Genomic DNA, 144179 nt, shown 5'->3' on the forward strand with positions numbered 1-144179 from the left:
ACGGCAGGCCCTTCCGTCCAAAACTCGTCTGCAGGCGGCTTCGGCCGACGCCTAGGGAAAAGCGAGACCGGCTCGGACGTGAAGAGCCGTACTGAGGGGAACCACTTCCGGAGCAGAGGGCCACGCGCCGGAACTGCGCTCTCCTGTGGAATCCAGGTTCTGGAGGTGTTCAAGATGCTCATTTTATTATACTCGTTTGTAGACGTGGCCTGGTTTTGTAAGGACATTCACTTTGTGTCCCAATGTGGGTGGGAGATATGCATATGGAAAAGAACTTGTTGCCTGCCCCAGAGAGTCCTGAATCACAGATTAAATGAGAAGACTGTTGGAACAAACCCAGTGGGGTAGATGACTGGGATCTGACTCAAGGTGTTAGGTGTGGAGCTCGGAAAGAGGGAGCGGAGGCCCAAAGGCAAGGAAAGGATCAGCAATGGCTGGTGATGGACTGGAGAAGGGCCTGGGGCATCAGGATGGGGTCAGAGCTGGTCCTTCCCACAGGAGGAGACAGTATTCTGAGGAGTTGGAAGGAAAGGAAGGACACGCATTTCTGCGACCTCCATTTGCTCTGGGAAATATGAGGTAGGCTCCTGAGTGTGCAAAGCTCCCTGGTCCTGGCAGCCTCCAGGGCTGACTCTACCTGCCTGGGGCTCTGGCCCAGTAGCCCTTGACCCAATGCCACCCACAGCGCCACCCACAGTGGGTGACAAAGGTAGAGGGAGTGGGAGAAAGCTCATGCCTTTGGGTGCACCGTGTGCCATTTCCCGTGCCTGACTGCCTCCCACACACGATCCACCTGCAGCTCCAGGCCCAGCCTACATGTCACCCCAGGGACAATGAATCACCCTACTTTACGCTGCCACGGCACTCAAAGGTGTCAGAGCACACGGCCCCATCCAGACTGGCCGGTGTCACATGGGTCTGCGCTGCCTCGCCCCAGCATCACCGTATCCAAGTGCTGCTTCACCTTTAACACGGTGCCTGGTGGAAGGGACAGTGCTCGACCTGCGACATCGGCAGCACGAACATGCGAGGACACCCTGAAGGAGGGACCAAGAGGCCTGGAAGTCACATGAAGTGGGGTCCACGGGGGCGGAGGTGAATGAGAGCCCGAGGCCACGTGAGTTTGCTTTCCTCTGCCCTCTGACACGTGTATAGTAGCCATCACTTGGAACTTTAAAAGTCCTCCACCCCAAACGTTGCAGAGGCTCCTCGCTAAATGATAAAGAAACTGGCAGCCCATCCGGGGAAAAATTACTCCTGGGTTTCGTCAGCAGCGATCCTTTAAACTCAGCCCCTTAAAGGCTGTAAGAAACTAGGCTGATGCCAATGTGACGGTGAACCGGCGAGTCACCACCTGCGGGCTGCAAAGCTGGGTAATCCTTCAGATCTGGTCCTGACATCACCGGCATGACTGCAGAAAGAGGTGGAATTACCACAGAGCTGGGGACTGAAGCCCAGTTTCAATGTGGGGCTGCCCACCGCTGGGGTCAGGGGGCCACCAGAACAGCCTGGAGTTTATGGCCCTGTCCATTCTGGGGCACCGGGGCCCCTGATGTAAAGAGCATTTCATGTTTATAGCATCATCTCTGCCCCCACCGTTTCAGCACAAGGAATTATCCCCACAGTCATCAAACCCAAAGACGAGACTCCAGCGCCGAGAGGAAGGGCTGAGAGCCCAGAGGGAGAGGGGAAGAAAAGAGCAGTCTGAAGGGGACAGCTCCATGAGAGGCAGGGACAACCAGGACCATCCTGGGCAAACAGAGATGCTTGTTCAGCCTAGTTGGAAGGGGCCATAGCAATCATTGCCTCACCCTCTTTCACAAACAGTCCCAGAGAGGGCAAGTGACCTGGCCAAGCTCACACAGAGGCCAGTGGCAGGACTGGGACTGGAGCCCAGGTCACCAGCTATCCCTGCAGGCCTTTGCCTCCATGGCGTTCTCTTTCAGCATCCTCTAGATTGCCTTCCTAATTCCAGGGCTACGCTGCCTATCTGGTAGGCTAAGCAGAGGATTTTTCCAGCAGCTGATGAATTGCTAATTGTTAGGCAGGAGGGATGTCTGTGTGGCCCCACACTCCTGTTCCCCTGACAGGAGAGGGGTTCCCTGGGAGAGCCAGTGTGCCCCACCATGCCCTCTGCCTTGCTAGAGGCAGCCGGTGCCTCAGAAATTCTTTGACTTGTTCCCTGGCATCCTTTGTACTTAAAGTAAAGAGATACGCTCTTATCCCAAGCCCCACCAGTGAGTCTGCTCTCCTCTCTCCTGCTTGGGCCCCAAAGTGGACAAAGTCTCAAATATGTAAAATCCTCTTCCTGTACCACCCTAAGCACAGCTGGGCAAGAGGAGAGAGAAAAATACACAGGCACCAAAACCTGGTGAAAAGTGGCACAGAGCTGCCGTGCCCCCCTGCAGGCAGCCCCTCCAGCTACCGTCTCCTCTTGTTCCTGAAAGGGCTGAGTGGTAAAGTCAGCAGGAGAGTCCCCTACCCAGCCCTTTCAGAATCGGAGGTCTGAGAGCGCCTGGCCCTGGGGCCAGGCAGCCCTCGGGCAGGTGACAAGGCATGCCTCCCAGAAGGCAGCGAGCCCCACCCTCACCGGACAGACAGCCACATCCCACAGGCTCCAAATCAAGTATGAAAAGAGAGCAATGTCTTGTCGGGTTCCCCGAAACCTCAGGCTGTCTGTTTACAAATGTGCTTCCTTTTTCTCTCTCCTCATGCCTGAATCTGTTTAGGAATGTCACATACAGCCTCTCTGGGCCCACCACATGTCACGGAGACAGCCGTGTGATACCGCACATCCGGGAACATGGCATTGCAGAGTGAGTCAGGCAGGGAACACAGGATGTTCGAGAGCAAAACCTGCCTCCTCGTGCCGCTTTGCTGGGGGACCCCAGGGCTCAGACGTGAGATGCTGTAGTTCCAGATTCTTAAGGGAATGTGCAGTCTAACTATCCAGTGTGGTGAGTGACAACAGAGTTTTTTACCAAATAAATAATGAGTCGACTTTCATCACTTTCTGACTTTGGAAGTCCTTCCACAGCCCTGCTCTCAACTGATGCTTACAATGTCCCATGAAGAAATCAAGGCTGGTAAAGTTCAGAGAGTGGAAATGCCTCAGGTCAGATGGCTGACAGAGGCCAGGCAGGTCTAGAAGCTGACCTGTTGGACTCTCACCTACTTCAGGGCCTTTCCCACTGTACTATCTGGTGTCTGTCCCCACCCTCCTCCTCCAGAAGTGGATGCACTCATTCATCTGTGATGTGGGCCGGCAAGGTCGCAGGGGCTATTCTGGAAGCTTTGCAGCAAAGCAAATGTGGACTGAAATGAAGATTAAGTAGGAGAAGGTTTGGGAGAAGGCAGAGTGTAGCAGCTGAAGGCCATCGTTTTAGAGTCACTGGCCCTGGACCCAAGCCCCAGGCTGGCCACTTGCCCCAAGCACCAGGTTGTTCACTGTGTGAACTTAGATAAATCTAGTCACCTCCCCGAGTTTCAGTTTCCTCATCTGTGAAGTGTGGATAAAATCAGTATCTGCTTCACAGGTGAGGATTAAGTGCACTAATGTATGCAAAGTAGCCTGGTGGCAGTGCCTGGCACAAAAAAAGGCACTTGATAAATATTTTCTGAATAATGAATTGAAATGATTGGCAAGGCTGGGAGTGAAAGAAGAGCTGGCTGCCTCTGAGGCCAGGCTTCTTAACTTTTATGAAATGTTGCTGCCCAAACATGCCAAGCATCTCCTACCAGACAACTGGGGCAAGAGGCATTCTTGAAATAGCTCAGTGATTCTCCTCCAAGCCCCTTCCGAGCTGCAAATGTCCATGCAGCTCTCCTACTTTCTTGACTATATCCCAAAGGCCTTCAAAGAGGAGGGGCTTGGGAAGGGACTATAAACTAGAAGCCAGAGATATGTCTCTACACCAGAGAAGAAATGGTCTATGCCTGAGATGGGACTCTTCTGTCTTTGGGGCTGAGGTGTGGTGTGCCAGGACAGGAAGAGACCATCAAGAGAAGTTGCTTTATGAGGACACCGAGTCCCAGAGAGATGAAGCAACTTGCACGAGACTGCCCAGCCAGGTAGCGGCAAAGCCACGACTGCCACCCGCATCTCCAGACTCCCAGCCCCAGCCTCCCTGCCACTGCCTCCCTAATTACATGGGCTTTCAAAATCATTACGGAACAGAATTAGTTCAGTACTAAGCTTCTGAAATCCCCTTGGGTCCTCCCACAGTCCCTCTTGAGGACAAAAATCACTCAAGGAGAAAACTGTATTAAAAACTCTTTTGAAATGGCAGCAAAGGGTGCGACCTCAGCCAGGAGCTCCTAAGAGAAACAGAGTTGAAATGCTGATTTGATAAGCAGATCATCTGGGCTCCACATCTTGTGCAATTTTTATCTTTCGAGGTGTTCAGATGGTGAAGTGTCAGGTTCATGAGCCTGATGCTCGCTGATATAAGTGCATTCCATATGTCTCTGCAGCAATGCCAGAGGAGTGGCAGGCTTCAGGCAGCCCTCGCCAGAGGTTTGGGTAAACAGGTTGCTCCAATCCTCAGTCAAGTTTATCGCAAGGCGCTGCTCCCACCCCACCTATGAATTCTGAACAACGGCCCACTCTCACTGTCCTTCACAACTAGGTTACTGGCCTGGCTGGGGAATGGACTCTGGAACCCCAGACTATCAGAGCTGGGTGGCAGCTCAGAAACACTCTGATGAAGCTCCTTACCTAACTGAGGCTCAGGGAGAAAGGGGGCTTTTCCAAGGTCACAACGTGGGCTGAAGGTGAGGGCTGGCTCTATTTGGCTCACAGTCTCGGTTGACCTTAGTAAGGTGGCCTGGACAATTTGGGTAAGAGAGCATCTGATAAAGAAGCACTCCGTGGATCCCAGGTGTGAGAAGAAGCCAGCTGACTGAGCTAGCTGCTGGGAGCTCTTGACAGCCCAGGAGGTCTGTCCCAGACAGCACAGTCCTGGTCCCTGCAGCCAGGTGCTTGCATAACCTGAAGCCACGCCTACTTCCTACACAAAAGAGAAGTAAGTTTGTCCCCCTTCATGCTGTTCTGCAACTCTGAAGCTGGATTTCCTGAACAGATATGTTTCCTGGCTTGGGGATACCATAATCTACATAAGGTACAAGGAAAAACAATCCCAAGTTTCAAAGCGAGCAGCATTACTAAGGAATTTCCCCCTTTTGAAGTAATTTAATTAACATGGTAAGCATGGTTTTCTGAAAACATACAGTTCGGGAATTGAATAACCTATATATTAAATCTGGAAAGCTTGCTTGTACTGAGTCATTTGCTTTTGTTGGGATTTGAGTTTGGGGTGGGAAGTTTTTCCTTATGTCCATTTTCGATTGCCAGGGGTGGGGTACTTCCCAAGTATAGTCCTTTGAAAGACCCAGTGAAGCACACACACACACAGAAAAAAAAACCCTCTGAAAAACTAATACTTGGATGTAGGTAGGAACCATGCACAGAATCACAACAAAACACATGCTGGTTCCTAAAGTCACCTTCAGGAGCTGCTGATAGAGGGAAGCTTTTATCCCAAAGAACAAAGAGAGCACAGGCACCTCTATGAAACTCTAGAAACTTCCTAACCATCCCTTCATGTATCCAGGTACAAAGCCTTCATGAGAAATGTTTAAAACAAATCTCTGAAATTTTAAAAGAAAAAAAGGGGTGTGTTTTCCAGAGAATCAAGTAATGTTCTCAAAACCAAAAAGCAAGAAAATGTTATGTTCCCCTGAGCTGCTAGTGGGGCCAGGCTGACCCTCCTACTAGAGCCTCTCCCCCTCAGATGACAGACCAACCAGGAAGGACGTTGGTAAATAGAAGGCACTCCACAAATGTTTCTTTCACAACTCAAGGAAAGAAGAATTGTTTGTGGAAATTGAAAGTCTAGGAAAAAAGTCATCTTCATCAAAGCTTTGAAGGGCAAGAAAGGAAATCTATTCCACTTAGAACCAATACTGAGGACTAGTGCTGATGTTAGTGACAGTAGTGCAACTAACATTTATTGAGCACCTTCTGTGTGCCAGGCACTGTACCCAGTGTTTAGATCAACATCCTCCTTTAATTGTCATCATAACCCAATTAGCAAGCAGCTGTCATTAGTTCCATTTTACTAGTTGGGTAACAGGATTATGAAAATAAAATAACTTGCTCAATGGATACAGAACTGGCATCAGAACATGGGTCATCTTACTTAAGAGCCTGTTTCTTACACATTAAGTTCTACTGCCTGCCAGTCTAAAGAGCTTCTTATAATTTAGTTAATTAGGGCCCCGGGAAAAGGGTATTTTATTTTCATGAATTCGCAGAAAATAAACACCAATCTCAGCACGTACTACTGAGTGCTGAAGTTTGACTGTTGACCTGGCTCAGGAGGTACTGGGGTTCAGCACACAAAGTCATTCATTCAAATCCTTATCAGCACCTATCAACACCTACAATATGACAGGTTCTGTACTCAGTATGGGAAATGCAGAAGGCAGAGACACAGGGTCTGCCCTCGGGGAGTGCTTGGTCTAGTGAACGGGAGAAGACTTCTGAGTAAGTTACCATAATTCAATTCAGTACATGCTGTACAAGGCGCATGCCAGAGACCCTGTGAATACCAGAGCCCAAGGCACAGTATGACACAGTGGTCATGTGAATTCATGGATTATATAGTAGAAGAGGCTGGAGATTAAATCCTGGCTCTTCCTTTGATGAGTGACATGGACAGGTTCCTTCACTTTCTGGGCTTCAGTTTTTGGCACTTTGAAATGCTGACAGTAATGTAGTCCATTCTTCCTCCCACCGTTATAGGTGGAATGACATAATGTCTGCTCCAGCACATGGCCTAGCACACAGTAAGCACCACATAAATGGAAGCTGTTAGGGAAGGCTGGTCCAGGCAAGCCTTGGGCAAAGACTTGGGCAAGAAGGGAAAGTAGGAAATAGTCTTTTCAGAAAAGACACTGGACTGAAGCAAGAAGGGATGAATGTGCATTGTGTGTTCAGGGTAAAGAGTGGTTTGCTGTGACAGAGGAGAACCAAGGCAGAAGCTAGGGATGCAAGAAGGGCCAAAAATGAAAGTGATCACCAATGTCCTGTACTCTGAGCACAAGTATGCAAAGACGTGTGTACAGGGGATTCATCACACAGCATTGTTTGTAATGGAAATGAACATGTGCATGAATGAATATACAAATACGTAAGTAAATAAACAAGCAACTAGAAACAACCTCAGTATCCAGCAGAAGATTGGTTTAATAAACTATGACATGGCCATATAATGAAACACTGTTTGGGCATTTTTTAAAATAATATACATACGTATATACTTACATGGAAAAACATTAGTAGCAGAGTGTTACATGAAAATGCCAGTTACAAAGATAGCGGCATGAGAGGAGAAACAAAGGCTTCCTCCTAAAACTGGATACAATTAGAAAATTTAATTGGCGCAACTAATCCTGAGAGAGCAACAGGAAAGAGCATGGCATCAGACTACACACACCTGGAGAAAAGAGCAGATCTCACCGAACGGGGTAACGTAACAGAGCTGTGGCTCCGCAGGACCCAAGCCCTTCCCCCACCCCAGCTCACTGGCAGGAGGAAGAGAAATGGAGCAGGGAGGGAGTGGAAGGCTTGGGATTGCTGAATACCTAGCTCCAGAGATATGTGCTGGGAGAACAAACCTACATTTCATGGTGCTTTCATGAGACTCACATGACTACCTGGTCGGAAAGTTAATACAGGCAGAGTTCCTGGGGAGACTGGGATTCTGGCCGCTTGTGGAAAGCAGGGAGCCATATCTGGCTGCTCTGGGACAAAAACTTATACCTGTGTGCCCAGCCCACTAGCTCAGGTAGTGGAGACAGACAGAGCAGCCAGGGCGGGGAACAGCTCTTTCCTCCCCCCAGGCACCAGTACCGCTCCCCTGCGACCCCCGACATTGCTTCAGGGGCTGAGCAGCTCCAAAATAGAGCTTCTGGACACTAGAGGGTGCCATATACAAACATGAAATGCCAAAGGAACCTTGTCCAGAGTAAAATTATTAATACAACTCCTGAGAAAGACTTAAATGACATGGACCTCATGACTCTTCCTGAAAGGGAATTCAAAATAAAAATCTTCAACATTCTAATGGAGGTATGGAAAGACATCCAAGAACTCATGAATGAATTTAGGTCAGAGATCCAATCACTGAATAGCATGATGGAGGGTATTAAAAGCAGGTTGGATACGGTGGAGGAGACAATAAATGAAATAGAAACTAGAGAAGAGGAATACAAAGAAGCTGAGGCACAGAGAGAAAAAAGGATCTCTAGAATGAAAGAATATTGAGAGAACTGTGTGACCAATCCAAGCGGAACAATATTCGCATCATAGGGATACCAGAAGAAGAAGAAGAGAGAGAGAAAGGGATAGAAAGTGTCTTTGAGGAGGTAATTGCCAAAAACTTCCCCAATCTGGGGAAGGACATAGTGCCTCAGGCCATGGAGATCCACAGATCTCCTAACACAAGGGAGCCAAGAAAGACAACACCAAGACACATAGTAATTAAAATGGGAAAGATCAAGGATAAGGACAGACTGCCAAAAGCACCCAGAGAGAGAAATAAGATCACATACAAAGGAAAGCCCATCAAGCTAACATCAGACTTCTCAGCAGAAACCTTACAGGACAGAAGGGAGTGGCATGATGTATTTAATGCCATGAAGCAGAAGGGCGTGGAACCAAGATTACTTTATCCAGCAAGATTATCATTTAAATTTGAAGGAGGGATTAAACAATTTCCAGATAAGCAAAAGCTGAGAGAATTTACCTCCCACAAACCATCTCTACAGTCTATTATGGAGGGACTGCTGTAAATGAAAGTGTTCCTAAGGTTGAATAGCTGTCACCAGAGGTAATAAAACCACACTGAAGAAACTAGAACAGCTAATTACGAAGCAAATGCAAAATTAAATTAACTATCCTCAAAGTCAATCAAGGGATAGACAAAAAGTACAGAATTTGATACCTAATATAGAAAGAATGAAGGAGGAAGAAAAAGGAGGAGAAATAGAAAAGAACCTTTAGATTCTGTTTGTAACAGCATACTAAGTGAGTTAAGTTAAACTCTTAGATAGTAAGGAAAGTAACCTGGAACCTTTGGTAACAACGAATCTAAAGCCTGAAATGGCAATAAGTACATACCTATCGATAATCACCCTAAATGTAAATGGACTGAATGCACCAATCAAAAGACATAGAGTCACTGAATGAATAAAAAAACAAGACCCATCTATATGCTGCTTACAAGAGACTCACCTCAAACCCAAAGACATGCACAGACTAAAACTCAAGGGATGAAAAAAGATATTTCATGCAAACAATAGGGAGAAAAAAGCAGGTGTTGCAGTACTAGTATCAGACAAAATAGACTTCAAAATGAAGTAACAAGAGATAAAGGACATTACATAATGATAAAGGGCTCAGTCCAACAAGAGGATATAACCATTATAAATATATATGCACCCAACACAGGAGCACCAGCATATGTGAAACAAATACTAACAGAACTAAAGGAGGAAATAGAATGCAATACATTCATTTTAGAAGACTTCAACACACCATTCACTCCAAAGGACAGATCCACCAGACAGAAAATAAGTAAGGACACAGAGGCACTGAACAACACAATAGAACAGATGGACCTAATAGACATCTATAGAACTCTACATCCAAAAGAAACAGGATACACATTCTTCTCAAGTGCACATGGAACATTCTCCAGAATAGACCACATACTAGGCCACAAAAAGAGCCTCAGTAAATTCAAAAAGATTGAAATCCTACCAACCTACTTTTCAGACCACAAAGGTATAAAACTAGAAATAAATTGTACAAAGAAAGCAAAAAGGCTCACAGACACATGGAGGCTTAACAACACACTCCTAAATAGTCAATGGATCAACAACCAAATTAAAATGGAGATCCAACAATATATGGAAATAAATGACAACAACAACACAAAGCCCCAACTTCTCTGGGATGCAGCGAAAGCAGTCTCAAGAGGAAAGTATATAGCAATCCAGGTATATTTAAAGAAGGAAGAACAAACCCAAATGAATAGGCTAACATCACAATTATTGAAATTGGAAAAAGAAGAACAAATGAGGCCTAAAGTCAGCAGAAGGAGGGACATAATAAAGATCAGAGAAGAAATAAATAAAATTGAGAACAATAAAACAATAGCAAAAATCAATGAAACCAAGAGCTGGTTCTTTGAGAAAATAAACAAAATAGATAAGCATCTAGCCAGACTTATTAAGAGAAAAAGAGAATCAACACACATCAACAGAATCAGAAACGAGAAAGGAAACATCACAACGGACCCAACAGAAACACAAGGCATTATTAGAGACTACTATGAAAACCTATATGCTAACAAGCTGGAAAACCTGTAAGAAATGGACAACTTCCTAGAAAAATACAACCTTCTAAGACTGACCAAGGAAGAAACACAAAATCTAAACAAACCAATTACCAGCAAAGAAATTGAAGCAGTAATCAAAAAACTACCAAGAAAAAAACCCCTGGGCCAGATGGATTTATCTCAGAATTTTATCAGACATACAGAGAAGATATAATTCCCATTCTCCCTAAAGTTTTCCAAAAAATAGAAGAGGAGGGAATACTCCCAAACTCATTCTATGAAGCCAACATCACCCTAATACCAAAACCAGGCAAAGATCCCACCAAAAAAGAAAATTACAGACCAATATCCCTGATGAACGTAGATGCAAAAATACTCAACAAAATATTAGCAAACCAAATTCAAAAATACATTAAAAGGATCATACACTGTGACCAAGTGGGATTCATCCCAGCGATGAAAGGATGGTACAACATCCAAAAATCCATCAGCATAATCCACCACATCAACAAAAAGAAGGACAAAAACCACGTGAACATCTCCATAGATGCTGAAAAAGCATTCGACAAAATTCAACATCCATTCTTGACAAAAACTCTCAACAATTGGGTATAGAGGGCAGGTACCTCAACATAATAAAGGCCATATATGATAAACCCACAGCCAACATCATACTGAACAGCAAGAAGCTGAAAACTTTTCCTCTGAGATCGGGAACAAAACAGGGATGCCCACTCTCCCCACTGTTTTTCAACATAGTGCTGGAGGCCCTAGCCACGGCAATTAGACAAACAAAGAAATACAAGGAATCCAAATTGGTAAAGAAGAAGTCAAACTGTCACTATTTGCAGATGACATGATATTGTACATAAAAAACCCTAAAGACTCTACTCCAAAACTACTAGGACTGATACCGGAATACAGCAAAGTTGCAGGATACAAAATTAACACACAGAAATCTGTGACTTTCCTATACACTACCAGTGAACTAATAGAAAGAGAAATCAGGAAAACAATTCCATTCACAATAGCATCAAAAAGAATAAAATACTTAGGACTAAACCTTACCAAGGAAGTGAAAGACCTATACCCTGAAAACTATAAGAAACTCTTAAGAGAAATTAAAGAGGACACTAACAAATGGAAATTCATCCCATGCTCTTGGCTAGGAAGAATTAATATCGTCAAAATGGCCATCCTGCCCAAAGCAATATACAGATTTGATGCAATCCCTATCAAATTATCAACAACATTCTTCAATGAACTAGAACGAATAGTTCAAAAATTCATATGGAAACAGCAAAGACCCCGAATAGCCAAAGCAATCCTGAGAAGGAAGAATAAAGCTGGGGGAATCTTGTTCCCCAACTTCAAGCTCTACTACAAAGACACAGTAATCAAGACAGTTTGGTACTGGCACAAGAACAGAGCCACAGACCAGTGGAACAGAATAGAGACACCAGATATTAACCCAAACATTTATGGCCAATTAATATATGATAAAGGAGCCATGGACATACAATGGGGAAATGACAGTCTCTTCAACAGATGGTGCTGGCAAAACTGGACAGCTACATGTAAGAGGATGAAACTGGATCACTGTCTAACCCCATACACAAAAGTAAATTCGAAATGGATCAAAGACCTGAATGTAAGTCATGACACCATAAAACTCTCAGAAAAAAGCATAGCCAAAAATCTCTTGGACATAAACATGAGTGACTTCTACATGAACATATCTCCCCAGGCAAGGGAAACAAAAGCAAAAATGAACAAGTGGGACTATATCAATAGAACAAAAAGGTATCCTACAGTATGGGAGAATATATTCATAAATGGCAGATCCGATAAAGGGTTGACATCCAAAATATATTAAGAGCTCATGCACCTCAACAAACAAAAAGCAAATAATCCAATTAAAAAATGGGCAGAGGAGCTGAACAGACACTTCTCCAAAGAAGAAATTCAGATAGCCAACAGACACATGAAAAGATGCTCCACATCGCTTGTCATCAGAGGAATGCAAATTAAAACCACAATGAGATATCACCTCACACCAGTAAGGATCGCCACCATCCAAAAGACAAACAACAAATGTTGGCGAGGTTGCAGAGAAAGGGGAACCCTCCTACACTGCTGGTGGGAATGCAAACTAGTTCAACCATTGTGGAAAGCAGTATGGAGGTTCCTCAAAAAGCTCAAAATAGAAATACCATGTGACCCAGGAATTCCACTTCCAGGAATTTACCCTAAGAATGCAGCACTCCAGTTTGAAAAAGGCAGGTGCACCCCTATGTTTATCACAGCACTATTTACAACAGCCAAGAAATGGAAGCAACCTAAATGTCCATCAGTAGATGAATGGATAAAGAAGATGTGGTACATATACACAATGGAATATTACTCATCCATAAGAAAAAAACAGATCCTACCATTTGCAACAACATGGATGGATCTAGAGGGTATTATTCTCAGTGAAATAAGCCAGGCAGAGAAAGACAAGTATAAAATGATTTCACTCATCTGTGGAATATAAGAACAAAGAAAAACTGAAGGAACAAAACAGCAGCAGAATCACAGAACACAAAATGGACTAACAGGTACCAAAGGGAAAGGGACTTGGGAGGATGGGTGGGAAAGGAGGGATAAGGGCAGGGAAAAAGAAAGGGGGCCTTAAGATTAGCGTGTATAATGTTGGGGGGTCATGGGGAGGGATGTGCAGCACAGAGAAGACAAGTAGTGAATCTACAGCATCTTACTATGCTGATGGACAGTGACTGTAATGGGGTTTGTGCGGGGGGGGACTTGGTGAAGGGGGGAGTCTAGTAACCATAATGTTCTTCATGTAATTGTAGATTAATGATAATAAAGTGAATTAAAAAAAAAGAAAATGCCAGTTACATGATCTGTGGCTTCTTGCTGCACTGATAGACAGTGACTTCATTGGGTTATGGGTGGGGACTTGATAATATGGGTAATGTAGTAACCACATTGTTTTTTCATGTGAAACCTTCATAAGAGTGTATATCAATCATACCTTAATATAAAATTTTTAAAAAAAGAAAATGCCAGTTACAAAAGGATAGGTTGAAATTATCCCAAATCTGTAAATTCATAAGTAACAGTACAGAGGAATTTTTACCAAACTGTTTAGAGCAGTTACCTACCTTTAGGGAATGGTGTGGTGGGTGAGTGTGGGTAATGTTTCACTTCCTACTCTACCTACTTCTTCAGTGTTTGAATTCTTTACAACAAGAGGTTTTATTTTTTGGTATTTTTTTATAAGAATTTATGTTAAATAATGGCCTGAAGGAGTTGAATATGATAAAAAATGAAAAGAGGCTCTTGGGAGGTCATTGTTTACCCATTCCAACTTGAGGGAAAATATGTTCCTAGCCTGGGGCAAATTACCTTTGAAGCTGAAATCAGTCAAAGGGGGAAGTTAAGTGGGAGAAACCCTATTTATTGCATATAAGCCCTTGTCCACGTTTGCTCGCCCATGTCTCTTGCTACCCGGCTGCAGAAAAAGGGACCCCACCCAACCTCACTGGTCCAGATAGGCCCTCGCTCACCCTTGTAATCACCTATTGACATGGAGATGGACTACTTCTGTCCACCTCTTGGAAACACCTATTACTATAGAGATGCATGAAGGCCAGATGAGAGATTCTGCAAATAGTGCAATTTTACCCACACCCATAAAAAGGCAGGTTAAGCCGCAGAGTGGTGGCCCAGAGGAAATTTGCAAAGGAGTAGGGTGAAAAGTGGGGCCAACACAAGGCTATTCTTTGCCTGTATGTCAGGTGGAGGAGAAGGAGCCAGAAAAGAAAGACATTGAGGGTACTGCAGAAGCCCCAAAGGGAAGGGAAAAGGGATAAATAAGATCAGTATAGTGGAAGGGATACATTTGTGGAGGAGGGAAGGCAAGATGGAGGGGGGAGGGGAACAGTGGCTGACAATCCTGTTACGGGAAAATGGTTGATGGCCTCAGACCTCTCAGTAAGCTGCACAGGAGGGGTTTCCCGATGCAGGTGAGGTGGAATGGGGCAGTGAGCTCAGGTTGGCGGCTGGGGGACCTGGTTTCTGATGGTACCCAGGCAAGATGAGAGGTAGCACCCTCTTCCTCACCCATAGCCAAGGTGCTTCCATCTGGCGGACCAGGCAGCCCCTCCCCCCCCATTCCTGGACTCCCCACTCCAGGTTTCCAGGCTGCCTTGCACCAAGCCACCTTTGGCTCTGTCCAGTCACAGCACTTTGTTTTCTATAGCGTTCCTGGGGATGTGAAGCCGAGGAAGGGCAAAGGGTGGGTGGCCTGTGGCTATAGCTACTAACAATGCTGCTTCCGGGTGTTTTTGTCCCTGGTGGAATACTTTTTTTTGTTCAGGGAGGAGGAATGGTGGAAGCTTTCTGGAGGATACTAGAAGGGCCAAAAGGCTCCCAGAGCTCAAGCCCTTCCTCACACCCTGGTCAGCTGGAGGTTATCAGAACATGTGCTCTGACTTTTCTGTCTGAAACTATAGGCAGTACTCACTCATACTGGTGATTTCATTATTGCTGAAATCATCCTCAGCAAATGGTACTTGGAACGTGGAAGGAGAGAAGGAGGAAAACGAGAAGGAGAAAAGAAATGGGAATAGGGAAGGAGAAGGTGCATCTCCAAATGTTAGAAGGAGGTGAAGAGGGCAAGGGGATAAAGCAGAATGTGTGCCCTGCAGGAAATCGGGAAGATTTAGGACACTGGGTGAAGAATTTTAGTCATTTTCTTCGGGGCACTGAGACGCGCTGGGAGCCTGAGGTTTCCAGGAGGGACACATCCTCTTTCTCTCACGCTCAGAGGCTGGCTCCAGAGAATGAATGCCATGCACACAGTACCTACTCCACTCTAGCCAAATGGCTAAGGAGACCTGTGTTCAGGAACAGCATCCACCCCTGCTCAGGGGAGTGGGACAGGAGAGCCTGCTGGGCTATGCTGAGTCAAGGTCTATGTCTGATGAAGTCCAGTCAAGAGGAGATCAGCTGACAGTCACCTAGCACCCAAAGACAGCAATACTGAATGTCCTCTGCTGCTTCGAGAATCAGAAGGTTCTGGGCCAGCTGCAACAAGAAGAAAAGAGCCTGAAGGCATGATAGCTAAGACTACCAGAGCTGGAAGGGATCTTAAAGATCATCCAGAGAGAATTCATCACTTCCTCCTTTCTTTCTGGAGTACTTTCTGCAAATAGCATGCTGTATTATAACTTATTGTCATGCATCTATTAAAAAAAACTATCCACTGTTGCATTGCCAAAGCATGGCATCCAGCTTCGGGTAGCGCAGTGAATGTTTCTGAGTGGGGCTTTTTTGCACTTACTCTTACCTCCTCATTTTACCAATGTGAAAAAAATGAATCCCCAAAACTGGAAAAAGATTCCAAGCTATTAACTTGCTCAGCCTAATGACGTGCTGGCTGAAGGTTTTACTCCACCCCATAATGTTCAGGCCAAAACATGAAATGCTCTCCATGGTACACAGAGAGATGGAGAGAAATGAATTCCAACTCACAGCGTGTCCTGTCCTGTGCAGGGGCAGCCTGGCAGCTACATCTTGGAAACAGCCTTGTAAACAAACGGGATTTACAAGAGTATCTGGCTCAAGAGGCCAAGTCCCCAGAAGAAGTTCCAACCCTCAGGGAGAGTGTATGAGCTCTTGTCTTTCCCTTGGCAGTAAGTGGCCCCATCTCCTCCTCAAGGGGAGAGAGTGGACCTTTGAATCTTCTCAGGCAGATGCAGAAAGCACCTTTAGTAGATTCAAGTGTCTGGGTGAGTGGCTGAGTTGTGTACCAGGGAGCACAAAGGGTCAGTCTTTGGATTAACCCTTTGTGTAACAGCCTTTGGATTTTGCTTGGACAAAATAGAGGTGAATTCCTTCTGGAGCAATATCTGCTGAAGTGTGTTCTCAGAACCCTGATCCCACATATGTTCTTGGAAAGAAAAACATGGCTCTGTGACCAAGAAGGAAGGATAAGTGCTGCATTCTAAACCTGCTCTCAGGGAGCCACTATATACATTTATACATATTAGTACATCATATATATACATATTCATATAATACACATATATACATATACAGTATACATATTAACACGTTAAGACACTGACAAATCCTGCAGTGAGGAATCAGTTTGAACTTTGTTCAACCCAGTATTACACAAAATTATGTCACCAAGGAACACTTTTTCCATGTCCTGCTTAGGACTATGGCTCTTGGACATTTTTGTTCACTTTCAAATTCTGGAATTTGTGGCAGCACTTGAAATCAATAACATAGGCAATGTGCATAGGCAGGTCTAGTGGGTAACAAGGTCTCTCCATAGGACAGTCAGAAATGCATGGCTCACTCAGTGTTGCTCAGTCGAGCTGAAGGTTGACTTAAACTTGTCGCTACCCTGATCCTGCTTTCTTATAAACTCTCAAAACCAAGTTGCACCTATTCCAGGAAAGTCTTCCTTGAAATGCCTTGACATCACATCATACCTCTTTGCAGCCAGTTGGCCCCACTCTGCAGGACATCACACCACTCACTTAGCTCAGAGTTCTCCCCAACAGTATGGTGTGCAACTGAAGCAAAAATAAATTTTACACACAATGAAGAAGCTTGGCAGCACATCTGTAAATGATTTAAACCACACAGGATGAGAGCATGGGCCCTGGAACTGGTATTCCAAGAAGTAAACTAGGAGGACTGTTGAGAAGAGGCATTAATACAAGGTTATCCTGGGGCTGGCCCTTGCTCCTCAAGATGCATGGAGGCCTAAGGAAGGGAGTGGTGCAGGGCTGCTGACCCCCGGAAGCCAACGTCCGAAGTCCTCTGAAGCATAGAAACAGAAAGTTTCATGCAAATCTCATTTTCCTCTTTCCAATTATTTAAACAACAAATTTCATTGAAAGGGTTTCAGTACTTATTTAATTACATGCCTATGATTTGTTTGTTTTTATAAGCAACCTACCAGAGAAACAGAACCCTTATTTAATCTTCGTAAAGGAAATGATGATTTGTGAAAGGGCATCGGATGAGAAGAGACCCGTGCATTCTCTTCCTGGCTCTGCACACTAGATGAGCAAGTAATTTCACCCCTCTGGGGCTCAGTTTTCTTAGCAATAAAAAGATGGGTTGGATTTGGAAACTTCCAGAATCCTTTCAATGCTGATATTCTGATATCTAAAAAGTGTAAGAAATAGTTCTAAAATTAATACATGAAAGTAAATGAAGGATTGTGAACAAAATAATTATCTGATGATTACCTGTTTACCATTAACATTTATTGGAAAACAATATTCCAGGCATTGTTCTAAATTCCTTGCATGTTATTATCCATTTAGTCTCACAGCATCTCTCTAAGCTAGATGTTATTAGCACCTTGTTTTACAGATACTAAGAAATTAATCTCTTGGAGAGAGTAAGTAGCTTGGCTGGGGAAACATTGGTAGTAAGTAGGAAGGCTGGGATTTGAATCCAGCAGCCTGACTCTAGGTCTACTGTGCTACTGATTTTTCAAAATATCAGGCTTGAAAGTGTAGTAACAGATGCTGGTGTATGTGTCTTTTTATCATATGAAATGTGTGTGAAATTTAAATCTAGGAAAGAAATCACAAATATTTCAAGGGGGGAAGATTTCTAAGAGGACCTGATGAGATAACAAAACTAAATTGTCCAGCCAGAATTCCAACGGGAATCTCTTTCCCACATGCCCCAGCAGCCTGACACACTGGGACTAAGTTGGTAGGGTGCCGCGGGAAGGTTCAGAGCTGGGTTCAGGAAGAAGTGAGGTAAACTGCAGGGTTAGCCACAGTGGGGGGAAGCTGGCAAGTATCCAAGAGAAGGTGGTGACAATGGAAACTTAGAACGTTTCCATTTCTGAGTTACTTGGAAATCGAGAGGTCATCCCATTAAACCTCCTACCCAAAGCAGGCATTCCCTTCACAACACCCCGGTGGGTGTTGATCCAGCCTTCCCTGAGCACTTGCAGAGATAGCATGCCCGCTCTGCTTACCAGACAGTCTTTTCTCTTGCTGGACATCCAAAGATACAAGAAAGCTCTGTTCCTGTTAATGAGATAAAATGGGCCTTATGGAGATTTCTACCACGGGCTCTGGCTCTGCATCCACGGGACCCAGAAATGACATCTGACATCCTTTCCTATGATAAGCTTCAGAAATCAGGAGACCCACTGAGTCTTCTACCACAAGCCCAAGAGACTTGTTCCTATGGACAGCCCTCATGGGAAGGGCTTGTCCTGTCACTGTCTCAGTTACCGTACCTCTGCATAATCAGCTTAGCCAAGGCCCACAGCTGACCAGCCTCGGTGTCCTTCGGCAGACCTCGCCCAGGGCCTGCCACATGGTAGCAGGCACAATATAGTTGATCATTTGAATGGAACTGAACAAAGAAACTACAAGAAAAAAATGGCAAAAAAGTGAGCATCAGGGCACTTGACAGCAGCCCTTAGACAGCATCTAGTTCCATCCCTAGTTTGTGAGCCTCTTTCCAGATGCCCCCCGAGAGGAGTCATTTTCCCCAAATGCTGCCATTGAGGTGCGGGGATCCTAATCCTTACCTGAGACTTGAAAGGGGCGTTTTGGAGGTCAGCATTATGACCCCAGACCCTAGCTAGAGTCTGGCCCACAGTAGCTACCAGATAAACACTAAACCAATGAATGAGCCATAGTACCTTATTGTGCACCTACTATGTGCCAGGTTCTTAAGTGTATTACACATACTGCTTAATTCAAACCTTACAACTCTATGATTAAAATAATAACATACCCATTTTACAGATTAGGAAACTGAGAATCCAAGAGGCTAGGAAAAGTGACTTAACCAGTATGTAGAAAAGCCCTATTTCAAACCCAGACTTGCATATATCTAAATCCCACACTGTCTCCTAAAGGAAAAAAGGAAAGACAAACAGACAAGTGGGCAGATAGAAAGACAAAGAGAAGGGGGAAAGAACATTAAAACAGCTTTCTGAACTGAGAAAGCACAGGGACCAGTGTGAGAGCAGGGCCCTCCCAGACCAGTTATGTCCAGGTATTCTACACCGGAAGTCAGTGGTGGAAAATTCCAAATTTCCAGTGTCCCATTTGGTATGCAGAGACAGTCTGAGTTGGGGTTTTCATAGCTCCAAAGTTCAGGACATATTCACAGGCACTTGAAAACATGTTTCTCTTTCTCTAACTGCAGGTTGGCAGGCTCAGCTTTGCCCCCATCAAAGTCAACAGACCTGGCCACAAACCCAAGGCCAGCCCAGCCTCCAAGGTCCACCAAGTTGCACCCTGACCCCTTGGCATCCCCTCCTCTACCCAAGACATTTCTTTCAGGCCCCGCCAGCTTCCACTATGTCCTTGGAACACCAGCAAGGACACCAGTTTGGCTTTTGCCCCAGTTCAGGCCACAAGAGTTTTAGAGGGCATGTGTCCTGGGCCTTGCTCTATGTTTAACACCTGCCCTAAGAGAAATCATAGCTGGATCCCCTCTCCCAGCTGTGCCTACACTGAGGGTGTGCTGAGTCACTAGGCCAGTCTCCATGTCAGGAGACAGGTCGTCCCCAGCTCATTGCCTTCAATGCAGCCAGAGAGATTTATGTATAAAGCAAACCAAACCCCATCACTTTCCTGTTCTTCTGCTGTAAACTTTCCACTGTGTTTAAAATATGAACTGAACTCCCACCTGCCCCCAGCCCCTCCTCAGGCCCCCCAGCTCCTGCACCTGTGCCACCACACATCTTGAAGACATCCTGGTCGCTCTGCACAGACAAGGCCTCTCCTGTTGCTCCAGGGAACCACCCCTCCTTCCCCTGGAAGCCCCATGCCCTTAAGGCATCCATCCCTGAACTCTAGGCCAAGTTATGCCCCTTGTTAGAAGCCCTCAAAGCCTCTCTATGCCTTCACTGCTCACCTTTAATTATTTGTTTAAAGGCGATCTCCCCTATAGAGTCAAAGCTCCATGAAGCTATGGACTCCATCTGTTGTGGTCACCGCTCTGGGGCCACAAGGTTGGGGAAGCGGCACTGGGGGGTGTGAGGCGTTGGAGTGCAGCCCTGTGCCCTAGTTGGCCACAGGCCTCAGGCAGCTCCCTCTGCATCTCTAGGCCTCAGTTTCACTCACTAAAATGAGGCAAATAGGCTGGGTAACCTGCGAGGCCTCTCGCCATTCTAATGTTCTAGGTTCAACAACTTGAGAACATTTACAGTGTAATACTAGCCTGAAGCAAAATCATTTCAGAGCAACATCAGCACGAAGGAAGACCCTGGGAATGTTCCCTCCTGTGGTTTGGGCTCTGTTTACAAAACAAACCCAAGAAATCATAAATCCTTCCAAGTGGAGCTGCCTGGGTTGAAGCAACAAGACAAAAATACCTTTGGGCACAGCTCCTCCGGGCCCCGCCCTGCGGAGGAGGAGTCGGGCAGCCAGCACTGTGCCCTCTGAACAGACAGTTTTCCTTCCACACTGGACCCCTGTCATGCTGGAGACTTTCCTCCTGCCCTTCAGACCCCTGACCCCTCCCGGCGCTGTCTGTGCTCTGCTGCCCTACAAAGAGGAAATGGCCTGTGAAGACACAGGCTGGGTTCTAGGTCGGTTCCCTCTGGCATGTGTGTGACCCTCCGTGAAGTTCCCCTTTGTTCTGATCCAACTCTTGGCTCTGTCAAGTAGGGGTTATAACACCTGCCCTAATGACCTTGAAAAAACACAAATATTTTGAAAAATGTAAAGGGCTGTGCAAATGCAGGGCTTACTTTCAGCCATTGTTTCTGACTTGTATGCAGACTAAAATGTGGCCACCTGGAGTCTCTGCATGTCAGCTCTAATGGGAATGGAAGGCTTGGTCCCCAGGTCAAAGAATCTCAGGCATCCAAGCAGCAGGTGGCTGAATTACCTAGACTGGCTCAGCTTGACCTAGAGGTAGGTCTAGTGCAACCCTTCCATAGTGTCCCTGAGTCGGGGTGGGGGGCTTTAGCTCTAAGCCAGGGGGCTTTAGCTCTAAGCGAGGCCTTGTCCCATCTTGCTGGATGCAAGAACACCTGAATCCCTGATTCTGGCGGCTTTGAAGTGGTGACATAGCTGAGACGTTCAGAGCATGCACTTTAATGCTTTGGTTGAGTTTCTCTCTGCCCCTTTCAGCTCACTGTGCTTCTGCTTCCTCTTCCAGGACATGGGGAGAGTTGACTGACCTCGATATTAGAAGTGATGATGCATGTAAAGTATTCAGCTTTGTGAACTTGTCACATGTTAGGCATTCAAAAAGTAATGTTATTGTTATGACTGTTGTCATTTTTATTCTAGGACAATAAGTCGTCCTCTTCGCCATATCCCCACCCCTCATACACACACACATACACGCACACACTCACACTCACACTCACACTCGCCCTGGTCAGTTTCAGATCCCCTGAGTGCTCTTTCCACTTCCTGCCTTGTCTAGCCTTGCCTTGTCCTTCCTGTTTTCCTCTAACAACTCCGTGAGACAAATATTTCTAAATTTAATTTATAATTCACCTCATTTTATTCAATATTGCTCAGGACATACCTCTGTAAATCAAAGTTTTAGACAAACAAGTCTCTTGATCAATGAGTGTACCAAATTCAAGTGCCATTATGGAGACATCGGGCGATGTGGCACAGGGAACAAGCTTCTGTGCTGGTCGGGGTCAAGAAGCTTAGAACTGGCTCAGCCACTGGTAATGACTGCCAAGGGTTTTAACATGCCTGAAATCTTAGTTCTCCTTTCTGTAAAACTGTGAAACATCTATGTTTTTGTTTGTTTTCAGAAGCCTGTTCTTCTAGCTAGACAAAACCCTGTTCCTCTAAGAAATCTTTTGCAGAAGCCCAGTGTATAAAATAGTTAACAGCGTAACAGCTCTGGATCTAGGAGGCAGTCAGTTTCTTGCCTAATGGTGTCCCCCCGACTGCACAGGCCTTGCCCCTTCCTCTCCTCTTCAGGGCAGCCTAGAAGCCCTGCACACACCTGTGAGGCTTCACAGAGTCCTGCTCATGTAACTCTCTGCGCCTCAGTTTCCTCTGCTGCTGAATGGAGAAAACTAATCCTCCCCCACAAGGCTGGTTGTAAGAGCTCAATGAGTTCACACAGATAAAGCCCTTAGCACAGTGCGGGGACTAACGTGCCCAATAACTGTTAAGTATAACTAGTATGACTGCTGCCACTGGCTTGTTAAGGTGTCTGTCAACCAGAAATCTTAGGAATGTATGATCAGTCAGATGCATCATGAAAATGTGCCCCTGTATAGACATTGTAAGTTACCCCCAACCACTCACCATCCCACCTCCTCTGTGTTTATGGACACAGGAGGAGATGTGGTATTATTTCACAAGATGGGTAAAATCTGTGGGTATTGAAAGAACTTTTGTAAAACAATATTTCAGTATTTCTTTCACTCCTTGATTCATTTGACAAATATTTACAGAGCTACCATTATGGGTGCCGGGGTGTTGCTAGGAATAAAAATAGATGAGACAACAAAATAGAAATACCATTTGACCCAGGAATTCTACTCCTAGGAATTTACCCTAAGAATGCAGCAGCCCAATTTGAAAAAGACAGATGCAGCCCTATGTTTGTCGCAGCACTATTTACAATAGCCAAGAAATGGAAGCAACCTAAGTGTCCATCAGAAGATGAATGGATAAAGAAGATTTGGTACATATACACAATGGAATATTATTCAGCCATAAGAAGAAAACAAATCCTACCATTTGCAACAACATGGAGCTAGAGGGTATTATGCTCAGTGAAATAAGCCAGGTGGAGAAAGACAAATACCAAACGATTTCACTCATATGTGGAGTATAAGAACAAAGGAAAAACTGAAGGAACAAAACAGCAGCAGAATCACAGAATCCAAGAATGGACTAACAGGTACCAAAGGGAAAGGGACTAGGGAGGATGGGTGGGAATGGAGGGATAAGGTGGGGGGAAAGAAAGGGGGCCTTACGATTAGCATGTATAATGTGTGTGAGGGGCATGGGGAGGGCTGTGCAACACAGAGAAGACAAGTAGTGATTCTACAGCATCTTACTACACTGATGGACAGTGACTGTGATGGGGTTTGTGGGGGGGACTTGGTGAAGGGGGGAGTCTAGTAAACATAATACTCCTCATGTAATTGTAGATTAATGATACAAAAAAACAAATGTTCATAGCTGTAAAAGTTCACTTAATTTGGCTTCAAATGTGACATCTAAGGATTAGGAAGTACAAATACCTTTGTTCAAGGCATAAAGAGAACATTTAGTTTTTGTATAAGTGTACAAAATATAAGTAAGAGGAACAATAATGATGTCTCTTACTCCTGCCTTCCATATGGAAGACCTGTCATTAAAGAAGGCTCCATAGAAAGACTGAAATTCTACCAATCAACTTTTCAGACCACAAATGTATAAAACTAGAAATTAATTGTACAAATCAAGTAAAAAGGCTCACAAACACATTGAGGTTTAACAACATGCTCCTAAATAATCAATGGGTCAATGACCAAATTAAAATAGGGATCAAGCAATATATGGAAACAAAAGACAACAACAACACAAAGCCCCAACTTCTGTGGGACGCAGCGAAAACAGCCTTAAGAGGAAAGTATATAGCAATCCATGCATATTTAAAGAAGGAAGAACAATCCCAAATGAATAGTCTAATGTCACAATTATCGAAATTGGAAAAAGAAGAACAAATGAGGCCTAAAGTCAGCAGAAGGAGGGACATAATAAAGATCAGAGAAGAAATAAATAAAATTGAGAAGAATAAAACAATAGAAAAAAAATCAATGAAACCGAGAGCTGGTTCCTTGAGAAAATAAACAAAATAGATAAGCCTCTAGCCAGACTTATTAAGAGAAAAAGAGAATCTACACACATCAACAGAATCAGAAATGAGAAAGGAAAAATCACAATGGACTCCACAAAATGGGCATAGAGGGCAAGTACCTCAACATAATAAAGGCCATATATGATAAACCCACAGCTAACATCATACTGAATAGAGAGAGGCTGAAAGCTTTTCCTCTGAGATCAGGAACAAAACAGGGATGCCCGCTCTCTCCACTGTTATTCAACATAGTACTAGAGGTTCTAGCCACAGCAATTAGACAAAACAAAGAAATACAAGGAATCCAGACTGGTAAAGAAGAAGTCAAACTGTCACTATTTGCAGATGACATGATATTGTACATAAAAAACCCTAAAGACTCCACTCCAAAACTACTAGAACTACTATCGGAATTCAGCAAAGTTGCAGGATACAAAATTAACACACAGAAATCTGTGGCTTTCCTATACACTAACAATTAACTAATAGAAAGAGAAATCAGGAAAACAATTCCATTCACAATAGCATCAAAAAGAATAAAATACCTAGGAATAAACTTAACCAAGGAAGTGAAAGACCTATACCCTGAAAACTATAAGAAACTCTTAAGAGAAATTAAAGAGGACACTAACAAATGGAAACTCATCCCATGCTCCTGGCTAGGAAGAATTAGTATCATCAAAATGGCCATCCTGCCCAAAGCAATATACAGATTTGATACAATCCCTATCAAATTACCAACAACATTCTTCAACGAACTAGAATGAATAGTTCAAAAATTCATATGGAAACAGCAAAGACCCTGAATAGCCACAGCAATCCTGAGAAGGAAGAATAAAGCTGGGGGAATCTTGCTCCCCAACTTCAAGCTCTATTACAAAGCCACAGTAATCAAGACAGTTTGGTACTGGCACAAGAACAGAGCCACAGAACAGTGGACCAGAATAGAGACACCAGATATTAACCCAAACATTTATGGTCAATTAATATATGATAAAGGAGCCATGGACATACAATGGGGAAATGACAGTCTCTTCAACAGATGGTGCTGGCAAAACTGGACAGCTACATGTAAGAGAATGAAACTGGATCACTGTCTAACCCCATACACAAAAGTAAATTCGAAATGGATCAAAGACCTGAATGTAAGTCATGACACCATAAAACTCTTAGAAAAAAACATAGGCAAAAATCTCTTGGACATAAACATGAGTGACTTCTTCATGAACATATCTCCCTGGGAAAGGGAACCAAAGCAAAATTGAACAAGTGGGACTATATCAAGCTGAAAAGCTTCTGTACAGCAAAGGACACCATCAATAGAACAAAAAGGTATCCTACAGTATGGGAGAATATATTCATAAATGGCAGATCCGATAAAGGGTTGACATCCAACATATATTAAGAGCTCATGCACCTCAACAAACAAAAAGCAAATAATACAATTAAAAAATGGGCAGAGGAGCTGTACAGACACTTCTCCAAAGAAGAAATTCATATGGCCAACAGACCCATGAAAAGATGCTCCACATCGCTAGTCATCAGAGAAATGCAAATTAAAACCACAATGAGATACCACCTCACATCAGTTAGGATCGCCACCATCCAAAATACAAACAACAAATGTTGGCGAGGTTGTGGAGAAAGGGGAATCCTACTACACTGCTGGTGGGAATGAAAACTAGTTCAGCCACTATGGAAAGCAGTATAGAGGTTCCTCAAAAAGCTCAAAATAGAAATACCATTTGATTCAGGAATTCCACTTATAGGAATTCACCCTAAGAATGCAGTTTCCCAGTCTCAAAAAGACATATGCACCCCTATGTTTATCACAGCACTATTTACAGTAGCCAAGAAATGGAAGCAACCTAAGTGTCCATCAGTCGATGAATGGATAAAGAAGATGTGGTACAGATACACAATGGAATATTATTCAGCCATAAGAAGAAAACAAATCCTACCATTTGCAACAACATGGATGGAGCTAGAGGGTATTATGTTCGTGAAATAAGCCAGGCAGAGAAAGACAAGTATCAAATGATTTCACTCATATGTGGAGTATAAGAACAAAGAAAAACTGAAGGAACAAAACAGCAGCAGAATCACAGAACCCAAGAATGGACTAACAGTTACCAAAGGGAAAGGGACTGGGGAGGATGGGTGGGAAAGGAGGGATAAGGGGGGGAAAAAGAAAGGGGGCATTACGATTAGCATGTATAGTTGGGGGGGGGCACGGGGAGGGCTGTGCAACACAGAAGACAAGTAGTGATTCTACAGCATCTTACTATGCTGATGGACAGTGACTGTAATGGGGTTTGTGTGGGGGACTTGGTGAAGGGGGGAGCCTAGTAAACGTAATGTTCTTCATGTAACTGTAGATTAATGATAACAAAATAAAAAAAAAAAATAAGGCTCCATAGGTTTGCAGGTTTAAGCACTGACCTTTGACTCCACCATTCTCAGTCCTTCCTTAGTAGTGTCTGCTCTGTTCATTCTAACTATCACTGCTCCAACTAAGACACCATTCAGAATCACAGGTAGTAGTTCATGGTACTGCCCGTTTCAGTCACCATTGTGCACTGACACCCTACCTGACAGCAGCAGCTCATTGATGACGTCCTTCTGGAGCAGCTGATTAATAAGGACCAGGGGAAAATGGTTCATCATACAAAATGAACACACAGCATTCAATAGGTTTTCAGAAGAGACATGGTAAAGATAAGTAGTCACAGCACTAGCCATAACTTCTAGAAACCTGCAGGGGAACAAAGAAAGGTCAGCTTCCAAACATGAACAGAAGACAAAGTCATGGTAGAGCTAGCGAGATGCCATACAACCAGTAGTTTAAGGAGTTCAAAGGAGGAAGAAAAGTAGGCTTGCAGTAGGTGTGCACACGTCTTTCAGGTGCAGTGTCCTTCTCATAACAGATACACATACTGAGTAAGTGGTAGTACCTCAGTCTTCTCTCATCCCCTCCTCCTGCTGTACCTCATGCTTCAGCAACACCCAGTAGATGCCATTCCCTGCACCTGCTCTGCTGTTTCTTTCCTGCCTCGCTTGAATATAAAGTCCTTCTACTCAGAATGTTCTTTCCTGCTTATCTGCCCACAGTTAACTCCCATCTATCCATCTTTAAGTCTGCTAAGGTACCATTCCTCACAGCAGCACTGTTTGGCATCCACTCTGACCCTCCACTTCTCCTGGCAAGCATCCTGACAATTCCCTCCTCTCCTGCCATATATCCTGTATAAAACTCATCACTCCAATTTTTGTGCTACACTGTATTGCCAGTTTATGTGTCTACCTTACCCATTACACAGAATCTTCTGGCAAAAAGGATGGTTATCTTTTTCATCTTTGTCCTAAGTACCTGACTGCTTGGTACATGTTTTCTGACTAAATAAACAAACTTAGATGAGGAAGACATGATGAGTACAATGTTAGTGGAAAAGGATGTGTCAAGAATGAGCTCAAAACTCACATTGTATATATTAAATATGCATAGCTTTTTAACATGTTGTTATACCTCAATAAAGTGGTTTGAAAAAGAATGAGCTGACTTTCAGAATTTCTCAACGTAAGACACTTGTGGATCTACAGTGGCCACATGCAACCCAAAGGAGTCCCAGAGGTCGGAGGCACACTAATGACTAGGCTGCAAGTCTGGGATTATCTTTAGGTGGTAAATTCAGAACAAGAAAAGAAGAAATCAAAGGACTGAAATGACAAGAAGGACAGGGAACACAAACTGCTTTTTCTATAATCCTCAGAATACCAAATTCAGACAACTACACATTCATGAGCATTCAGGAAACTGACTGATTAATCTTGAGTGATCAGCCAGCCACACTCTCACTGCCCTAATTTCTTTACGGGCAAAATGCTGAAGTGGGAGAGTAAGGGTTAGATCAGGGTTTCTCAGTCTCAGCACTACTGACATGTTGGGCCAGGCAGTTCTTTGCCGGGGAGCTGTCCTGTGCACCAGAAGACGTTTGGGGCCTTTACCTGCTAGGGGACAAGAGAACTCTCCTCTCTTCCCCTTCCCCTGCCATGAACACTAATGCCTCCAGCTATTACCAAATGCCCCCTCGGAGGGAAAATCACCCCCAGTTGAGAACCATGGGATACATGAAAGCATGTCAGACAGAAGTACAATATTCATGATTCCCCTTCTGTATGATTCTGCTCCTCGTGTGTTTTATTCAATTTCTCAACCTTTGTTACTGGTTACGGTTCTTTGTTATACCCCCTCTATTTCAAATATAACAATTTTATTGGACCAAGTTATCTCTTAGGATGCCTATAGCTGAAAAACTCTCTAACCAACCAATCCTAATCCCATGGAATTTGTGGAGCTGTTTCTGGAATATTAGTTACCACCCAGCTTGACATTATTTGTCAAGAAACTATAGGAGGTACATAGGAGCCTCAAAAGAAAACCAAGCCAAGGGAAGAGGGATTCAGTTCATCCTGTTTTTTACAATGCCTATTCTGTGCGAGGCCCTGGACTAAATTCAGAGTAACAGGAAGCTGGGTGTAATTCTAGAGGACTTTCCAAATGAGAAGCAGAGACAGGCTCACTGACAAATAATTAGAGCTCCACCAGAGACGTGTATAAGACACGACAAGCACAGGGGCTCTGAGAGCGACGAGGCAGGGCAGTAGGTGCCGAGTCTTCCAGTACAGTGGAGAGCACAGTGGGCAGCTGCTTCCTAGCAGGGCCAGCATCACTTTTTTGATTACCTGCCTGAGAGGGATGGGCATTTGACCCAAACTCAGTCAACCAGATTTTCTCTTTAGGAAATCTGAATTTTGAGAGAAAACCACAAGGACAGAAAGCAATTGGAGTCAAGCCACATAATGGCAAAGAGATGGTCTGTGAATCTTACTACTGAGACTCTCAGAACTGCCCCAGTTTATTTTTCCAAGGCCTCTGTGACCCACACTCTAAATTTTTTTTTAACCTGTGTACCAGCCGTTTTAAGAACCTGACATAGGTTAACTCATTTAATCCTTATAGCTCACTGCAATTAAAAACAACCCTTATTTTTTAATCCCCATTTTAACAGATGAAGAAACTGAGGCACAGATAAGTAACTTGCCAACAGTGAATGGCAGAGCTGGGATACAAACCTAAACAAGATGTCTCCAGTCTGTGGTTTTAACCACTCTTGTAAAAAATGACATTTTATTTGTGTTTCTGGTTTTTGATGAACCCTAACTGATCTTGAGAGGAAGAAAAGATATTCTGGGTAGAAAGCAGAGGTATTAAAACCTAGTGTAACTGAGGAATTGCTGTATTTAATAGTAGAAGTGCATGGCTGTAGTTAAAATGGAAAGAATAGAAAGCAGTAGTTTGGGGCCAAATGAATAGTTAGGGTCAAAACTGAACTATGAACTCAGGAGCTAAGAGAATAAGCTGGGAGAGTTTGAAATGAGGACTCCTATGCTAAATTAACACATACATCATAAAAAACAAAGAAACAAGCAAGAGAAAGGATAGCAAGAATAAAATAAGATAAAATTGTTGAACTTCATGAATCAGGAGTACTGTTTTATTTCTAGCCATGGATATGTTCACTTGTAATAATTCACTGAGCTTATAATGATTTATAATCATTTCTGTAAGAATGTTATTTGGCAATAAAAAGTTAAAAAGAAAGTACATACTCTCGGGCCTGGCATTCATAGAAGTGATTGAGAGAAGAATACACATGAAGAATAGGAACAATGTTTTTGATGTTTAGGCAGTCAGGTTCATCTATTACTTTCTTTTTAAGTAAGTCCATCAAACCGGTATGTCGAAAGCCAAGGTTTGCAAATAAAATGAGGAGAGAAATAACCTTTAAAAAAAGAGTGAATTGAGGGAAAACTTTTTAGTAACTACAATATGCGAGTAACAATATCTTTAGATCTCAAAAAATTTAAACAGCAGTAAAATTGTCCTGATTGAGAGACTACCCTAAAAACAAAATTAACTTTTCCCCACAAAATCCGTTCCAGTAATTCTTGAATAGGTAGAATAAGCAACCTCTTTTTATTAGCTGAGAACCAGAGCAAACAATGGTTTCTACATTTCCATTTCATTTAAAGATAAATCCTTTCTTATGTGCTTTTCATATAATAGATTTGAACACTCCTTTAAATACACCTTTTCTAAAGTTTGCAAAATGACCAACTCAATTTTGAACTGCTCCACTTCCTCCATTCTAATACATAAGAGATAACTCAAAAATTTCTATATTCAGTACTAATTGCTATAAATGGGAACAGAAATAATATGATTAAAATAAAATTTCCAGTTCACCTCTTGGAATTTCTCACAATTAGCACTTTTTTTTCCAAAATCAATTTCCATAGCAAACTCAATATTCACCTTCTCCTCTAAAGTATACCAAACCTCATGATCTTACATGGTTACCACTGCTTTACTATGAAAACAAGTTTTTACCAACTGCTTCATTTAAATGTTTACATTACTAATATTTCCCCCAAATTTAAAGGCTCTTACTAAGGACACAAGTTAATATCCATAAATAGAAAACAGACAGGATCACTGAAGTAATGACATTTTATTCTTCAAAAACCTGTCACATCAACCATTTTTTATTACTCTAAATCTAACAAAGAAAAAGTAGAAAGACAAAAATGATCCTAATTATACAAAATACCATCCAACCTTTTGAAAAACAAATACAAGGGCAAACTTTAGATAACAAAATTTTTATTTCAGATAGAAAGATGGAGCAAAATATTGAATAGAATATTAACAGGTAACTCCAGATAGAAATGTGAAGAAGCTAGCCGTTCAAGTCAATTTACCATTAGAATATTTTGGTCATAACTGCCATAACCTTGATAGAGAAATAATTAGAATGCTAAACAAAGTAATATGCTTCTTGAAAGTTTAAAGGTTTATTCTAAACTCTCAACATACTTACATGTTTCAACTTCCAGATGTCAAAAGTTGTAGCCACATAATCTGCTATTCCCTTGAAAAGATACAAATTATAGTATCGGAGTTCTTTGCAAGACTGCAGTATGTTGATCAATACTTTTAAAGGACACCCATAGATGTTATCTTTAAAAATGAGTTAAATAAACAAAAATTACTAGTTTTGAAAACTAGATCCAAGATTCTCTATATTAAATACTTTTGTTTCTTTGTAAAAAAAAAAAAAGTACTGTATTTTTTAAAAAATAAAAATCTACAGGCAAATATAACATTTAGATCTAACCATATCATCAGATATTTTTCATGTAACAGCAAAGTTTCTAAAATAAAGCAAATGTAGTCCAAAACAGGTGAGATGCTAAAAATCATGAAAGAAAAATCCTCTTACCTATGACCATCTTACTGCATTCATTCAGAAGTAAAATAGAACGGTGATTCATGGCAGCTAGTACCTCAAACATGTGCTGACTATTCAATGTAGAAAATTTGCCTAAGTCCCTCAAGGCTTTCATCTAAAAAAAAACAAACTTAAATTTATCATTTGTAGCAAAATATGTTAAACTTTTATTTTGAAATGAAAAGTATAAAGTTGAACACAATGACTCAAATATATAAACTATAAAGTAATATGTAGATTAAGTTATTTAAATATATGGACATTAAATACACAAATAAATATAAATCTACTTCTCTTATTTTACTTTAGCAAAGTTTAACCCCAAAGCACAACATCCTCCTAAAACTGACTTCAGAAAGTGATAGCAGGTCACAAGAAATTTTTTCAAATCTCACTCACTAGAGAAAATTCAGAAGGTGTATACCTCCAGTTTCCTTTTAAGAATATCTGGTGCATCCTTTCCAATACATTTCATCACAACTTGTAATGTGAAGACATGTTCTATTTTCCAAAGTTGCTGATCAACTAGTATCCTGTAATCAAACACGATAAATACCACAATCCTAGAATCTTAAAACCAGAAAAGAAATCTTAAAAGTCATTTGGTCCAGCTCCTACGACTAGGCAAGAAATAAGAAGCCCATAGGAATGACCTACCTGCCCAAGAAATTACATATAATTAGTGAAAGATCCAGAACCAGTCTAGCATTGTTTCTTCTCACATTATTCTGCTATCATTACGAACAAAAAATCACATCAGGAGATATACTGCTATCCCAATGCACAATCAATGAAAAAGGGAATTAGTTATTATTCTCACTGACCTATGACATTAGATCAGTTGCACTGATTTTAAAACTCAAGTTCCTTTTTCAAGGTGGGCCAGTGTCATGCAACCTCCACATAGCAGCCAAATAACTCTTATGAATTGAATACATGTCAATTCTCCCACAGCCCACCTCAGTACTACATTTTAAGATCAATTTAAATGTCAATATTACCCACATCTTTCTTCTGGTGCACCCTAAAAGCAGCATTATTTACAACTCTACCTGATACAGAGTCAAGATTTTAAGTTCATTAAGGTATTAGAGGCTATAGGTACTAACAAAGTGTCCTCCTACCCCAATAAAATTCAGCGTTCATCTCAGTTTTTGATTTGAGATGTAAGAGGAGCACAGAATGCCACGTGAAGAAAGCACAGGATAGTCTTCTCACCTCAGTCCTATCCGAAGAGCGTCCACATTCTTGCATGGCTCCATTGCCTCTAAAACAGCTGACAAAACTGAAAGACATTTCTCATCACACTCATTGATACGCTCCTATTGAAATATAATCACAAAAGCACTATTGGTAATGAGCCCATAGTAGAGCATCTTACCCAAGCCAATCTACTGAAATGACGCTTTCCATTAAAGAATTAAGTATCAAACCAGCAATTCATACAGTTAGTCCGCAATAAAAGCACCTTTGGGATGTCATACATAGTGCATTTTCCAAACACCCAATACACACTTTTTTATGCATCAACACTTTTTTACATTCACCATTTTTGCTGAAAATCCATTTGATATTGATTATATTTCTTTGCTTCTGAAGTAACTTTATCTAACATTATTTTTACCTCTTCTAAGGACTCAAGGTCATGAAGATAGCAAGTGTAGCAATATAAGAGCCACTGAGGTATATGGAACAATTTGCCCATCCCTAAAGAACCCTAGATAGCTGTGCCCCTATAAATTCCCTATATCCTCTCCTTGGTATCAAACTGTTAAGTTTAGTTGTGAATTTTCTGATCCATATCTGCTGTCACATTTACCACAACTATCTCAGTCTCAAGAAGAGCCTTAGGGCCCAGATTATTCCTTCAGGCCCCTTGGGTTAGGATACTAATTTAGGTTCCAGAAATAGCAATAAGCATAATCTGGAAAGTGAACAGTAACAACATAGCTTACCAGTGCTCTACAATTTAATCCCAACTAGTCTATACACCTCACAAGAGTAGTTGTGATTACATCTGGGAAATAAGTTAAAAGAGATACACTCTTTTGCTAAAATTACAAGACTAACAAGGCACAAAAATCTCAAGTCAGAACCAGATGAGATGAATAAGGCTGAGAGAAAAAAATAGGTCTCACTTCCTGTAGAAGGGTTTCCGTAACAATTTACAACATTCCATCATTCTCTGCTGTGAAAGGAAAGATCATTTGACTATGTGTTTGAAGGGCAAATTCACTGACAACAGACTAACCTTTCATTTCTAGCTAAAATATCTTCACAACATCCCAACAGGTCAATGAGTTACGATCATATACGCAGATATTCTGACTCCAAATACTTAACTGCTTCAATCTCCCCAATGCAGATACTACACTGATGTAAACACCTATCAAGATCTAGTAAGAGCATCATTGATGAGGTAAAGTGACTTACTATAATCTCTTCTCAGTAACTATATAGGGAACACAGTCCATCAAATAAACATGGAAATTCTGTAGTTTAAACAGACACACACAAATTGAAAATCAGTTCTTGGTTGAGAACATATGGAAATTAGAAATGTAAAAAGTTAAAGTTAAAAACTATCATACACCTATGTACCCAGCTCTCGAGTTTGATAGATTTATGCCAGATAATCCTCAGGAAATTACTGTCTTTTTAAAAATTATTTAATTATGACCAGATACTAATCCTGTATCCTCCTCTCACAACTCTACTTCTCATCATGAAGGCCTTCTCCTGACTAGTTTGGATCCTGTTATACACTCTCACAAGATTCTATTTTTCTTTCATTGCACTAAAAGCTCTATGTGGCCATATTTTATTCGTAATTATATCCCCTTGTGCTCACCATAGTGCTTATAACACAGTAACTGTATGATTCATTAAATGAATGTTGGTTATTTTTGTAGTTCCCTACAAAATACCTGTCTTCCCCTCTAGAATACAAGGGCAGGAATCATGTCTTCTACATCTTTATATCCCTAGTGACAAGTGCAGTAACAAGTTCATACCCAATAAATGTTTACTGCATGCATAAATGATTCCATTAGCTGTGTGACTTTGGCCAAGTTGCTTAACATCACAAGTCTGTCTCTTCATCTGCAACACTGAGGTAACGTTGACCTTGCAGGGCTGTTGAGGATTAAATTGCATTATATAGGTACAAGGTGTAGGTATTCAGTAAATATTATTCCCTTCTCTTCTCTCCTTCCTTCAACTGCCCAACCTTCCCTTGAACATTTTGTATCTCTCTTCATTTTAGCTTATTATTCATTACTCAGCTTTGGAAAAGAAAAATAGAGCAAGTTTTCATAGATTTCCATAGCAAACAGAAGGAAAGACCTCGCTAATTTATGATCTCTAAATCATGTATGTGCAGGAACAAATATAAAGGAAGCTACCATTTCCCAATAGTCTCCTTCAAGGAAGCTACATCTCTATTTCCCTTTCTTTAATGATATGCCAAATTGAGTAAAAGGAGATTTAAGTCTCCTTTAGATTTTACCTGGACCACCCTCAGCAAAGTCTGTACCAGCAGAGTGTTCTGTGGAATTCCAAGCTTCACCACAGCATGAAGACTGAACAGCAACTGGTTAAAGGGCATGACCTTGGCTTCTCGCATTGTTTGTTCACACAGTTGGCTAAATGAAGGGTGGCTAAACATCAGCTGTTTTTCAAAGCGCTTCTGGTCTTCAGACATCCTTTTGGCAATTGACCACATTGCTGAGAGATAGTTATTACTAAGATATCTTGGTACTTCTGAGTATTTATCTAACACATCAACCAGGGAATTACACTCCTGAGACAGTTCTCTGCATTTGTTAGGGGTTGGTTTGGGTTTTTTGATGAGAACATCTTCATAAGTGGCCTCATTCATTTTCTTCAAATCATCATCAGGAACAGGAGAGTGTTTTGAGTCAAAGGACAGTCTTCTAAGACAAAGCAGTCTGTCAACTGCAGGAACTGTTACCGTGCTTATGCCCTTTATTTGAAAGTTGTCATCTCCTGATTTAAAAATTAAGGAATCCTGCACGAGATATCTAATAGATGACTGCACTCCATTATCAAAGTTATTTAAGAGGTTTCTTGGGTTCCAGTGTGAATAAACAATATTTGGTCTGCAAAATCCCAAACTGTACAGCCTCACAGTTCTGATTGTTGTAACTGAAGTATTAAGTTGTCTGAGATTCCATAAAAAGGAACCTGCTCTGTGATTCATTTTGCTATCCACTGAAACACTTTCAAATGGCTTTCAAGTTGTATGACACAAACGTTGCTTCTACTGGTGAATGAGCAAACATGCGGTTGTTTTCCTATAGAGGAAAGGATTACGAAAGGAATAAAAATTAAAGCGACGCTTTTCAAGAAATAAAATGCCTTTAATTAAAAACAGGAACCTATGGAGACAATGAAGATTTACATTAAAACCGTACAACTATTTTTACCAATAAGAGCGTCTCCTACCTCTACCACAACGTGTAAGCTGTCTTAAAGGAGTCAGGATACTTTGGAAGTAGTCGTTATATAAATAAGTTTAAAAAAAAAAAACCCTGGATTTCTGGTCATCAAGTGTTCCCATAAAGCTTCCCCTGAACATATGTTCAATGAAAATTAAGAGTTGAATGTTGATGGATACTTTAAAACATAAAGATGTAGCAACAGCCGAACCCGGACTAGTAAGTATAGAGGCTCAGACAGATCGGGAGGGGAAGGAGCAAACTGAAGGGATGCTTGTATGTGGCCTGCGCTCGTGAAAAAGATGCAACCAGCCAGTCTCACTAGATGTCAGAACCAGTGTCAGAAGCCGGTCCTTCCGGAGCTTGGCCGCGCAGTATTAACCCCCCCGCCCCCAAATTTAATGCCCAGGGAAACTCCTAAAACTTTCACCCGAAAAATAATAAATTAGGGTGAAGTACCACCAACTGTCCCGCCTATGCTCGCCCACCACTCACCTTAGGTCAGAACCCCTTGATCATGCACAGCGCCGCCATGACTGCGTCCCCGGCAGCTGCGCGTATCGCGAATTACGGATCCTTCATAGGTCAAAAAATGTAGGTTCGCGGCGGTTGGAGAAAGTCTACAGAAAAGAAAGTCTACCAAAAAGAATAACAAGTTTTTCGAGCTGCAGGAACAGGAACCAGAGAGATCACAGAGATTCTTAAAGGCAGTGTATGATCGTGTACCCGCAGCACCTAACCCTTCCTGCCCAGCTCCAGACCGCCGCGCTCAGCTTCAAAGAGCGCCTGCGCCATGCCACGGGCGGCATGGTTGCCAGGAAACCGCGGAGCCGGGTTTTCGCGGCGGGGGTCTCGGCTTCACCATGGCCAAATTCGTGCTGGCTGGTGAGTGATTCCCGCGTCCGCCCACAGAGCTCTCAAAACGCCTACCATTTCTCACCCCCTGTGGCCGATTGGCAGTGATCTTAACTGGCTTCTGTTCTGCTAACTCCAACCTCTGTATGGACCACCCCAATGTGCAAAACATTGTTGACCCTGGGGACACAGTAGAGGGAAGACAGATCCCTCCCTTAGAGGGCCTTTCAGTCTGATAGATACAGAAGCATGTGAGCAAGTAGTTTTGAAACAGCGTGATTTATGCAATGAGGGAGACGTACACAGAACTCTAGGTGTTGCAGGAACTGATTTGTGAAGGTTTGGGATAGGAATGCCATTCCAGATGAAAATACAAAGGCTAGAACACCCTATTATCTCTGGATATGGTGAAAATGACGACCTGAGGAGCCAGATCTTTGCACCTCAAGTGCACCAAGCAAACTCTTGTAAAAACTGTATCTTGAAAGCAATGAGGGGTCAGTGAAAGTTTTCAAGGAGAGTATCCTTAATGGGTTTACATTTTAGGAAGCCCACCTTATCAGCAGTGGAGGGAAGGATTGGAAATGTCGGTGGCATCCGAGAAACCACTAAAGAGATTTTTACTACAACAGAATATTGTACCTGCCTCCTTCCTTTCTCAGCAAGTTTCTTGAAAGAGTAGACTGCTCTTCTATCTCTAGGTCCTACTCTAACTCATCTAGCTTCTACCTCCTTCATAAATGGCCCTTACCAGTACTTGTCCTACTTAACCTCTTTGATGCATTACCACAATTGACATCTCCCATCTGTCTGAGAATCTGTTTCCTTTGCTTCTTTAGTCATTCAGAAGAATTTTTTTTTTTGAGCACTGACAGACTGTACGCTGAGAAGATGGTGGTAAATAAACTTACAGACAAGGTTGCATGTGTGGCAGTGTTCGGGCAGAACTCTATAGGAGCCATGACAGGGGACTTTATTTAGTCAGGCAAAGACTTGCCAGAGGGAGTGAATTTTAAGCAGATCTGAAAGATGAGAAAGAATTGTCTCGCAGAAAGGAGGTAGAAAGGAGGAGAGTAATTTATAGGCATGAATGGCAAGGCGTGTGGTTGGAATGAGGGGAGCTAATTTGCTAGTTTGGTGATGATTGAGAGGTTACAATAAGCAAAAAATTTTAAAAGATTCAGTAACACTGGAGCAAAAAGTACAGGAAGGCGTATCAGAGGCTGAGATCAGAATTGGATAATGCAGATTCTTGTGAAACACGTCCAGTATTTTAAACTTTATCCAAAGTACATGGGATGTTTTGGAAGGGGAGAACATAATCAAATTTACATTTTATCTGAGTGTTATCTCTGCAGTGTTGGAAGAGAAATAGTAGATGCAAAGACCCTAGTTAGGTGCTAGAGTCCAAGAAGGAGATAATGGTGGCCTGGCCTACAATGGTAGGCAATGGAAATGGAAAGAAGTGAGTGGATTTGAGTGATACTGGGAAGACAGAATCTATAGAACTAGATGTCTAATGGTGTGGAGGAAGGCAAGTAAGGGAGAAGAAGTTAAGATTGTTCTCAAGCACTGGTTTGGATAACTGTAGAGAAGGAGTCTGGAAAAAAGAAGAGTAGGCTTAATATTCTGGATACTCTCAATACTTCTAAATAACTGGGTAGATGCACAGAAAGAACAAAAGAGAAGGAGAAGATTTAGCGAGGAAGTGGTAGCAAAGTTTGTCATAGACATGCGGAGTGCCTCTGAGACATTCAGAAAGAGATGGAAAAATATAGGAGGGCATAGACTTCTGTACAAGGAGAAAGTTCTGAACTGGACATACAGATTGCTACTTGAAACCAAGGGAGTGGAGGAGACTAGTCAGGAAAATGCACAGTGTGAAGACAAGATGCCTTTCAGAATGCTAACCTTTTAATGGATTGATAGAGTAATAAGAACTTACAAAATATAGTGAGGAGTGGCCAGAGAAGGAGGAAGCAATCCTGAAGAATACCCCCACCATCGTGGGGGTTTCAAAAGGGTAGAGGGGGAACAAAAGCTGCCAAAGGTCAACAAGAGAAGGATTAAAAAGTATCCACTGGCTTTAGTGACACAGAGGTCCTTGGTGCCCTTTTAAAGAATTGTGGAAAAAGCCAGATTGCAGTGGGGTGAGAAACAAATGGAAATCAAGAACTGGGGATGGCGAGTGTAGAGAATTCTTTCAAGATGTTTTAATAGAAAGGGACAGGTGGAAGTCAATAGCTAGAAAAAGACATGGGCCTTTTGTTTTTTAGGACAGGGTGAACTTAAATTTATGATGAGTATATTTAAAGATGATAGAAAAGGGCTATTACAAATAGAGATAACATGCTAGAAAGAGGACGACCAATTGGGCAGAATTAGTGGCAATTCAGAAGGCAGAAGAGGGTGGTCTTCAGGGCGTAAGTGGTGAGATTAGACCTAGACAGAAGGTAGGTTCCTTCTCCCATGGAATAGAAGGAAGGAAAGGATGAGTCCAAATGCAGGCAGGCTTGTAGGTGTGGTGGCAGGAGGCTAGGGGATTTCCCAACTGATGCCTTTTGTAAGATGTGGCTTAGCTTTTTTAAAGTAGAAAGCAAGGCTGTCTATTGTCTTCTGATAGGACAGAAAGATGGAGAGAAGGAAAAAGTCTGCAGAAAGTGGACAAAGTTTGGCACAGTAATTGTGAAGAACAAAAGAGTGCCACTAAGGGAAACGAAGGGATCTCCAAGCAGTGCTGAAGGCTGAGTGAGGCTGGTGACCATGAATCTGTAATGCCACCTCTCTGCTTGGTTTTACCATGTTTCCCCAGGGGTACCTGGGAGATGGGATCCAGGCACAGAAAAAGCAGGTAATCAGGTTTACCAGGGGCTTTTACCAGGCTGATTGCCAGAAGCACAGTGGAGCAAGATAGTTTAAGGCATGAGCCAGAGAGTGGTTTGAATGCATGTACCATGGATTTGAATTAGACAAGAAAGCTACTAGACATGGGGGAATTATGAGGTTGATGACTTAGAAGTTGTCCTGAGGTCAAAGAATTACTGGTCAGGAGTAACTAGGGTAGAATGCTATAGAGAGGATTCTGCCCTTGGCCCCTGCCCCTTCTCTCCTATCAGACACCCAATCCCATCCACTTAGTGGCTTAATTTCCTGTATGTTGATGGCTGCAAAGTCTGCATCTTAATCCCTTACGTGGGGCCTGCACATCAGACTTACACACACAGCTACCTGATGGTCCTACCCACTTAGATAAACTACAAATATCTCCAACTAAATTTGTCTATAACTAAACTTCTCTCCAGCAAGGTCAGGATCACCTACCCAAGCCTGAAAATAGAAGTTATCCCAGACTCCTTTCTCCCTCATTCTCTTTCCCCCAATACTCCCTACCACATGTATCAAATCTGTATGTGATTTTACCACCACTCCTCACTTCACACTTTGCCTTTTAGTGGCTTCTAATGAGTGGTTCATTTTCAGTGGTTCATGCTTAATTAGTAGCATGGCAGCCCCTTAGAGGAGGTGAGGTCTAAGCATAGAACTAGAAGAGAGTAAATATTCAGTAGTCTATTTTCCTTTCCACATTTTATTACTTGAGAATCTGACCTCTTATGAAATTTGTTTTATTTTTAGCAATATAATAAAAATCAAAAGTTTATGTGGTTGTAGTTTATACTTTAATTCTGTTATAAAACCTATCACAACTGATTAATTCTGTAATTATATGGCAAATACTTATAACTATGTGATAATTGCTATGTGATGAAAAAAAAACATCGCTACTTTGAACTCTTTTAGGTAGAGCAGATTGCCCATATTATGCTAAAGCAGAACTTCTAGCAGACTACTTGCAAAAGAATCTTCCTGACTTTCGGATACCTAAAATTACACAACATCCTCATGTTTGGGAGGTAAGCCTTTACAATACATGCCCATGTACTGTTGATGTTTTAATACTAATAAATTCCAGTTATCAGTCTCAAAATATTATTTATGCACTTTCCCCTAATACCCAGTAGAACAAAGAAGACCCTAACCAATATGTAGAATAAATTTGGCTGGTTTCCCCCCCAAGAAACCAGGTAGCTTATATTGAATTTTTAAACTGTTAATTCTCTTTCATAGTGATTTCTAATGACATCAGGGACTTGTTCATCTGAAATACCCTTTTGGGGGACTGTTTCCCCAGAAACAGCCTGAGATGGATATCTGGGTGAAGGAGTTTCCTTTACTGAGGAGTTGCCCTTGGGAACAACATCCTGGGAAGGAATGGGAGCAGCAGGGCTGGGCAACAGGAGAAGGTGAAGTGCCTAAGAGCTGCAACAGAAGGCTCAGCTGGCCCCACGAAGGGACCCTGAAGTTGGGCTGACCCTCCAGAGCGACCCCAAATATAGGCAAGGGGGCTGGGGTGTTGTACTCCCACAGCTAACAGTTACTAACGGTTGGGGCTGCCCTTGGGGGAGGGAATTAACCTTAGGCAAGGGAACTTCCTTGGACTGAGGTCAATTCCTGGAGACTGAGCACTGAGCCATCAGCAGCCAGTCTACCTGGTGGCTGAGGGAATGAGTGCCTTGATCATGAAGGGGAATCTGGACTATACAAGATGGATCTGCTCTACTATCCAGTTGTGCCTTTTGGATACATGCGCTCCATGTAAGTTCACACGCGCTCCATCTGAGAATAGCCCTTCTGGGATTCCAGTTGGCGTCTTTCCCTGGGGCAGCTTTACAAGAGCAAGGTTCATCAAATGGCCTGCAGTCTCCCCTGCACATTTTTTCAGGGCTTTAATGATACTCATCACCTCTTTTTTACTCTCCATTATAGATTCCCCTCACTCAGTGCTGGTCTAGGTGACTTACTAGCTCTATTGACTAGCTTTATATCCTTAGGGATCTGAGCCTTAGTATCTATTCCTTTCCAAGATGTGACTGTTGTACTTGCCTGTTTGCTGTAAAATTGAGCAAGGCAGTACCAAAAATGCCCCAGTGGATCACCTAGATGGCAAAGTCTTTCCTGCCCACATGGGGTAGTAGCTGCCCTACTTGCTTCCAATTAGCAGGACCAGTTACCCTTCCCAGGATGGTAACTCCTTTCCTTGCTTGCTGGCCTCTTAGCACAAGAGCTCAAAGTGACCAAGTGGCAGCCATAGCTTAGACTTTAATAGGAGTCTTTCTGATAAAGCAGCCCTACCATGGGATTTAGAATCTCCAGACCCATAGTATCTACAGGAGGGGGTTGAGGGAAGCACAGATTCCCCAAGGAGGAGCAATGGTAGACAGGTTCACTCTTAATTTCATCCCTTGGCTTCTGAATTCATGTATTCTACCTATTTGGGCAAAACACTATGCTGATTTATGGTATATATTGCATCCTGAAAGATGGTGCTCCATCCTTGCAAGGTATTAGCCTCCAAGCTGCTGCCTGCAGCTTCCTTAGCTGTATATGTGCTGAATCAAGTCAAAGGGAATCATTGCCCTTTCCAAGGTGGAAGGGGCCCAATGTAATCAACAAGTCACCAAGAGGCTAGTTGGCATCTTCAAGGGATAGTGCCATTATCAGGGCATCAGTGTTGGTCTCTGTTCTGGCACACTGGATGTTCAGCAGCAGGCTGGCTAGATCAGCTTTGGTGAACGGTAGCTCCCTCCGTAGGGCTGTGTCCTTTGTAAGCCCATCACACCTTCAGCATCTAAATCATCTTACCTGCTTGGTTGTCTCACGCTTCTTTCACAACAGATGTTCTCTAATTCTCTAATGGACACTGCCTCCTGACCTGTTTTGTTTCAGGATTCTATCAACCCAACTGCCAGGGAGTCCAGCATTACAACAACATGTCCTTTAACAGCCCTGGCCTAGAATGCGCCACACTTCTCAGTGATCCTGAGACCCCTCTCCCCAGTGCAGTCCTTATCGTTTTGGTGACTGTAGGCTGAGAACACAGTTGACTAGCAGGTTTTCCAACCTTGCATTGTACCAAATTCACTCCAGCATGTCCACTTTTTGTAAGCTTTTTGATTCCTTCTTTCATTGTCTTCCATGGCAGTTCTGGCATTTTTATTTTTCTATTTCATTTCATGTTGTTACCTTAAAAATAAAACAGTCCATTATTTTACCAGCAAAAATGTCTTTATTCAGGAATAGCAGAGAATTGCACTTCAGGACATGCAATCTGTGGCAAAACCATGGGCAAGTCCAGAGAACAAAAGATAGGAACACTCTTTCAGAGAGGACGTACCCAGTTGAGAAGCGCTGTTATAAACAAAATATCCACTGAAATAAACTAGGAGTTCCAAGTGTGTGGCTTCTCATTGGCTGAGCTGTTCAGGAGGAGACCCAAATCTTCCACCCTCCTGCTGGTAGTGAAGTAGCACTGGCTTGGCCTGCCAGTGTCACGTCAGGGAGGTTTCCCTGTATTAATTTTCACAGTGTGAACCATCACTTTCTCCAAACTTCAGAAAGCCATCCTAGCAATGTGTTGTCACTATCTTGTGAAGTCCTTGCCAGGGTGTACACTCTTGAATTGCAGAAGAGTGATTCCTATTGATTAATTCTCCCTTGTTCAACTTTTATGATCCAGTCTTGTTTAGCCCCTCAGATCCCATCCTATACATATTCCCCCAGCTCCTGCCAGGACATCAACATGCCGTGCTTGGTGCTGAAGGCCCTCTGGGTTAAAGTCCTGACACAGGGAAGAACAGGGGGACAGCCCGTGTCCAGTTAGAGCAAGACAAGGGCCCTGGGAAGGACAAACGAGACGCTTACTAAGGACCTTGGAAATGTGAAAAAGGAGACTTGCAGCTGAAACAATGCAACAATGTATAAGAAGGTTCTCACTGAACCTCTGTAATAAAGAACCATTTTTACTGACTATTAAGTCACGTAGCTCACTAGCTTGACCAAGGAATACTAGTTAAAAATAGAAATGACCTTTAGTATGATTGGCTAGAATCATTCTCTCTCATTATTTTTCACATGCCTAGTCCATGCAACAGGCATAAAACCCCTAGACCTGAGCCCGTAAGGGGCAGGCAGCCTTGCTCCTCCCAGTATGTGCCTGGGACTTCGGTATTTTTGCTTCTATCAATGGAGAGCTAACTGCTTGCTTGCCTACCTTGAGCGTTTGCAAGGTTCATTCTTTGACTCTGTAAACAAGAACCCCAGTGTCATCTTTTGGGGGCTGGCCAAGATCTCTCCCTGTTCTCAGCTGCCTAGAGGCAGCTCTCACTTTAATGAATTCCTTCCTTACCTATACTCGTCTGACCCGTTGGAGAATTCTTTCCCGTCCAGAGTCAAGAGCCCTCAGCCGGTCCAGGTTGAGGTTTCTCCTAGTGCTCAGGGACCAGCTTCCCGGCAACAGCCCCTTCCTCCAGCAGCCCAGCACTTCGCTGGTCCGGCTCTGCTGTGACGAGGGGGACTCTGGTGGAAGCCTCACAGCAGCACTACTTGCTTTAAGGTGGGATAAAGGCAGAGATCTCTTCAACATCAGCAAAAGGAATTAGTTTCTAAGATTGATTTGTAAGTAGTTTCATTACATATGCCTCCAAAGATAAGAATGCTATCATGTCCTTTACCCATAGGATGTTGTTCTCTGTCTCTACCCACTTCTTGTCATTGGGAGGCCTAGTCTACACAAATCGGATAATGATGATTTAAACTTTTTCTAATAAATATTGTCAGACATCCCCAGGTAACTTTGAGCTAATCAATTCAATCTAAATGATGTAAACTATATCTACACATTTGAAAGCAATATCATATTGTTATGGCCCTAAGATTGGAAATATCTCATACAGTAGAAAAGCAAAGAATCAGCTGAAGTATTTTTGAAATCAGTTGAGTTGGAAGAGTTGGTCTCTCTTTAAGCTAAACACTTATACTTCTTGTCTCCTCAGCAAAGAGAGCAACTGTCAGTACCTTTATTCAGTTGGCCTTTACTCGGTCAAGGGATTTGAAGAATATTCTTTCTTATTTGATTAATTTGTTACTTAATGCTACTATTTTCTATATTTACATTTTGACAGTCTAAAGATATCTAAATTTTCTTATGCACAGTAGTAATAAAAAACAAGGTAGTTAGTGTTTAAATTCTAAAGTATTGAATTCTGAGGCAGATTCAGTGTGTGACTTCTCATGGAATATCACCCAATAGGAATGGCTGAAAGATTTGTGTGAAAAGAATAAGTGGAGTCACCGAAATTCCCCCATCATCTGGAGAGAGCTGTTGGATCGTGGAGGGAAAGGTTTGCTTTTGGGAGGATATAATGAATTCCTGGAGCATGCCCAGGTATATAAATTAATTTGACTTCTCTGTTTATTGAAACATTGTCATTCTCTCTCATTATTTTTCACATGTCTTCCTTTCTAAGGTATTCTCTCAGCTCTCTTTTTTAACTCTGTTCTGGCTTTAAACAAGAACTTTCCATCATAGCCATTGTCATCTAATTATCTCTCTCTCTGGTGTTGACTTTTCCTTTTCCGATACTTAGCTTTACTACAGTGTCACCCCTAGCATGACGACTGAGCTGATGAAGGTAGTTGCTCAAGAGAACCTAGAGACACACATAGCAGAAGAGCTGGAGGAAGAAGACCAGAAAGGTCTCATCAACCCCTTGCAGGTCTGGATCACCAGGTGGGAGAATCAAACCCCAGGGTCTATGAGTTTGGTTTTTTTGTATTTAGAAAGGACAATGATGTGGGATTAATTCCATGATGGAAGAATAGCTGAATGTCAAGTCTGAGATTTGGATGGATGGATGGATAGATAAATAGGTAGCTAGCTAGTTAGATAGATAGGTGTATTTATACATATATGTCCCCCATTATAGCCCCATATATGAGTTTTAGATAATATTTATATACACACATAGTGAATCTAAGTGCAACTTTATAGTGAAGAAATTACTTTGGTGACTGTCTCCAGCTCTTGTCCCCTCATCCTGTGTCTTTCATGCTCTGCGGCTCTCATCCTGCTCCTTGCCTTGCTGTCCTTCTTTCTCTTCCCCTTGCTTACTTTCCCCACCCCCATCGCACTGGCTGTTGCCCTCTCCCTCTTTCCAGCCTGCCAGCGCCCTCCTTGGCTCTTGCTTGGCGCTCATTCTCTGTAACCCCTTGTTGTGTGCCAGGCTCAGCCTATCAGTAACTAATGCTGAGGCTGGACTGGCCTGTGTGGATCTTATGATTGCAAGATGCCCTCACCCTTAACCATCAGGAAACTTGGAAAATAAGGGTTTATTACTTCAAAGTTTTGGAAATTATGTGGCACACTTGAGGGCACAGAGTGAGGCAGGAGAGAGAAGGTTAAGAGCAAGAACATGCAAGCACTCAGGGACTTAGGCTTCGCAGGCTCACTTCTTACTGGGGAAATTAAAACCAAGAGCAGGAATTTAAAGCTCAGGAAGAGACAAAACGAGTGGTCAGTTACGGAAATCACCAAGATTGCTAAAACAAAGGAGCCTCCATGTGGGGAGGCGGCCTGGCTGTCTATCTAGTCAGTGGCTGGCAGTGTGTTTATTCAAGACAGCCATCTTTGAAGAGGATGCCTCCCTGGCAGTCAAAGTTTAAGTCAGGAATTTGCATTACTTAAAAGAAAAAAAATCTGTCAGGGTTTACACCTCCACCCCACCCCTCACTTTCGCCCCTCATTACTCTAGGTCTTGGGGCATGCCGTATGTCATCGCCTGCTCTCTCTGTCTTTGCGTGCTGTCTCTCTTTGTCTTGCTATTCTTCTTGCTCTCTCCCCGTTTCCTTCCCCCAACTTCCACCTCGCAAACTGCCCTCCCCACCACACATGTGTGTATTCTAATATAGACACTCACTTGAAAAAGTTTTTGTTATAAAATGTATCGAATATAGAAAAAAAAACCTAAGAATGATATAGTAAAAATACATGAACCTAAAACCCATATTTAATTTTAGATAATTTTTTAAGGATTAAAATTGTAGAGATACTGTTGTACTCCTCCCCAAACCCACTATGAAAACCAAAAATGCCCAGGTGCATTTCTGAACTCCCCTCAGGGGTCACTCAGCCCCCGGCTGGTAGCCAAGCTACAGAGTACCTGGATACTTGCTGAAAGGTGGGTGCAGGTACATGACGCCTAACTGATGTTGGCCGAGGCTTATTCATAAGGATTCAGAAAAGATGGTCCTTTTCAAAAAAATGTCATTGCTTTGTAGATAAAGGTATAAAATAGAAAAGAGCTATGGTTAAATTAAACTTGTTATTTTTCTATCCTTTTAAGACAAAATATGAACATGTAATTAGCGTGATGTGAAAGTTCTTTTAAATTTCACTTTCTGAATATTCTATTTCATTTGAAAAGCCTTGTAAACAGGTGCACTTCTAATTTTGACGTTATTCTTAGATGGCCAGAGCCAGGGGCTAGTAGTGAGAATTCTTTTGTCCTGGTTTGATTTCTGCCTTAAAAATGCCTATTCAACTGTGTATGCCAATTTAACATAGTAAATCACCCTATTAATGCACATACAGAAATGTCTCTTGAGAATAAAGGCTTAAATGGGGTGAAAGTTGTAACCATTCACAATCTGGCCTTGTATTTTTATCAGTGCTTCTACTCCTGCCTGCTACAACCTAATTCCCATCTTGACAAGCGGTGAAGTGTTTGGAATGCAAACAGAAATTAGCATAAATCTATTTGACAATAAGCAGGCAGAAGAATATCTGAAACTCCTGTTGACGGAGACTTGGGACCTGGTGTCCCCCTTACTCCGGAGTGTCTCCTTCTGCACTAGAGTGGAGGACGCCTTCCGCCAGGCCCACGTAGTCATCATTCTGGACGAGTGTACCAACAAGGAGGTATACACGTTAGAGGACTGCATCCAAAGCAGGGTTCCTTTGTGTAGGCTGTACGGGTACCTGATTGAGAAGAACGCGCATGCTTCCGTCAGAGTTATTGTAGGAGGAAAAACCTTTGTGAATCTTAAGACATTTTTGCTTATGCAATATGCCCCAAGCATCGCCCGTAATATTATCGCTGTTGCATTGGGGGTGGAAGGTGAAGCTAAAGCTGTGCTGGCCAGAAAACTGAAAACAACTCCCTCAAGTGAGTGAACTCCTGTGTCTGTTTTTGTTTTTAAATAATGTGATTTCAAAGCAGCTAGGAAGAACCCTGTATCCTCTAGGATCATTTGGGATACCTGGAATAGGAAGTATGAAGCAAACACAAAGAACTTCATTGTGCGATTTGACTATTGTGCAAATAGTTTTTGTTTCTGTCTTTCATGAATATCTGACTTTGTCCATCATTATAAAATACTAAAAAAGAAATATTTAATATAAGATTAATATTTTTCAAGTAATACTTTGAAACCTAATATTAATTTTTTCCATGATAACAGTCAACTAAAATAATCAGTGCTTTTTAAAAAAGTAATCAAGTCTATGTTAAAGTGGCTCTATCCCACTTCCCACCTGAGTGACAATGGACAATCACTTAACTTTGCCATGCCTCTGTTTCCTCATCTGTAAAATGTGGGTGTTAATAGCACCTGCTTCCTAGAACTGATGAGAGGATTCAAAGAGATAATATTTTTAAAGCACTTAGAAGAGCAGCTGGCACCTGATAAACATTTGCAAGGATATTAAACTTGTCAATGAGATTGTGAGATCCAATCAGTTTCTCCTATTATTCTTTGTAGTCATCAGAATCCTATAAGGATGATGAGACTGGATCGGAATATGGATCGTTGTATTTAAAAAGGGAGTGCTGTATTCAAAAATATTTGTCATGTTTGACAAATTTTAGCTATTCAGGCCCTTATGGAGCAGGTGCAGCACAGTCCCAGCAGAGTCTGTTGGGAATGCTAGGAGGTGCAAGGCATCCCTCAAGCAAAATTGGGAAGACAGTGATGTGAGCCTAGGATGCCCTAAATCAGGGCATAAAGGACTTCTAAGTCCCTAACACATGACAACATGGGCTGTATTACCCATTTCTTTACACTGAAGCCCTAGAATCATAACTTCTGGTATTCTAGCACATAAATCTTGAGTGTCTCACCCCAGTGTCACTGCATACCTCAGCCAAACTGATACCAAAATTGTTCAGTAGGAAAGGAAAACATTTGTTAATCATTTTATCTCTGTTGTCAACCTTGTTGTGTATTGTAGCACTGATTTATCATAAAAGCTCTATGATACACTGATGAACATGTCAAGAAAAGGCAGTGTTGCACAATTTAAAACATGACAGGGGCTTTCAACTAGAAAGCTGCTCTTTTGTAGGGCTGGTGAGGGGCCATAAATTCTATGCCCTGCTGCACTCAAAGCCAATAAGCATATGAGAAGCAGAAAAGTTAGGGAAAGAAAAGAGACATTAGAGGATCAGCAGTCAAAGTAGAAACCCAACAACAACAAAGAAGTTAAACAAAGGGAATGAAATAGAACAACCATCAAAGAGAATCAGTCAGGGAACATTACAGATGCCAAGTGAGTAGCATGCCCTTTCAGGACATCCCTTGAGTTCAGTCACACATAACCCTGTTTCTCAGGCCATGTGCATTGGCTTAGTTCTGTTGCAAGTGACAGAAACTCCGCTCAAAGTCACTGGGGTCAGATAGAGAACTTCTTATGTGAGTGAAAAGTGCAAAAGGTAGTTCTTACTGCAGACACAGCTGGATGCTGGGGCTCAAATGATGATGTCAAGTCTGGCTTGTGCTCTCTCTTGGCTTATCACTCGTCTCTGCTTTCCTCAGCATTGGTTTGATTCTCAGGAAGGCTCTCTCTAAAAAGCGGCAAAATGGCCACTGACATCCCCAGACTCGTACATTTGTAGCTTACCTACCCCAGAAGAAAGAGGGCTCTCTCTCTCAATTCTTTGTACAAAAGCCTTAGCGTGATATCACATTGGCTGTTCTGGGACTACCTACCCATCTCCAAATCAATCACTGTAGCCAAGAATCTAGAATCTGGGGCTCGTGCCTATTGATAAACCTAAGGGGTGAGGACAGCTCCACCCAAACCATATGGGCTGAAATTGGCAAAAGGGTAGTTATTTAAAGAAAAATCAGGATGTTGTTAAAGAAAGAAAGTAGGAAGAGATGGTAGGAAGAAAAAACTGCAGGTGTCCATTATAATTTTCTCCAGCATAACTCAGGGCATTTAAGGCTCTGAAGAGCCTTGGAGCTGATAGGAAAAATTATTTCCCCAGCTGCCTGCTTTTGAACACAGCTGTGTGAGAATGTGATACTTGGAGCTGCTGCAGCCATTTTAGGACCATGAGAGGAAGGCTAAGAGACTAATGTCTTTGAAACTTTAATCTGAGAAAAGTAAACTCCTAGTTAAGCCAAGCAGGTAGAATATTCTGTTACTTGAAGCCAACAACAATTTTACCTCATACAGAACAGGAAAGAATTTAATCTCCACAATAGGATGTGGTATGACAGTATAAGAGAATTAAGTTTTTAAGCAAATAAGTTAATAAGTCAATAAAATTACTTATTTTTACTTTGGATATGACATACCTAGAAAATCCACAATTATGGAATCATATTAAACACCAATCCTTATTTCTCTTTAATCCCATCCTCCTAATTTTTTTTTCATAGTGTATATCACGTGTTATAGTAGCTGTTTTCTCACCCACTCTCCTCAACCCGAGAATATTGCGAGGATTTGGGCTGATCTGTTTTCTGCTAAGCCTCCCATCTGAAAGTGCTTCACACATAGAAGCTAATTCACTAACTGTTTGCTGATTAAGATGTTTCTCAGGGTCTTTTTATTACAACACCCTTATTCCGCAGGAAAGGAAACCCACCGGGAGTTAAAGCGATTTGCCTAAATTTCTCTTCCAGTCTAAAATCAAAGACTCTGTCAGAATCAAAGCAGATCAAAATTTCTCCTAATGGAAAACACGAGTAGTGAAGTTAGGACCAGACCAGTGGTATAATTTTCAGTAATAATATTCTTCAGGGAACATTTCCTTCAGTAGTTCTTGAATTCAATCATATGCCTACACTATTTATAGACATTATGAGGAATTGCCAGTCTAATAATTAAGGAGGTGATCCCCATCATTTGCACATTTTTCGGGAGCATAAACTTAGATCTGTTTTACAGCAAAAGGACCACTCCTAAAACAAACACACAAACAAAAAATAGTTTGCAGGCAAGTTTTTAATTTTAACACCCATTGGTACATTAATTTTCTATTGTTTTTATTCACAGGCATCAAAGATGTGATAATTTGGGGTAATATTACTGGAAATAACTATGTTGATCTGAGAAAAGCCAAAGTTTACGGATATGAGAGTGCTATTTGGGGACTTCCTCACTATTCACGCCCTGTTTTAAGCTTGATTTTTGATAGGTATAGTAAATTTTTCAGTGAAGTATGCTAACAATGTTGAATAAGTGTATTAGTTGTTGTAATCTTAAATCATCTTACAAATCTTTGTACGAAAATAATTTAGCATTGTTCACATTCATCTTTATTTATACTCTCTGTTGAACAAATGGCTAATTTCACAGAATTTCAACTAGCTAATCCCCACCTCCAATTTATTTGATTTTGAAATTATGCATTTTTTTATTTCAGATTATCCTTAAAGCAGCTCATATATTCCATTAAGATTATCTCTAAAGCAAGCATATGTAAAGTGAGTCTTATTTAACATAAAGACAGAGATATTTATACAAGTTGAAATCAGTTGCAGCACTTTTGGGAATAAGGGATTAGGATCTTGAGCAGGCCCAGGCCATGCGGAGTGCTTGGTCCCAGAAGAGGCAGAATCAAGAAGTGGTGAGGACCACAGTGTCTAGAACCAAGCCCCTAGGTTGGAATTCTCACGTAGACAATTATTCGCTGTGCAACTTCAGAGAAGTTCCTTAACCTCTCTGTGCCTCATGTTTTTCATCTGCAAAGTCGAAATGGTGACATAGTATGGGCCTTATAGGGTTGTCGGGAAGATGAAATGGATTCACGTATGCAAAGCACTTAGAACTGCACCTGTCACAGTCAACGGTACCATTATGATGAGGCAGAAGAGGGCCTGGAAGCATTTTTCTAAACTTTGCAGTACATTCTCAGATGCAGCATTTCCTTCCGTCGTCCCTACTCACCTTCCCTTCCTCAGAACATAGGCACTGCATCCATGCCTAGAAACTGTGTGTCCTGGGTCTACCCTCTTGGAGCCTGGTGCCTGCGTGCTGGCTGCCACATAAGGGCCGTGTCTCGTGGAGCTGAATCGCGCTGCCTCATCAGGGGAAGCCATTTAGTGTTTGTTCTAGCCCAGGTGGGCTAGTCCCTGAGTTTACATTTCAGATTATAAAAACTTAATTAGTTCCCTATTTCTCAATGTGAATGATTTAACATTTTATGATATTATTTTATTTAAAATGAAGGATACCACTGGTTCCAAAATAGCATCTACATAGAATAAATTCCTTGTAATAAAAGTAATTGTCTTGCAGCCTTTGACCACTTTTCTGTGTGCCATATTTATATTATCAGATGCTTACTAGGAAACTTTGGGACTCCCTTCTGCTATATCTCATCACTTTTCAGCTGGCTTTTTAATGGGGTTAAAGAAGCTTGAGGAAGGGTCACAAAAAGTCATATTTCTATTTTGGAGAGATGCTTTCTTATAGTTAGATCCGTTGACCCAAAGAACATTCTTTTTCATTTCCATTTCCTCCCTCCGTTGTAAAATTGTTTCTTTTTCTCCTTATAGTGAGTGGATAAACCAGGAATTTGTGGCAACTCTTAAAAAGTTGACCACCACAGGAAGACAATTTGGAGGCATCTTAGCAGCACACAGCATAGCCACTACATTGAAATACTGGTACCATGGCTCACCACCGGGGGAGATTGTGTCTTTAGGAGTATTAAGTGAAGGTAAATCTGGGTTTTTCATATCCTGTAATATTTTAAAACCTCCACGTGTTCCATGTACTCCTACTTCTGCATCCCCACCTGTCTACCTTTTAACATGGTCTGTAAGCTGTCTGGATTTTCATAATTCCACAACCATTCATTTATTCATGTATGCATTCAGTTATCCATTCAGAAATTCAGCAGTATTTTGTATGCATGCACTGGGAACACTCAGAGGTATTAGATCTGTCCTCCACCTTCTGGAATCCTATAAGAGTACAAGAGAGCCAGATACATAAACAAAATAGTTCTATCAAGTTTTTCTCGCTGTACCCTAACTGAGGAAAGGAGAGCATGGTCAGTTTTATTTGGGCAGGCTGCTGGAAGAATCAGGACAAGTTTCATAAAGGAGATGACACTGCGGAAGTCTTTAAGTCTGAGTAGTGATTACTTGCTGTTAAGTGTGGGAACAACATCCGGGCACAGGAGCCATAGGAGCAAAGACAGAGGCAGGATGCAGAGCCCATCAGGACCCAGGTGTTAGGGCAACAAGAATGCGGAAAGCTTGCTCTCCATCTACAAATTCTGTATAAGCATGTTTACAGCTTTACTGCTTTAATCTACTAAACACTATTCAGAGGACTTATACCATTTTTGAAAAGTAGGAATCAGAGAACAGTTGGTGTGTCCTGTTCTGAAGGGTTTACCTAAACCATCTCTTCCTTTTGTGCTTTTCTTTCTCCCTGTGCGAGCTCATTCACTTCCGAAGCTTCAGGCCTGGACATCCCTCTCAGCCCTAGACTGAAACATTGTCACCCGGATGTCATACTGTCACTTTAAACTAACACACACCAAACTGAACTTATGGTCTTCCTCCCCAGTCTGATCCACCTCTTGTGCTCCTTATGTTATTAGAGGAACCACCATCCTCCCAGTTGTTCCAATGACACAGTGCAGCTCAAGGAAATATCCTCAAATCCCCCAAGTCAACATGCATCTGTCTTTCCTCTCTACTCACTGATCATTTTGATCCTCTATCAGAGAACATATTACAGCCTGCATTTATTGGTGATGTGCTTAGCTGCATCTGTTCCCTCTGTTAGTGTGTGTGCGCCCTAGGGCAGCATTTTGGCTGGGTCTTCTTGCTGCTCCTTCATGGGTAGATGCTCAGTGGAGCCAGCTCAATTAGAGTTAAGATGCACGAGCACCCCCATGATGTGAATTCATATCAATATGTGGCCTTTTCACTGAAATAGGCATTTAAGGCCTTATCTTTATTTGTAAAAAGAAATTAACTTCTTTAGGAATCATCAATAAATAATGCAATATTGAGGTCAAGGAGCAGGTGATCATTGTGTCCCTGAAACCATACCATACAGGGAAACCCTCTTATGTGTCCTCCCATAAGTCTGGCTCTTTACAGATACAGCAAATGGAGAGTGAATAGAGGACCTGAGGTACCTTTAAGGAAGTCTTTTAGATCCTGGCTTCTTGATTATCCTCAATTTTTTGCTCTAGTGACACTTTTGATGACTAGAATGGCAAGAATAATTTTCTTATTTGATTGAGGCACAAAAATAGGTGGGGAGGGCAATTTAATGTGAATGTTGCTCAGTTAGTACTAAGGATTATCAGTCTTTTTTATTTGGAGCACATCCAAACTTGGAACTGAGCTGCGAGGAAGTCATCAAGTTTCCCGCCCTCTCTTTTTCCAAGCCCTGTCATCCCATGCTAGCTGTGGGACTGCTATGGTAGGCTAGGAGATTGGACAAATGCCTGGGGCTCATGGGTACCTAGAAGGACAAGGAAAAGCCCCAGGAAGCAAGATTAAAGGGATCCAGACAAGGCAGAAGAGAAAGACAACATGAGCCCCTGAGGCAGAGGCAGAGGATCTGAAGTGCTAGACCAAAAGGTATAAAAAAACAGAGTTGTGGTTCTTCCTGCTGAGTGGCACACAGAAGGGGAATGGTCAGAACTTGGAGAGGTGCCCAATCAATACTTCTAGGGTAGGTGTTTCAGGCCACCCTGGGAAGGAATTCCAGAAATGTGATCCCACCATTTTCATTAAAAATCATGTACGCTGCCTGTCCTTGTCTACAATGCCTAACGGTGCTTGTGTTTGGCTGTGCTTGGATCGCTCACTACAGGCCAATTTGGGATTCCTGAAGGGATCGTCTTTTCTATGCCTGTGAAGTTTGAGAATGGAACTTGGGTGGTTCTTACAGATCTCAAAGATATCAAAATAAATGAAAAAATAATGACCAGAATAACAAGTGATCTACTTCAGGTAATGTCAGAATAGATACAAGGGAACTGACTTTGATAATGACCTTAACTTGAGTCCACTAGGCCAAGGCATACAGTGATTTTCTGTGGGTTCAGTGTTCATCATATTCCTAAAACAGTAAGGAGGATAAAAGTTTGAAGAAATCAGCAAAAGAACACTACTCATTATTTTATGTAATTTCTGGTATGTTAAAAAATATTTGTTGGTTACTTAAAAATTAAGAGTGTTTTTTTGTTAAAGAATAATTAAGTTAGTCATTGTGGCCATTTAATTCTCTGATTATAAAATTTTTCAACAGGAAAAACTTGTTGCTCTTGGAGATTTGATAAGTTTTCAGCCATATCAATCAGGTAAACTTTTAGATGTGATGTTTTATTGGGCTGCTAGTGAAAGAGTATTGAAATATTTGTTAAAACTGAGTCACTACTTAATACAGGTAACTATAATCCATATTTTGACACTTAAATAAATCCATAATTTGACACAAAATAAATTTCCGACAAAATAAATTTCCAGGTTCAGTGTACCCTTTGAAATAAAGCATTTCATAAGAATGCTAGAGAAGGCACATCTTAAAAACACCATGACCTTTTAAGTTTGGTGTGCACCATATGTATTAGTTTCCTAAGGCTATCATAACAAATTACCACAAACTGGATGTTTTAAAACAAAAATTTATTCTCTCATGGACTGGACAATAGAACACCTAAATCAAGGTGTTTCCGGGGCTATGCTGCCACTGAAGGGCCTAGGAAAGAACCTTCCCCTCCCTCTTCTAGTGTGTGTATTTATATAGACACATATATATGTGTGTGTGTGTGTGTGTGTGTGTGTGTGTGTGTGTGTGTGTGTGTGTGTATGTCTATGTTTTCAAATCCCCCTTTCCTTATAAGGATACCAGTCATTGAATTTAGAGCCAGTATGACCCCATTTTAACTTGATTATATCTGCTGAAACACTATTTCCAAATAAGGTCATATTCACAGTTACCAGGAATTAGGACTTCAGCATATCTTTTTGGGGACACAGTTCAACCCACAACACTACATTTACTTTTAAATAAACTTAAAAGCTCATTTTTCTTATTGGCATTTTCTGTAACCATAAACTCACAAGGAAGTACTATCATCTAAGTAAGAATGTCTGAGGGGTGATGACACATGTCTCTGGAGGCCAGGAAAGAGGTATGGGCTGGAGATGAGGATATGGAGTCATCAGTTATTAAAAGTTGATAACCATGGTGATCCTCTGGGCAAGGAAGACTTCACTGCATGATTTCTCATACCTTTTGAATTTTGTTCCATGTGCATGTTTCAGACATTCAAAAGTATAAATAGGTAGACAGACAGCTAGATGAATGGGTGTTAACGTTTAACTACCATTGGAGAGGAAGAAGATGAAAATGGAGTGGGCTGAGGAGGAAGGTCCTCAGGACAGCAGTGGAAAACAAACCAGAGCCCAAGATCAGCCTCCAGCAGAAGGTATCTCCACTGCTGAGGCCCAAGAAAAAGAGATGATGGCTGTGGGTATAAGGAAGTGTGTAGAATGGAAGGATTCAGAACAACTAGGCAGCAAGACCAGGTCCCAAAGGTCAACGACTAGAGAAAAGGCTAGTGTTGTAGGGAAAGAGGTGAAGGTCTGAAACAACTTTGAAGACAAAAGGAAAGAAGGACAACAGAAAAAAAACATTTATTTTTCAGAGCTAGGGGCTCAGTGGAAGTTAGAGACTGAATTGGTAGTGACTCCCAGGTAGAGTTTTGTTATTTCCTGCAGAGGTGCTCGGCTGCCTAAAAGCAAAAGTGGGAACCTAGATGCATGGTTTGTAGTAAGCCCGGAAGTATTTGAGTGTATTGCCACCCCTGAAATTAGAACAAATGCAATTAGAATAAAAATAACACTACACTGCATTCCAACAAAATGCTGAATATTTCCATGATGATCTTATTTAGAATACCAAATTATCTCCCCCAACTATTTATTTTTCTCATATTTTTGTGTGTGCTTGTTTTAGTGTCACTCTATGGGGCCTAAGGTGATTTGGTTATTGGCATTGAATATGGGAATAAAAAATGAGTATAGTTTTGTTACATAGCATTTGAGAAGGAGGGAGGTGAGGCAAAGAAATTGGAGATAATTGCAAGAAAACTGATAAAGTGATGGACTACAAGGGTCTAATTTAGATGAAGAAGGGAGTAATAAATAGAAATAAAAGGCAGGGTGATATGGAAATATTTAACAACCAATATGGTACAGATGCCACCCAATTAAAACAGTTGCTCACCTCTCAGAATGGATTCACTGGTAAAAAGAACCTGGCAGGAGACAGGACTGCTCTTGGTCCTGAACAGAGAGGGTTTAATGAGGCCAAAATACCAGCAGTGGTAGGAAGGGCAGGGAGACAGGGAGGAAAAGGGTTATATGGGCAGAGGGTGGGCTTTGGGAATTCAGATGCAATTTGGGCAGGTGGTCAAGTCACCAGCGATGGGCCAAACCAAGCAAAGCCCCAGTGCAGCACGGAGGAGGAGGAGGGGTGGGCTCAGAAGCCCAGAGAGCAAACGGTTTTAACTTGAACTCTTTCACTCTCAGAGGTTAAAGGCCATTTGTACAGCTTCCTGCATGTGGCAGTCTAGAGCTGCAAAGTGCTTTCATGGAAAGGAACGACCAAGCAGTCATTTTAAAGTTTATTCTCTTGACTGATAGTTCTAAATTTCCCATAACACTTGCATTATGGATGGTTTCATGAAAGAAAGTGACCTGATTTTATGCTGTTTTTTTTTTAAGAAAGGTCAAAGCATGTGTATATGTGTGTATATATACATGGTCAGAGTACTGACAATAATCAGACCTTTGCAGAGTTCAGATATCTCTGCTTATGAACTTATCGAGATGATTCAGTTATTTTAATCTTTGCAATTAACTGATACTTAGTTTCCTGACTTTTAGAAACTGACTTAGCCAAAAAAGATGAAAAGTCCTTACGTACCATAAATGGCAACCAGGAAAATCAAAGAGACTCAGATGGTGGGTATGTCAACTGGAAAAAAATGCACTTCTTATCCAAAGCTTAACACTAAATTCAAAGAAAGGAATTTGATCACCCAGTAGCCATGAAATCTGAGTTAAGTCTTTCATCACCCTCATCCTATACCCCCAAAGTAAGGTCATATTTAAAATCTATTGAAATCTTCAAAGGAAATTACCAGTTAGTTATTGAGTACCTTCTATATGCTGGTCACTATGAGAGACATTGGAGAACACAATCATGGATTTACGCCCATACAAACATGTCTGGGGGGAAGGAGCCATAAGAATACAAAGAGGTAAATGCCAAGACACACAATGAGTCAGAGCTCAAAAAACGGTGGGGGAGGGGAGCAAGACAGATAAAAGGAAAAGAAAGAGTGTAATAATCTAGAAACTCACAGGGAAGGGGAAGATTCTTGTAATGTAAGAGGGATAAAATTTAATAAAATTCTGAGATCTTGTTGGGATTTCAGATGGCTAAAGATAATCAAGTAGTCATTTATTTATTCAGAAACAATGCCAGTTCAGTCATGTAAGATGACAAAATGCTAGAGATCTTCTGTTCAGCAATGTGCATATAGTTTATAATACTGCATTGTACACTTAAAATTTTGTTAAGATAGATTTCAGGTTATATTGTTTTTACCTCAAAAAACAGAATGAGACTGTGCTGGGTATTAGGGACGTAAACTTAAACATTATTCTAGCCTCAAAGTGCTCATTGTCTAGCATGGGAAACAACAAAGCAAAATGAACACAGCTCAGTAGAGAACTGTCAGGATAGAAAGGCCAAGGTATAGTGAGGCTGCATAGGGGGCCTCCTGACGTAGACTGGGAGTGTTAGGAAAGGCTTTCAGGAAAAGAGAAAATGGGAGGTGAGTCTAGAAGGATGAGGAGGAATTACTTGCGTAATTTAGTGAGAAGAGTGCATGCAAGTGGAGGGGTGGTAGAAAAGAGATTGTAAGGAAAAAACACGGGCAAAGGAGACCTTTCAGGTGACCAGGGTTTGACCCGAAGTGTGAGCCTGAGGCAGTATCAGTTGTATTAGAAGATAAGTAGACTAGCTGGGCTAGAGCAGAGGATCCATAAAGGATGAGAAACCCTAGAAAAGGAAGGTAGAGGCCATCTGCTGTTTGCCTGAATTACTAAGAACTCAGCAAAATGACTGATGGGTGGTGGGACAAAGCATGAAATCAATGGGGTCAGGCTCATCATTATCAACCTGGCTTTATCACTGGCCCACCAGAGGATGACCGAGCACCGATTCACCATCCAGAGGAGCACTGTGAACTCAGTTCCAGTCTGAATAGGGAAGGCCCAGTCAGAGAGAAGGTGTCCCTAGGGACCTACCTGGGAGGCAGCTTTATTATATTATGCGATACTCAAGGGCAGGACTGAGGGCTCTGAGCCCCTGTGAGAGGGCTGAGCAAGAACGGAGACATGATCCGAGGAAGGCAACAGGCAGCTTTCCAGGGCGGAGTAAAAGAAGCCAGATTGTAGACTAGGTATTCCCAAGTCTTTGCATCAGAATTAGCTCTGCTGATGAAAATTTTAGGTTCTTAGACCCTCTACTAAGTCCTCATTGTACATAGACAAAAAACTTTAGTAGTGATAAAGTGGAGAAAATAGGGTTGATTTCAGGTTGTTTTGAGGGTTGTTTGTTGAATGAACATTAGAATCAGATACAACACTGTGTTTCCCATTTTGTGGGTTAGGTATGTGGTTAAAAAAAATTTAGTGGGTCATGAAATCAATTTAATAACTAGCATTCTTCCTAGAATAAAATTGAAAAGAAAAGGATAAGTAAGGAGACCAGAAGTTTTTTTTCCAATGAATAGAATAGAATAAAAAGAAGAAGACAAGTAGAAAACATAAGAAAAAGGTAAGAATAAATTATAAAAGGGCAAGTATTATTTCACATAACATTTTGTTTCATTTCATGCACACAAGTGCACATACCGGACTCTAACATAAAACACATTTTTCACGGTGGGTCATGGCCAAGCAAGTTTGATAAACATTGGCTTAGAACATCTCACAAGTTGTTAGTGATATTCTAAAACCAACAGATTATTTAATTTTGCAAGAACAAAAGGACAGCATGTATGCTGATCTAATCAAAGAAGGAAAAAAAGAACCAGTTATGTCAGAGGGTAAGTCAGGCGAGTTACAAACAATCCCTGTGATGCTAGCTGTCATGACTCACATTGTCCAATCTTACAGAACAATGCTGTGATCAGAAGAACATAGTCCAGCAAAGTAATTTTGAAATAAGTCTTTCTTTTCTTATACTCCATAAACATTTTGAAGGAGGAATAAAAAACGTCAACGATTTTTAAAAAAATACTGGAACATGTCATACTCACCTCAGACCTTCCCCAGAGACTGTAATCTCAGCTCTAGCCCTGTGTCTCCCCTTTGTGGCCTTTCCCTTTCCTTCTCAATTCTTCACTGCTCCAAGGAGCAGAAGTGGCAAGTCAGCCTCCTCCTCAGAAGGTGAGCGAAAGGAAGAGACTGAGAAAGCCTGGTTAGAATTCTCTTTGAGAAGGAAAACCTGGGAATTTTTGTCTCCTCAAGGATGTGTATACATATGTGTAAGCCAGTGGATGTGTATAAGCCCATGGATAAGCCACTGTTATGCACTGAGACTCTGAATAAAAGTGGTCTGGCATCTTGCAGCTCCCACACAGAGCAAGGCATTTAGAGAAACCTGGGATAGAAGGAACAAGATAGGGGAGAAAGACTCACTGCAAACAGCATGTGCTTTAAATGCTAACAACTCCCCTCCTTTAATTCTCTATTTACTGCAGTGGATTTCTTAGATCTGATTCCTCAAACCACTTCTGAAAAGCCACAAGGTCAAGAACTCATTAGCGGCAGGTGATAGACAAAACATTAGTCTTTTCTTATTCTCTACAAGGAACTGGGTAGAAGAAATTAACTGTCCCTACAACACAGCTCTTTTCAAACCTTCCCTCTTCCCACATCCGCGGGACTCTGCCTTGCTTACTGACTCTCCTAGCACCTCACTTCCTACTCTTATAACCCAGGTATGTCAGTAACAACTGAAGCCTTTCCTCAGAATGAATAAGTAAGGAAATGGACACAGGTATGTCCACAAGCCCAGATTTTCAAAAGATATAACTTGTATCTCTGAAAACGTACAGTATGATGGGCTTTGGAGTGGGGCTAGACATGGGGGATTGAAACTGGTCCACAGAGGAGAAGCAGGAACAGGAAAGGACGTGGAACTGACAGTGCAGCTGCAGACTTCAGGATGAGAAGCCAAGGAGCCAAGAGAAACTGCTCAGTGAAATAGCCTGAGGTCAGGGCAGAGGCCAGAACTTAGTTTTGCTCTATGAAAATGTCCAAGGACAGGGCTGTGGTTTGACTTTCCTCATCGAATCCTTCTCACATGCACTCTCCTCAGCTGTTGAGTAGGACTGCATATGGGAATCCAGCAAACACAAGGAAGAAGAGAATGAAAAATAGGCTTATAAAAACACAAATCAGTATTGTATGTTTAAAATACTTATATCTTTTCATTCTCTTCCTTTTACAGATTCTGAAGGCAAAACTGTGTAACAGGAACAGATCTGATTAGACGAACTATAAAACTCTTTGGGAGTGTAATCTGTAAATGGAACTGGGTAGAAGAGACCAATATCAAAGAGAAAGACCCATGAATGTCTGTATTTAGGAGAGAATAATATGAAAGATTTATTTCAGTCTCAGATAATATTATGCCAGACGAGTAACAGTGACAGAACACACAGACGGGCGGAGTGCGATCACTTTGTGTTACCTGTATCCACTCACATGCTTGCTTACTGTTGCGTTTTCTCATAAATAATTTGGTGCCAATTGCTATCCTTTTAACTAAGTTAAAATAGAGGCATCAGTCATTGCATCCCTGCCTGTACAACAATCTGAGAGAAGCTGCTTCTTTCCTCAGGCCATACCTAAGACACGGGCCTCCATGGCCCTGTTTGCTCAGATGTCCAAGCTACCTTGGCCTCAACTGATTGGGCCAGAATAGACTTACCTGACTCAAAGTGAATCAATCAGATATTCTCTTGCTCTTTCAAAAAATTTGAACTGAGAAAAATGGGTGAGTAAATTGGTGTCTGAGTGATGGAAGTGAACTAAAGCCAGCTACAAAGTCCTGCCCGTGAGGTTGTGAGAGCTAGGCAGGGCCGCCGTCTCCATACAGCCTGGCTGTGTATAGGTTTTCCTTGGATTTGCCTAGGATAGTTATCTTTACAATTCATCACATTTTTACTTTAGCTTTGACTGAATAGGTTTCTGTTTCTTGACACCAGGTCTGGCCTGAATAAACTGACTTTTGAAAGAAAAGCATAATATTTCTACTATATAGTTGCATGGTTTAAGTAAAGATTACAGTCATGACGAACTTTTGCTTGTTTCCAAATCAGCACCTCATTTGATGTTACTGTGAAGAAAACTTAATGTCTGCCCATGTTAAGGACATGTTGTGTCTTTAATCCTACCATTTCCCCTGCTTCTCCTTGTGGGATCGTCAACCAGAGGAGGGTGAACACAAAGAACAGAACCCAAATGGGAAGTCGCCTCTTGCTGTGCTCACAGCAAGGCAGGCGGTGGCTGCCCCATAACATGCAGGGCTTCTTCACCCAAGCACAGCTTCCCCACTGCCCTGAATCCGATACACCAGTCACTTATCAGCAGAAACCAGGTGGAAAAGCCAGAACAGAAAATACGACCACAGACATACATGGCTTTTCAAGGTAGCAATCCTGCCTCTTAATGATATTCTTCCCAGTGGTGTCAAGCTCTGACCGATCAGACAGTCAACACTTTCTAAAAGGTTGACATCTAAAAAAGGACCAGAGAGAGAGACATGAGAATTTCCCTTTAGGGACACTGTAGGAAATATTCAGGCCCTCCCCCAACAGACTGTACTTTCCAGCCTGAACATAAGGTATCATTTATTTTGTACCACTATAGGATGACTGGGATGCTCTAGGATAGACTCCCATAGGAGAATAGAACAAATTGATTTTAATCACTATACCTACTATACACATTTGTCCCAAATTAATATGAGATAAGGAATTACACAAGGAGGGAAGTATTAGTGTTTGCTATTTGTTTAATAACGATGACGCCATTTCAAAAATACCTCTCAGCGAGGTGTTTTATTTTGTTTTTCAGCTAATGCACTAGTTCACACGGTAGCTTGTGGCCCAACTTGGGAAATCTCACATCTCATCATCCCACTTAGAGTAACTTGAATGTGAAGTTATTAAAAATGATTTTCTCTGTATTATTAAAACTGTCACGGTTAAGGTCTGCAGGAGAAATATTCTGTAGAAATTTTAGAATATTACTTAGAGAAAGGCATTGTGTGAGTAAAATAATTACTGGTCATGGAAATAGAGGTTAAGTGTATATATCCTTGTAACTATAGTGGGCACTGTTAGTTGCCCTCTCTACAGCCCTGTCCCCATTCTCTTTACCAACTGAGCTCTGATTTTGTTGGGATGGGCAATGGGCCTAAACCTAAGGCATGAATCTTGATAGATCTAAGCTAGTCCCACAAGCCACAGATTGTCTAGGGATGGGTATGTGACCCAGTTTTCTACAATGACACATAAAGAGGTCTCTGGAGGTGTGAGACAGAGAGAGTGGTATGCAAGGAGAAAGCACTTTGGCTTCCACCTATTTCCTCCCTACTTCAGTACTGTTTACCAGGATATAATGCTTGCAGTTTGGGCAGCTACTTTGTGTCCATGAAGAGAGACATCACCAGCGGGGTGCCAACAAGAGGGAAGCTGTGCAGAAAGAGAGAAAAGCCTGGCATCTTGGCCTGAGGACTTGGTGGTCTCAAAGAGCCTCTGAACCAACCCTGGACCAACTTCAGAATTTCTGCCAAATAAACAATGAATAACTTTATGGTTTAAGCCCCTGTTACTTGTGGCTTCTGTTACTTATAGCCAATGAATATATTCTTATGTACATGACTATCTGTACTTACAGTCAAAGAGCTATATAGCTTGTTAGAAAAATATCTTCCAATAGGTTTTTGTTATTTTTTTTTAGTGGAATGAATAATTAATATAGTTAGATCGTTTAAACAAGTGACTTCTCCCACTCATCCAAGCTTAAAACCTGTATTGACTCCTACATTTTTAACATTCTCCCCAGTTCCAGTTAGTAAATGCCATCAGCCTAGCTCAGTCCTAGACCAGTAGTTTTCAACATTAGCAGAATCAGAATCATCTGTTAAAACAGTGCTGGACCCCATCTCCAAGGTTTCTGATTCTGCAGGTCCTAGGTAGCACTGGGGAATTTGCATCCTTAACAAGTTTCAGGGGATAACGATGCTGCTCATGGGGACCATACTTTGACCACTGCTGCCTTAACCTGTGGGCAGTCACCTCCTAAGTAAGCCATCTCCCAATTCCCTTTGCCCACACCCACACCTCAGATACTTTAGTCTGAATTTCACTTTCTGACCACAAGATTCCTCTGCATACTTACCAGTAAATTGTTTTAGGACTTCTTAATTTCATCCTGACTGTTTGCCACAATCCTTTGCAGCTTAGGTTTGCTGCCTCCCTGCCTTTGCACATACCATTTGTCCTGCCTATTTCATTGAACCCTCTTTAAGTCTGACACAATGGGGTGGTCTTCCCTCTCTTGCTCAAATCATTATTTCATTCTTTTTATTTCAGAGAGATGAAAATTATGGGACTCCAACAGACAGAAATAGATTAAAGAGCCTTTTTCCTCCCTCTACTCCCTAGCCGGTGCAAGTGGGAAATGTAATGTACAATCTGCATTTGCTCCTTTGCTGGCCTTTACTTGAGCATCTTTAACTCTCAAGTGGCCCTGGCCTAGAATTTAATGTTTACTCATTCTGCAGAGGACCCAGAAAGGTTACCAGAACTTACAACTCAGCTGCTGGAAGCAATACCATAACCCTAAGAGTGAGCAGCTGCTCTGCCCCTATTAATTTCTTCTGGGCAGGCATTATGAGCCCACAAAGAGATCTAATCACAACTTTCTTCACTGGCACAAAGAAGTATGATTCCTGGGCAAAGGGGCCATAAGCAAGGGTTTGCAGGTCGCATGCCGGCTCCTCCCTCCTTGGGGGCGTGCTCCCTATCACTGGGAAAGTGCCTGCAAAACCAGGTGTGTCTCGCTCAAAAACAACATGCAATAGTCACACTCAAGTAATGCCATCAAATCAAGTTTTTATCTCCACTCTCCCAAAATTACCTTGATGTCTGGAAAATCCCATGATGAGGTCTCAGTCCTCATGCTCACTTGACTTATCAGCAGTGTTTGACATGATTGATCATTTCCTTCACTCTGATACATTTTCTTTCCAGGGTATGGCACTCTCCTGCTTTTCTTCTACTTCATCCCCATGAAGGGCCTTACTTCTTCTCAGTATCCTTGCTAGTTCTTCCTCTTATCCCCTCGTAATGTTGGAGTGCTTCCAAGGATCTGACCTTGATATCTTTTCTTTCTATACTCATCTATTAATGATCCCATTCAATCCCATGACTTTGCATACCATTTCGATGTAGGTAACTCCTAAATTTATATGTCCAGACTGTCACCTGTTTCAATCCTCAAACAAGTCTATGCTACTTGAGATTTCCAGTTAAATGACTAATAGGCAAAGAAATTGGCAAATTCCAAATCTGTCTGTTAATTCCAAAATCTCCCATCCCAAACCTACTCTTCCCACAAAGCCTCAATAAAGGCGAACGTCATTCTTCTTTTTGTGTAAAAACTCTTAGAGTCATCCTTGTCTTCTCTTTCACTTTCTACACCCAATCTCTTAGGAAACTCTTTTGGCTCTATCTTCAAAATATTCTTAATTTGCCAGAAGCCAATCTCTGCTTTACCACCTTGGTCTAAGCCACTACTGTCTGTCTTCTACATTATTGCAGAGCTCCTCATTGGTCTCCCCTCTTCTATCCTTGGCCTCCTACAGACTGTGCTCAGAATAGCAGCCAAAGTGATCCTTTCTTTTAAAACGCAAATCAAATTATACCTCATCTATGTTCAAAAAGTCTTTAGAGGCTCTCAATTTACTTCAGAGTCAAAGCCAAAGTCCTCACAACGGCCTCAAATGCCATGCAGTCTGCTCCCACCCCACCTCTGCACCTCTTTGCTCTCTCCCACCACTCCCCCCAGCTCATCCCACTGTGCTCTGGCCGCTCTGGCCTCTTGGCTCTATCTTACATCTGCCAGGCACACTCACACTTCAGAGCTGCTCCCTGGAAATCTTTCCCTAAATGGTACTTGGCTAACACCTTCATTTCCTTCAAGTATTTGCTCAAATTTCACAAGCTCCTAAATTTATTAAATGTACCAGCTATTTAATATTGTAATCTACCCCTCTTAGTGATCTCAAGCCCAAATATATGTTTTTGATCCCTCTCTTCTAAATTCTAATGGTATTCAATATTATTTTTTGAAATATAAAAGAAATGGAAAATGACTAAATCTCTAAAGAACTGAGAAGATAATGTACTGGAGTAATATTATCTTGGTAGAATATACCACCAAAGCCTATTCATTTTCACAGCATTAGAAATGTAGTTTGCAGGCACCATTAGTGATCCTCATACAACCAAGTCAACAAAAGTCTTGGGGGAGCATTGTGTATTTTCCTCAGTCCTTTTCTCTGCCACAACAAAGAACTGAAAGGCAGAGACACAGTAGTGAAATAAAGTTTTATTTAAAGTTACTTAAAGAGAGAAAAAGTACAGGCCACCCCAGCAAGGAAAGGCACCCTGAAAGGTTGGAGAGAAAAAATTTAAGAAAGTATCAGCGACTACAGATAGAGGAGTGCCCCTGACAGGTTGAAAAGAGAGAGTTTAAAGTTGAGAAGTTATGCCCTTAGAAAGTGCAGGTGGCCTCAGAGAGAGGAGTACACCAAAAGGTTGGGGGTTACCCCTTTTAAGGATTCTTCAGGAATGTGACTAAGGGCTGGGGATGCAGACTTGTTAAGTGGTCTCTGAATATTCAGAATTAACACAAGGAACTTCATGCTCTGATTTCTCCAGCATCTTGGTCTGTGAGCATATCTAACAAGACTGACTGCCCAGCCCCCAAGGTGGGCTGAGTTATTGTCCTTTTGCTAAAGAGTAAGTTAAGAATCTTCCTAACTTCCTGGGTATTAAAATGCAATCTTATTTTTAAGATGGAATCCTTCCTGCCTTTTACTATGCTGTTTATGGCTGGGCCTGAATGCTAAATTAGGTTGCAAACTACTTCATCAGGACCAAAGGTTAAAAAAAACAACAATATATAGGTAAAGTTAAAAAATAAGCTGAGGCAGTGGTGGGGATTAAAGATGGCGGCATGAGAGGTGAGACAGAGGCTTCCTCCTAAAACCACATATAATATGAAAATATAATTAATATGACTAATCCTGAAAGAGCAACAGGAAAGAGGGCTATGCCAAACTGCATACACCTGGAGAAAAGAATAAACCTCACCGAACAGGGTAACGTACCAAAGTCATGGCCCAGCTGAACTCAAGCCCTTCCTCCACCCTAGCTCACTGGTGAGAGGAAAAGAAATGGAGTGGGGAGGGAATGGAGACCTGGCACTGCTGAATACCTAACCCTAGAGATCTGCTCTGGGAGCACAAACCTACATTTCATGGTGCTTTCATGGCACTCTCCTGATTAGGGGGTTGGAAAGCTGAGACAAGCAGAATACCTGGAGACACTGAGATTCCAGCCACTTGTGGAAAGCAGGGATCCATATCTGGCTGCTTGGGGACAAAAGAAAAGTGGGCAGTCTGAGAGCATTCCTAACAGCAAGAGGGCTGCTAAAGGGGCAAGGACTGCACAGAGCTTACTGCTCAGGAGAAGGACAGGTAGACAAAACTGTCCGGGTGCACTCTGCCCAGCAGGTTGGGAACTTTCTCAATCTTCAGACGCTCCAGCTCCCTGGCTGGCTACAGAGCTCGAAGGACCCCCTCCATGATACGCAGCCTGCAGCGCCTTTCTCCCAGCCAGCCCCACCTGGCTCGCAAACCAGCAAAGCCTACTCTGGTGTTAGGCCAGCCAGAGGGAAGCCCCATCTACAGCAACTACAAATGCAAAGCATAGAAGCTTGTACTGCTGTGCTCAGCCCACTGGTTCTGGCAGTGGAAACAGGCATAGTAGCCAGGAAGCAGGAAACAGCTCTTTCCTCCCCCCAGGCACCAATACCGCTGCCCTGAGACCCCCAACATTGCTTCAGGGGCTGAGCAGCTCCAGAGAGAAGAGCTTCTGGATACTAGAGGGTGCCATATACAAATACGAAATTCCAAAGAAACCTGGTTCAAAGTAAAATTATGAATACAAGACCTGAGAAAGATTCAAATGAAATCAACCTCATGAATCTTCCTGAAAGGGATTTCAAAATAAAAATCATTAACACACTCATGGAGGTACAGAAAAGTATTCAAGAACCTCGGGAATGAATTTCAGTCAGAGATCCAATAGTTTAAGAGCACAATGGAGGGTATTAAAAGCAGATTAGACATGGTGGAGGAGTGATAAATGAAATGTAAATGAGAGAAGAGGAATACAAAGAAGCTGAGGCACAGAGAGAAAAATGGATCTCTAGGAAAGAATATTGAGAGAACTGTGTGACCAATCCAAACAGAACAATATTTGCATTAGAGGGGTACCAGAAGAAGAAGTCAGAGAGAAAAGGATAGAAAGTGTCTTTGAGGAGGTAATTGCTGAAAACTTCCCTAATCTGGGGAAGGAGATAGTTTCTCAGGCCATGGAGATCCACAGATCTCCTAACACAAGGGAGCCAAGAAAGACAACACCAAGACACATAGTAATTAAAATGGGAAAGATCAAGGATAAGGACAGACTGCCAAAAGCACCCAGAGAGAGAAATAAGATCACATACAAAGGAAAGCCCATCAGGCTAACATCAGACTTCTCAGCAGAAACCTTACAGGACAGAAGGGAGTGGCATGATGTATTTAATGCCATGAAGCAGAAGGGCCTGGAACCAAGATTACTTTATCCAGCAAGATTATCATTTAAATTTGAAGGAGGGATTAAACAATTTCCAGATAATCAAAAGCTGAGAGAATTTTTACCTCCCACAAACCATCTCTACAGTCTATTTCGGAGGGATGCTACAGATGGAAATGTTCCTAAGGTTAATAGCTGTCACCAGAGGTAATAAAAGCACAGTAAAGAAAGAAAAGCAGCTAATTACTAAGCACATGTGAAATTAAATCAACTATCCCCAAAGTCAATGAAGGGATAGACAAAGACTACAGAATATGATACCTAATATATAAAGAATGGAGGAGGAAGAAAAAGGTGGAGAAAAAAAGAACCATTAGATTGTGTTTGTAATAGCTTATTAAGTGAGTTAAGTTGGACTCTTAGATAGTAAGGAAGTTAACCTTGAACCTTCGGTAATCACGAATCTAAAGCCTGCAATGACATACCTATCAATAATCACCCTAAATGTAAATGGACTGAATGCACCAATCAAAAGATATAGAGTTACTGAATGGATAAAAAAACAAGACCCATCAATATGTTGCCTACAAGAGACTCACTTTAAACCCAAAGACATACACAGACTAAAAGTGAAGGGATGGAAAAAGATATTTCATGCAACTAATAGGGAGAAAAAAGCAGGAGTTGCAGTTGTATCAGGCAAAATAGACTTCAAAACAAAGAAAGTCACAAGAGACAAAGAAGGACATTACATAATGATTAAGGGGTCAATCCAACAAGAAGATATGACAATTATAAATATCTATGCACCCAACACAGGGGCACCTACATAAGTGAAACAAATACTAACAGAAGTAAAAGGGAAAATAGAATGCAATGCATTCATTCTAGGAGTCTTCAACACTCCACACACTCTGAAGGACAGATCAACCAGACAGAAGATAAGTAAGGAGACAGAAGCACTGAACAACACAATAGAACAGATGGACCTAACAGACATCTACAGAACTCTACAACCTAAGCAGCAGGATACACATTCTTCTCAAGTGCACATGGAACATTTTCAAGAATAGATCATATACTAGGCCACAAAAAGAGACTCAGTAAATTCAAAAGGATTGAAATTGTACCAACCAGTTTCTCAGATCACAAAGGTATGAAACTAGGAATAAATTACGCAAAGAAAATGAAAAATCCCACAAACACATGGAGGCTTCACAGCATGCTCCTAAATAACCAATGGATCAATGACCAAATAAAAACAGAGATCAAACAATATGTGGAGACAAATGACAACAATAAATCAACACTGCAAAATCTGTGAGATGTAGCCAAGGCCGTGCTAAGAGGAAAGTATATTGCAATACAGGCCTACCTCAGGAAAGAAGAACAATCCCATATGAGCAGTCTAAACTCACAATCAATAAAATTAGAAAAAGAAGAACAAATGAGGACCAAGGCCAGTAGAAGGCAGGACATTATAAATATAAGAGCAGAAATAAATAAAATTGACAAGAATAAAACAATAGAAAAAAATCAAGGAAAGCAAGAGCTGGTTCTTTGAGAAAAATAAACAAAATAGATAAGCCCCTAGCCAGACATATCATGAAAAAAGAGTCTACACACATAAACAGAATCAGAAGTGAGAAAGGAAAAATCACTATGGACACCACAGAAATACAAAGAATTATTAGACAATACTATGAAAATTATATGCTAACAAACTGGATAACCTAGAAGAAATGGACAACTTTCTAGAAAAATACAACCTTCCAAGGCTGACTAAGGAAGAAACAGAAAATCTGAACAGACTAATTACCAGCAAAGAAATTGAACTGGTAATCAAAAAACTACATAAGGACAAAACTCTGCACCAGATGGCTTCACTGCTGAATTTTATCAAACATTTAGTGAAGACCGAATACCCATTCTCCTTAATGTATTCCAAAAAATAGAAGAGGAAGGAATATTTCCAAACTCATTCTATGAGGCCAGCATCCCTTTAATACCAAAACCAGGCAAAGACACCACAAAAAAAGAAAATTACAAACCAATATCCCTGATGAACATAAATGCAAAAATACTCAACAAAATATGAGCAAACCGAATTCAAAATTACATCAACAGGATCATACACCATGATCAAGTGGTATTCATCTCAGGGATGCAAGGATGGTACAACATTCGAAAATCCATCATCATCATCCATCACATCAACAAAAAGAAAGACAAAAACCACATGATCATCTCCATAGATGCTGAAAAAGCATTTGACAAAATTCAACATCCATTCATGATAAAAACTCTCAACAAAATGGGTATAGAGGGCAAGTACGTCAACATACTAAAGGCCATATGTGACAAACCCACAGCCAACATTTTACTTAACAGCAAGAAGCTGAAAGTTTTTCCTTTAAGATTGGGAACAAGACAGGGATATCCACTTTCCCCACTTCTATTCAACATAGTACTGGAGGTCCTAGCCACGGCAATCAGACAACACAAAGAAATAAAAGGCATCCAGATTGGCAAGCAAGAAGTCAAACTGTCACTGTTTGCAGATGACATGATACTGTACAGAAAAATCCCTAAAGAATCCACTCCAAAACTGCTAGATCTAATATCTGAATTCAGCAAAGTTGCAGGATACAAAATTAATACACAGAAATCTGTGGCATTCCTATACACTAATAATGAAGTAGCAGAGAGAGAAATCAGGAAAACAATTCCATTCACAATTGCACCAAAAAGAATAAAATACCTAGGAATAAGTCAAACCAAGGAAGTGAAAGACCTATACTCTGAAAGCTACAAGACACTCATGAGAGAAATTAAAGAAGATACCAATAAATGGAAACACATTCCGTGCTCCTAGATAGGAAGAATTAATATTGTCAAAATGGCCATCCTGCCTAAAGCAACCTATAGATTCAATGCAATTCCTATGAAAATATCAACAGCATTCTTCAATGAACTAGAGAAAATCATCCTAAAATTCATGTGGAACCACAAACGACCTTGAATAGCCAAAGCAATACTGAGAAGGACAAATAAAGCAGGGGGAATTATGCTCCCCAACTTCAAACTCTACTACAAAGCCACAGTAATCAAGACAATTTGGTAGTGGGACAAGAACAGACCCACAGACCAGTGGAACAGACTAGAAAGCCCTGATATAAACCCAACCATACGGTCAACTAATATATGATAAAGGAGCCATGGACATACAATGGGGAAATGACAGCCTCTTCAACAGCTGGTGTTGGCAAAATTGGACAGCTACATGTAAGAGAATGAAACTGGACTATTGTTTAACCCCATACACAAAATGTTAGCTTAAGGTCTGACACATAAGAAGGCTTCTGTGTTTGTTGTCCACAAATGTATTACTCAAAATGAGGAAGTAGACGTTCATCAGCTTCACGAATATAACAGACCCATGGATACCAAAAATGGTAAAAAAGACACCACATTACTTTTCTCTCATACAAACTCATTTCCACCCTAGTGAATCATGCACACTTTTTGCTAGGGTGATTACATATCTATACAGATGAAAAATTACTTTTCTCTTGGGTCATTGGTAGCTTATTTCTTTGCTCATTCTTTGTAACCAATTATCAATTTTTTATTTTGTTTTGTTTTGTTTCTTAGGTGAAGTAAGGTTGAATAACCTGTGGGTGGATTGCTAACCTATTGCTTTAGTTTGTTTGGGCTGCTACAACAAAAACATCAGATTGTATAACTTAAACAACAAATATTTATGTCTTACAGTTCTGGAGGCTGGGGAAGTCCAAGGTCAAGATTTGGTGTCTGGAAATGACCCACTTCCCGGTTCGTAGAGGACCATCTTCTCGCTAGGTCCTCACATGGTGGAAGGGGTGAGGGGACTCTCTGAGGTCACTTCTCTAAGAGCACTAAATCAGTTTCATAAGGGCTCCATCCTTATGACTTAATCACCTTCCAAAGTCCCACCTCCAAATTCCATCACATTGGGCTTAGGATTTCAACATATGAATTTTGCGGGGACCTAAACATTTAGTCTGTTGTATTATAAGTCAGTTTAGACCAATCAGAGGCTTGATTATGCATATCCCGGAGTCAGTGGCATCAGTGTATGTGTTTCTCTGTGTTACACTGGCTCAGGGGTTTACCATTCTTCTATCCCACTTTATTCTCTATTTTCTGTGATCTTGAGCCAGTAGGTCTCATCATTTAAAATGGACTTTTAAAAAGTCACAGTAAATATAAAACATTTAGAATGTGCAGAAAAGAACAAAGAGAAATATCACCCACTATTCTGCCCTGCAGAGGCAAACACAATTTAACCACCTGGCAAATCCCCTCCAGTATTTCCCTTTCTAGTTTTGTTTTGTTTTGTTTTCCTTGCACAAATAATATATAAACATGTTCTCAAGTTGTTTTTCCCATGATATCAACCTCCTTAAACATTAAGCTTTTTGACTGTCATTCTGACATCAGTGCCTGCCTCTAACAAACCTCTTGCCTTTGATACACTGTTTTGTAGGTTTGCAAAATGCAGGGCCAGTAGGCAAGGGACACTAGGCTGTGAGGGCCTGGGAACTGGTGGATTTTTTTTAACATAGATTTCTCCTTTCACCTGCCTCTTGATCCTTGTCTTGGTGGTTGGTTTCCAGGCACGTGAGTCCCAGGGGAGCGGGACTGCCTTCTCCAGGAAGGCAGCATGTAGCCCTACACCCCCAGTGCCTAGTACAGCTCTGAGCTCAGAGGAGGAACCAAATAAATGTTTTTGAACACATGAAAGGATGAATAAATGAATAATGAACATTTTAATTAAATTCTTAGCCTGGCAATTTCTAGATATAGGAAATCAGACCATGAAAAGTTTGAACTTGTAACACTGTGTCAGAAGCCTCCACTAATAGTTTTGGTTTTTAGAAACCACTTCACTGAGAATAACCCTGCCTTCCCCATTCTTGTCTTTGTGTTTTGTTTCCAAGCAGCATAGGAAGGGGTTTTCTCAAGCTTTCATCTGCAGCCACTGCCCTGATCGCCCTCTCAGGGGACAGCCCTCTTACAAAATACAGAGGTAACAGATGCGAGTGTCTGAGGGGCAGTGACCCCCAAATCTCCAAAACGTTATCTTCTTCACTCATTCCTCTATGGCTTGTTCAGCATGTACTCAGCGCACCTTAGAATTACTCAAGGGATGTTGATCAATGCCTTTTAATTACTCATAGCTTGGTTATCCTTGATAGTTATTTGCATGGGGATTGTTCAGATACAAGTACTTATTATTCCACTAAAGCTGGCACCCCCTTCACATTGCCTTTTACCGACTTCATGGTCTTCATCATGAATGTGCTGAATTATCAATGGGCTGAAATGTGAATGGATTTTCATTATTAGTTACACATTATCTAGTTGGGAATCCTTCAAAATAGCAAGCAAAGAATCAAGAAGTATAACTTTGCCTTCCTTTTCCCTTCATGCCCATGAATAAACTGTCTAGAATTCAAAATACTCTTCCAAGATACATTGCAAGTATTCAGTTTAAAGACTTCTTTTCCCCTTTTTGTGTAGCTCTTTTTCAGTTCTACGCAGAAACTGACAGGGGTGGTCATGATTCTGGGGCATGCATGAATCAAAGGGCTTTGAGAAACCTACTAACAGATCTACAGCAGGTAAATCTCTAATACTTAAGAATTCTAAGTGTTACCTAAAGAATAGTTACAAATAGCTAAAGAATAGTTCAAGAGTAAACATTTATTACTAAAGATTCTGGTTTTATGTGTCAATTCTTCCTTAATGTAGTTCTCCTGCAGCTTCTGCCCTCTGTAGCCACTGTGTTATCTGTGTATAGGTCTGATCAATTGCCATAATTTCCTAACCAGTTTCCCCAATTCAAGCTTCTCCTCTCTCCAACCCTACCTCCACACTGAAGCCAGTGACTTTTCCAAAATGCACATGTCACTCTCATGCCTGAAGTTCTGCACTGGCTATTCATATTTATAAAATAAAGCCTAAACTCCTTAGCATACTGATAAAAACTTCAATGATTTGACCCAATTCTTACCGTTTCAAAAAGGGTCAAAATCATGATTCTTATAAAAATATAAAATGGACATATGTCCAAAAATTCATTTAATTTATTAATTGAAAGAGGGCACCACTAAGATGTTACAACTAGTTGAAGGCAAAAACCAAAGAATAGGCTGATGGATTAGGAATACTAAAATGAATTTGCAGCTGGATGCAAGACTGTCTTCTGGTGGAAGGGAAGGATTGTTCCTCAACCAGGACAGAATTATTTACTTGCATGTCTATAGATAAGAATTACTTGTATTTTCACCAGTTTTCTACAAGGCAACTTTAATTTTTATGCAGTTGTAAATAGCCTAGTCAAAGGCATGATGCATATCTCTAGAGGTTCAGATAATCGCCATTGAAAACATAGCCAGGGATATCTTTTGCTTATTCCATAATGCTTAATTTTTCCTTACGCTCCTTATACCCTTTTCACTCCTGCATATAGAATCGTTACTCTGCCCAGCCTGTGCCAAGCTCTCCATGCCTGCTTTACGCAGGTCTGTCTCTCTGCAACACCATTGTCCATCCCTTCCCTTGACAAATACTGCTCGTCTTTCACAATCAGTCAACTATTAGTCACCTCCTCGCTAAAAGCTTCTGTAACTCCCTGTACATAACTTTCTTCTAGCTCTCGTCAAGTTTTGTCACAGTTATTACCTAGATGTATATTTTCCTTACTAGACTGCTTCTCAGGGGCAAGGATTTTATCTCATTCATGTTTATGTTACCAATGGCTTAAAAAGTGCCTAGTACTAAGCCTTTCCACAAACACTTACTGAAAACATAAGTGAAGTGCAACAATGAATAGTCAAATAGTTAAGTTTTCCATCATTTCCTGGGCTTTAAGAATGTGCAAGTTTGACATTGTTTTTGTCCTTGCTAGGTAAGACAATTTAACCTCCTTAAAGAAAATATGTTACTTAAGTGTTAAAATGATGTAAAACAAGGTAACCAAGCAAGAACATCTACACATTGACTAAGCAGACTGTGGATTGTCCTTTGTGTAAATTGTTGCTTTCTCACTATAACTTTCACACCTGTCTTCAGTATGTCCCTATCCTTCTTTCAGCCCGTGTGAAATCTCCAAGGTAGGTAGGTTGTCTGCACTGTGAAGCCACAGTAACTTGCGGTCATTTTTCTCTTAAGTCTAGGCTGCAGGGGAGGAAAACAATAATCTTTTCCTCTACCCATCTTAGGTTCTCTGGCTGGGGCCCTGTAAATTAGACTGGCAAAAAACAGAAATGAGTTTATTAACAGATGCATGGGGAATACACATGGGAGCATCCAACAATGAGTAACTCAAAGGGGTAGTTAGAACTCAGGTTTATATACCATCTTAGGCTAAACAAAGGGAAAGAGGTCTGGGCTTCTGGGTGAAGCAAGTTATGAGAAGGTGACCTGGAAAAGTATGGTAAACAAGGCTGATTTAGTAGAGTTTGTTATGCATATTTAAGTCAATGCCTTCTCCATTAATATAGGTCTTCCTTTTCCTGATAGGGAGACAGAGATGCCTTTTACAAAAGGAAATATCCTTTATAAATGTACATTTCCTTTACACAGGGAAAACTTGTGATCTTTTTTTCAGCTTTTCCTGCATCATCTGCTGGTTCTTCATGGCCTTTAGCTCAAAATAATCCATATGCCAAAGAGGCACATTTTGGAGGGGCATATTCTGTTACCCTTCAGGGCCAAGGATTCTGAACAGAAGATAGTTATGAAAGGGGTGAAAAGGAAGACTATCAGAAGTCTAGGACAGAGAGCGTGGTTTAGAAAAACCTTTCTGAAATTACCTTTGCTTTGATTTGGTCTTAATATTAATATATTATGTTCATATTGATCATAATATATTCTGGAAATTCCCAACAATATTTAAGATATTGCTATTTCTTAAGTGGAGCAGTGATTTTTTTTTTTTCAATTTGTAAGGTTAAGGCATCAGGTACAGTCATTTCAGAGCTGTTCTAGGGACCACAGTAGCACGTGGATTCCATTGCCAGTTTTCTGCTGACCAGGCCTGTCTCAAGGAGCCATCACAGTGGAGGCACTTCCCCAACAATCCCCACATCTTAGCACTCAAGCTGGTGGGGAGTCAGGTAGAGTAGGAAAACCTGTCCATCCATTTATTGAATCAGACTAGTAAGACCAGAGTGTTTGGGTGGGTGTTATGAAAGAAGACTGAAGGGCATTTTCCTTCTCCTATAGAAATACTGTGCTCACTTCCTGACTACTACAACTGGCCCCAGATTAGCACCCTTTGCAAGGGGCCCTAAAAATCTGCTCCTCTTCGAGGTCCACTGACTCCTCTTGGGGGTCAATACACTGCAGAAATGGCAGCTACCACAGCTCTCTGCAGAGAGCTCCCCACAATGTATTAGAATGCTCTTGAGAAATCTGTTAGGGAGGTGGAGGTTTAAGCAGTAAATTATCCCACTGACTTCCATTAAGAACTCAGAGATGGATTTCCAGAGAAAATTCTGGGTGCTACTGTGCAATTCAAACCCCTTGCCCAAGAATTCTAGTTATCATTTCAAAGGGCCTTCTGCCTGTGCCAGTGCGCCATCTACCTACACTTCATCCTGCAAAAAGTTTGTCAAATAGGCAGTTAATCCACAAAATCTTTGTTGCACACACTTAGAGCCAAAAACATAGGTTAAAACCCACTACAAAGGTGAACTTTCTTCTGAGTGGAGTCAGAATCACAGAGTGGGCAACTTGGTCTCATCTGATCCACTTCCCTTATTTTATAAATGAAGTTAAACTCCTTTCCCGGGGCTCAAGGACACTGTCTAAGTGGTCTAGTTAGGTTCTCACTCACAAACCGAAATAGGAGTAATGAGTCATTCTTCAGGCAAATGCTAAATCTAATAGGGAGCAGTTACATGCATTCGGTTGGTGGCAGGGTTATTACTGATTCAAAGTAGGAGCCATCTTGTCACTATTATGCAAATGTTTGTTGACATCTGCCTGGCTAATTGTCAGCAGAGTGGGTCTAAGTGCCACTTTCCTGATTAGAAGAATATTTATTCGAGTTGATGGACTCAGCAGGGGGTCTTTGAAATTACTTCTGAGCTTACAGGCACTGCCTTCTGACAGCCTTGCTGTAGAAGATATCTGACATGAAATTAGGACCCATGAGCAAACGGGCATAAATGGAGGTGACAGGTACACATATCTGTGCATATAGATAATGTCAGAGTCAAGTCCCTGGCCATCTTGGCAGTCACAAGGGGTTCTTAGTCCCTTAGTTACACTCTTTGTGGTGACTATGATTGAAAGATGGACCATTGAGTGAAGTGGTGCCGACTGAGACACTGGAATACATATAAGGTCAGGTGTGACAAAGCTCTGGGAGAATCCCTCAACAGAGTAAGGAATCCTGGACTGAGATCTCAATTCTGCAGCTAACTGCTCCTTCCCTTTTCTTTCTACCTTGAGCAAAATACCAATCTCAATCACCCCCTGCTTTAAACAAGGAAAATGGTTTCTGCTTGACCTCAGAAATTGGCTTGTTTGTTAAAATGAGATGATGCAAAAGTGGTTGAAAAGGTTTTCTGCAAGTGACTCTGAACTTCAATACAGTATTGTTGTTATATGTAATTCATAAGTAAAGAAAGGGCAAAGCAAGGTTAACATGACTTGATTAGGAGCATAGAAAGTGGAAAAATGGGAAGTATTTCTGCATTGCCACAATTGCCAGACTTTTTCTCCTCCTCTCTCTCCTCCCTCTCCAGCCCCACTTCTTCCCATCTGTTCATTCATTTATTCATTCATTCATGCATGCATGCATCATTCAATCAATGCATGAATAATTTCAATTCATACATTGCACAACCCCATATACATTTCTTGTTTGCTTGGATTGAGACTCATTCAGTCTCAGACACCAAAACTTGTGATTCCGTGGCTATAAGCACCACAGCAAGCCTGCCGATGCTGGTGGGCACATATTTCTCCATTTTGTAACAGCTGACAGAGGGTTTCTTTTCTCTTGTAGATCCCAGTTGTTGCGGGAGAGAGTTGAGCTCTGTAGACGTGGAAAGCACTATCCGCAGCTGTTTCCAAGGGGTGAGTACCAAGCAAATGTCCCTGGGAGTTGGAGACAAACACATTTTTTACTGACTGGTTTAAATTAAAGACACTATTTACTCCACACAACATCCCAGACAACCTAAGTTAGGAGGTAGACTTGCTTCTGACTTTTCATGTGATAAACTTCTTTGACAAAGCTGACAAAGTAGATGAAAATACATTTTAATCTATACTAGAGACCAGTACCATGCCTAGAAATGCATCAGAATCCACCATTATTTTTCAGGTGTTGAGCCCCGCAATTAAAGAAGAGAATTTCCTACCTTGGTTACAGGCTGAGCCTCCCACCCTTCTCTGGCTCCCAACTTGCTGCCAATCACCAGCTACTGAAATGGTCACTCACCTTGTTCGGTGTAGAATCTGCAGGAACTTCCCAATCACAGGACTAAGGTACAGTCACTCACCAGTATTTCATGGGCAGTCATTCTGCAAATAGGTCAAGAGTTGGAGCTGCATCTGCAGATTCTCTCTGGGGTCCTTTTCATGCATCTGGAATTCATTTGATATTTTTGGATCAGTAATTTTCTGTTTGAGGGATCCTGGTTGATAACAAATTACAGTTTATCTTCTCTAATTTAGGGAATATTAAATTCTTCCATTGACACATAATCTGATCCATAGACATTTTTATTCCTCTAAGGGGAAATTTTTTTATTTTGCTACAAGAAAAACCTTTTAAATACTTTGGCGCCATTCACAAGAAGTACAATAAAGTATTAATAGTTTACACGTATTAAGTGTTAAGTGTTTGGCTGACAGGATCACATAGATCATTTAATTTAAGACTTGCTGTAATCCTGTGTAAAAGGTGTTTTTATTATCCACAAATTGCAGAGAACCTAAATAACTTGTTTCACATGGTTAGCAAGGAGCAGAGGCTGGCAGTCTGAGTGAGTCCCTGCTTTGCAACCATGATGCTATACTGCCTCCCTGTGCACACAACTGAGAACACGCTCCCAGGACCCAAACGGATGGTCAGGTTTTGTGGGAGCGGCTCACACTGTATCTCCTCTCTACCTAGAGAAAGGGCAGATGTGAAAGCGAGGTTTGGAGGTAGGAGACTCAGATCTTTCCACAGCTTTGTGGATGACAGTCATAATCCCATCTTAAGGAAAGGGTGTTGTAGGTCTCCCATGAATAAAACGATAGGAAGTGAAATTATAGTGATGACATGGGGAGGAGAAAAGGACACCAGCAGGGGAGGCCATTATTATGGTAAGTGAATACAAGTGTATAGGCTGGAGAAGTGCCGGCTGATGAGCTGGAACAACTGAGCAGCTAAAAACATGTCCCAGGAGGGGACACTAAGGAGGGCAGGAGAGGTGAGGACTCAGGGGCTGGCTCCCACTTACTCTGTTCCTCTTCTCTTCCTGTACTTCCAGATCTCACCTAACTGAGCCCTTAAACATGCTCCCCAAAGATACAAAGTAGATTGGCTGAGATCCACTAAAAAACTGGAAATCAGGTTTTAATTTTGCTGAGAAAATGAGCTGGATTTGTAGAGAATTCCAAGGACACAGTAAAACTTCACTCATGAAAACTCTTTGTAAACAACTGAACTTTAAACAATAAAACATAAATGGACAGGACTGTTGGAAACCAAGTAAGCCAAACCAAAGAAAACCCCACACTACACTGAAAAATGAACTCTTTATATTGGACAGTCAAGGAGCATGAATATGATTTACCATGTTATATGCACATTATAGTCATTTAATTAATAAATAAATATTAATTAAGCAGTTACTACATGTCCTGCACTGGGCCAAGTACAGAATTCACTTTGCAATTATATCAAACACAGCTTTTATATTGAAATATATTTTCAAAATCATCATGTGTAACATAAAACAGATTTTATTATTTCTATTTTATAATCAAGTCTCAAAGAGCTTGAATCACTTGCTCAGTTTACTCAGAAAAAAAATAGCAAAGGCAGAGGGCAAGAAATGTCATATTTCAAGTTTTCAATTAGTCCTTATCTACTGAGAATGAGATTAAACTTCCTCTTAGAAATACCTCATATGAACCATCTTTCCTCCTAGACATTCACAGCAATATACAGTCCTCATACACGTAGATGGCAGGTGACAGGGCAAGGCCTTTAAGCTCTCTGGACCTCAGTTTCTTTGTAAGCAAAATAAGGAGAGGTGGGTGAAATGATGTCTTAGCCTTCCTTTAGCTGTTAACTGTCCGAGTCTGTTAGACATTGCTTAAATGTAACCTTAAACCTTTGTTTTTGGTTCTCACAAACTTACGCAATAGCCTCAAGGCTTTTGTTTTAGTGAGATTAATAATACCACTTTAGAGCAGAAGTGTTTGCAGATATGGAAGAAGGACAAAGAAAGCAAAGGCTTGACCTCCTGAAGTAAGAGAAGTACAAAGACCAGACATTGTTCCTAAGTCAAGGGTTTAATTTTGGCAGGACGTGTCACATTTTTTGCCCTGTAATAGCCATGTAAGGTTGGATTGAGGTTGGGGAAAACACTTGGTTCTCTACTGGTAAAGCCATCAAAACAGACCAATCTCATTATCCACACTACACCCTTTCTTCTATTCCTGCAGGTAATTTCAGAGCAGAGAGGAATTTATGCAAGGTTAGGGTCAGTGTATTGTTCTAAATAAGTCAAAAGCAACCACATAGTAATGCTGGACACAGCAAGTATAGGTGGCTCATAAAATAATCCTTTTAAAAAGTACTTTATTATGTTATATCTCTCATGTAAAGAATGAATCTTCCCAATGATGTGTGCTGAAAATTTTTCATGGAGTAAAAAATTTCATGAAGATAAAACTTTGCAAGGCCAGGAGAGCAGGATTTACTAGTCCCATGTCCCTTACGAAGAAACTAAGTCATTCATTTAACTTCATTCAGTTCATGTTCATTGAAAAATCTGCCACATATCAGGTATCCTCCAGGAGAATGAGCTTAAGTTTCCAACCTCAAGGTCACTGATAGACTTAATGTGTGAATTTAGCCTCAAGCCTCCTACCTTGGTGATCTGTTATAGTGGCCGGAATAGCTGGCTCTCCATTCAGGTGGTTCTCCATTGAGACCTACCATCTGGCCTCAGGGGCATTCCAAGTTTTTATTCCTCTGTTCTTTAGGTAATCAGCAGGTCTGAAGGAGTTGATGTCTCTAAACCCTTCTTCACTCCAGCCTCCATTCCCTGACTCTTCCTCCTCTTTCTCTCCGGTTTCTTCCACTTTACTCTCCAGCATTCTATGTATAGCAGGAGCCTCACCTCTTCCAAGAAAACTTTGCAGACCATTCCGGGCCACAGAGATCCTCTCTGGTTCTTCTAGAGGGGTTTACTTCCTGTGCCCCTCATTTGGTATAATGTACCTAACTTTGCTAGTTAGGACCTTGAGCTTCCGTACCATCGCTTTGAAGTGAGATATGAAATGTGGAGAGAATAGCGACATGTTCATACTTCTTTTCAGGTAACTCTTAAGACAAGGGTTGAAAACGCAAGCATTTACAGGCGCAAGGCAAGTACTATAAAGGAGGAAGTGGCTAGGAGGGACTGTGGCGAGCTGAAGAGTGTATCTCCAGCCACCTTGTGCTCACTGATTATTGCCATTGACAAAGAACACAAAGCTTTATGCCACATACGCTGTGCTTGGAGAAGAGAATTCAAATATCAGAAAAAAAAACTATAGATCCCTGATCTCTGACAAACAGTAGGTTCCCACTCAGATATCCCTAAAAGTCACTAATTCATGACTGTGAGGTCCCACCAGGCCACCTGTGATAGCACAGAACTTGCCCCGAGTGTTATAAGACACCCTTCTTACCAGTGTCTCAAGATTCCTCCTCTCCTATGACCTCAGATTAAAGGTGGCAACTCTTCATAAAAGAAAACATACTATGTTGACATGTTAAGAAATGGAGGTGGTGGTCACTCCTCTGCACTGGCTGGAGAGGAGCTCCCCCTCCTTCCCTTTTTTTTCTTTCCTATAAACAAAGTTTTAGAAAATGAAAAAAGTTTACTTTAAATTCTTTATCTCTGGTCTTATTTTCCCCAACACCATGCAGGAATCATCACATCTTGCAAACTTACAGGAAAAGTCAGAATTCAAACTCTATTGAAATCTCCCAGTTTTCTGTTAAGTTGGCAACTTAAATTTGAACTACTTGAACACATTGTGCAGCTACATAAACTGTGGCTGTAGACATAAGGGTATCCTCCAGGGCTGCAATGCACAGTACCTACCCTCCACATGGAAAGTGCTTGGTGTTTTTTGAGGGGGTTGAATCAGATTTTCGTACTACAGTTTGTCGGATAAAACTATAATAATTAATGGCATACTATAAAAGAACTATCAAAAGATTTCTTTGATTAAATAAACACATCAGAGTCATTTAACATCTCTACAAAGTTTAGGAGAAATTTTAGACGCGCTAGATAGCTCCAACAGCTCCTGTATGTTCTGGAGTGCTCATTCCCCACCTGAATGTGGTTTCGGTTGCTCACCTACTAGTAGTGATATATTCCACACCTCCACCTTCACTGGCAGATATCTCTGTCTGAAATGTCTCAACTTTGACATCTGCCAAATGTGTTTCTTATTGGGTCTTTACAGCAACTCCCACCAGAAGTCCTATCCTGTGACTGACCACTGCGTCCAGGTAACAGCTGGTGCCATGCACCAAACGACTCATAAATTGAATCCATGTAAACTGCAGCAGTTCAAAACTTTCCCTTCAGTAAGAGCACAGATTCTGCTATCATACACTGTAATATTTAAAACTAAGGAAGTGGCAAACTCTACCTCAAATATCTCTCAATATAAATGTGCTTTCTTTACATAGTAGATTTTAATCAAACCTCTGGGGACAAGAAAAAGCCAGAGTCCAATCTGAAAACTGCCAATCCTATACCATATACTAGGGAATATCTGAGGGATAGAAGGGGAGAGGCATTGGAAATAGGTGTGGATTAAAAGAAAAGGATTTGATAAAAAATGATGAAACAAAGCTTCTAGTGGCTCAGACATGTTGGGAAATTTTTCTTTTTTTGAACATGTCTTTGCTTGAGCCCTAAAGTTAAAATACTTTTTCTTTAGGGAAAGAGAAAGATTACTATCCCAGTTTTGACTGGAAGAGTGTAAAACAAAGAGCTGCCATCCAAATGACTTATTTAAGAAAATTGTGAGTACTCAGCTGGAGAATCTGGGTCTTTCTAAGAAGAAAGAGAAGTAGGGTAGTAAATTTTAAGCAAAGAGCGTTTTAATTTTTCCATAATGAACACCTTCTCATCACTAAGTTCTTGTGAATCAGATTCTCCATACAGACGGCATCATCTTCTCATACCACAACAGTGAAGGAGGTTGGTTAACTAGCTCTACCAAGTACAGTTTTCCCTCATTTTCTATTTAAGATGAATAGTCCACGGAAGTCAGGTGCCTGGGTCTTAGCAAATAATTTCCAGTGGCCATTGCCACTAAACTTTATCAACCCAGATCCTGTTCAGGTTCATTAGCCTATGATCTTCCTGTTTCTAAATGGCTGGGGAGAAATGGGGCTCATCAATGTTAGACTGACACCACGTGGTCACTTTATTATACTTCGGATTTCAAGAGCTGAAAATCTTTTAATAAAACATCTCATATCTTCTTTGTCCTTTTGACAGAGGTTCTTAATATAGAGTTGATGGGTGGACTTCAGATGGTCTGTGAATCCACTGACATTTTATGCAGAGTTAAATGTACTTGCTTTTTTCTGGACAAGAATCCATGGATGATCATCCAGTTCTCAAGGAATCCATACTCCAAATAACAACCGTGGGCTTAGCTCTGTTCATGCTCGCTTCTCGCCTTAGAACTCCACATTAGTGGATTGCTCTAAGGAAGAGGAGTTATTGCAGATGGGGAGTATTTAATTTGGAGATTTCTGAAATGTGTGCAATGTAGACAGAGAGAATGTGAAGAAATTTAAGTAGTAGGAAAATAAGGATTGTCTGAGGACAAAAGTAAGTGAAATAATTTCAAATACTTTCGTGGTGGCCAGTCCACCCAAACAAGGAAAAAAGACCATGGTTAGATTGATCTGACACCCCTTATAACGTTGGCCATTCCAGCAGGTGTCAGCAAAGGGAAAAACAAAACTCCTCCTCAGGACCCTCAGAAACAACTTGCTTCAAGGATGCTGTAGGAAAAAAGGAGCTTTGAGAAGATTGTGGCTTCTGGAGCAGGTGAAACCAAAGCACATGGCTAACCATACACAGGCCAGGTGTGTGTCTGTGAGTGGCAGTCCTGCACAGCGGCCGCCCTGGGGCCCAGATGCTGGGTCCTACAGTCAGCACGGGACATATGCAGCAGTTTTCATAAAGTTCAGGAGCCTACAGCAGGCAGGCTGTGGGGTGGGAGAGGTATTAAGACTTATCTCCTCTAGAAATGACCTTTATTTTTAAAATAGAACAGAGGCAAAAATGCCTTCAAGTGGCCCATCCAATCATTTAGACATATTCCAACTAAAGGCATCAGATAGATACAGAACATTTTTAATATTAAAGTATTTAATATTAGAATACTGTGTTCTGTATCTTTTGTTTTTGTTGATTAGCTTTGGAGAGTCTAATAAAGAATTAATAGATAATTTTGTAAAAACTTTTATTCAACATAGTTCTGGAGATCCTAGCCATGGCAATCAGACAACACAAAGAAATAAAAGGCATCCAGATTGGCAAGGAAGAAGTCAAACTGTTTTTGCAGATGACATGATATTGTACATAAAAAAACCTAAAGAATCTACTCCAAAACTACTAGATCTAATATCTGAATTCAGCAAACTTTCAGGATACAAAACTAATACACAGAAATCTGTTGCATTCCTGTACACTAACGATGAACTAGCAGAAAGAGAAATCAGTAAAAAAAATTCCATTCACAGTTGCATCAAAAAGAATAAAATGCCTAGGAATAAACCAAACTAAGGAAGTGAAAGACCTATACTCTGAAAACTACAAGACACTCATGAGAGAAATTAAGGAAGATACCAATAAATGGAAACACATCCCATACTCAGGGATAGGAAGAATTAATATTGTCAAAATGTCCATCCTGCCTAAAGCAATCTATAGATTCAATCCAATCCCTATAAAAATACTGACAGCGTTCTTCAATGAACTAGAGCAATTAGTTCAAAAATTCATATGGAACCACAAAAGACCCCGAATAGCCAAAGCAATCCTAAGAAGGAAGAATAAAGTTGGGAGGATTACACTCCCTGACTTCAAGCTCTACTACAAAGCCACAGTAATCAAGACAATTTGGTACTGGCACAGGAACAAACCCAGAGACCAATGGGACAGACTAGAGAGCCCAGATATAAACCCAAATATATATGGTCAATTAATATACGATAAAGGAGCCATGGACATACAAGGGGGAAATGACAGCCTCTTCAACAGCTGGTGTTGGCAAAACTGGACAGGTACATGCAAGAGAATGAAATTGGATTACTGTCTAACCCCATACACAAAAGTAAACTCAAGATGGACCAGAGACCTGAATGTAAGTCATGAAACAGTAAAACTCATATAAGAAAACATAGGCAAAAATCTCTTGAATATAAACATGAGCAACTGTTTCCTGAACGCATCTCCTCGGGCAAGGGAAACAAAATAAAAAATGAACAAATGGGACTAAATCACACTAAAAAGCTTGTGTACAGCAAAGGACACTATCAGTAGAACAAAAAAGCATCCTACAGTATGGGAGAATATATTTGTAAATGACATATCTGACTATGGGTTAACACCCAAAGTATATAAAGAACTCATATGCCTCAACACCCAAAAAGCAAATAACCTTATTAAAAAATGGGCAGAGGATATGAAGAGACAATTCTCCAAAGAAGAAATTCAGATGGCCAACAGGCACATGAAAAGATGCTCCACATCGCTAATTGTCAGGGAAATGCAAATTAAAACCACAACGAGACATCACCTCATGCCACTTAGGATGGCCAACATAGAAAAGACTAGGAACAACAAATGCTGGTGAGGATGCAGAGAAAGGGGAACCCTCCTACAACGTTGGTGGGAATGTAAACTTGTTCAACCATTTTGGAAAGCGGTATGTAGGTCCCTTAAAAAACTAAAAATAGAAATACCATTTGACCCAGGAATTCCACTCCTAGGAATGCAGTTTCCCAGTCTCAAAAAGACATATGCACCCCTATGTTTACTGCAGCACTATTTTCAATAACCAAGAAATGGAAGCAACCTAAGTGTCCATAAATAGATGAATTGCTAAAGAAGATGTGGTACATATACACAATGGAATATTATTCAGATACAAGAAGAAAATGAATCCTACCATTTGCAACAACATGGATGGAGCTGGAGGGTATTATGCTCAGTGAAATAAGCCAGGCGGGGAAAGACAAGTACCAAATGATTTCACTCATCTGTGGAATATAACAGCAAAGCAAAATGTGTAGGAACAAAATAGCAGCAGACTCACAGAACCCAAGAATGGACTAACAGTTATCAAAGTGAAAGGAACTGGAGGGGGCAGGAAGGGAGAGAGAAGGGGAACAAGGGGCATTACAATTAGCACACATAATGTAGTGGGGGGGGGGCACAGGGAAGGCAGTATAGCACAGAGAAGACAAGTAGTGATTCTATAGCATCTTACTACGCTGATGGACAGTGACTGTAATGGGGTACATGGTGTGGACTTGATAATGGGGGGAATCTAGTAACCACAATGTTGCTCATGTGATTGTATGTTAATGATACCAAAATAAAAACAAATACATGCAGAATTGTCCCTTCATTCCATTTTTGGAGTTCTATCCTATAGGAATAAAAGCATCACTACATAGTAAATGAGGATAAACATTGTCACATTGGAGGGTGGGGCACAATAAAATAGAAATAAGCTAAGAGTCCACTGGTAGAAAACTGCTGGAACATATGTGATGCAGATATACAACAGAATATAATGAATCTACTTAAAAGAACAAATTTTAATACTTGTTATACTAGAAGGCATTCATCATCTTACATTAGAGAAAGGGCAAGTGGCAGAATAATGTATACAAAATGATGCCGTTTTGTTTCAAAAACAAATTAAATAAGTATTCGATGTTTGTATTAGTACAGAAAATGGGGTGAAACAATCCAAAGTTATTAAAATTATCTCAGATGGGGTTAGGAATAGAGTGTGTCACTAATAAAATGCATGACAAACAAGCTATGAGCTACCTTCTTTTTCTACCTGCAAATGCCCTCTGCCTAAACACGTAATTAAGTGTGTCACAGCATAATCACTTCTTTCCCTGTGCTTTCACTGCATTCTGTAGAAATCGTCACAGTACATCAATAATGATTATTTGTGTATTGGTCTGTTCATTAAACGTGAAGTCTCCTTGAACAAGGAGCTCTCTGCTTTTATTTGTAATCTTTTTATCTGCAATAACTTAAGACGGTAAGATGCCTTAAAAATAGTTTTTGAATAAAGGAATGAAACTAAACCAAATTGTATAAAATGGAGTATGTCTGACCTTAAATGAGTCTGCTGTATTCTGTGTTCTTTCAGATATGACACAATAAATATACACCTAGGATTAGAATCCTTACTATCTGACCTGGACAAGATGACCTGGGGGATCTTCTTGAGTTATCCTTGACTTTCTTTGCATTCTCATGTCTAGATTGTCAAAATGCGGGGTGGGGAGCAGGGGAGAGAGAAATGGAATTTTCATTCCTCTCCTTGGCTAACTAACTCCCTATCACCCAAGTAGTTGGAAGAGCACAAATAAAAAAGTTGGGCTACTTTACTGCCATTTTTTGGACATTAAATTATCTGATATAACATTTTCTAAAAAGACTTCCCTCAGCATCACACCTGCTAATTAAAAGTCATTACAACTTCTTATAAAACTCTGTAACAGGCTCTCCATTCAGTGCAATAGCTCTAGAGTACCAACAAATGGAAGTCCAACTGGATCAGCAGCCAAGAGGTCTCCAAACAAGTACCTCAAGGAAAATCTCATGCTCAGCCGGCCAAGGATAGCAGCCCACATGATCAGGTGAGGCCAAAGAGAAAGGAACCATTGCTAAGGTACAATGAATCCAGACCACTTGGTAATGGTGCAGTGAGATTTGGTGAACTATTCCTTAGTTTGGGTAATATTTTCTAGATGTTAATGTGATCAATATTTTTAAATATTTTTAAAAATAACTTTTTATCACCATTCATAAAATACGACATATTTATATGGAAAATCTGAAAAAGTCAGAAAAGAGCAAAGAACAAAATTAGTATTACAACCAAGTCATGATATTAATATTTTGGTGTACTTCCTTCTCTGCAAACATTTTTAATATCCTGTATATCACAGGGCAAAATCTGATTATATAGTTCTGTATCAGTGTGAGTTATAATGTGAGCATTTTCCTTTGCCATTACAATTCTTCAGAAACATCTTAATGGTCATGTACTTTTTGTTTAAATGAATGTAACATCATTTATTTAGCCCCTCCTCTATTGTTGAATATTTGGGTTATTTCCAATTTTTGCTATCATTTAAAAAATTCACTATTCAAATCCTTGCATGTGATTCTTTGTACATGTTTTCCCAATTATTTTATTGGGACATATTTCTTAAAGTAGAATCACTAGAATGAGAAATAGGAACATTTTTAAGACTCTTCATGCTTACTGCAAAATTGCTGTTTAGAAAGGATTTACCAAATTACATTCCTAGTGAAATCGAGTAACTATATCACTTGATCTTTGCCAATGTTGACTCTTACCATATCTTAAAATTTGTCAATTCTATTAGCAGAATATATTTTATTTGCCTTAATTTCCACTCTGATTAGGGGGTGAAAGTTCTTTCTCCCCACACAGTTTAGAATGCAACTATATTTTCTTTTCTGTTGGTGTTCTCTATCCATTTTTACTAATGATTTATTAATGTATTTGAACTTTCCAATTTTAACTCTGGGAAACATTTCTTCAGTTATTTGCTTTTAGTCTTCTTTATAATATGACTTGCTATAGAGACATTTCCAATTCTTACAAAAACACTATCAATCTTTTCCTTTCTGACTTCTTCCACAGTTTTATGCTTGGAAAATGTTCTCCATTAAGAAATCAGATGATTTGTTAGCTGTATTTGTTGTATTGTGGCTTGATTATTTTCAACATATAACATTTAAATCTACCTGGCTTTTATTGTAATTCATGTTAGCAGGGAAGGGCGTTCCCCTCCTTTTTACTTAAATAGCTAATTTTCTCAAATAAATCTTTTCCTTTATTTCTGTGTAGTAATTCCTTTAGTAGATACTAAAATTTTCACCATTTTAGGGTGTGCTTTACTGCCTTCTATATAGCTCAATTTCTTTTTATTTTTACATAAGAACATTATTTGAATTATTCTAGCTGTGTGATACTAATTAATATATTATAGAGCAAGTTTTCTCTTTTCCTCTTTTTTTCTATCCGAACTGAATTTCCTTATGTTCTTTTACCCCATCGATTTAATTCATATAGGCTCATTCACAAAGTAACCCAAAGTTGCTAGTTTAGTTTTCTGTTTGTGTTTTTCTATTGAGATAAAATTGACATGAAACATTTATTAGTCTCAGGTGTGCCACATACTGATTCAACATTTGTATGTATTGTGAAACGTTCACCACAGCAAGCCAGTTAACGTTCATCATCACACATAGTTAGAATTTGTTTTTCTTGTGATGAGAACTTTTAAGATCTACTCTCTTCACAACTTTCAAATGTACAATATGGTATTACTAACCATAGACACCAGGATGTACATTACATTCCCACAACTTATTTTTTAACTGGAAGTTTGTACCCCTTTCACCCTTTATCCTGCCTCAGGGATCCACCAAATTTATTCTCTGTATCTGTGACCTGCCTGTTTTTTGGGTTTTTGCTTTTGTTAGATTCCATATATAAATGAGTTCTTATGAAATTTATCTTTCTCTGACTAATTTCACTTAGCATAATAAGGGTCCTTCCATGTTGTCGCAAATGGCAAGATTTACTTCTTTTAGGGCTGAATAAACTTCCATTGTAGATATATGCCACATTTTTAAAAACCATTTATCCATCAGTGGACACTTAGGTTGCTGCCATGTCCTGGTTATTGTAAATAATGCTGCAATGAACATTGGGGTGCAGATACATGTTCAAGTTAATGTTTTCATTTCCTTAAGATAAATACCCAAAAGTGGAATTGCTGGATCATAACGGTATTTCTGCTTTTAAGTTTTTGAGGAACCTCCGTGTTGTTTCACATAGTGGCTGCACAATTTACATTCCCACCAACAGTGCCCATGTTCCTTTCTCCACATCCTCACTGACATTTGTTATTTCTTGTCTGTCTGGTAATAATCATTGTAACAGGTGCGAACGGGATGTCTCGTCATTTGGGTTTGCATTTCCCTAATGATTTGTGGTGCTGAGCGTCTTCATGTACCTGTAGCCCATTTGTTTGTATTTTTAAAAAAAACGTCTGTTCAGATCTTCTGTTCATTTTTTGCTATTGAGTTGTAGGAGTTCTTTATATGTGATATATATATATAAAACCTTATTTTTTCCCCCATGACCTATCAAATCTTTGTGCTAGCTCAAACTTCTGACTTTGTTCTCAGTGGCCCCCACGTATCTAGAGTATGCTGGGTCCTGTCAGTGCTCCAAGACAGGTGAGATAGAAATCTGTGCCTTCGGCAGCCCCCAGAATGATGTAGTGAAATAAAGTGGGCATTTATTGCAGGGTGACAAACAAGGAGAATGGGTAGCTATTGCTTAAGGTCCGAACTCCCTTTAGGGTAACAAGCAGGGGTTTTTAAGGGCAAAACCATGGGAAAGGGCTGTAGGATGAGTGATCAGCTCATGCACATTCTTCTGACTGGTCAGTGGTGAGATGACAAGGGACTGTTTCCTGAAACTTAGGTATCAGTGTTCTGGCTCCACCCAGTCTGGGGTCTATGTGCTTATTGTCAGGAGGTGACCCACCTGGTAGGGATCTAAGTTCCTCTAAAACATCTCAAGGATACATGAGTCAAGAGCTTAGCTATAGCCTTGAGGGGGAAGCAAGAGTCCTGTGTCTATTTAGTTTGCGTTACTTTGGTCTGCAAACTCCCATTCTCCTTAACCTCTCATTCCTCAGTCTAGTCCCTACACTCCAGGTCATGACTGAGGGACTCAGGCTTCTCTCCTTGTTCATGAGAAATCTGTGGGGCTCCACCAAAAGGCGGCTACCTGTGCAGGTACAAGAATCAGAATGTTAGACATATGGTCCTGTCCTTTCCCACTTCCCCCAGGCAGAAGCTGAGCTCATTCTGTATTGTTTAATCAGTGTGTCTGGTGGCAAGGAGTAGGGGTGGAGGTCAGGGCTTTCTCTTCCACCATTTTGCTGACATCACTCTTACTTTTAAAGTGTTAGCTATTATTAAACAATTATTCTTCTAGAAGAACTTCAAATCATCTGTAAGGTGCCAAATTAATCATATTAGCATTGTGATTTGCATTAAACCTTCATGCTGAGGTGGAAATAATCTGTCATCTTTGCAGTATTTAAGTCTCTCTGCTTTTTTCAAGACTTTTTATCTCTGTCAGTAAGAGGCTGTATGTCGCTTACTTCTTCTATGTTTCTCACAGAGGGAACACTGGGTATTTTATGTTTGTTGTTCTTATTGTGAATAAAGGCTTTACCTGTAGAATCTTTTCCTTAATCACTGATGATATTCTATTGGAAAGTTTTGGAGTTACCTTATAAAAAGAAACCTATCTGAACTCACTTAATAATTTCAAATATCAATCATGCTTCTAGAGAGACAATCAAGCAGTCTGGGAAAAAAAGTACTTTAGTCTCTTTCTTTCCAATATTTAAACCACTCATTTCTGTTTGATGTCTTCATTCCTGAGAGACTCCAGATCTTTCATAAAAATACTGAATAATGCAGAAGATGATGGGGCAGCTTATTTTATTTTAAATGTGATTAGATTTAACGGGGGCATTTCTCTAGGTTTTCTTGAATATTATGGTGCTAGCTGTTGGTTTGAGATTCTTTTTATTGTCAAAGGAAGTCATTTTCTTTACCTATTCCTTTAACATTCTGGGGGATTTATGCAACCAGAAGTGATTTTGAATTTATTTATTTTAAATCCCTTTTTAACATCATTTGAAATGATCACATTTTCTCATTGGAAGTATTGCATTATAGAATTCCTGATAATAAATATTCGTGGCATTGCTGAAACTAAACACGTCTTGTTTGTAGTGGATGATTCCTTAAATACACCTTAAATCTGATATGCTCATCTTTTATTTAGAATTACAACATTTATGAGTCAAAATAGTCTCTTTCTCTCAATACCATATCTTTGTTAGTTTTGAGCATTTAAGTTTTCATGGTTACATTACACAACTAGTTATTTTTTTATCTTTTCTTGTGTTTAAAACAATTTATCCAACATAAGAACTATTTACTTATTTAACAATTAACAATTGTCAGAATCTAAGAGTAAAACCCTAGGGACACTGGAGCCTTTATAATATTTAGATAAATTTTTCTATTTCTTCAAGTTTAATGGTCTATTCATGCTTTCTTCAGTTAACTTTAATAGTTTAATTTTCTTAAGAAAATTATCTACATCAACATTTTCAAATTTAGTTGTTAAGGTATTTTAAGCTTATCATTTTATTCATTCTTTTAAATCTTCAAATTTCTACTTTAATTCAACTCAAATATGCTCAAGTTTTACCCCAAAAGAACAGTCACATTTATATCATTAGTATCAAATCAGTATCTGTTAAGAAAACCTATAAAATTCTCAAAATACAAAACTACTAGGTCAGACTTTGATGCATTTACTGTAATCAATTGCATAGATTTTCCTGAAGAGTAGAATACATTGGGTTAACCTGATGTTGGCAAGGATAAAGTTCATTGTTAGGAACTATGAATTAATAGTGACAGTGGTACACATGAGTAATTGTAATTTGTATTGTTCATTTGTGGCAAGCTTTGTAGAACTCAGTAGTGACATCCTTAAGAAGACACAAATCTATCCTCATTTACGCGTAGCTGAGCAGCATGAATTTTCTCTTACCTGTTGCTCCCAAAGAGTGGGCAATTCTAACCCAATAAAAAAATACTACCTCTGTTAAGCAATATGAACTGTACACTGCCTTAGTTGATGAAGTTTGCATTTGAGGGAACTCTGCCTAAGTCTACATCCTAAAGGCAAACTGCTTTCAACTTTGATCTTAAACTACTCCAGTGTCCATAGATATAAAGTCTCTGCCCAAAACTTCTGAATATAACTTATTTACCAAAAAACTTTCTTCTGACCATAGGGCCTTCACTTGGTAACTCAGTGTCATTCAAGTTGATGCTATTACAAAGTTGGAAAAATATAAAAAGAAAACCAGTGCATCCATACATAAGGAAAATACCAAGAATTTTTACAAGGGAAGGGATGTGAGGAGGAGGTGAAAGAAAAATAAAATGAGGGAGAAAACTACAGAAAATCCCAATGAAATATTTTCATCAAAGGGGTTAAAAAGGCTCTCATGGCTGTTTTTCTTCAGTGTACATCCTGCAAATACTCTATCATGTTTTCAGTCAGTTGTTTATTTGCCCTCCCATGTGTAACCCCACTTGCAGGCTTTCCTCAGTCACTGTAATCAGGACAGTCTGATCCTAAGGAAGGTCTTCAATATCTGTAATGCTTTTCAATCATCAAGGAGAAATTAATAGTTCCCATATTGCAGTTGTTCTCAGCAGAAGTACGAGTGAAGAAGTGACAGATGGCCTGTGTGAGCTCCTCAACGTGATGTAGTTTCAGGCCTGTGTGCACTTTCATCATCAGCTCATATAGACAGAGCCACCCACACCCTCACTCACACCTAACAACACCTCTTACTGGCTTGCTTGGCAGAGGGCTGCAGGTACTCAGTTGGGGACAAATGAAAGGTTGCTTTATTTTCTGCTTCGAATAAAAGAAGAGCCATTTTCACAGTGCAGACTTTTTTTTTACCTTCACACGTATTTGTTCTGAGGGAACAAGTTAAAGCAGGTTTTGCTGTTTTGGTTTCCCTTCTTTATTTCACTTTTACTCCCTCTCACTTCTTTTTCATTTTTAAAATTGCTTCAGCCTATCTTAGGTATATAGTACACTGCTCTCTTTAATTAAAAAAATACTTAGTTATACAAACAAGACCTGAATCTGTTTGCCTTATAAAAACATTAAAATATTACAGATAAAGAGAAAGTCCTTTTCAACCACAATTCCCAACCTAGGTAGTTAGGAAGTCTGAGGCAGTCTGTTTGGGGTATATCTTTGCAGACTTTTTTCTATCCATTTTCAAATATGCATATATGTATTGCACATGTATGTGTGTACCCAAAGAGGGCAGGCAAATGGTCAGTATCTATTAAACTTAAAACCTGAGAACATGTATGTGCAAGGAAGCATGTACCGCTTTGTTCACTGCAGTACTGATTGTTCATTTGAAGAACTGGAAACAGCCTTGTGTCCTTCAATTGAGAATGACTAAGTAAACCATGGTACCTATCTATGGATATACCATGGTAGGTCAATACATGCTAACCTGAAAGTGCTTCTCAACTGCAGAACAATATGATAACAACGATATTAGTAATACGAAATTCACTGATTCAAAAGAATGTGGAAGTTTTTTGAATATGCAAATGGAGAGGCAGACAGGCACAGGTCAGAAGAAGACAGAAAGACAGCACACCAACCAGAGAATGTGACATTATATCTATAGCTTGGTTTCCTCCTGCCCTTCCCTCTTCCTCTTTCAGGCTGTTCTTATGGAAGAATGTTCCAAGGTGGCTAGCCCCTCTTCAGATCATTTGCAGGAAGGAGAGAAGGCCACAGACTACTGCCACAGCTGCTCAATCTCCCATCCAGAAGTAGGGAGCTGGTACATGGTGCCCCAGAAGTCTGTGCCAGGCTGGGTCAGGTCAGGACCTGCACTTGGGCTGCAGTTCAGGGAGCAGAGTGTGATGGGAAAGACAAGGTTTGGTGGGAGAATCCTAAGTGACAGCTGAGCTGACCATTTAATTAATTCAAAGAGAAATGATGGCTCCAAGTACAAAGCAATGGAAGACAAGAATGTTTAAGAGAAAGGTGAAAGGTAGAAGTCATTTATTGAGCCACAAAGAAAGTGACCCAATTGCTCTTTGTAGGTGTTCTGGGCAGTGACCTAACTCAGGCAAAAGACTAATGCAACTTATTTTTAAAACCTAAAAATCTGGCTTCTATTCACATCTCTTTAAAGAAAAGTGTTGTGCAAAAACAAAATTATGTGACTGCCCTTTGAGCACATGAATATCACATGACTGTAGATGGATGTAAACCCAAACACCAGTCACTTTTCAAAGTAGACTGTATTTTTAAAAAATATATCATTATTGTGTTCTTACAATGAATTTTTAGGAACATGGGTTAAATCTAAACCAAAAACTTACTTTCTCTCTTTCTTGCTTCTCTAGGCCATTGTCAGCATCAGCATGAACTGCGGAGGACTTGTGAGCCCAGTAATGGTCTCTACAAGGAACGAAGGCGGAACTCACATGTGAATACACAAACACTGACAGAGACAAATCAAGAACATTTCCCTTTGCTTTTGTAGGAAAAGTGTCTACAAAGATTCTACAATACTCTTTTTTTATAATTTGGGAGACATTCCTTAAACAGAGAAATACTATGCCCAATATGAAGAGGAAAGCGTGCTTTGACTCAGTTTGAGTACTTACATACAACATAAATCACCTAGCTAATTATATTACATTTTGGATGTAGTGGTGGACTGCACAGGAAGAAGAGCGAAACTGATATCAACAGTGTTCACAACAAGCATAACACTGTATACAATGCAATCTAAAGAACTCTTGAGAATGTATCCTTGCTGTCTGCTAGGAAATACCCGGTTAGCCTCCTCTCTGACAAATCCACCATAAAGACTCACTTGAAACTCCAACTACAATGAAGGATTTCAGCGTCAGGCTCCTGTTTAACTTGAGTGTGACTATCTAGAAGTTTGAGGCTATCCTTTGGAGATGCCCACTTTGGATGGGAGCCCAAACTAAATTCCAAGACCTCTCCAAGATCTATAGCAATGAGGAACTCCAAATGTTATAACATTTGAGAACTATTGCTGCATTTCCTACCAGAAAGCCAGTTTCTACAAATAGGCTAACAGCACTGATGAAAGGATAAGGCTGTACTTTAGTCAGCCAATTTTAATTGCATACATACTCTTAACAGGACTATTTTAGGTCTGGGCCTGGAAACATGGCAACAAGCAAAATAGAAAAAAGAAAGTTGCCAGAATAAAGAAATAATAAGCAATTATTAAGAAATCGAATAAGTAACATGTAAATAAAATAATAAGTAAAACATGTAGTGAGTCACATAATGTGACTGTCCAGAGGTTTGAAGGCTGATGTTGAAATCTGACCTCTTCAAGTTCTGTAGCAATTATGAGTGGCAAAAACCTGGAGAGACAGCCAGAGACGGGTAAGATTCCTCAAGGGAGGAACAACCTAAGACAGGCACAGTCGCAGGGGGGACATCAGGTGAGAAACTGGGGATCAACAGAGGTGAGGCTTAGAACCTCACCCCCCGTTTTGAGAGAAATCTTCTGCATCTGTGGATGTTTTGTTGCCCTTGCCTAGCTTGGATTAATACTTAAGTCTATAGGCGCAGACCTGATCATCTACATTTGCCCTCTTATAGCACTAAATTATGTTTTCTACCTTTCTTTTGCATCTACCTACCACTTCAGCATTTTATTTAAGAAAAAAAATAAGGGAGAAATGTGGGATTTACATATAAATCAAGTATAAAAATCAAATGAATAATCATATCTGACTTGATTGTTTATAGTTCACAATGCGTGATCAAAACCAAAAGTTTCTGTGATATGACTGTCCTTGCACTGCTCACCATGTAAGAACTTATTCACTATGTAAGAACTTGTTCACCATGTAAGAACTTGTTTGTTATACTTCAGAAGATTGGAGACTGTTGAGAGTTAGGCTCGGGGTTGATTAATGATTGTGCATTGAGTCCCCTATACAGAATTTTATTGTTGTTAACAACCATTTGATCAATAAATATGAGAGATGCCCTCTCAAAAAAAAACAAAAAAAACCTGGAGAGACAAATTAGAGAATGAGATGGTAGGTGCTGGAGGTGAGGTTGGGGATTCTGGTTTGCAATTTCAAGGTCGGTAGTTAAGGATGGCCTTGTTGGAAATATGACAGTGAACAAAGACTTGAAGGGGTGATGGAGTGAGGAGAGCATGAGACTGTGGGAAGGAGGGTTGCAGGCTGAGTGGCCAAAGAGCAGTCTGTTGAGAATATGCCTTGTGGGTTTCTGTAGCCAAGATCTCCAAGTGGCTGAAGGGCAGTGAGGGAGAGGAGAAAGCAGAGAGGAGGTCAGAGAGGGAAAGGGGGTCTTGGCCATCTTGTCAAGCCTTGTCTGCCTCTGTAAGGGCCTTGGATTATTCTAAATAAAACGGGGAAAACCACTGAAGTGTTTTGAGCAGAGGTGTGACATGATTTGGCTATGTAATAAAAGAGTTGCCCTGACTGCTAAGCTCATTCTTAAGCCAATGCAGAGCTAGACTTGAGAAGCCAAAACAGACCCACAATTCATGAAAGACAGCATTGTTCCTTTTCTGTGGTCCTGGTTAGGTAGTAGGTGTTTAGCCATGATGTGTATACTATTATTCTAAATGGAGTCATTCTAGACAAAAGGGAAATTAGTAACACCAATATTCAAATTTAAGAAGCTTGTGAAGATACGCTGTCAAAAGTAACCCATCATATGCATGATGTGTTTCTAAAACACCTCTAAAGCCAGTGAGATTCTTAGTGGAGTTATGTGTATAATGGGCACAAAGGGCAGCTGTGCATGGCAAACAGTCAAACACTACTGATCAATATTAGATAAAAGTTCAGGCAAAGGCTTCTCCATCATCTTCTCTCACAGGGTGGAACCAGGGTACATCTCGCCAGGCTTCTAGTTAGTGTGCTGGCCTCCAAACCCACTCAAACCTGTGCTATTTGCAGGGTCCTTAAAAAACAGTTAAATCAATACAAAGACAAACTGCAAGCCATATACACCTCCCAGAGAGAAAAAATTTACATATCTGAAACAAAGATTCAGGAACTCACAACCAACCAGGATAGTCTGTGAACCAAGCTCCAGTAGATGGGACAGCATCTACAGGTATAAAATGTGGGAGACACTGGCCCTCTGGACCATCTGGAAGCTTGACCTTGAATCCTCTGGCCAAGGGAGGACAGTAGCCCAAAGCTTCACACCTCACGTTGATCACGTCTTCTTTCCCCTTTCTCTCCATATGCAGACCTCCTCCCACTTTCATTCCTTTACACTGAATCCTTCCCCTTCATGGAGGCAGTGCCATTCAAAGAAAACAGTATTAGTACCATTTAGAAACAACAGACTTGGGACAAAGCATCTTTACAGCATTGATTCCTTTCTTTTCTTTTTAGGTATCTTTGATATACAATCTTATGAAGGTTTCACATGAGCAACATTGTGGCTACATTCAACCCTATTATCAAGTCCTACCCACATACCCCATTACAGTTACTGTCCATCAGTGTCGTAAAATGCTATAGAGTCACTGCTTGTCTTCTCAGTGTTATACTGCCTTCCCCGTGTCTCCCCTACATTACGTGCTAATCACAGTGCCCCTTAATCCACTTCTCCCTCTCTTCCAGGCCACCCTCTCGCCCTCCCACACCCCTCCCCTTTGGTAACCACTAGTCCCATCTTGGGGCCTGTGCATCTGCTGCTGTTTTATTCCTTCAGTTTTTGCTTTGTTGTTATACTCCACAAACAAGGGAAATAATTTGGTACTTGTCTTTCTCTGCCTGGCTTATTTCACTGAACATAATACCCTCTAGCTCCATCCATGTTGTTACAAATGGTAGTATTTGTTTTCTTCTCATGGCTGAATAATATTCCATTGTGTATATGTACCACATCTTCTTTATCCATTCATCTACTGATAGATACTTAGGTTGCTTCCATGTCTAGGATATTGTGAATAGTGTATAGGATTGATTCTTAAACCTTCTAGTTTTAGCGTTTTGTTTTGTTTTTTTACATTCTTAGTTTTTTGAGGATCCTAAGGAGATTTTATGGGTTATATTTATTGCTATTTACCATAATCAAAATTAAAACTGAGAAGTGGTTTAAATTTATTTTATTAATGAATTTTAAAATGAAAAGTATAAACCCATTACATATATAACATTTTTAAACAGTAGATACTTTAAAAAAAACTTACAAAAGTGGCATTGTATTACTTTTTTTTTTTTACATATCTCTTTAATATCTGGCTTAAAAAAAGGAAGCTGTATTTTCATAACTACTTCATTCAATATGCTGCAAGATGTTTTAGTTAAAGGATATGAAGAAACCTGGCTTCATGCAGGTTTGCAATTGAAAAAGAGAGTAGTATTTTTGTTCTTGTTGTTGTTATCATTAATCTACAATTACATGAGGAACATTATGTTTACTAGGCTCCCCCTTCACCAAGTCCCCCCCACAAACCCCATTACAGTCACTATCCATCAGCATAGTAAGATGCTGTAGAATCACTACTTCTTTTCTCTGTGTTGCACAGCCCTCCCCATGACGCCCCCACACTATACATGCTAATCATAATGACCCCTTTCTTTTTCCACACCCTTATACCTCCCTTTCCTTCCATCCTCCCTAGTCCCTTTCCCTTTGGTAACTGTTAGTCCATTTTTGGGTTCTGTGAGTCTGCTGCTGTTTTGTTCCTTCAGTTTTTCTTTATTCTTATACTCCACATATGAGAGAAATCATTTGATACTTGTCTTTCTCCACCTGGCTTATTTCACTGAGCATAATACCCTCTAGCTCCATCCATGTTTTGCAAATGATAGGATTTGATTTCTTCTTATGGCTAACTAATATTCCATTGTGTATATGTACCACATCTTCTTTATCCATTCATCTACTGATGGACACTTAGGTTGCTTCCATTTCTTGGCTACTATAAATAGTGCTGCGATAAACATAGTGGTGCATCTGTCTTTTTCAAACTGGGCTGTGGCATTCTTAGGGTGAATTCCTAGAAGTGGAATTCCTGGGTCAAATGGTATGTCTATTTTGAGCTTTCTGAGGAACCTCCATACTGCTTTCCACAATGGTTGAACTAATTTACATTCCCACCAGCAGTATAGGAGGGTTCCCCTTTCTCCACAACCTCACCAACATTTGTTGTTGTTTGCCTTTTGGATGGCTGCGATCCTTACTGGTGTGAGGTGATATCTCATTGTGGTTTTAATTTGCATTTCTCTGATGACTAGCGATGTGGAGCATCTTTTCATGTGTTTGTCGGCCATCTGAATTTCTTCTTTGGAGAACTGTCTGTTCAGCTTCTCTGCCCATTTATTAATTGGATTATTTGCTTTTTGTTTGTTGACGTGTGTGAGCTCTTTACATATTTTGGATGTCAACCCTTTATCGGACCTGTCATTTATGAATATATTCTACCATACTGTAGGATGCCTTTTTGTTCTATTGAAGGTGTCGTTTGCTGTACACAAGCTTTTCAGCTTGATATAGTCCCACTTGTTCATTTTTGCTTTTGTTTCCCTTGCCTGGGGAGATATGTTCATGAAGAAATCCCTCATGTTTATGTCCAAGAGATTTTTGCCTATGTTTTTATCTAAGAGTTTTATGGTTTCATGACTTACATTCAGGTCTTTGATCTATTTCGAATTTACTTTTGGATATGAGGTTAGACAGTGATCCAGTTTCATTCTCTTACATGTAGCTGTCCAGTTTTGCAAGCACCATCTGTTGAAGAGACTGTCATTTCACCATTGTATGTCCATGGCTCCTTTATTGTGTATTAATTGACCATGTATGTTTGGGTTAATGTTTGGACTCTCTATTCTGGTCCACTGGTCTGTGGCTCTGTTCTTGTACCAGTACCAAATTGTCTTGATTACTGTGGCTTTGTAGTAGAGCTGGAACTTAGGGAGCAAGATTCCCCCCCCACTTTATTCTTCCTTCTCAGGATTGCTTTAGCTATTCAGGGTTTTGGTGTTTCCACATGAATTTTTGAACTATTTGTTCCAGTTCGTTGAAGAATGTTGTTGGCAATTCGATAGGGATTGCATCGAAACTGTATATTACTTTGGGCAGGATGGCCATTTTATGATATTAATTCTTCCTAGCCAAGAGCATGGGATGAGGTTCCATTTGCTAGTATCCTCTTTAATTTCTCTTAAGAGTGACTCATAGTTTTCAGGGTATGGGTCTTTCATTTCCCTGGGTAGGTTTATTCCTAGGAACTTTTTTCTTTTTGATGCAATTGTGAACGGAATTGTTTTTCTGACTTCTCTTTCTATTAGTTCATTGTTAGTGTATAGGAAAGCCACAGGTTTCTGTGTGCTAATTAAGTATCCTGCAACTTTACTGTATTACACTATCAGTTCTAGTCGTTTTAGAGTGAAGTCTTTAGGGTTTTTTATGTACAATATCATGTCATCTGCAACAGTTTAACTTCTTCTTTACCAATCTGGATTCCTTGTATTTCTTTGTTTTCTCTAATTGCTGTGGCTAGGACCTCCAGTACAATGTTGAAAAACAGTAGGTAGAGTAGGCATCCCTGTCTTCTTCCCGATCTCAGAGGAAAAGCTTTCAGCTTTTTGCTGTTCAGTATGATGTTGGCTGTGGGCTTATCATATATGGCCTTTATAATGATGAAGTACTTGCCCTCCATACTCATTTTGCAGAGAGTTTTTATCATGAATGGATGATGAATTTTGTCGAATGCTTTTTCAACATCTATGGAGATGATCATGTGGTTTTTCTCTTCCTATTAGTTTATGTGGTGGAAGATGTTGATGGATTTTAGAATGTTATCCCATCCTTTCATTGCTGGGATGAATTACACTTGGTCATAGTGTATGATCCTTTTGATGTATTTTTGAATTCAGTTTGCTAATATTTTGTTGACTATCTAGATAGATATGCAGGCAGGAAGACATGCAGAATTCTTTTAAATCTTGTATCCCCATGTCCTCTAATTACATACTTTCACATGAGGAAAAAGGAGCTAATAACTAATTATAGTTACTAGTTTTGATATTTTGTATACATCTTTAGAAATATCACATACAAGATAGTCAATATCACTGAAATCTACTACACACAATTTTAATAACGGTGCTATTTTTATACAAGGAGCAAGAGAAGCTTCCAATGTTCCATGGGGCAGGCATGGGTCTAGGCCTGGGTCTCTCAGCTGATGCCTTATCCTAACACTTGGGTAGATTTGTAATGTGGTTCCCTTAGATACATACACTGTCTTTGGTTTAATCCCTATCATTGGTTCTCAAGTTTGGATATGAAGTGCAAGAGAAAAATTCAAGTCGATGGTAGAGTTTGTGTTGGGCAAAAGGGTCCCCCCCCATCAGTGGTCCGCCCTGACACACGGGTCACAAGGCTTCGGAACCCTGTCTCACATCATAATGGCCCTACTGGTGTACTTAAGCACCGGACAGGCCAGTGAGTGAGTGAGTGAGTGAGTGAGGAGAGAGACTAGTCCAGTGGCTTGCTGTTCTCTGATATACTTGATTCTCGGCTTTGACTTGAACCTGTGGCACCAGACTTTCAGGGAGGAAGGCACCTGACATCGGTCACTCTCTGAGGTGCTGAGCCATGAAGCGCAAACAAAAAACGAAACACCTTGAAACCACACGTGCCCCCAAAGCGGCCAGGATGTCAGGAGGTTTGTGTCAGTGATATTCTCTGAGCACTGGGGAGCTAGAAACGGTCTTCTAAAGAAAAAAGGAGCGAGGATTCCTACTTACGGGAGAGAACGGGCAGGAACGCGGGAAGGAGGAGGAGGTGTGGGTGTGCCGCTCCTTCTCAGGGAACAGATCACCCGCGGGCCGGGCGAGAGGAGGTTCCCGAGACCAGGTCCTTGTCTCTGTGGCTCAGGACCTGTGCTCCCCACATGGTGCCGCTCTGTGTTCCTCTACCAGAGATGGGAGTGCTTGATTGGTATAATATCTCCTATAGAATGTATTTCCATTTATTTCCTTTTCTACAATGTTACAAATTTTCCAGTGATACTTTTTCCAGTTAATGAAAAAAGTGTGGCTCAAAGAGGTAAATGAAAAATTAGGAAAAGACTTTGACTACCTAAAATCGGAGGTGCAGGGATGAGGGTGTAAAGTCATACAGAAAATGAATTGATTTCTTAGATCATCTCAGACATTGAGACCTTTCTCTCACTGCCTCAGACTATAGAGATGTAAATGTGAGGCTCCTTGATGAAATGTTAGAAAAAAACCAGCAGGATACACACACACACACACACACACACACACACTTGCACACACATGTACACACAATACCATGTAACCACGATGGCTGGATTGAGAAAGCGGCTCTTTTGGGAAAAGCGGGAAACTGAAATAGTTGTGGTGACAGTGAGGTTTTAAAAACCTCATAGGAAGACCAGGTGCTCAGAGGTGGGAGGGGACGGGTCAGGACAAAAACTGAGGGTCCCAGTGGTGGCTCATGAAGAGGACGTGACATTTCCAACAATGTTTGGGATTTCAGCACACTCCACTGGGGCCTTGGAGAGAGGCTTGGAAAGTGAGTCTGTCTTCAACTCAGCTTCCATACAAACAGTGCATGATCGGAGATATTTTTAGTGTAAACTATAAGACACGTAAAACACATTCACACCATTTCACACCTACACACATATACAGCATACATAAGCCAAGGGAAGACACAGAGTAGTTTAGAAGATAATGGCCTGCTTAATACGTACCAGGTCCAACTATTTGCTTCTCAAAACTCATTACATCACTAATGGAGCAGAATCCTTAGTTGGAGTAGAAGAGGCCTTAGTAACTAATACACGAAGGAATCTATTTCTTATGTGACAATTAGTGTATGTGAAGGAATAAGGCAACTCTCCCTGCTGACAGAAACTTTTTATCATTAACACTCAGCTTTCAAATAGACCCCAGGTTATCAACATCCCAGTTAGCTAGAAAAGGGAAGGACATGGCGGGGCACGGAGGAGGACTTCATGCCTATGCCTGGTTGTCACTCATTTCCCACTGCAGTAAAGTTAATCACATAGTCAGAACGACCTTAGCTCTGGAGGAAGCGCGCTCCCTGCCCAGGGCCCAGTCCCCCTGTGACACCAGTGAGAGGATGATAAATCCAGGAAAAGGGGTGGTTGAGAGAAAGGCTTTTCCTCTCTGCAGTCACTGGCGGCTCACGCTCCCCGGCCAGGCACACACACTACTTGCACACCGCTGCTGGAGACAAGTTTTACTCACTATGGTGCGGGCCGAGAGCAAGAAGGGGCTGAGGAAGAGCCAGGTGGGCAGACGGGGCACCACGATGGCCCAGGCGCAGAACTGAGTCTCTTCCCTCAGCAGTGGCCATAAGCGAACTCTTGCCCAAGACCTGCTCAGGGTGTCCACTTCCAATCCATGGGCAGAAATGTATCATGTGGGTGTGTAAGCCTCCTATGAAAGAGGATTTTAAAAGCTCTGAATAGGGAGGTTAACAGTCTTGGAGAAATACACAAATCCATTCCCAGAAGAGGAGTCTGGGACAAGTGTGAAAGGTCTTCCTTTGAACATCTCCAGCACCACGGCTACAGTCCAGGAATTCCCTGCGAAATGCTGTATCTGTCCACCTCTCGGTATTTATACAGATATCTCTACCTTTCTATATATCTACATCAATATAGATACTAATCTAGATAGATAGGTAGGCAGGTAGACACGCAGAATTCTTTTAAATCTTGTACCCCATGTCCTCTGATTATATAATTTCTCATGAGGAAAAAGGAGCTAATAACTAATTGTAGTCACTAGTTTCGATATTTTCTGTACATCTTTGGATATATCACATACAAGATACCCAATATCACTGACATCTACTACACACAATTTTCATCATTGTTGTTTCCTTATGTTTTGGAGCAACTGAAGTTTCAAGTGCTTAATTTCATGGGGGGGTTTCAATGCCTAACACGATTGTCTACTCAACATGTCTTTTTTGAATGGATACAGATCCCAGAAAATGCCACATCTGTTTTTTTGTATTCATTCCTCAGAATTCGAGAACACCTCAGAGGATTCTCCTCAGCCCGGAGCACGTGTGGTGGTCGCAGGCCACACTGAGACACCAGGAAAGCTTCGTGCCGCTGCTGAGGATGGTAAGCGAGATCAGATCACAGAGGCTGGGCAGGATGAAGAGCTGAGCTGCTCAGCCCAATCCCTACGTATTTCACTTTCTCTTCAAAAAACAGGAAAGGGCTTCAGGGCAGAGGAACTAAGACTGAAGCCTCTGCAGAGGGACAAACCGGTGGGTGTGCTTTCAAGGATAGGACAGTTCCCCATATGAACACGCGGACAGCTGTGAGACAGTGGGCTGTGATGATAACAGTGTGGGAACTCAAGTACAACCTCTTCCCTCAGATCAGCACAAACTCACTCACACACACACACACACACACACCCTATACTCCTTCATACCAGATACAGCCCCATTATTCCTTCCTTTCACTTTTTCTCCCATATACACATGCCTTCATTCCAGATGCGTCCTTCAGATTCTCTACGAGCGTTACCCAGATACACACATCCACCTTCCCTCCTCAGGCAATCATTCTCAGACTCAGCTGTCTACACACTAATCCATAAATAATGTACACCCTTTCACACAGGTAGCTTGTTTTACCTCCCTCCTTAGAGCTAGCTACGAATCTCTGTTCCATTTACAAAGACACACTTTGTGAAAATCCAGTCGCTCATGATCTATAGTGGCACAACCAATACTGCCACACATTTAAACTTTTCAAAGGAAAGCCCCATTAGGTTACCCACGTAAATGGAGGCTACCTGGAATCACTGAAGACATTCCATAGCAGACTCTTATTGTTTTATTAATGGATGGATAAATACACAAACACCCAGCACAGACCACATCTATCATTTTTATTTAACTTTTCCACAAAAGCAGCTCTACAGCATGGACACAGGACAGTGGCCCTAACCCAAGGCCAGAAAACAACAATGCAAGCTGCTGCTGCTTCTTCAGAGTGCCTCTCCTGCGTCCCTTGTGAGGACACGCTTGCCGGCACTCGTAAGAAGGGACTATTGAATGGGATGCAAAGGACAGTGGGGATCTAGGCAGAGCCCAGAGATGAGCTGAGTGATTCTGCTCATCAGTCAGCACAAGGCTGCCCAGTACAGAAAGAAACTCAAAATGCTTCTCCATCTTCATTAATACAATCCACAGCGGAAGTAGTAAATTCCAAGGGAAAATCCTTAGGATTGGAGCGAGCCCAAGGAGACAAGTGGAGGGCAGAGAGTTATTTGAGGAAATGGTGGAAGAGAAACATGGAGGAACATGTCAGTATGAGCTGGGCAAGGACAGGTTATATTACCAGGAAGGTGTGACCGCAACAATAGCCTAAAACAGGCCCAACGTAGCGGGATCCTCAGGTCCTGACCTGAGGATAGACATACCTGGACCGAGACCCCAGCACAACGGTATCTTTTCATAGCCGATGTTCTCAAGTTCAGCCCTACACAGACCCATCTGCACCCGCGATCCTCATCATTCACTTCCTTCTCATCTTCCACATGCACCCAAGTTCTCTACTCTGTTTCAGTCCCGACCATACAAAAGTGCTGCATTAGTTGCCCTGTGTTTTAATGCTATGTGAACACGAGTGCACAATACATGCATCGCGTCTACTCCTTTTCACTCTCTGTACTTGTGTTTGTACTCATCATCCGTGTTATCTGTGACTGTACCTCCTTCATTCTTGGCACACAAATAGTGTCTTTATTGATAATAACGTTTACGAGCATTGGGGTTACTTTCTATCTGGGGCTACTCTAAAAGGTGATATTCTGAACATTCTATTCTTCAGGGGCTTCCTCTTTCGCTGAAGGCTCTGGGGAGCCTTACATGTGTGCATAAGTTACATGGTACCCGTAAGATAGGACACTTCACCATGTTCCATGGGGCAGGCATGGGTCTAGGCCTGGTTCTCTCACCTGATGCCTTATCCTCACCCTTGGGGAGATTTGGTGACGTGGTTCCCCTAGATACATACATACATACATACAGTAATTGTCTTTGGTTTAATCCATATCATTGGTTCTCAAGTTTGGATATGAAGTGCAAGATAAAAATTCAAGTCGATGGTAGAGTTTGTGTTGGGTAAAAGGGTCCCCACCCGTCAGTGGTCCGCCCTGATCCACGGGTCAGAATGCTACGGAACCCTGTCTCACGTCATAAGGGCCCTACTGGTGTACTTAAGCACCGGACAGGCCAGTGAGTGAGTGAGTGAGTGAGGAGAGAGACTAGTCCGGTGGCTTGCTGTTCTCTGATATACTTGATTCTCGGCTTTGACTTGAACCTGTGGCACAGAGTTCCAGGGAGGAAGGCACCTGACTTCGGTCACTCTCTGAGGTGCTGAGCCATGAAGCGCAAACAAAAAACGAAACACCTTGAAACCACACGTGCCCCCAAAGCGGCCAGGATGTCAGGAGGTTTGTGTCAGTGATATTCTCTGAGCACTGGGGAGCTAGAAACGGTCTTCTAAAGAAAAAAAGGAGCGAGGATTCCTACTTACGGGAGAGAACGGGCAGGAACGCGGGAAGGAGGAGGAGGTGTGGGTGTGCCGCTCCTTCTCAGGGAACAGATCACCCGCGGGCCGGGCGAGAGGAGGTTCCCGAGACCAGGTCCTTGTCTCTGTGGCTCAGGACCTGTGCTCCCCACACGGTGCCGCTCTGTGTTCCTCTACCACAGATGGGAGTGCTTGATTGGTATAATATCTCCTATAGAATGTATTTCCATTTATTTCCTTTTCTACAATGTTACAAATTTTCCAGTGATACTTTTTCCAGTTAATGAAAAAAGTGTGGCTCAAAGAGGTAAATGAAAAATTAGGAAAAGACTTTGACTACCTAAAATCGGAGGTGCAGGGATGAGGGTGTAAAGTCATACAGAAAATGAATTGATTTCTTAGATCATCTCAGACACTGAGACCTTTCTCTCACTGCCTCAGACTATAGAGATGTAAATGTGAGGCTCCTTGATGAAATGTTAGAAAAAAACCAGCAGGATACACACACACACACACACACACACACACTTGCACACACATGTACACACAATACCATGTAACCACGATGGCTGGATTGAGAAAGCGGCTCTTTTGGGAAAAGCGGGAAACTGAAATAGTTGTGGTGACAGTGAGGTTTTAAAAACCTCATAGGAAGACCAGGTGCTCAGAGGTGGGAGGGGACGGGTCAGGACAAAAACTGAGGGTCCCAGTGGTGGCTCATGAAGAGGACGTGACATTTCCAACAATGTTTGGGATTTCAGCACACTCCACTGGGGCCTTGGAGAGAGGCTTGGAAAGTGAGTCTGTCTTCAACTCAGCTTCCATACAAACAGTGCATGATCGGAGATATTTTTAGTGTAAACTATAAGACACGTAAAACACATTCACACCAATTCACACCTACACACATATACAGCATACATAAGCCAAGGGAAGACACAGAGTAGTTTCGAAGATAATGGCCTGCTTAATACGTACCAGGTCCAACTATTTGCTTCTCAAAACTCATTACATCACTAATGGAGCAGAATCCTTAGTTGGAGTAGAAGAGGCCTTAGTAACTAATACACGAAGGAATCTATTTCTTATGTGACAATTAGTGTATGTGAAGGAATAAGGCAACTCTCCCTGCTGACAGAAACTTTTTATCATTAACACTCAGCTTTCAAATAGACCCCAGGTTATCAACATCCCAGTTAGCTAGAAAAGGGAAGGACATGGCGGGGCACAGAGGAGGACTTCATGCCTATGCCTGGTTGCCACTCATTTCCCACTGCAGTAAAGTTAATCACATAGTCAGAACTACCTTAGCTCTGGAGGAAGCGCGCTCCCTGCCCAGGGCCCAGTCCCCCTGTGACACCAGTGAGAGGACGATAAATCCAGGAAAAGGGGTGGTTGAGAGAAAGGCTTTTCCTCTCTGCAGTCACTGGCGGCTCACGCTCCCCGGCCGGGCACACACACTACTTGCACACCGCTGCTGGAGACAAGTTTTACTCACTATGGTGCGGGCCGAGAGCAAGAAGGGGCTGAGGAAGAGCCAGGTGGGCAGACGGGGCACCACGATGGCCCAGGCGCAGACCTGAGTCTCTTCCCTCAGCAGTGGCCATAAGCGAACTCTTGCCCAAGACCTGCTCAGGGTGTCCACTTCCAATCCATGGGCAGAAATGTATCATGTGGGTGTGTAAGCCTCCTATGAAAGAGGATTTTAAAAGCTCTGAATAGGGAGGTTAACAGTCTTGGAGAAATACACAAATCCATTCCCAGAAGAGGAGTCTGGGACAAGTGTGAAAGGTCTTCCTTTGAACATCTCCAGCACCACGGCTACAGTCCAGGAATTCCCTGCGAAATGCTGTATCTGTCCACCTCTCGGTATTTATACAGATATCTCTACCTTTCTATATATCTACATCAATATAGATACTAATCTAGATAGACAGGTAGGCAGGTAGACACACAGAATTCTTTTAAATCTTGTACCCCATGTCCTCTGATTATATAATTTCTCATGAGGAAAAAGGAGCTAATAACTAATTGTAGTCAGCAGTTTCGATATTTTCTGTACATCTTTGGATATATCACATACAAGATACCCAATATCACTGACATCTACTACACACAATTTTCATCATTGTTGTTTCCTTATGTTTTGGAGCAACTGAAGTTTCAAGTGCTTAATTTCATGGGGGGGTTTCAATGCCTAACACGATTGTCTACTCAACATGTCTTTTTTGAATGGATACAGATCCCAGAAAATGCCACATCTGTTTTTTTGTATTCATTCCTCAGAATTCGAGAACACCTCAGAGGATTCTCCTCAGCCCGGAGCACGTGTGGTGGTCGCAGGCCACACTGAGACACCAGGAAAGCTTCGTGCCGCTGCTGAGGATGGTAAGCGAGATCAGATCACAGAGGCTGGGCAGGATGAAGAGCTGAGCTGCTCAGCCCAATCCCTACGTATTTCACTTTCCCTTCAAAAAACAGGAAAGGGCTTCAGGGCAGAGGAACTAAGACTGAAGCCTCTGCAGAGGGACAAACCGGTGGGTGTGCTTTCAAGGATAGGACAGTTCCCCATATGAACACGCGGACAGCTGTGAGACAGTGGGCTGTGATGATAACAGTGTGGGAACTCAAGTACAACCTCTTCCCTCAGATCAGCACAAACTCACTCACACACACACACACACACACACACACACACACACACACACACACACACACACACACACACACACACACACCCTATACTCCTTCATACCAGATACAGCCCCATTATTCCTTCCTTTCACTTTTTCTCCCATATACACATGCCTTCATTCCAGATGCGTCCTTCAGATTCTCTACGAGCGTTACCCAGATACACACTTCCACCTTCCCTCCTCAGGCAATCATTCTCAGACTCAGCTGTCTACACACTAATCCATAAATAATGTACACCCTTTCACACAGGTAGCTTGTTTTACCTCCCTCCTTAGAGCTAGCTACGAATCTCTGTTCCATTTACAAAGACACACTTTGTGAAAATCCAGTCGCTCATGATCTATAGTGGCACAACCAATACTGCCACACATTTAAACTTTTCAAAGGAAAGCCCCATTAGGTTACCCACGTAAATGGAGGCTACCTGGAATCACTGAAGACATTCCATAGCAGACTCTTATTGTTTTATTAATGGATGGATAAATACACAAACACCCAGCACAGACCACATCTATCATTTTTATTTAACTTTTCCACAAAAGCAGCTCTACAGCATGGACACAGGACAGTGGCCCTAACCCAAGGCCAGAAAACAACAATGCAAGCTGCTGCTGCTTCTTCAGAGTGCCTCTCCTGCGTCCCTTGTGAGGACACGCTTGCCGGCACTCGTAAGAAGGGACTATTGAATGGGATGCAAAGGACAGTGGGGATCTAGGCAGAGCCCAGAGATGAGCTGAGTGATTCTGCTCATCAGTCAGCACAAGGCTGCCCAGTACAGAAAGAAACTCAAAATGCTTCTCCATCTTCATTAATACAATCCACAGCGGAAGTAGTAAATTCCAAGGGAAAATCCTTAGGATTGGAGCGAGCCCAAGGAGACAAGTGGAGGGCAGAGAGTTATTTGAGGAAATGGTGGAAGAGAAACATGGAGGAACATGTCAGTATGAGCTGGGCAAGGACAGGTTATATTACCAGGAAGGTGTGACCGCAACAATAGCCTAAAACAGGCCCAACGTAGCGGGATCCTCAGGTCCTGACCTGAGGATAGACATACCTGGACCGAGACCCCAGCACAACGGTATCTTTTCATAGCCGATGTTCTCAAGTTCAGCCCTACACAGACCCATCTGCACCCGCGATCCTCATCATTCACTTCCTTCTCATCTTCCACATGCACCCAAGTTCTCTACTCTGTTTCAGTCCCGACCATACAAAAGTGCTGCATTAGTTGCCCTGTGTTTTAATGCTATGTGAACACGAGTGCACAATACATGCATCGCGTCTACTCCTTTTCACTCTCTGTACTTGTGTTTGTACTCATCATCCGTGTTATCTGTGACTGTACCTCCTTCATTCTTGGCACACAAATAGTGTCTTTATTGATAATAACGTTTACGAGCATTGGGGTTACTTTCTATCTGGGGCTACTCTAAAAGGTGATATTCTGAACATTCTATTCTTCAGGGGCTTCCTCTTTCGCTGAAGGCTCTGGGGAGCCTTACATGTGTGCATAAGTTACATGGTACCCGTAAGATAGGACACTTCACCATGTTCCATGGGGCAGGCATGGGTCTAGGCCTGGTTCTCTCACCTGATGCCTTATCCTCACCCTTGGGGAGATTTGGTGACGTGGTTCCCCTAGATACATACATACATACATACATACAGTAATTGTCTTTGGTTTAATCCATATCATTGGTTCTCAAGTTTGGATATGAAGTGCAAGATAAAAATTCAAGTCGATGGTAGAGTTTGTGTTGGGTAAAAGGGTCCCCACCCGTCAGTGGTCCGCCCTGATCCACGGGTCAGAATGCTACGGAACCCTGTCTCACGTCATAAGGGCCCTACTGGTGTACTTAAGCACCGGACAGGCCAGTGAGTGAGTGAGTGAGTGAGGAGAGAGACTAGTCCGGTGGCTTGCTGTTCTCTGATATACTTGATTCTCGGCTTTGACTTGAACCTGTGGCACAGAGTTCCAGGGAGGAAGGCACCTGACTTCGGTCACTCTCTGAGGTGCTGAGCCATGAAGCGCAAACAAAAAACGAAACACCTTGAAACCACACGTGCCCCCAAAGCGGCCAGGATGTCAGGAGGTTTGTGTCAGTGATATTCTCTGAGCACTGGGGAGCTAGAAACGGTCTTCTAAAGAAAAAAAGGAGCGAGGATTCCTACTTACGGGAGAGAACGGGCAGGAACGCGGGAAGGAGGAGGAGGTGTGGGTGTGCCGCTCCTTCTCAGGGAACAGATCACCCGCGGGCCGGGCGAGAGGAGGTTCCCGAGACCAGGTCCTTGTCTCTGTGGCTCAGGACCTGTGCTCCCCACACGGTGCCGCTCTGTGTTCCTCTACCACAGATGGGAGTGCTTGATTGGTATAATATCTCCTATAGAATGTATTTCCATTTATTTCCTTTTCTACAATGTTACAAATTTTCCAGTGATACTTTTTCCAGTTAATGAAAAAAGTGTGGCTCAAAGAGGTAAATGAAAAATTAGGAAAAGACTTTGACTACCTAAAATCGGAGGTGCAGGGATGAGGGTGTAAAGTCATACAGAAAATGAATTGATTTCTTAGATCATCTCAGACACTGAGACCTTTCTCTCACTGCCTCAGACTATAGAGATGTAAATGTGAGGCTCCTTGATGAAATGTTAGAAAAAAACCAGCAGGATACACACACACACACACACACACACACACTTGCACACACATGTACACACAATACCATGTAACCACGATGGCTGGATTGAGAAAGCGGCTCTTTTGGGAAAAGCGGGAAACTGAAATAGTTGTGGTGACAGTGAGGTTTTAAAAACCTCATAGGAAGACCAGGTGCTCAGAGGTGGGAGGGGACGGGTCAGGACAAAAACTGAGGGTCCCAGTGGTGGCTCATGAAGAGGACGTGACATTTCCAACAATGTTTGGGATTTCAGCACACTCCACTGGGGCCTTGGAGAGAGGCTTGGAAAGTGAGTCTGTCTTCAACTCAGCTTCCATACAAACAGTGCATGATCGGAGATATTTTTAGTGTAAACTATAAGACACGTAAAACACATTCACACCAATTCACACCTACACACATATACAGCATACATAAGCCAAGGGAAGACACAGAGTAGTTTCGAAGATAATGGCCTGCTTAATACGTACCAGGTCCAACTATTTGCTTCTCAAAACTCATTACATCACTAATGGAGCAGAATCCTTAGTTGGAGTAGAAGAGGCCTTAGTAACTAATACACGAAGGAATCTATTTCTTATGTGACAATTAGTGTATGTGAAGGAATAAGGCAACTCTCCCTGCTGACAGAAACTTTTTATCATTAACACTCAGCTTTCAAATAGACCCCAGGTTATCAACATCCCAGTTAGCTAGAAAAGGGAAGGACATGGCGGGGCACAGAGGAGGACTTCATGCCTATGCCTGGTTGCCACTCATTTCCCACTGCAGTAAAGTTAATCACATAGTCAGAACTACCTTAGCTCTGGAGGAAGCGCGCTCCCTGCCCAGGGCCCAGTCCCCCTGTGACACCAGTGAGAGGACGATAAATCCAGGAAAAGGGGTGGTTGAGAGAAAGGCTTTTCCTCTCTGCAGTCACTGGCGGCTCACGCTCCCCGGCCGGGCACACACACTACTTGCACACCGCTGCTGGAGACAAGTTTTACTCACTATGGTGCGGGCCGAGAGCAAGAAGGGGCTGAGGAAGAGCCAGGTGGGCAGACGGGGCACCACGATGGCCCAGGCGCAGACCTGAGTCTCTTCCCTCAGCAGTGGCCATAAGCGAACTCTTGCCCAAGACCTGCTCAGGGTGTCCACTTCCAATCCATGGGCAGAAATGTATCATGTGGGTGTGTAAGCCTCCTATGAAAGAGGATTTTAAAAGCTCTGAATAGGGAGGTTAACAGTCTTGGAGAAATACACAAATCCATTCCCAGAAGAGGAGTCTGGGACAAGTGTGAAAGGTCTTCCTTTGAACATCTCCAGCACCACGGCTACAGTCCAGGAATTCCCTGCGAAATGCTGTATCTGTCCACCTCTCGGTATTTATACAGATATCTCTACCTTTCTATATATCTACATCAATATAGATACTAATCTAGATAGATAGGTAGGCAGGTAGACACGCAGAATTCTTTTAAATCTTGTACCCCATGTCCTCTGATTATATAATTTCTCATGAGGAAAAAGGAGCTAATAACTAATTGTAGTCAGCAGTTTCGATATTTTCTGTACATCTTTGGATATATCACATACAAGATACCCAATATCACTGACATCTACTACACACAATTTTCATCATTGTTGTTTCCTTATGTTTTGGAGCAACTGAAGTTTCAAGTGCTTAATTTCATGGGGGGGTTTCAATGCCTAACACGATTGTCTACTCAACATGTCTTTTTTGAATGGATACAGATCCCAGAAAATGCCACATCTGTTTTTTTGTATTCATTCCTCAGAATTCGAGAACACCTCAGAGGATTCTCCTCAGCCCGGAGCACGTGTGGTGGTCGCAGGCCACACTGAGACACCAGGAAAGCTTCGTGCCGCTGCTGAGGATGGTAAGCGAGATCAGATCACAGAGGCTGGGCAGGATGAAGAGCTGAGCTGCTCAGCCCAATCCCTACGTATTTCACTTTCCCTTCAAAAAACAGGAAAGGGCTTCAGGGCAGAGGAACTAAGACTGAAGCCTCTGCAGAGGGACAAACCGGTGGGTGTGCTTTCAAGGATAGGACAGTTCCCCATATGAACACGCGGACAGCTGTGAGACAGTGGGCTGTGATGATAACAGTGTGGGAACTCAAGTACAACCTCTTCCCTCAGATCAGCACAAACTCACTCACACACACACACACACACACACACACACACACACACACACACACACACACACACACACACACACCCTATACTCCTTCATACCAGATACAGCCCCATTATTCCTTCCTTTCACTTTTTCTCCCATATACACATGCCTTCATTCCAGATGCGTCCTTCAGATTCTCTACGAGCGTTACCCAGATACACACTTCCACCTTCCCTCCTCAGGCAATCATTCTCAGACTCAGCTGTCTACACACTAATCCATAAATAATGTACACCCTTTCACACAGGTAGCTTGTTTTACCTCCCTCCTTAGAGCTAGCTACGAATCTCTGTTCCATTTACAAAGACACACTTTGTGAAAATCCAGTCGCTCATGATCTATAGTGGCACAACCAATACTGCCACACATTTAAACTTTTCAAAGGAAAGCCCCATTAGGTTACCCACGTAAATGGAGGCTACCTGGAATCACTGAAGACATTCCATAGCAGACTCTTATTGTTTTATTAATGGATGGATAAATACACAAACACCCAGCACAGACCACATCTATCATTTTTATTTAACTTTTCCACAAAAGCAGCTCTACAGCATGGACACAGGACAGTGGCCCTAACCCAAGGCCAGAAAACAACAATGCAAGCTGCTGCTGCTTCTTCAGAGTGCCTCTCCTGCGTCCCTTGTGAGGACACGCTTGCCGGCACTCGTAAGAAGGGACTATTGAATGGGATGCAAAGGACAGTGGGGATCTAGGCAGAGCCCAGAGATGAGCTGAGTGATTCTGCTCATCAGTCAGCACAAGGCTGCCCAGTACAGAAAGAAACTCAAAATGCTTCTCCATCTTCATTAATACAATCCACAGCGGAAGTAGTAAATTCCAAGGGAAAATCCTTAGGATTGGAGCGAGCCCAAGGAGACAAGTGGAGGGCAGAGAGTTATTTGAGGAAATGGTGGAAGAGAAACATGGAGGAACATGTCAGTATGAGCTGGGCAAGGACAGGTTATATTACCAGGAAGGTGTGACCGCAACAATAGCCTAAAACAGGCCCAACGTAGCGGGATCCTCAGGTCCTGACCTGAGGATAGACATACCTGGACCGAGACCCCAGCACAACGGTATCTTTTCATAGCCGATGTTCTCAAGTTCAGCCCTACACAGACCCATCTGCACCCGCGATCCTCATCATTCACTTCCTTCTCATCTTCCACATGCACCCAAGTTCTCTACTCTGTTTCAGTCCCGACCATACAAAAGTGCTGCATTAGTTGCCCTGTGTTTTAATGCTATGTGAACACGAGTGCACAATACATGCATCGCGTCTACTCCTTTTCACTCTCTGTACTTGTGTTTGTACTCATCATCCGTGTTATCTGTGACTGTACCTCCTTCATTCTTGGCACACAAATAGTGTCTTTATTGATAATAACGTTTACGAGCATTGGGGTTACTTTCTATCTGGGGCTACTCTAAAAGGTGATATTCTGAACATTCTATTCTTCAGGGGCTTCCTCTTTCGCTGAAGGCTCTGGGGAGCCTTACATGTGTGCATAAGTTACATGGTACCCGTAAGATAGGACACTTCACCATGTTCCATGGGGCAGGCATGGGTCTAGGCCTGGTTCTCTCACCTGATGCCTTATCCTCACCCTTGGGGAGATTTGGTGACGTGGTTCCCCTAGATACATACATACATACATACATACAGTAATTGTCTTTGGTTTAATCCATATCATTGGTTCTCAAGTTTGGATATGAAGTGCAAGATAAAAATTCAAGTCGATGGTAGAGTTTGTGTTGGGTAAAAGGGTCCCCACCCGTCAGTGGTCCGCCCCGATCCACGGGTCAGAATGCTACGGAACCCTGTCTCACGTCATAAGGGCCCTACTGGTGTACTTAAGCACCGGACAGGCCAGTGAGTGAGTGAGTGAGTGAGGAGAGAGACTAGTCCGGTGGCTTGCTGTTCTCTGATATACTTGATTCTCGGCTTTGACTTGAACCTGTGGCACAGAGTTCCAGGGAGGAAGGCACCTGACTTCGGTCACTCTCTGAGGTGCTGAGCCATGAAGCGCAAACAAAAAACGAAACACCTTGAAACCACACGTGCCCCCAAAGCGGCCAGGATGTCAGGAGGTTTGTGTCAGTGATATTCTCTGAGCACTGGGGAGCTAGAAACGGTCTTCTAAAGAAAAAAAGGAGCGAGGATTCCTACTTACGGGAGAGAACGGGCAGGAACGCGGGAAGGAGGAGGAGGTGTGGGTGTGCCGCTCCTTCTCAGGGAACAGATCACCCGCGGGCCGGGCGAGAGGAGGTTCCCGAGACCAGGTCCTTGTCTCTGTGGCTCAGGACCTGTGCTCCCCACACGGTGCCGCTCTGTGTTCCTCTACCACAGATGGGAGTGCTTGATTGGTATAATATCTCCTATAGAATGTATTTCCATTTATTTCCTTTTCTACAATGTTACAAATTTTCCAGTGATACTTTTTCCAGTTAATGAAAAAAGTGTGGCTCAAAGAGGTAAATGAAAAATTAGGAAAAGACTTTGACTACCTAAAATCGGAGGTGCAGGGATGAGGGTGTAAAGTCATACAGAAAATGAATTGATTTCTTAGATCATCTCAGACACTGAGACCTTTCTCTCACTGCCTCAGACTATAGAGATGTAAATGTGAGGCTCCTTGATGAAATGTTAGAAAAAAACCAGCAGGATACACACACACACACACACACACACACACTTGCACACACATGTACACACAATACCATGTAACCACGATGGCTGGATTGAGAAAGCGGCTCTTTTGGGAAAAGCGGGAAACTGAAATAGTTGTGGTGACAGTGAGGTTTTAAAAACCTCATAGGAAGACCAGGTGCTCAGAGGTGGGAGGGGACGGGTCAGGACAAAAACTGAGGGTCCCAGTGGTGGCTCATGAAGAGGACGTGACATTTCCAACAATGTTTGGGATTTCAGCACACTCCACTGGGGCCTTGGAGAGAGGCTTGGAAAGTGAGTCTGTCTTCAACTCAGCTTCCATACAAACAGTGCATGATCGGAGATATTTTTAGTGTAAACTATAAGACACGTAAAACACATTCACACCAATTCACACCTACACACATATACAGCATACATAAGCCAAGGGAAGACACAGAGTAGTTTCGAAGATAATGGCCTGCTTAATACGTACCAGGTCCAACTATTTGCTTCTCAAAACTCATTACATCACTAATGGAGCAGAATCCTTAGTTGGAGTAGAAGAGGCCTTAGTAACTAATACACGAAGGAATCTATTTCTTATGTGACAATTAGTGTATGTGAAGGAATAAGGCAACTCTCCCTGCTGACAGAAACTTTTTATCATTAACACTCAGCTTTCAAATAGACCCCAGGTTATCAACATCCCAGTTAGCTAGAAAAGGGAAGGACATGGCGGGGCACAGAGGAGGACTTCATGCCTATGCCTGGTTGCCACTCATTTCCCACTGCAGTAAAGTTAATCACATAGTCAGAACTACCTTAGCTCTGGAGGAAGCGCGCTCCCTGCCCAGGGCCCAGTCCCCCTGTGACACCAGTGAGAGGACGATAAATCCAGGAAAAGGGGTGGTTGAGAGAAAGGCTTTTCCTCTCTGCAGTCACTGGCGGCTCACGCTCCCCGGCCGGGCACACACACTACTTGCACACCGCTGCTGGAGACAAGTTTTACTCACTATGGTGCGGGCCGAGAGCAAGAAGGGGCTGAGGAAGAGCCAGGTGGGCAGACGGGGCACCACGATGGCCCAGGCGCAGACCTGAGTCTCTTCCCTCAGCAGTGGCCATAAGCGAACTCTTGCCCAAGACCTGCTCAGGGTGTCCACTTCCAATCCATGGGCAGAAATGTATCATGTGGGTGTGTAAGCCTCCTATGAAAGAGGATTTTAAAAGCTCTGAATAGGGAGGTTAACAGTCTTGGAGAAATACACAAATCCATTCCCAGAAGAGGAGTCTGGGACAAGTGTGAAAGGTCTTCCTTTGAACATCTCCAGCACCACGGCTACAGTCCAGGAATTCCCTGCGAAATGCTGTATCTGTCCACCTCTCGGTATTTATACAGATATCTCTACCTTTCTATATATCTACATCAATATAGATACTAATCTAGATAGACAGGTAGGCAGGTAGACACGCAGAATTCTTTTAAATCTTGTACCCCATGTCCTCTGATTATATAATTTCTCATGAGGAAAAAGGAGCTAATAACTAATTGTAGTCACTAGTTTCGATATTTTCTGTACATCTTTGGATATATCACATACAAGATACCCAATATCACTGACATCTACTACACACAATTTTCATCATTGTTGTTTCCTTATGTTTTGGAGCAACTGAAGTTTCAAGTGCTTAATTTCATGGGGGGGTTTCAATGCCTAACACGATTGTCTACTCAACATGTCTTTTTTGAATGGATACAGATCCCAGAAAATGCCACATCTGTTTTTTTGTATTCATTCCTCAGAATTCGAGAACACCTCAGAGGATTCTCCTCAGCCCGGAGCACGTGTGGTGGTCGCAGGCCACACTGAGACACCAGGAAAGCTTCGTGCCGCTGCTGAGGATGGTAAGTGAGATCAGATCACAGAGGCTGGGCAGGATGAAGAGCTGAGCTGCTCAGCCCAATCCCTACGTATTTCACTTTCTCTTCAAAAAACAGGAAAGGGCTTCAGGGCAGAGGAACTAAGACTGAAGCCTCTGCAGAGGGACAAACCGGTGGGTGTGCTTTCAAGGATAGGACAGTTCCCCATATGAACACGCGGACAGCTGTGAGACAGTGGGCTGTGATGATAACAGTGTGGGAACTCAAGTACAACCTCTTCCCTCAGATCAGCACAAACTCACTCACACACACACACACACACACACACACACACACACACACCCTATACTCCTTCATACCAGATACAGCCCCATTATTCCTTCCTTTCACTTTTTCTCCCATATACACATGCCTTCATTCCAGATGCGTCCTTCAGATTCTCTACGAGCGTTACCCAGATACACACTTCCACCTTCCCTCCTCAGGCAATCATTCTCAGACTCAGCTGTCTACACACTAATCCATAAATAATGTACACCCTTTCACACAGGTAGCTTGTTTTACCTCCCTCCTTAGAGCTAGCTACGAATCTCTGTTCCATTTACAAAGACACACTTTGTGAAAATCCAGTCGCTCATGATCTATAGTGGCACAACCAATACTGCCACACATTTAAACTTTTCAAAGGAAAGCCCCATTAGGTTACCCACGTAAATGGAGGCTACCTGGAATCACTGAAGACATTCCATAGCAGACTCTTATTGTTTTATTAATGGATGGATAAATACACAAACACCCAGCACAGACCACATCTATCATTTTTATTTAACTTTTCCACAAAAGCAGCTCTACAGCATGGACACAGGACAGTGGCCCTAACCCAAGGCCAGAAAACAACAATGCAAGCTGCTGCTGCTTCTTCAGAGTGCCTCTCCTGCGTCCCTTGTGAGGACACGCTTGCCGGCACTCGTAAGAAGGGACTATTGAATGGGATGCAAAGGACAGTGGGGATCTAGGCAGAGCCCAGAGATGAGCTGAGTGATTCTGCTCATCAGTCAGCACAAGGCTGCCCAGTACAGAAAGAAACTCAAAATGCTTCTCCATCTTCATTAATACAATCCACAGCGGAAGTAGTAAATTCCAAGGGAAAATCCTTAGGATTGGAGCGAGCCCAAGGAGACAAGTGGAGGGCAGAGAGTTATTTGAGGAAATGGTGGAAGAGAAACATGGAGGAACATGTCAGTATGAGCTGGGCAAGGACAGGTTATATTACCAGGAAGGTGTGACCGCAACAATAGCCTAAAACAGGCCCAACGTAGCGGGATCCTCAGGTCCTGACCTGAGGATAGACATACCTGGACCGAGACCCCAGCACAACGGTATCTTTTCATAGCCGATGTTCTCAAGTTCAGCCCTACACAGACCCATCTGCACCCGCGATCCTCATCATTCACTTCCTTCTCATCTTCCACATGCACCCAAGTTCTCTACTCTGTTTCAGTCCCGACCATACAAAAGTGCTGCATTAGTTGCCCTGTGTTTTAATGCTATGTGAACACGAGTGCACAATACATGCATCGCGTCTACTCCTTTTCACTCTCTGTACTTGTGTTTGTACTCATCATCCGTGTTATCTGTGACTGTACCTCCTTCATTCTTGGCACACAAATAGTGTCTTTATTGATAATAACGTTTACGAGCATTGGGGTTACTTTCTATCTGGGGCTACTCTAAAAGGTGATATTCTGAACATTCTATTCTTCAGGGGCTTCCTCTTTCGCTGAAGGCTCTGGGGAGCCTTACATGTGTGCATAAGTTACATGGTACCCGTAAGATAGGACACTTCACCATGTTCCATGGGGCAGGCATGGGTCTAGGCCTGGTTCTCTCACCTGATGCCTTATCCTCACCCTTGGGGAGATTTGGTGACGTGGTTCCCCTAGATACATACATACATACATACATACAGTAATTGTCTTTGGTTTAATCCATATCATTGGTTCTCAAGTTTGGATATGAAGTGCAAGATAAAAATTCAAGTCGATGGTAGAGTTTGTGTTGGGTAAAAGGGTCCCCACCCGTCAGTGGTCCGCCCCGATCCACGGGTCAGAATGCTACGGAACCCTGTCTCACGTCATAAGGGCCCTACTGGTGTACTTAAGCACCGGACAGGCCAGTGAGTGAGTGAGTGAGTGAGGAGAGAGACTAGTCCGGTGGCTTGCTGTTCTCTGATATACTTGATTCTCGGCTTTGACTTGAACCTGTGGCACAGAGTTCCAGGGAGGAAGGCACCTGACTTCGGTCACTCTCTGAGGTGCTGAGCCATGAAGCGCAAACAAAAAACGAAACACCTTGAAACCACACGTGCCCCCAAAGCGGCCAGGATGTCAGGAGGTTTGTGTCAGTGATATTCTCTGAGCACTGGGGAGCTAGAAACGGTCTTCTAAAGAAAAAAAGGAGCGAGGATTCCTACTTACGGGAGAGAACGGGCAGGAACGCGGGAAGGAGGAGGAGGTGTGGGTGTGCCGCTCCTTCTCAGGGAACAGATCACCCGCGGGCCGGGCGAGAGGAGGTTCCCGAGACCAGGTCCTTGTCTCTGTGGCTCAGGACCTGTGCTCCCCACACGGTGCCGCTCTGTGTTCCTCTACCACAGATGGGAGTGCTTGATTGGTATAATATCTCCTATAGAATGTATTTCCATTTATTTCCTTTTCTACAATGTTACAAATTTTCCAGTGATACTTTTTCCAGTTAATGAAAAAAGTGTGGCTCAAAGAGGTAAATGAAAAATTAGGAAAAGACTTTGACTACCTAAAATCGGAGGTGCAGGGATGAGGGTGTAAAGTCATACAGAAAATGAATTGATTTCTTAGATCATCTCAGACACTGAGACCTTTCTCTCACTGCCTCAGACTATAGAGATGTAAATGTGAGGCTCCTTGATGAAATGTTAGAAAAAAACCAGCAGGATACACACACACACACACACACACACACACTTGCACACACATGTACACACAATACCATGTAACCACGATGGCTGGATTGAGAAAGCGGCTCTTTTGGGAAAAGCGGGAAACTGAAATAGTTGTGGTGACAGTGAGGTTTTAAAAACCTCATAGGAAGACCAGGTGCTCAGAGGTGGGAGGGGACGGGTCAGGACAAAAACTGAGGGTCCCAGTGGTGGCTCATGAAGAGGACGTGACATTTCCAACAATGTTTGGGATTTCAGCACACTCCACTGGGGCCTTGGAGAGAGGCTTGGAAAGTGAGTCTGTCTTCAACTCAGCTTCCATACAAACAGTGCATGATCGGAGATATTTTTAGTGTAAACTATAAGACACGTAAAACACATTCACACCAATTCACACCTACACACATATACAGCATACATAAGCCAAGGGAAGACACAGAGTAGTTTCGAAGATAATGGCCTGCTTAATACGTACCAGGTCCAACTATTTGCTTCTCAAAACTCATTACATCACTAATGGAGCAGAATCCTTAGTTGGAGTAGAAGAGGCCTTAGTAACTAATACACGAAGGAATCTATTTCTTATGTGACAATTAGTGTATGTGAAGGAATAAGGCAACTCTCCCTGCTGACAGAAACTTTTTATCATTAACACTCAGCTTTCAAATAGACCCCAGGTTATCAACATCCCAGTTAGCTAGAAAAGGGAAGGACATGGCGGGGCACAGAGGAGGACTTCATGCCTATGCCTGGTTGCCACTCATTTCCCACTGCAGTAAAGTTAATCACATAGTCAGAACTACCTTAGCTCTGGAGGAAGCGCGCTCCCTGCCCAGGGCCCAGTCCCCCTGTGACACCAGTGAGAGGACGATAAATCCAGGAAAAGGGGTGGTTGAGAGAAAGGCTTTTCCTCTCTGCAGTCACTGGCGGCTCACGCTCCCCGGCCGGGCACACACACTACTTGCACACCGCTGCTGGAGACAAGTTTTACTCACTATGGTGCGGGCCGAGAGCAAGAAGGGGCTGAGGAAGAGCCAGGTGGGCAGACGGGGCACCACGATGGCCCAGGCGCAGACCTGAGTCTCTTCCCTCAGCAGTGGCCATAAGCGAACTCTTGCCCAAGACCTGCTCAGGGTGTCCACTTCCAATCCATGGGCAGAAATGTATCATGTGGGTGTGTAAGCCTCCTATGAAAGAGGATTTTAAAAGCTCTGAATAGGGAGGTTAACAGTCTTGGAGAAATACACAAATCCATTCCCAGAAGAGGAGTCTGGGACAAGTGTGAAAGGTCTTCCTTTGAACATCTCCAGCACCACGGCTACAGTCCAGGAATTCCCTGCGAAATGCTGTATCTGTCCACCTCTCGGTATTTATACAGATATCTCTACCTTTCTATATATCTACATCAATATAGATACTAATCTAGATAGACAGGTAGGCAGGTAGACACGCAGAATTCTTTTAAATCTTGTACCCCATGTCCTCTGATTATATAATTTCTCATGAGGAAAAAGGAGCTAATAACTAATTGTAGTCAGCAGTTTCGATATTTTCTGTACATCTTTGGATATATCACATACAAGATACCCAATATCACTGACATCTACTACACACAATTTTCATCATTGTTGTTTCCTTATGTTTTGGAGCAACTGAAGTTTCAAGTGCTTAATTTCATGGGGGGGTTTCAATGCCTAACACGATTGTCTACTCAACATGTCTTTTTTGAATGGATACAGATCCCAGAAAATGCCACATCTGTTTTTTTGTATTCATTCCTCAGAATTCGAGAACACCTCAGAGGATTCTCCTCAGCCCGGAGCACGTGTGGTGGTCGCAGGCCACACTGAGACACCAGGAAAGCTTCGTGCCGCTGCTGAGGATGGTAAGCGAGATCAGATCACAGAGGCTGGGCAGGATGAAGAGCTGAGCTGCTCAGCCCAATCCCTACGTATTTCACTTTCCCTTCAAAAAACAGGAAAGGGCTTCAGGGCAGAGGAACTAAGACTGAAGCCTCTGCAGAGGGACAAACCGGTGGGTGTGCTTTCAAGGATAGGACAGTTCCCCATATGAACACGCGGACAGCTGTGAGACAGTGGGCTGTGATGATAACAGTGTGGGAACTCAAGTACAACCTCTTCCCTCAGATCAGCACAAACTCACTCACACACACACACACACACACACACACACACACACACACACACACACACACACACACACCTATACTCCTTCATACCAGATACAGCCCCATTATTCCTTCCTTTCACTTTTTCTCCCATATACACATGCCTTCATTCCAGATGCGTCCTTCAGATTCTCTACGAGCGTTACCCAGATACACACTTCCACCTTCCCTCCTCAGGCAATCATTCTCAGACTCAGCTGTCTACACACTAATCCATAAATAATGTACACCCTTTCACACAGGTAGCTTGTTTTACCTCCCTCCTTAGAGCTAGCTACGAATCTCTGTTCCATTTACAAAGACACACTTTGTGAAAATCCAGTCGCTCATGATCTATAGTGGCACAACCAATACTGCCACACATTTAAACTTTTCAAAGGAAAGCCCCATTAGGTTACCCACGTAAATGGAGGCTACCTGGAATCACTGAAGACATTCCATAGCAGACTCTTATTGTTTTATTAATGGATGGATAAATACACAAACACCCAGCACAGACCACATCTATCATTTTTATTTAACTTTTCCACAAAAGCAGCTCTACAGCATGGACACAGGACAGTGGCCCTAACCCAAGGCCAGAAAACAACAATGCAAGCTGCTGCTGCTTCTTCAGAGTGCCTCTCCTGCGTCCCTTGTGAGGACACGCTTGCCGGCACTCGTAAGAAGGGACTATTGAATGGGATGCAAAGGACAGTGGGGATCTAGGCAGAGCCCAGAGATGAGCTGAGTGATTCTGCTCATCAGTCAGCACAAGGCTGCCCAGTACAGAAAGAAACTCAAAATGCTTCTCCATCTTCATTAATACAATCCACAGCGGAAGTAGTAAATTCCAAGGGAAAATCCTTAGGATTGGAGCGAGCCCAAGGAGACAAGTGGAGGGCAGAGAGTTATTTGAGGAAATGGTGGAAGAGAAACATGGAGGAACATGTCAGTATGAGCTGGGCAAGGACAGGTTATATTACCAGGAAGGTGTGACCGCAACAATAGCCTAAAACAGGCCCAACGTAGCGGGATCCTCAGGTCCTGACCTGAGGATAGACATACCTGGACCGAGACCCCAGCACAACGGTATCTTTTCATAGCCGATGTTCTCAAGTTCAGCCCTACACAGACCCATCTGCACCCGCGATCCTCATCATTCACTTCCTTCTCATCTTCCACATGCACCCAAGTTCTCTACTCTGTTTCAGTCCCGACCATACAAAAGTGCTGCATTAGTTGCCCTGTGTTTTAATGCTATGTGAACACGAGTGCACAATACATGCATCGCGTCTACTCCTTTTCACTCTCTGTACTTGTGTTTGTACTCATCATCCGTGTTATCTGTGACTGTACCTCCTTCATTCTTGGCACACAAATAGTGTCTTTATTGATAATAACGTTTACGAGCATTGGGGTTACTTTCTATCTGGGGCTACTCTAAAAGGTGATATTCTGAACATTCTATTCTTCAGGGGCTTCCTCTTTCGCTGAAGGCTCTGGGGAGCCTTACATGTGTGCATAAGTTACATGGTACCCGTAAGATAGGACACTTCACCATGTTCCATGGGGCAGGCATGGGTCTAGGCCTGGTTCTCTCACCTGATGCCTTATCCTCACCCTTGGGGAGATTTGGTGACGTGGTTCCCCTAGATACATACATACATACATACATACAGTAATTGTCTTTGGTTTAATCCATATCATTGGTTCTCAAGTTTGGATATGAAGTGCAAGATAAAAATTCAAGTCGATGGTAGAGTTTGTGTTGGGTAAAAGGGTCCCCACCCGTCAGTGGTCCGCCCTGATCCACGGGTCAGAATGCTACGGAACCCTGTCTCACGTCATAAGGGCCCTACTGGTGTACTTAAGCACCGGACAGGCCAGTGAGTGAGTGAGTGAGTGAGGAGAGAGACTAGTCCGGTGGCTTGCTGTTCTCTGATATACTTGATTCTCGGCTTTGACTTGAACCTGTGGCACAGAGTTCCAGGGAGGAAGGCACCTGACTTCGGTCACTCTCTGAGGTGCTGAGCCATGAAGCGCAAACAAAAAACGAAACACCTTGAAACCACACGTGCCCCCAAAGCGGCCAGGATGTCAGGAGGTTTGTGTCAGTGATATTCTCTGAGCACTGGGGAGCTAGAAACGGTCTTCTAAAGAAAAAAAGGAGCGAGGATTCCTACTTACGGGAGAGAACGGGCAGGAACGCGGGAAGGAGGAGGAGGTGTGGGTGTGCCGCTCCTTCTCAGGGAACAGATCACCCGCGGGCCGGGCGAGAGGAGGTTCCCGAGACCAGGTCCTTGTCTCTGTGGCTCAGGACCTGTGCTCCCCACACGGTGCCGCTCTGTGTTCCTCTACCACAGATGGGAGTGCTTGATTGGTATAATATCTCCTATAGAATGTATTTCCATTTATTTCCTTTTCTACAATGTTACAAATTTTCCAGTGATACTTTTTCCAGTTAATGAAAAAAGTGTGGCTCAAAGAGGTAAATGAAAAATTAGGAAAAGACTTTGACTACCTAAAATCGGAGGTGCAGGGATGAGGGTGTAAAGTCATACAGAAAATGAATTGATTTCTTAGATCATCTCAGACACTGAGACCTTTCTCTCACTGCCTCAGACTATAGAGATGTAAATGTGAGGCTCCTTGATGAAATGTTAGAAAAAAACCAGCAGGATACACACACACACACACACACACACACACTTGCACACACATGTACACACAATACCATGTAACCACGATGGCTGGATTGAGAAAGCGGCTCTTTTGGGAAAAGCGGGAAACTGAAATAGTTGTGGTGACAGTGAGGTTTTAAAAACCTCATAGGAAGACCAGGTGCTCAGAGGTGGGAGGGGACGGGTCAGGACAAAAACTGAGGGTCCCAGTGGTGGCTCATGAAGAGGACGTGACATTTCCAACAATGTTTGGGATTTCAGCACACTCCACTGGGGCCTTGGAGAGAGGCTTGGAAAGTGAGTCTGTCTTCAACTCAGCTTCCATACAAACAGTGCATGATCGGAGATATTTTTAGTGTAAACTATAAGACACGTAAAACACATTCACACCAATTCACACCTACACACATATACAGCATACATAAGCCAAGGGAAGACACAGAGTAGTTTCGAAGATAATGGCCTGCTTAATACGTACCAGGTCCAACTATTTGCTTCTCAAAACTCATTACATCACTAATGGAGCAGAATCCTTAGTTGGAGTAGAAGAGGCCTTAGTAACTAATACACGAAGGAATCTATTTCTTATGTGACAATTAGTGTATGTGAAGGAATAAGGCAACTCTCCCTGCTGACAGAAACTTTTTATCATTAACACTCAGCTTTCAAATAGACCCCAGGTTATCAACATCCCAGTTAGCTAGAAAAGGGAAGGACATGGCGGGGCACAGAGGAGGACTTCATGCCTATGCCTGGTTGCCACTCATTTCCCACTGCAGTAAAGTTAATCACATAGTCAGAACTACCTTAGCTCTGGAGGAAGCGCGCTCCCTGCCCAGGGCCCAGTCCCCCTGTGACACCAGTGAGAGGACGATAAATCCAGGAAAAGGGGTGGTTGAGAGAAAGGCTTTTCCTCTCTGCAGTCACTGGCGGCTCACGCTCCCCGGCCGGGCACACACACTACTTGCACACCGCTGCTGGAGACAAGTTTTACTCACTATGGTGTGGGCCGAGAGCAAGAAGGGGCTGAGGAAGAGCCAGGTGGGCAGACGGGGCACCACGATGGCCCAGGCGCAGACCTGAGTCTCTTCCCTCAGCAGTGGCCATAAGCGAACTCTTGCCCAAGACCTGCTCAGGGTGTCCACTTCCAATCCATGGGCAGAAATGTATCATGTGGGTGTGTAAGCCTCCTATGAAAGAGGATTTTAAAAGCTCTGAATAGGGAGGTTAACAGTCTTGGAGAAATACACAAATCCATTCCCAGAAGAGGAGTCTGGGACAAGTGTGAAAGGTCTTCCTTTGAACATCTCCAGCACCACGGCTACAGTCCAGGAATTCCCTGCGAAATGCTGTATCTGTCCACCTCTCGGTATTTATACAGATATCTCTACCTTTCTATATATCTACATCAATATAGATACTAATCTAGATAGATAGGTAGGCAGGTAGACACGCAGAATTCTTTTAAATCTTGTACCCCATGTCCTCTGATTATATAATTTCTCATGAGGAAAAAGGAGCTAATAACTAATTGTAGTCACCAGTTTCGATATTTTCTGTACATCTTTGGATATATCACATACAAGATACCCAATATCACTGACATCTACTACACACAATTTTCATCATTGTTGTTTCCTTATGTTTTGGAGCAACTGAAGTTTCAAGTGCTTAATTTCATGGGGGGGTTTCAATGCCTAACACGATTGTCTACTCAACATGTCTTTTTTGAATGGATACAGATCCCAGAAAATGCCACATCTGTTTTTTTGTATTCATTCCTCAGAATTCGAGAACACCTCAGAGGATTCTCCTCAGCCCGGAGCACGTGTGGTGGTCGCAGGCCACACTGAGACACCAGGAAAGCTTCGTGCCGCTGCTGAGGATGGTAAGCGAGATCAGATCACAGAGGCTGGGCAGGATGAAGAGCTGAGCTGCTCAGCCCAATCCCTACGTATTTCACTTTCCCTTCAAAAAACAGGAAAGGGCTTCAGGGCAGAGGAACTAAGACTGAAGCCTCTGCAGAGGGACAAACCGGTGGGTGTGCTTTCAAGGATAGGACAGTTCCCCATATGAACACGCGGACAGCTGTGAGACAGTGGGCTGTGATGATAACAGTGTGGGAACTCAAGTACAACCTCTTCCCTCAGATCAGCACAAACTCACTCACACACACACACACACACACACACACACACACACCCACACACACACACACCCCCACACCGACCCTATACTCCTTCATACCAGATACAGCCCCATTATTCCTTCCTTTCACTTTTTCTCCCATATACACATGCCTTCATTCCAGATGCGTCCTTCAGATTCTCTACGAGCGTTACCCAGATACACACTTCCACCTTCCCTCCTCAGGCAATCATTCTCAGACTCAGCTGTCTACACACTAATCCATAAATAATGTACACCCTTTCACACAGGTAGCTTGTTTTACCTCCCTCCTTAGAGCTAGCTACGAATCTCTGTTCCATTTACAAAGACACACTTTGTGAAAATCCAGTCGCTCATGATCTATAGTGGCACAACCAATACTGCCACACATTTAAACTTTTCAAAGGAAAGCCCCATTAGGTTACCCACGTAAATGGAGGCTACCTGGAATCACTGAAGACATTCCATAGCAGACTCTTATTGTTTTATTAATGGATGGATAAATACACAAACACCCAGCACAGACCACATCTATCATTTTTATTTAACTTTTCCACAAAAGCAGCTCTACAGCATGGACACAGGACAGTGGCCCTAACCCAAGGCCAGAAAACAACAATGCAAGCTGCTGCTGCTTCTTCAGAGTGCCTCTCCTGCGTCCCTTGTGAGGACACGCTTGCCGGCACTCGTAAGAAGGGACTATTGAATGGGATGCAAAGGACAGTGGGGATCTAGGCAGAGCCCAGAGATGAGCTGAGTGATTCTGCTCATCAGTCAGCACAAGGCTGCCCAGTACAGAAAGAAACTCAAAATGCTTCTCCATCTTCATTAATACAATCCACAGCGGAAGTAGTAAATTCCAAGGGAAAATCCTTAGGATTGGAGCGAGCCCAAGGAGACAAGTGGAGGGCAGAGAGTTATTTGAGGAAATGGTGGAAGAGAAACATGGAGGAACATGTCAGTATGAGCTGGGCAAGGACAGGTTATATTACCAGGAAGGTGTGACCGCAACAATAGCCTAAAACAGGCCCAACGTAGCGGGATCCTCAGGTCCTGACCTGAGGATAGACATACCTGGACCGAGACCCCAGCACAACGGTATCTTTTCATAGCCGATGTTCTCAAGTTCAGCCCTACACAGACCCATCTGCACCCGCGATCCTCATCATTCACTTCCTTCTCATCTTCCACATGCACCCAAGTTCTCTACTCTGTTTCAGTCCCGACCATACAAAAGTGCTGCATTAGTTGCCCTGTGTTTTAATGCTATGTGAACACGAGTGCACAATACATGCATCGCGTCTACTCCTTTTCACTCTCTGTACTTGTGTTTGTACTCATCATCCGTGTTATCTGTGACTGTACCTCCTTCATTCTTGGCACACAAATAGTGTCTTTATTGATAATAACGTTTACGAGCATTGGGGTTACTTTCTATCTGGGGCTACTCTAAAAGGTGATATTCTGAACATTCTATTCTTCAGGGGCTTCCTCTTTCGCTGAAGGCTCTGGGGAGCCTTACATGTGTGCATAAGTTACATGGTACCCGTAAGATAGGACACTTCACCATGTTCCATGGGGCAGGCATGGGTCTAGGCCTGGTTCTCTCACCTGATGCCTTATCCTCACCCTTGGGGAGATTTGGTGACGTGGTTCCCCTAGATACATACATACATACATACAGTAATTGTCTTTGGTTTAATCCATATCATTGGTTCTCAAGTTTGGATATGAAGTGCAAGATAAAAATTCAAGTCGATGGTAGAGTTTGTGTTGGGTAAAAGGGTCCCCACCCGTCAGTGGTCCGCCCCGATCCACGGGTCAGAATGCTACGGAACCCTGTCTCACGTCATAAGGGCCCTACTGGTGTACTTAAGCACCGGACAGGCCAGTGAGTGAGTGAGTGAGTGAGGAGAGAGACTAGTCCGGTGGCTTGCTGTTCTCTGATATACTTGATTCTCGGCTTTGACTTGAACCTGTGGCACAGAGTTCCAGGGAGGAAGGCACCTGACTTCGGTCACTCTCTGAGGTGCTGAGCCATGAAGCGCAAACAAAAAACGAAACACCTTGAAACCACACGTGCCCCCAAAGCGGCCAGGATGTCAGGAGGTTTGTGTCAGTGATATTCTCTGAGCACTGGGGAGCTAGAAACGGTCTTCTAAAGAAAAAAAGGAGCGAGGATTCCTACTTACGGGAGAGAACGGGCAGGAACGCGGGAAGGAGGAGGAGGTGTGGGTGTGCCGCTCCTTCTCAGGGAACAGATCACCCGCGGGCCGGGCGAGAGGAGGTTCCCGAGACCAGGTCCTTGTCTCTGTGGCTCAGGACCTGTGCTCCCCACACGGTGCCGCTCTGTGTTCCTCTACCACAGATGGGAGTGCTTGATTGGTATAATATCTCCTATAGAATGTATTTCCATTTATTTCCTTTTCTACAATGTTACAAATTTTCCAGTGATACTTTTTCCAGTTAATGAAAAAAGTGTGGCTCAAAGAGGTAAATGAAAAATTAGGAAAAGACTTTGACTACCTAAAATCGGAGGTGCAGGGATGAGGGTGTAAAGTCATACAGAAAATGAATTGATTTCTTAGATCATCTCAGACACTGAGACCTTTCTCTCACTGCCTCAGACTATAGAGATGTAAATGTGAGGCTCCTTGATGAAATGTTAGAAAAAAACCAGCAGGATACACACACACACACACACACACACACACTTGCACACACATGTACACACAATACCATGTAACCACGATGGCTGGATTGAGAAAGCGGCTCTTTTGGGAAAAGCGGGAAACTGAAATAGTTGTGGTGACAGTGAGGTTTTAAAAACCTCATAGGAAGACCAGGTGCTCAGAGGTGGGAGGGGACGGGTCAGGACAAAAACTGAGGGTCCCAGTGGTGGCTCATGAAGAGGACGTGACATTTCCAACAATGTTTGGGATTTCAGCACACTCCACTGGGGCCTTGGAGAGAGGCTTGGAAAGTGAGTCTGTCTTCAACTCAGCTTCCATACAAACAGTGCATGATCGGAGATATTTTTAGTGTAAACTATAAGACACGTAAAACACATTCACACCAATTCACACCTACACACATATACAGCATACATAAGCCAAGGGAAGACACAGAGTAGTTTCGAAGATAATGGCCTGCTTAATACGTACCAGGTCCAACTATTTGCTTCTCAAAACTCATTACATCACTAATGGAGCAGAATCCTTAGTTGGAGTAGAAGAGGCCTTAGTAACTAATACACGAAGGAATCTATTTCTTATGTGACAATTAGTGTATGTGAAGGAATAAGGCAACTCTCCCTGCTGACAGAAACTTTTTATCATTAACACTCAGCTTTCAAATAGACCCCAGGTTATCAACATCCCAGTTAGCTAGAAAAGGGAAGGACATGGCGGGGCACAGAGGAGGACTTCATGCCTATGCCTGGTTGCCACTCATTTCCCACTGCAGTAAAGTTAATCACATAGTCAGAACTACCTTAGCTCTGGAGGAAGCGCGCTCCCTGCCCAGGGCCCAGTCCCCCTGTGACACCAGTGAGAGGACGATAAATCCAGGAAAAGGGGTGGTTGAGAGAAAGGCTTTTCCTCTCTGCAGTCACTGGCGGCTCACGCTCCCCGGCCGGGCACACACACTACTTGCACACCGCTGCTGGAGACAAGTTTTACTCACTATGGTGCGGGCCGAGAGCAAGAAGGGGCTGAGGAAGAGCCAGGTGGGCAGACGGGGCACCACGATGGCCCAGGCGCAGACCTGAGTCTCTTCCCTCAGCAGTGGCCATAAGCGAACTCTTGCCCAAGACCTGCTCAGGGTGTCCACTTCCAATCCATGGGCAGAAATGTATCATGTGGGTGTGTAAGCCTCCTATGAAAGAGGATTTTAAAAGCTCTGAATAGGGAGGTTAACAGTCTTGGAGAAATACACAAATCCATTCCCAGAAGAGGAGTCTGGGACAAGTGTGAAAGGTCTTCCTTTGAACATCTCCAGCACCACGGCTACAGTCCAGGAATTCCCTGCGAAATGCTGTATCTGTCCACCTCTCGGTATTTATACAGATATCTCTACCTTTCTATATATCTACATCAATATAGATACTAATCTAGATAGACAGGTAGGCAGGTAGACACGCAGAATTCTTTTAAATCTTGTACCCCATGTCCTCTGATTATATAATTTCTCATGAGGAAAAAGGAGCTAATAACTAATTGTAGTCACTAGTTTCGATATTTTCTGTACATCTTTGGATATATCACATACAAGATACCCAATATCACTGACATCTACTACACACAATTTTCATCATTGTTGTTTCCTTATGTTTTGGAGCAACTGAAGTTTCAAGTGCTTAATTTCATGGGGGGGTTTCAATGCCTAACACGATTGTCTACTCAACATGTCTTTTTTGAATGGATACAGATCCCAGAAAATGCCACATCTGTTTTTTTGTATTCATTCCTCAGAATTCGAGAACACCTCAGAGGATTCTCCTCAGCCCGGAGCACGTGTGGTGGTCGCAGGCCACACTGAGACACCAGGAAAGCTTCGTGCCGCTGCTGAGGATGGTAAGCGAGATCAGATCACAGAGGCTGGGCAGGATGAAGAGCTGAGCTGCTCAGCCCAATCCCTACGTATTTCACTTTCTCTTCAAAAAACAGGAAAGGGCTTCAGGGCAGAGGAACTAAGACTGAAGCCTCTGCAGAGGGACAAACCGGTGGGTGTGCTTTCAAGGATAGGACAGTTCCCCATATGAACACGCGGACAGCTGTGAGACAGTGGGCTGTGATGATAACAGTGTGGGAACTCAAGTACAACCTCTTCCCTCAGATCAGCACAAACTCACTCACACACACACACACACACACACACACACACACACACACACACACACACACACACACCCTATACTCCTTCATACCAGATACAGCCCCATTATTCCTTCCTTTCACTTTTTCTCCCATATACACATGCCTTCATTCCAGATGCGTCCTTCAGATTCTCTACGAGCGTTACCCAGATACACACTTCCACCTTCCCTCCTCAGGCAATCATTCTCAGACTCAGCTGTCTACACACTAATCCATAAATAATGTACACCCTTTCACACAGGTAGCTTGTTTTACCTCCCTCCTTAGAGCTAGCTACGAATCTCTGTTCCATTTACAAAGACACACTTTGTGAAAATCCAGTCGCTCATGATCTATAGTGGCACAACCAATACTGCCACACATTTAAACTTTTCAAAGGAAAGCCCCATTAGGTTACCCACGTAAATGGAGGCTACCTGGAATCACTGAAGACATTCCATAGCAGACTCTTATTGTTTTATTAATGGATGGATAAATACACAAACACCCAGCACAGACCACATCTATCATTTTTATTTAACTTTTCCACAAAAGCAGCTCTACAGCATGGACACGGGACAGTGGCCCTAACCCAAGGCCAGAAAACAACAATGCAAGCTGCTGCTGCTTCTTCAGAGTGCCTCTCCTGCGTCCCTTGTGAGGACACGCTTGCCGGCACTCGTAAGAAGGGACTATTGAATGGGATGCAAAGGACAGTGGGGATCTAGGCAGAGCCCAGAGATGAGCTGAGTGATTCTGCTCATCAGTCAGCACAAGGCTGCCCAGTACAGAAAGAAACTCAAAATGCTTCTCCATCTTCATTAATACAATACACAGCGGAAGTAGTAAATTCCAAGGGAAAATCCTTAGGATTGGAGCGAGCCCAAGGAGACAAGTGGAGGGCAGAGAGTTATTTGAGGAAATGGTGGAAGAGAAACATGGAGGAACATGTCAGTATGAGCTGGGCAAGGACAGGTTATATTACCAGGAAGGTGTGACCGCAACAATAGCCTAAAACAGGCCCAACGTAGCGGGATCCTCAGGTCCTGACCTGAGGATAGACATACCTGGACCGAGACCCCAGCACAACGGTATCTTTTCATAGCCGATGTTCTCAAGTTCAGCCCTACACAGACCCATCTGCACCCGCGATCCTCATCATTCACTTCCTTCTCATCTTCCACATGCACCCAAGTTCTCTACTCTGTTTCAGTCCCGACCATACAAAAGTGCTGCATTAGTTGCCCTGTGTTTTAATGCTATGTGAACACGAAGTGCACAATACATGCATCGCGTCTACTCCTTTTCACTCTCTGTACTTGTGTTTGTACTCATCATCCGTGTTATCTGTGACTGTACCTCCTTCATTCTTGGCACACAAATAGTGTCTTTATTGATAATAACGTTTACGAGCATTGGGGTCACTTTCTATCTGGGGCTACTCTAAAAGGTGATATTCTGAACATTCTATTCTTCAGGGGCTTCCTCTTTCGCTGAAGGCTCTGGGGAGCCTTACATGTGTGCATAAGTTACATAGGTACCCGTAAGATAGGACACTTCACCATGTTCCATGGGGCAGGCATGGGTCTAGGCCTGGTTCTCTCACCTGATGCCTTATCCTCACCCCTTGGGGAGATTTGGTGACGTGGTTCCCCTAGATACATACATACATACATACATACAGTAATTGTCTTTGGTTTAATCCATATCATTGGTTCTCAAGTTTGGATATGAAGTGCAAGATAAAAATTCAAGTCGATGGTAGAGTTTGTGTTGGGTAAAAGGGTCCCCACCCGTCAGTGGTCCGCCCCGATCCACGGGTCAGAATGCTACGGAACCCTGTCTCACGTCATAAGGGCCCTACTGGTGTACTTAAGCACCGGACAGGCCAGTGAGTGAGTGAGTGAGTGAGGAGAGAGACTAGTCCGGTGGCTTGCTGTTCTCTGATATACTTGATTCTCGGCTTTGACTTGAACCTGTGGCACAGAGTTCCAGGGAGGAAGGCACCTGACTTCGGTCACTCTCTGAGGTGCTGAGCCATGAAGCGCAAACAAAAAACGAAACACCTTGAAACCACACGTGCCCCCAAAGCGGCCAGGATGTCAGGAGGTTTGTGTCAGTGATATTCTCTGAGCACTGGGGAGCTAGAAACGGTCTTCTAAAGAAAAAAAGGAGCGAGGATTCCTACTTACGGGAGAGAACGGGCAGGAACGCGGGAAGGAGGAGGAGGTGTGGGTGTGCCGCTCCTTCTCAGGGAACAGATCACCCGCGGGCCGGGCAAGAGGAGGTTCCCGAGACCAGGTCCCTTGTCTCTGTGGCTCAGGACCTGTGCTCCCCACACGGTGCCGCTCTGTGTTCCTCTACCACAGATGGGAGTGCTTGATTGGTATAATATCTCCTATAGAATGTATTTCCATTTATTTCCTTTTCTACAATGTTACAAATTTTCCAGTGATACTTTTTCCAGTTAATGAAAAAAGTGTGGCTCAAAGAGGTAAATGAAAAATTAGGAAAAGACTTTGACTACCTAAAATCGGAGGTGCAGGGATGAGGGTGTAAAGTCATACAGAAAATGAATTGATTTCTTAGATCATCTCAGACACTGAGACCTTTCTCTCACTGCCTCAGACTATAGAGATGTAAATGTGAGGCTCCTTGATGAAATGTTAGAAAAAAACCAGCAGGATACACACACACACACACACACACACACACTTGCACACACATGTACACACAATACCATGTAACCACGATGGCTGGATTGAGAAAGCGGCTCTTTTGGGAAAAGCGGGAAACTGAAATAGTTGTGGTGACAGTGAGGTTTTAAAAACCTCATAGGAAGACCAGGTGCTCAGAGGTGGGAGGGGACGGGTCAGGACAAAAACTGAGGGTCCCAGTGGTGGCTCATGAAGAGGACGTGACCATTTCCAACAATGTTTGGGATTTCAGCACACTCCACTGGGGCCTTGGAGAGAGGCTTGGAAAGTGAGTCTGTCTTCAACTCAGCTTCCATACAAACAGTGCATGATCGGAGATATTTTTAGTGTAAACTATAAGACACGTAAAACACATTCACACCAATTCACACCTACACACATATACAGCATACATAAGCCAAGGGAAGACACGGAGTAGTTTCGGAGATAATGGCCCTGCTTAATACGTACCAGGTCCAACTATTTGCTTCTCAAAACTCATTACATCACTAATGGAGCAGAATCCTTAGTTGGAGTAGAAGAGGCCTTAGTAACTAATACACGAAGGAATCTATTTCTTATGTGACAATTAGTGTATGTGAAGGAATAAGGCAACTCTCCCTGCTGACAGAAACTTTTTATCATTAACACTCAGCTTTCAAATAGACCCCAGGTTATCAACATCCCAGTTAGCTAGAAAAGGGAAGGACATGGCGGGGCACAGAGGAGGACTTCATGCCTATGCCTGGTTGCCACTCATTTCCCACTGCAGTAAAGTTAATCACATAGTCAGAACTACCTTAGCTCTGGAGGAAGCGCGCTCCCTGCCCAGGGCCCAGTCCCCCTGTGACACCAGTGAGAGGACGATAAATCCAGGAAAAGGGGTGGTTGAGAGAAAGGCTTTTCCTCTCTGCAGTCACTGGCGGCTCACGCTCCCCGGCCGGGCACACACACTACTTGCACACCGCTGCTGGAGACAAGTTTTACTCACTATGGTGCGGGCCGAGAGCAAGAAGGGGCTGAGGAAGAGCCAGGTGGGCAGACGGGGCACCACGATGGCCCAGGCGCAGACCTGAGTCTCTTCCCTCAGCAGTGGCCATAAGCGAACTCTTGCCCAAGACCTGCTCAGGGTGTCCACTTCCAATCCGATGGGCAGAAATGTATCATGTGGGTGTGTAAGCCTCCTATGAAAGAGGATTTTAAAAGCTCTGAATAGGGAGGTTAACAGTCTTGGAGAAATACACAAATCCATTCCCAGAAGAGGAGTCTGGGACAAGTGTGAAAGGTCTTCCTTTGAACATCTCCAGCACCACGGCTACAGTCCAGGAATTCCCTGCGAAATGCTGTATCTGTCCACCTCTCGGTATTTATACAGATATCTCTACCTTTCTATATATCTACATCAATATAGATACTAATCTAGATAGACAGGTAGGCAGGTAGACACACAGAATTCTTTTAAATCTTGTACCCCATGTCCTCTGATTATATAATTTCTCATGAGGAAAAAGGAGCTAATAACTAATTGTAGTCAGCAGTTTCGATATTTTCTGTACATCTTTGGATATATCACATACAAGATACCCAATATCACTGACATCTACTACACACAATTTTCATCATTGTTGTTTCCTTATGTTTTGGAGCAACTGAAGTTTCAAGTGCTTAATTTCATGGGGGGGTTTCAATGCCTAACACGATTGTCTACTCAACATGTCTTTTTTGAATGGATACAGATCCCAGAAAATGCCACATCTGTTTTTTTTGTATTCATTCCTCAGAATTCGAGAACACCTCAGAGGATTCTCCTCAGCCCGGAGCACGTGTGGTGGTCGCAGGCCACACTGAGACACCAGGAAAGCTTCGTGCCGCTGCTGAGGATGGTAAGCGAGATCAGATCACAGAGGCTGGGCAGGATGAAGAGCTGAGCTGCTCAGCCCAATCCCTACGTATTTCACTTTCTCTTCAAAAAACAGGAAAGGGCTTCAGGGCAGAGGAACTAAGACTGAAGCCTCTGCAGAGGGACAAACCGGTGGGTGTGCTTTCAAGGATAGGACAGTTCCCCATATGAACACGCGGACAGCTGTGAGACAGTGGGCTGTGATGATAACAGTGTGGGAACTCAAGTACAACCTCTTCCCTCAGATCAGCACAAACTCACTCACACACACACACACACACACACACACACACCCTATACTCCTTCATACCAGATACAGCCCCATTATTCCTTCCTTTCACTTTTTCTCCCATATACACATGCCTTCATTCCAGATGCGTCCTTCAGATTCTCTACGAGCGTTACCCAGATACACACTTCCACCTTCCCTCCTCAGGCAATCATTCTCAGACTCAGCTGTCTACACACTAATCCATAAATAATGTACACCCTTTCACACAGGTAGCTTGTTTTACCTCCCTCCTTAGAGCTAGCTACGAATCTCTGTTCCATTTACAAAGACACACTTTGTGAAAAGCCAGTCGCTCATGATCTATAGTGGCACAACCAATACTGCCACACATTTAAACTTTTCAAAGGAAAGCCCCATTAGGTTACCCACGTAAATGGAGGCTACCTGGAATCACTGAAGACATTCCATAGCAGACTCTTATTGTTTTATTAATGGATGGATAAATACACAAACACCCAGCACAGACCACATCTATCATTTTTATTTAACTTTTCCACAAAAGCAGCTCTACAGCATGGACACAGGACAGTGGCCCTAACCCAAGGCCAGAAAACAACAATGCAAGCTGCTGCTGCTTCTTCAGAGTGCCTCTCCTGCGTCCCTTGTGAGGACACGCTTGCCGGCACTCGTAAGAAGGGACTATTGAATGGGATGCAAAGGACAGTGGGGATCTAGGCAGAGCCCAGAGATGAGCTGAGTGATTCTGCTCATCAGTCAGCACAAGGCTGCCCAGTACAGAAAGAAACTCAAAATGCTTCTCCATCTTCATTAATACAATCCACAGCGGAAGTAGTAAATTCCAAGGGAAAATCCTTAGGATTGGAGCGAGCCCAAGGAGACAAGTGGAGGGCAGAGAGTTATTTGAGGAAATGGTGGAAGAGAAACATGGAGGAACATGTCAGTATGAGCTGGGCAAGGACAGGTTATATTACCAGGAAGGTGTGACCGCAACAATAGCCTAAAACAGGCCCAACGTAGCGGGATCCTCAGGTCCTGACCTGAGGATAGACATACCTGGACCGAGACCCCAGCACAACGGTATCTTTTCATAGCCGATGTTCTCAAGTTCAGCCCTACACAGACCCATCTGCACCCGCGATCCTCATCATTCACTTCCTTCTCATCTTCCACATGCACCCAAGTTCTCTACTCTGTTTCAGTCCCGACCATACAAAAGTGCTGCATTAGTTGCCCTGTGTTTTAATGCTATGTGAACACGAGTGCACAATACATGCATCGCGTCTACTCCTTTTCACTCTCTGTACTTGTGTTTGTACTCATCATCCGTGTTATCTGTGACTGTACCTCCTTCATTCTTGGCACACAAATAGTGTCTTTATTGATAATAACGTTTAGGGAGCCTTACATGTGTGCATAAGTTACATGGTACCCGTAAGATAGGACACTTCACCATGTTCCATGGGGCAGGCATGGGTCTAGGCCTGGTTCTCTCACCTGATGCCTTATCCTCACCCTTGGGGAGATTTGGTGACGTGGTTCCCCTAGATACATACATACATACATACATACAGTAATTGTCTTTGGTTTAATCCATATCATTGGTTCTCAAGTTTGGATATGAAGTGCAAGATAAAAATTCAAGTCGATGGTAGAGTTTGTGTTGGGTAAAAGGGTCCCCACCCGTCAGTGGTCCGCCCTGATCCACGGGTCAGAATGCTACGGAACCCTGTCTCACGTCATAAGGGCCCTACTGGTGTACTTAAGCACCGGACAGGCCAGTGAGTGAGTGAGTGAGTGAGGAGAGAGACTAGTCCGGTGGCTTGCTGTTCTCTGATATACTTGATTCTCGGCTTTGACTTGAACCTGTGGCACAGAGTTCCAGGGAGGAAGGCACCTGACTTCGGTCACTCTCTGAGGTGCTGAGCCATGAAGCGCAAACAAAAAACGAAACACCTTGAAACCACACGTGCCCCCAAAGCGGCCAGGATGTCAGGAGGTTTGTGTCAGTGATATTCTCTGAGCACTGGGGAGCTAGAAACGGTCTTCTAAAGAAAAAAAGGAGCGAGGATTCCTACTTACGGGAGAGAACGGGCAGGAACGCGGGAAGGAGGAGGAGGTGTGGGTGTGCCGCTCCTTCTCAGGGAACAGATCACCCGCGGGCCGGGCGAGAGGAGGTTCCCGAGACCAGGTCCTTGTCTCTGTGGCTCAGGACCTGTGCTCCCCACACGGTGCCGCTCTGTGTTCCTCTACCACAGATGGGAGTGCTTGATTGGTATAATATCTCCTATAGAATGTATTTCCATTTATTTCCTTTTCTACAATGTTACAAATTTTCCAGTGATACTTTTTCCAGTTAATGAAAAAAGTGTGGCTCAAAGAGGTAAATGAAAAATTAGGAAAAAACTTTGACTACCTAAAATCGGAGGTGCAGGGATGAGGGTGTAAAGTCATACAGAAAATGAATTGATTTCTTAGATCATCTCAGACACTGAGACCTTTCTCTCACTGCCTCAGACTATAGAGATGTAAATGTGAGGCTCCTTGATGAAATGTTAGAAAAAAACCAGCAGGATACACACACACACACACACACACACACACTTGCACACACATGTACACACAATACCATGTAACCACGATGGCTGGATTGAGAAAGCGGCTCTTTTGGGAAAAGCGGGAAACTGAAATAGTTGTGGTGACAGTGAGGTTTTAAAAACCTCATAGGAAGACCAGGTGCTCAGAGGTGGGAGGGGACGGGTCAGGACAAAAACTGAGGGTCCCAGTGGTGGCTCATGAAGAGGACGTGACATTTCCAACAATGTTTGGGATTTCAGCACACTCCACTGGGGCCTTGGAGAGAGGCTTGGAAAGTGAGTCTGTCTTCAACTCAGCTTCCATACAAACAGTGCATGATCGGAGATATTTTTAGTGTAAACTATAAGACACGTAAAACACATTCACACCAATTCACACCTACACACATATACAGCATACATAAGCCAAGGGAAGACACAGAGTAGTTTAGAAGATAATGGCCTGCTTAATACGTACCAGGTCCAACTATTTGCTTCTCAAAACTCATTACATCACTAATGGAGCAGAATCCTTAGTTGGAGTAGAAGAGGCCTTAGTAACTAATACACGAAGGAATCTATTTCTTATGTGACAATTAGTGTATGTGAAGGAATAAGGCAACTCTCCCTGCTGACAGAAACTTTTTATCATTAACACTCAGCTTTCAAATAGACCCCAGGTTATCAACATCCCAGTTAGCTAGAAAAGGGAAGGACATGGCGGGGCACAGAGGAGGACTTCATGCCTATGCCTGGTTGCCACTCATTTCCCACTGCAGTAAAGTTAATCACATAGTCAGAACTACCTTAGCTCTGGAGGAAGCGCGCTCCCTGCCCAGGGCCCAGTCCCCCTGTGACACCAGT

General features: G+C 42.5%; 2 protein-coding genes across 25 annotated transcripts; one reads left to right on the forward strand and one right to left on the reverse strand.

The window, feature by feature from the left end:
• Positions 1-7225: 7225 nt before the first annotated feature.
• Positions 7226-36819, reverse strand: LOC140844978 (FAST kinase domain-containing protein 2, mitochondrial-like). Of its 15 annotated transcripts, XR_012123584.1 has the most exons (12): positions 36568-36817; positions 35121-35928; positions 34627-34747; positions 32831-32897; positions 32037-32145; positions 31604-31727; positions 31202-31341; positions 29931-30103; positions 26852-27015; positions 18703-18834; positions 18436-18487; positions 7226-17603 (listed from the first exon to the last, which is right to left on the reverse strand). XR_012123584.1 is itself a non-coding variant. In XM_073218245.1 (11 exons), the coding sequence occupies exons 2-11, from the start codon at positions 35832-35834 to the stop codon at positions 17583-17585; spliced, it is 1653 nt and encodes a 550-aa protein (XP_073074346.1). In that variant the 5' UTR covers positions 35835-35928; positions 36568-36817; the 3' UTR covers positions 7226-17582. The 15 variants fall into 15 exon arrangements, 11 of the variants coding, with proteins under 11 accessions (XP_073074346.1, XP_073074344.1, XP_073074349.1 ...); XR_012123585.1 differs by lacking the exon at positions 34627-34747 and having other exon boundaries at positions 32831-32934; XR_012123583.1 differs by lacking the exon at positions 26852-27015 and having other exon boundaries at positions 7226-15500; positions 17392-18487.
• Positions 36820-36831: 12 nt separating this feature from the next.
• Positions 36832-62267, forward strand: LOC140843042 (putative malate dehydrogenase 1B). 10 transcript variants are annotated; one of them, XR_012123586.1, is made up of 12 exons: positions 36832-36957; positions 40726-40838; positions 45074-45208; positions 45411-45553; positions 47491-47987; positions 51107-51248; positions 52612-52775; positions 54902-55041; positions 55340-55391; positions 57985-58062; positions 59844-59947; positions 61628-62267. XR_012123586.1 is itself a non-coding variant. In XM_073218253.1 (11 exons), exons 1-11 carry the CDS (start codon positions 36936-36938, stop codon positions 61648-61650), a joined length of 1509 nt encoding a protein of 502 aa, XP_073074354.1. In that variant the 5' UTR covers positions 36832-36935; the 3' UTR covers positions 61651-62267. The 10 variants fall into 10 exon arrangements, 7 of the variants coding, with proteins under 7 accessions (XP_073074354.1, XP_073074355.1, XP_073074356.1 ...); XR_012123588.1 differs by lacking the exon at positions 54902-55041; XM_073218253.1 differs by lacking the exon at positions 59844-59947.
• The last annotated feature ends 81912 nt before the right edge of the window (positions 62268-144179 follow it).

The sequence above is a fragment of the Manis javanica genome, chromosome 12, assembly GCF_040802235.1.
Source record: "Manis javanica isolate MJ-LG chromosome 12, MJ_LKY, whole genome shotgun sequence".
Lineage (NCBI taxonomy): Eukaryota > Metazoa > Chordata > Mammalia > Pholidota > Manidae > Manis > Manis javanica.

Bases quoted from the DNA above. Each gene is read 5' to 3' on its own strand.
- LOC140844978 (XM_073218241.1), bottom strand. From the start codon at position 35,834: ATGAATCACAGAGCAGGTTCCTTTTTATGGAATCTCAGACAACTTAAT. The intron at 32,146-32,830 runs GTGAGAAGACTA...GTTTGATTACAG, and splicing joins GCTCTTCGGATAGGACTGAG to GATACTAGTTGATCAGCAAC. The intron at 31,342-31,603 runs GTAAGAGGATTT...TCATTTTTAAAG, and splicing joins ATGCAGTAAGATGGTCATAG to ATAACATCTATGGGTGTCCT.
- LOC140843042 (XM_073218253.1), top strand. From the start codon at position 36,936: ATGGCCAAATTCGTGCTGGCTG. The intron at 55,042-55,339 runs GTAATGTCAGAA...ATTTTTCAACAG, and splicing joins TAACAAGTGATCTACTTCAG to GAAAAACTTGTTGCTCTTGG. The intron at 58,063-61,627 runs GTGGGTATGTCA...TTCCTTTTACAG, and splicing joins AAATCAAAGAGACTCAGATG to ATTCTGAAGGCAAAACTGTG.